This window comes from Prinia subflava, chromosome 24, assembly GCF_021018805.1.
Source record: "Prinia subflava isolate CZ2003 ecotype Zambia chromosome 24, Cam_Psub_1.2, whole genome shotgun sequence".
NCBI classification, from domain to species: Eukaryota; Metazoa; Chordata; class Aves; order Passeriformes; family Cisticolidae; genus Prinia; species Prinia subflava.
In genome coordinates this window covers 6809165-6947675 of record NC_086270.1, presented here as the reverse complement: position 1 = coordinate 6947675, position 138511 = coordinate 6809165, and the positions used below count along the sequence as shown (strand labels likewise).

The window sequence follows — 138511 nt, the reverse complement described above, 5'->3', positions numbered from 1 at the left end:
CTCTACATGTGCCCGACCCAGTGCTGCCCCTATATAGACTCAGTGCGGTACTGCAGCGCTCCTCTGTGCCCGTCCCGGTTCTGACCCCTTGTGGTCACAGTGCGGTACTGCAGCTCTTCAAAACTCCTGTCTCAGTGCTGCTGCCTTGTGGACACAGAGCTGTACTGCAGCTATTTTTGGTTCCTGCCTCAGTGCTGCCGCATTCTGGACACAGTGCGGTACTGCAGCTATTTTTCTTTCCTGTCTCAGTGCTGCCCCCTTGTGGACACAGTGTGGTACTGCAGCTGTTCAAAATTCCTGTCTCAGTGCTGCCCCCTTGTGGACACAGTGCGGTACTGCAGCTCTTAAAAACTCCTGTCTCTGTGCTGCCCCCTTGTGGACACAGTGCGGTACTGCAGCTCTTCAAAACTCCTGTTTCAGTGCTGCCCACTTGTGGACACAGTGCGGTACTGCAGCTGTTTTTCTTTCCTGTCTCACTGCTGCCCCCTTGTGGACACAGCGCAATAATGCAGCTCTTCAAAATTCCTGTCTCAGTGCTGCCCACTTGTGGACACAGTGCGGTACTGCAGCTCTTAAAAACTCCTGTCTCTGTGCTGCCCCCTTGTGGACACAGTGCGGTACTGCAGCTCTTCAAAACTCCTGTTTCAGTGCTGCCCACTTGTGGACACAGTGCGGTACTGCAGCTGTTTTTCTTTCCTGTCTCACTGCTGCCCCCTTGTGGACACAGCGCAATAATGCAGCTCTTCAAAATTATTGTCTCAGTGCTGCCCACTTGTGGACACAGTGCAATAATGCAGCTCTTCAAAGTTCCTGTCTTAGTGCTGCTCCCTTGTGGACACAGTGCAGTACTGCAGGTCTCTCCCATGCCCGTCAAATGCTGTCCCCCTTGTGGACACAGAGCAGTACTGCAGCTCTCCCTCATTCCCCTCACAGTGCTGCCAGCTTTTAAACACAGCGCGGTACTGCAACTTTTCCCCGTGCCTTTTCTACAGGAGCCGCAGTGAGCTGGGCCCCTAGTGCTACTACCTTGTGGACACAATGCGGTTCTGCAGCTCTCCTCTATGCCCGTCCCGGTTCTGCCTTCTTGTGGACGCAGTACGGTACTTCAGCTCTCCCCGGTGCCCGTTCCAGTGCATCCCCCTTGTGGACACAGTGTGGCACTTAGGTTCTCCCTCATGCCTGTCCCAGTGCATCCCCCTTGTGGACACAGTACTCTGCTGCACCTCTCTCCCATGCCCGTCAGTGTTGCCCCCTTGTTGACACAGTGTGGTACTGCAGCTCTTCCTGGTGCCCATCTCAGTGCTCCCCCCTTGTGGACACGGAGCAGTACTGCAGCTCTCCTTCATTCTTGTCCCAGTGCTGCACCTTTTAAACACAACGCGGTACTGCAGCTTCCCCCCGTGCCTTTTCTATAGGAGCCGCAGTGAGCTGGGCACCTTGTGCTACCACCTTGTTGACACAATGCGGTTCTGCAGCTCTCCTCTATGCCCATCCCGGTTCTGCCTTCTTGTGAACACAGTGCGGTACTGCAGCTCTTCCTTGTGTCTGTCCCAGTGCTGCCCCCTTGTGGACACAGTGTGGTACTGCAGCTCTACATGTGCCCGACCCAGTGCTGCCCCTATATAAACTCAGTGCGGTACTGCAGCTCTCCTCTGTGCCCGTCCCGGTTCTGACCCCTTGTGGTCACAGTGCGGTACTGCAGCTCTTCAAAACTCCTGTCTCAGTGCTGCTGCCTTGTGGACACAGAGCTGTACTGCAGCTATTTTTGTTTCCTGTCTCAGTGCTGCCGCCTTTTGGACACAGTGCGGTACTGCAGCTATTTTTCTTTCCTGTCTCAGTGCTGCCCACTTGTGGACACAGTGCGGTACTGCAGCTCTTCAAAATTTTTGTCTCAGTACTTCCCCCTTGTGGACACAGTGCGGTACTTCAGCTATTTTTGTTTCCTGTCTCAGTGCATCTCCCTTGTGGACACAGTGCGGTACAGCAGCTATTTTTCTTTCCTGTCTCAATGCTGCCCACTTGTGGACACAGTGCGGTACTGCAGCTCTTCAAAATTCCTGTCTCAGTGCAGCCCCCTTGTGGACGCAGTGCGGTACTTCTGCTCTTCATAACTCCTGTCTTAGTGCTGCCCCCTTGTGGACACAGTGCAGTACTGCAGCTGTTCAAAATTCCTGTCTCACTGCTGCCCTCTTGTGGACACAGTGCAGTACTGCAGGTCTCTCCCATGCTCGTTAAATGCTGTCCCTTTCTGGACACAGAGCAGTACTGCAGCTCTCCCTCATTCCCCTCACAGTGCTGCCAGCTTTTAAACACAGCGCGGTACTGCAACTTTCCCCCGTGCCTTTTCTACAGGAGCCGCAGTGAGCTGGGCCCCTAGTGCTACTACCTTGAGGACACAATGCAGTTCTGCAGCTCTCCTCTATGCCCGTCCCGGTTCTGCCTTCTTGTGGACACAGTGCGGTAATGCAGCTCTTCCTTGTGTCTGTCCCAGTGCTGCCCCCTTGTAGACACAGTGTGGTACTGCAGCTCTACATGTGCCCGACCCAGTGCGGCCCCCTTATGGACACAGAGCAGTACTGCACCTCTCCCTCATTCTCGTCCCAGTGCTGCCGTCTTGCGGACAGAGTGCAGTACTGCAGCTCTCCCCTGTGCCCGTCCCGGTTCTGCCCCCTTTTGGTCACAGTGCGGTACTGCAGCTCTTCAAAACTCCTGTCTCAGTGCTGCCACCTTTTGGACACATTGCGGTACTGCAACTATTTCTCTTTCCTGTCTCAGTGCTTCCCGCTTGTGGACACAGTGCGGTACTGCAGCTATTTTTCTTTCCTGTCTCAGTGCTGCCCCCTTGTGGACACAGTGTGGTACTGCAGCTCTTCAAAATTTCTGTCTCAGTGCTGCCCCCTTGTGGATACAGTGCGGTACTGCAGCTGTTTTTCTTTCCTGCCTCAGTGCTGCCCTCTTATGGACACAGTGCAGTACTGCAGGTCTCTCCCATGCTCGTCAAATGCTGCCCCTTTCTGGACAAAGAGCAGTACTGCAGCTCTCCCTCATTGCCGTCGCAGTGCTGGCAGCTTTTAAACACAGCGCTGTACTGCAGCTTTCCCACCGTGCTTTTTCTAAAGGAGCCGCAGTGAGTTGGGCAACTTGTGCTACCACCTTGTTGACACAATGCGGTTCTGCAGCTCTCCTCTATGCCCATCCCGGTTCTGCCTTCTTGTGAACACAGTGCGGTACTGCAGCTCTTCCTTGTGTCTGTCCCAGTGCTGCCCCCTTGTGGACACAGTGTGGTACTGCAGCTCGACATGTGCCCGACCCAGTGCTGCCCCCTTAGGGACACAGAGCGGTACTGCAGCTCTCCCTCATTCTCGTCCCAGTGCAGCCAACTTGTGGTCACAGTGCGGTACTGCAGCTCTCCTCTGTGCCCGTCCTGGTTCTGCCCCCTTGTTGTCACAGGGCTGTACTGCAGCTCTTCAAAATTCCTGTCTCAGTGCTGCCGCCTTTTGGACACAGTGCGGTACTGCAGCTATTTCTCTTTCCTGTCTCAGTGCTGCCCCCTTTTGGACACAGTGCAAAATTGCAGCTCTTCAAAATTCCTTTCTCAGTGCTGCCCCCTTGTGGACACAGTGCGGTACTGCAGCTCTTCAAAATTTCTCTCTCAGTGCTGCTCCCTTGTGGACACAGTGCGGTACTGCAGCTTTTTTCTTTCCTATCTCAGTGCTGCCCCCTTGTGGACACAGTGCAATAATGCAGCTCTTCAAAATTCCTGTTCCAGTGTTGCCCCCTTGTGGACACAGTGCGGTACTGCAGCTATTTTCTTTCCTATCTCAGTGCTGCCCCCTTGTCGACACAGTGCAATAATGCAGCTCTTCAAAACTCGTGTCTCAGTGCTGCCCCCTTGTGGACACAGTGCGGAACTGCAGCTATTTGTCTTTCCTATCTCAGTGCTGCACCCTTGTGGACACAGTGCGGTACTGCAGCTCTTCAAAATTCCTGTCTCAGTGCTGCCCCATTCTGGACAGAGTGCGGTACTGCAGCTATTTTTCTTTCCTGTCTCAGTGCTGCCCCCTTGTGGACACAGTGCGGTACTGCAGCCCTTCAAAATTCCTGTCTCAGTTCTTCCCCCTTGTGGACACAGTGCGGTACTGCAGCTCTTCAAAATTCCTGTCTCAGTCCTACCCCCTTGTGGACACAGTGCGGTACTGCAGCTGTTCAAAATTCCTGTCTCAGTGCACCCTCTTGTGGACACAGTTCAGTACCGCAGGTCTCTCCCATGCCCGTCAAATGCTGTCCCCCTTGTGGACACAGAGCAGTACTGCAGCTCTCCCTCATTCCCCTCACAGCGCTGCCAGCTTTTAAACACAGCGCGGTACTGCAACTTTCCCCCGTGCCTTTTCTACAGGAGCCGCAGTGAGCTGGGCCCCTAGTGCTACTACCTTGTGGACACAATGCGGTTCTGCAGCTCTCCTCTATGCCCGTCCCGGTTCTGCCTTCTTGTGGACGCAGTACAGTACTTCAGCTCTCCCCGGTGCCCGTTCCAGTGCATCCCCCTTGTGGACACAGTGTGGCACTTAGGTTCTCCCTCATGCCTGTCCCAGTGCATCCCCCTTGTGGACACAGTACTCTGCTGCACCTCTCTCCCATGCCCGTCAGTGTTGCCCCCTTGTTGACACAGTGTGGTACTGCAGCTCTTCCTGGTGCCCATCTCAGTGCTGCCCCCTTGTGGACACGGAGCAGTACTGCAGCTCTCCTTCATTCCTGGCCAAGGGCTGCCACCTTTTAAACACAACGCGGTACTGCAGCTTTCCCCCGTGCCTTTTCTATAGGAGCCGCAGTGAGCTGGGCACCTTGTGCTACCACCTTGTTGACACAATGCGGTTCTGCAGCTCTCCTCTATGCCCATCCTGGTTCTGCCTTCTTGTGAACACAGTGCGGTACTGCAGCTCTCCTCTGTGCCCGTCCCGGTTCTGACCCCTTGTGGTCACAGTGCGGTACTGCAGCTCTTCAAAACTCTTGTCTCAGTGCTGCCCCTTTGTGGACACAGAGCTGTACTGCAGCTATTTTTGTTTCCTGTCTCAGTGCTGCCGCCTTTTGGACACAGTGCGGTACTGCAGCTATTTTTCTTTCCTGTCTCAGTGCTGCCCCCTTGTGGACACAGTGCGGTACTGCAGCTCTTCAAAATTCCTGTCTCAGTGCTGCCCCGTTGTGGACACAGTGCGGTACAGCAGCTATTTTTCTTTCCTGTCTCAGTGCTGCCCACTTGTGGACACAGTGCGGTACTGCAGCTCTTCATAACTCCTGTCTCAGTGCTGCCCCCTTGTGGACACAGTGCAGTACTGCAGCTGTTCAAAATTCCTGTCTCACTGCTGCCCTCTTGTGGACACAGTGCAGTACTGCAGGTCTCTCCCATGCTCGTCAAATGCTGTCCCTTTCTGGACACAGAGCAGTACTGCAGCTCTCCCTCATTCCCCTCACAGTGCTGCCAGCTTTTAAACACAGCACGGTACTGCAACTTTCCCCCGTGCCTTTTCTACAGGAGCCGCAGTGAGCTGGGCCCCTAGTGCTACTACCTTGAGGACACAATGCGGTTCTGCAGCTCTCCTCTATGCCCGTCCCGGTTCTGCCTTCTTGTGGACGCAGTACGGTACTTCAGCTCTCCCTGGTGCCCGTTCAAGTGCATCCCCCTTGTGAACACAGTGTGGCACTTAGGTTCTCCCCCGTGCCCCTCCCAGTGCATCCCCTTGTGGACACAGTGTGGTACTGCAGCTCTACATGTGCCATACCTAGTGCTGCCCCTTTATGGACACAGAGCGGTACTGCAGCTCTCCATCATTCTCATGCCAGTGCTGAAATCTTGTGGTCACAATGCGGTATTTCAGCTCTCCTCTGTGTCCGTCCCGGATCTACCCCTTATGGTCACAGTGCGGGACTGCAGCTCTTCAAAACTCCTGTCTCAGTGCTGCCGCCTTTTGGACACAGAGCGGTACTGCAGCTATTTTTCTTTCCTGTCTCAGTGCTGCCTCCTTGTGGACACAGTGCGGTACTGCAGCTATTATTCTTTCCTGTCTCAGTGCTGCCCCCTTGTGGACACAGTGCGGTACTGCAGCTCTTCCAAATTCCTGTATCAGTGCTGCCCCCTTGTGGTCACAGTGCGGTACTGCAGCTCTTCAAAGTTCCTTTCTCAGTGCTGCCCTCTTGTGGACACAGTGCGGTACTGCAGCTCTTCAAAATTCCTGTCTCAGTGCTTCCCCCTTGTGGACACAGTGCGGTACTGCAGTTATTTGTCTTTCCTTTCTCAGTGCTGCCCCCTTGTGGACACAGTGCGGTACTGCAGATATTTTTCTTTCCTGTCTCAGTGCTGCCGCCTTGTGGAAACAGTGCAGTACTGCAGCTCTTCAAAATTCCTCACTCAGTGCTGCCTCCTTGTGGACACAGTGCAATAATGCAACTCTTCAAATCACCTGTCTCAGTTCTGCCTTCTTGTGGACACAGTGCGGTACTGCAGCAACTTTTCTTTCCTGTTTCAGTGCTGCCGCCTTTTGGACACAGTGCAATAATGCAGCTCTTCAAAATTCCTGTCTCAGTGCTTCCCCCTTGTGGACACAGTGCAGTACTGCAGCTCTTCAAAATTCCTGTCTCAGTGCTGCCCCCTTGTGGACACATTGCGGTACTGCAGCTCTTCAAAACGCCTGTCTCAGTGCTGCCCCCTTGTGGACACAGTGTGGTACTGCAGCTCTTCAAAATTCCTGTCTCAGTGCACCCCCTTGTGGACACAGTGCGGTACTGCAGCTATTTTTCTTTCCTGTCTCAGTTCTGACCAATTGTGGACACAGTGCGGTACTGCAGCTATTAAAAAATTCCTGTCTCAGTGCTGCCCTCTTGTGGACACAGTGCAGTACTGCATGTCTCTCCCATGCCCATCAAATGCTGTCCCTTTCTGGACACAGAGCAGTACTGCAGCTCTCCCTCATTCCCGTCGCAGTGCTGCCAGCTTTTAAACACAGCGCGGTACTGCCACTTTCCCCCGTGCCTTTTCTACAGGAGCCGCAGTGAGCTGGGCCCCTAGTGCTCCTACCTTGAGGACAGAATGCGGTTCTGCAGCACTCCTCTATGCCCATCCCGGTTCTGCCTTCTTGTGGACACAGTGCGGTAATGCAGCTCTTCCTTGTGTCTGTCCCAGTGCTGCCCCCTTGTAGACACAGTGTGGTACTGCAGCTCTACATGTGCCCGACCCAGTGCTGCCCTCTTATGGACACAGAGCAGTACTGCACCTCTCCCTCATTCTCGTCCCAGTGCTGCCATCTTGCGGACAGAGTGCAGTACTGCAGCTCTCCCCTGTGCCCGTCCCGGTTCTGTCCCCTTTTGGTCACAGTGCGGTACTGCAGCTCTTCAATACTCCTGTCTCAGTGCTGCCGCCTTTTGGACACAGTGCGGTACTGCAACTATTTCTCTTTCCTGTCTCAGTGCTTCCCGCTTGTGGACACAGTGCGGTACTGCAGCTATTTTTCTTTCCTGTCTCAGTGCTGCCCCCTTGTGGACACAGTGTGGTACTGCAGCTGTTCAAAATTTCTGTCTCAGTGCTGCCCCCTTGTGGATACAGTGCGGTACTGCAGCTGTTTTTCTTTCCTGCCTCAGTGCTGCCCTCTTATGGACACAGTGCAGTACTGCAGGTCTCTCCCATGCTCGTCAAATGCTGCCCCTTTCTGGACAAAGAGCAGTACTGCAGCTCTCCCTCATTGCCGTCGCAGTGCTGGCAGCTTTTAAACACAGCGCTGTACTGCAGCTTTCCCACCGTGCTTTTTCTAAAGGAGCCGCAGTGAGTTGGGCAACTTGTGCTACCACCTTGTTGACACAAGGCGGTTCTGCAGCTCTCCTCTATGCCCATCCCGGTTCTCCCTTCTTGTGGACACAGTGCGGTACTGCAGCTCTTCCTTGTGTCTGTCCCAGTGCTGCCCCCTTGTGGACACAGTGTGGTACTGCAGCTCGACATGTGCCCGAGCCAGTGCTGCCCCCTTATGGACACAGAGCGGTACTGCAGCTCTCCCTTTATTCTCGTCCCAGTGCTGCCATCTTGTGCTCACAGTGCGGTACTGCAGCTCTCCTCTGTGCCTGTCCTGGTTCTGCCCCTTTGTGGTCACAGTGCGGTACTGCAGCTCTTCAAAGTTCCTTTCTCAGTGCTGCCCTCTTTTGGACACAGTGCGGTACTGCAGCTCTTCAAAATTCCTGTCTCAGTGCTGCCCCCTTGTGGACACAGTGCGGTACTTCAGCTACTTTTCTTTCCTGTCTCAATGCTGCTCCCTTTTGGACACAGTGCGGTACTGCAGCTTTTTTTCTTTCATGTCTCAGTGCTGCCCATTTGTGGACACAGTGCGGTACTGCAGCTCTTCAAAATTCCTGTCTCAGTGCTGCCCCCTTGTGGACACAGTGCGGTACTGCAGGTCTCTCCCATGCTCGTCAAATGCTGTCCCTTTCTGGACACAGTGTGGTACTGCAGCTCTCTCTCATTCCCCTCACAGTGCTGCCAGCTTTTAAACACAGCGCGGTACTGCAACTTTCCCCCGTGCCTTTTCTACAGGAGCCGCAGTGAGCTGGGCCCCTAGTGCTACCACCTTGAGGACACAATGCGGTTCTGCAGCTCTCCTCTATGCCCGTCCTGGTTCTGCCTTCTTGTGGACGCAGTACTGCACTTCAGATCTCCCCGGTGCCCGTTCCAGTGCATCCCCCTTGTGGACACAGTGTGGCACTTAGGTTCTCCCCCGTGCCTGTCCCAGTGCATCCCCCTTGTGGACACAGTACTCTGCTGCAGCTCTCTCCCATGCCCGTCAGTGCTGCCCCCTTGTTGACACAGTGTGGTACTGCAGCTCTTCCTGGTGCCCATCTCAGTGCTGCCCCCTCATGGACACGGAGCAGTACGGCAGCTCTCCTTCATTCCTGGCCAAGTGCTGCCACCTTTTAAACACAAGGCGGTACTGCAGCTCTCCCCCGTGCCTTTTCTATAGGAGCCGCAGTGAGCTGGGCAACTTGTGCTACCACCTTGTTGACACGATGCGGTTCTGCAGCTCTCCTCTATGCCCATCCCGGTTCTGCCTTCTTGTGGACACAGTGCGGTACTGCAGCTCTTTCTTGTGTCTGTCCCAGAGCTGCCCCCTTGTGGACACAGTGTGGTACTGCAGCTCTACATGTGCCCGACCCAGTGCGGCCCCCTTATGGACACAGAGCGGTACTGCAGCTCCCCCTCAGTCTCGTCCCAGTGCTGCCATCTTGTGGTCACAGTGCGGTACTGCAGCTCTCCTCTGTGCCCATCCCGGTTCTGCCCCCTTGTGGTCACAATGCGGTACTGCAGCTCTTCAAAACTCCTGTCTCAGTGCTGCCGCCTTTTGGACACAGAGCGGTACTGCAGCTATTTTTTTTTTTCTTGTCTCAGTGTTGCCCCCTTGTGGACACAGTGCGGTACTGCAGCTATTTTTCTATCCTGGCTCAGTGCTGCCCCCTTGTGGACACAGTGCAGTAATTCTGCTCTTCAAAACCCCTATCTCTGTGCTGCCCTCTTGTGGACACAGTGCGGTACTGCAGCTCTTCAAAATTCCTGTCTCAGTGCTGCCCCCATGTGGACACAATGTGGTACTGCAGCTCTTCAAAACGCCTTTCTCAGTGCTGCCCCCTTGTGGACACATTGCGGTACTGCAGATATTTTTCTTTCCTGTCTCAGTGCTGCCCCCTTGTGGACACAGTGCAATAATGCAGCTCTTCAAAATTCCTGTCTCAGTGCTGCCCTCTTGTGCATACAGAGCGGTACTGCAGCCTTCCTCCTTTCTTGTCCCAGTGTTGGCCCCTTTTGGACACAGTGCGGTACTGCAGCTCTTGCCATGTTTCCTAATGCTTCCCCCTTGTGGACACACTGCGGTACTCCAACTCCCGCTGATTCCTGTCTCATTGCTGCCCCCTGTGGACACAGTGCGGTACTGCAGCTCTCCCCCGTGCCCGTCTCAGTGCTGCCCCCGTGCGGACACAGTGCGGTACTGCAGCTCTCCCCCATTCTCGTCTCAGTGCTGCCTCCTTGTAGACACTGTGCGGTACTGATGCTCTGCCCGTGTCTGTCATAATGCTGGCCCGTAGTGGACACAGTGCGATATTGCAGGTCTCCCTCATTCCCATCTCACTCCAGCCCCCCTGTGGACACAGTGGGGTACTGCATCTCTCCCCCATACCTGTCTCAGTGCTGCCTACTTGTGGACACTGTGCGGTTCTGCAGCTCTGCCCGTGTCTGTCCCAATGCTGGCCCCTACTGGACACAGTGCGGTATTGCAGCTCTGCCCCGTGCCCATAGCAGTGTTGCCTTCTTGTGTACACAGTGCGGAACTGATGCTCTTCGCGGTGCTCGTCTTAGTGCTGCCTCTTGTGGACACATTGTGGAACTGCAGCTCTCCCCCATACCCGTCGCAGTGCTGCCTCCTTGTGGACACACTGCTATTCTGCATCCCTGCCCTGTGCCCATCCCAGTGCTGCCCTCTTGTGGATAGAGAGCGGTACTGCAGCTCTCCCCCATTCTTGTCCCAGTGCTGCCTCCTTATGGACACAGTGAGTTACTGCAGCTCTTCAAAATTCCTGTCTCAGTGTTGCCCCCTTGTGGAAAAAGTATGGTACTGCAGCTCTCCCCAGTGCCTGTTTCAGTACTGCTCCTTTGAGGACACAGTGTGGTACTACAGCTCTCCCCCATACCTGTCTCCTTGCTGCCCCCTTTTGGACAGTGAGGTACTGTACCTCTCTTCGGTTCCCGTTCCAGTGCGGCCGCCTTGTTGACACAGTTCGGTAGTGCAGCTCTTCCCCGTGCCCGTCCAGTGCTGCCCTGTTTTGGACACAGTGCAATACTGCAGCTCACCCCTGTGCCCGTCCCAATGGTGCCCCATTCTGTACACAGTGCAGTACTGCAGCTCTCCCTCATCCTTTCTCAGTGCTGCCCCGCTGTGGACACAGTGCAGTACTGGAGCTCTCCCCCATGCCTTTCCCAATGCTGCTCCCTTGTGGACACAGTGCGGTACTGCAGCTCTTCAAAATTCCTGTCTCAGTGCTACCCCCTTGTGGACACAGTGCGGTACTGCAGCTGTTCAAAATTCCTGTCTCAGTGCTGCCCTCTTGTGGACACAGTGCAGTACTGCAGCCCTCCCCAGTGTATGACACAGTGCTGCCACCTGGTGGACACACTGCGGTTCTACAGCTCTCCCCCATGTCCGTCCCAGTTCTGCCCCATTGTGGACACGGTACGGTACTGCAGCTCAACCCGTGCCATTCCCAGTGCTACCCCCTTGTGGACAGAGTGCAGTACTGCAGCTCTTCAAAATTCCTGTCTCAGGGCTGCCCCCCTGTGGACAGAGTGTGGTACTGCAGCTCTCCCCTATACTCGTCCCAGTGCTGCCCATTTTTGGACACTGTGCAGTACTGAGCCTGTCCCCCGTGCCCGTCCCAGTGCAGCCCATTTGTGGACACAGTGCGGTACTGCAGATCGCCCCCCGTGCCCATCCCAGTGCTGCCCTATTGTGGACACAGTACGGTACTGCAGCTCCAGCTTGTGCCCTTCCAGGTGCTTCCCCCTTGTGGACAGAGTGCGGTACTGAAGGTCTCATTCATTCCTCCCTCAGTGCTGCCCCCCTGTGGACACAGTGTGGTACTGCAGCTCTTCCCCGTTCCCATCCCAGTGCTGCATATTTGTGGACAAAACGCGGTATTTCGGTTCTTCCCAGTGCCTGTCCCAGTGCTCGATAATTCTGGACACAGTGCGGTACTGCAGCTCTTCCCCCTGCCCGTCCCAGTGCTGTCCCCTTGTGGACACAGTGCGATTCTGCAGCTCTTCAAAATTCCTGTCTCAGTTCTGCCCTCTTGTGGACACAAGGCAATACTGCAGCTATTTTTCTTTCCTGTTTTAGTGCTGCCCCCATGTGGACACAGTGCGGTACTTCAGATTTTCCAAATTCATCCCTCAGTGCTGCCCCCTTGTGGACACAGTGCGGTACTGCAGCTCTTCAAAATTCCTGTCTCAGTTCTGCCCCCTTGTGGACACAAGGCAACACTGCAGCTATTTTTCTTTCCTGTTTTAGTGCTGTCCCCTTGTGGACACAGTCCAGTATTGCAGTATTCAAAATTCCTGTCTCAGTGCTACCCCCTTGTAGACACAGTGTGGTACTGCACCTCTTCAAAATTCCTGTCTCAGTGCTTCTCGCTTGTGGACACAGTGCGGTACTGCAGCTCTTCAAAATTCCTGTCTCAGTTCTGCCCCCTTGTAGACACAGGGCGGTACTGCAGCTATTTTTCTTTCCTGTCTCAGTGCTGCCCGCTTGTGGAATACAGTGCGGTGCTGCAGCTATTTTTCTTTCCTGTCTCAGTGCTGCCCCCTTGTGGACACAGTGTGGTACTGCCGCTTTTCAAAATTCCTTTCTTATTTCTGCCCGGTTGTGGACACAGGGAGGTACTGCAGCTATTTTTCTTTCCTGTCTCAGTGCTGCCCCCTTTTGGACACAGTGTGGTACTGCAGCTATTTTTCTTTCCTGTCTCAGTGGTGCCCACTTGTGGACACAGTGCAGTACTGCAGCTATTTTTCTTTCCTGTCTCAATGCTGCCCCCTTGTGGACACAGGGTGGTACTGCAGCTCTTCAAAATTCCTGTCTCAGTGCTGCCCCCTTGTGGACACAGGGTGGTACTGCAGCTCTTCAAAATTCCTGTCTCAGTGCTGCCCCCTTGTGGACACAGTGCGGTACTGCAGCTCTTCAAAATTCCTCTCTCAGTGCTGCCCCTTGTGGACACAGGGCGGTGCTGCAGCTCTTCCTAATTCCTTTTCCAGTTCTGCCACATTTTGGACACAGTGTGGTACTGGAATTCTCCCCAGTTCATTTTTCATGCTGCCGCCTTTTGGACCTAGTGAGGTATTGCAGATTTCCCCAATTCCCGTCCCAGTTCTGCCGCTGTGTTGACACAGTGCGCTACTGCACCTTTCTCCCGTTCTGCCCCTAAATGAGCCTCAGTAAGCTGGGCCCACAGTGCTGCCACCTTGTGGACATAGTGCAGTACTGCCGCTCTCGATTATCTGCTTTCTTGGTACGCAGACAACCAACAAGATTTGTGTTTGGAGCAGCCCCAGAATGCAAGACACAGCAACCAAATGCACACCTCACTGTTCACTTTGAAAAGCAAAGCTTTGTGTTCTATACAGCTCTTAGATGGTAATCAAGCTAATTAGGAAGTACCAGCTTTGCTCTTGTTCTGCTGATATGGAAAACACCGACTGCTGCAGAGTGTAACCCAGTACTGCAAAAGGCAGGAAATTGTCTGCAGCAGCTTCTCTGCTTGCTGGGAACACAGACAACCAACAAGATTTGTCTTTGTAGCAACCCCAGAAAGCAAGACACACCAACCAAAAGCAGACTTCACTGTTCACCTTGAAAAGCAAAGCTATGTGTTCTTCATAGCTCTCACATGGAAGTCATGCAAATTAGGTAGTGAGAGCTTTGCTATTGCTGGGTAGACATGGAAAACACCAACCGGTGCCAAGTGTAAGACAGTAATGAAACAGGCAGGAAAGTGTCTGCAGTGCTGCCACCTTGTGGACACAGCTCTCCCTCGTTCCCCTCCTAAAGGAGCCTTAGTGAGTGTGGAGAGTCTGTCTAATGCATGGCTGTACAGCAAAGGCCATGATACTGTTAAGCTAGTTAAGATTTAACTGTATGTACGTGTTGGACGTGAGGAAGCAGCAGGGTGGACGTGAAGAAGCAACAGGGACATAAGCATAAATTTATGCAAGAATAGGGAAAATTGTAACTGCATTGTAACCTGCAAGGCCAACTACACAAAGAATATGTGTCAAGATGTTGTAAACCAATCATGAGCTGTAGTTTTGCAATATGCATAAGCTAATTAACAATACTATATAAGTGCAAATAGATCCAAATAAAGCTGAGACTTGCTGACCATTACAGAATGAGGCTTGTCTTCCCTTGTTTTTCCCACAAGTGAGCTGGGCCCCCAGTGCTGCTGCCTTGTGGACACAGTGTGGTACTGCAGCTCTCCCCTGTTCCCATCCCAGTACTGCCACCTTGTGGACATAGTGCAGTACTTCAGTTCTCCCTTATCTGCTTGCTGGCTACACAGACAACCAGCAAGATTTGTGTTTGCAGCAGCCCCAGAAAGCAATTTAACCCCAGCCCATTTTAACTCCATCCCTAGCCTGACCCTTCCTTGCATCCCATTTCCCACCCTGCTGGTCAGGGCTTTGCACCCTCAAGCTTTTTCCTCCGGCAGCAGCAAAACTGTGCGAGGAAAACTGTGTCCTCCACCTCCTCACCTCTCATTTCCTGGCAAAGAGAGCAGCTACCTCCTCCTGCTGGCTTCTCTGGCTGTGGGCAGCTGCCGCGCAGCAGGCACAGGGATAGGTCAGGGGGCTCCTGTTCTGCCCCAATGCTTTTGTGTTTTCCTCAATTTCCTCGGGCCAGAAAGGAGTGGGGGAGGGCCGGAGCGGAATGAGAGCGAAGACGGTGGGGACACAGAGATGGTACAGCAGGACTGGAAAGACGCGGCGGGATGGGGAAGGTGGCGGGACGGGCTCCCAGCACACCCGGCACAGGGGCCACTCCCAAGAATGAGGCTGCAGCGGGACCTCAGCAGAGAGAGGTGTCCCCATCGGGGCTTGTGAGCACCCTCCAGGCCCCCGCTTGCCCATGCCGCTGGTGAGACTACAGTCCGTGTCCGCACACCTGGAAACGCCACGAAAAATCACACTTGGGCAGCGTCAGGGTTGCACGCAGGCAGCCAGCTCGGTGCAGTCGGGGTCCTTGCTTTTCTTGCTCTTCTTGCTCTTTTTGCTGCCGTCTTTGGAAGGTCGGGTGGCAGCGGTGCCACCAAGCTCAGCCCGGGACTGCAACGTGCCGTGGAGATGGGCACGGGGTAGACCTGCAGCACTGCTCTCTGTCCACAAGGCGGCAGCACTGCTGCAGAGCTCAGCCCGGGGCTGCCGCGCGTGCTGGGAACAGGCAAAGAACGGAGGCAAAAAAAAGTGTCCGACCCCTTTCCAAAAATCCTCTAAGCTCTGAAAGAATCTTGGCCAAAACTATGAGAACCCGGTCTCAAACCAAATTAAAACCAAAAATGTCTTTATTTAAAGCTATATTTCAATATATTTTATATTTATAATTTTTTTATTTATATATGTAATGAACATTTCTATTTTTGGTTAATATATATTTTTAAGAAAATATATTCTAATATGTTATAATTTATTGGGAAAATATATGTAATACTTAATATTATATATATTTATTTATATTCTTGATATATGTTTTATATTTTATATCTCTATTTTTATTATATATTTAAACATATTTATATTTTGTATTTCTTTTTTGATTTTTTTTTTGTTGGTTTATATTTCACACTATATGAATTCATTAACCTAACACATTAGAGCCACATTTAATTAGAATTACATTAGCCTATTTTTCAAAGGGGTAAAAACTTAATTTTTATTAAGATAATATTAGTATATTTTCTTTTCATGTTTTGTTGTTGTTGTTTGGGGTTTTTTGGTTGTTTGTAGCGGTTGTTTTGGTTTTTTTGTTCGCTTCATTTTGGTTTTTCTGGTTAATAAACAATGAGGTTTGGAGAGCTAGAAAATAAAAAGTCTATTTTGTTTTATTGCTATGTCTGAAATACATCTCAACATCAAGTTACTGGTGGCAATACTGAAAATGGGTAGAATGAGACCTATTAGGGGGTTAAAAGGACAAAAGATGGCACCATGGTGTTCACAGCTTTCTCCATTCAGGTTTTTTTAATTTAGCAGAAAATACAGAAGTTTTGCTAACTGCACTCTCAATTATATCCAGACATCCCGTGGACACGGATGTCATTTTTTAATTTCTTTGTTGCCAACAGCCAAACTTTCCCATACTTGGGGTAAGAAAGAGTAAAGGGAAAAAAAACAAAAGAAGAAAACAGGAAACATGAAAATGTAAAATGAAAAAATATAAAATAAAATTTTAAAATATTAAAAATAAACCCTAAAAATATTTAAAGTAAGTAAAAAATAAAGTGTAAACATAAAAGTAAAAAATTTTTAAATTACATTAAAAATTAAAAACAAAAGAAAATTTTAAAAATAAAAAATACAAAAATAGAAAATACAAAATAAATAACATTTAAAAATTATCAACCTATAAACAAATATAAAAAATTAAAACAAATAATTTACAAGTGATTTTGAAAAGTAAAAGACAAATAATAAATTTAAATAAAATTAAATAAAAAATAAAAACATTTTAAAAATGCAAAACATAAAATAAAATGAAAAAATAAAACAGAACAAAATAAAACAATACCATGAAAAAAATGAAATTAATAAGAAATAAAACCAAAAAAAAACCCATTTAAAAAAATTACAATTAACAATAAGCTTAAAAAGTACAAAATTAAATAAATGTAGCTGTCACATCACGCCCTTGCCTAACACAGCTCTGGGAGCATCCTCAGTGATGCAGGGATAGGGGAAAAAAACCCAGTGCCTCCCAGAAAATAAGGTTTTCCAGACAATTACTAGTTTTGCTTGGAAACAAATTCTGTTTTAGTGGGAAACAAATGTACCAAGACAGGAAAGAACCACACCATGTCATCCAAGGAACAGCAATTAGGCCAGGATTTAAGTTTTAATGGGATTTATGTAATTTAAAATGCAGTACATTTAACTTTACAGAGAGATTCATTATGGCAATTAAACACTCAGCAAGTTTTCCTGGGAATTTACAGAATTCTGTGGATATGGTGCTGAACAATGCTTGATTTACTAACATTAATTTGGTACATTTCCTTGGCAATGTGCCCTAAACTGTACAAAAATTCCAATTAGTATGGAAAATGGGAAGAAATAAATATTCCCTTACTAAAATCAGAGAGAGGAAAAACATCAAATAAAAGGAATGAATAACATGTAAATCCCAGCTTGCCTGGAAAAAAAAAAAACTCAGGAATTTCTATAAGTAAAAACTTTTGGAACAGTCAGGAAGTTGGTGGAAGCTCATGATGATTTAAAATCTGCTTCCTCTGCTCTGATTTTAAAGGGTAGCGTGAACTCAACATGTCAAGTTACTCATATCCAAGAACGATCTGTATTTTGTGGGAGTAACAATGCAAAGAAACTCCAGTCTTACTTGTATTTGACATCTGAAACTCTCGGCAGATTTGGGAAGTTTCAATGGAACAAAAGAGCCACAATTCTCAGAATAACAAAAGTCGACTTGGCAAAAGTCAGGAACTTTATTTACAAATCCATGGACGAGGAGTGTTGCCCTGGTTTTTCTGAGACTTACGTTGTCAAAGAGTTGCCAGAGCGCCTCAGCCATGTGCAGGGCAATAGGGCTGGATATTTTGAGGTCCTTGTGCGAGAGCAGAAAGCTGAGTACAACAAGGGTCATCTCAACGATGTCTTTGTTCACATGCCACAGGAGGTGCCCAAGGCTTCCTGTCAGGCTACTCAATCTTTTGCTCTGTATGGAACACAAGGCTGGTGTCCAGCTGGGCAACCCCACGCTGCTGCTGCAGGGCCCCGAGGCTGAAGGCCTGCCCCAGGGCACTCAGGCAGCTGAGCAGCGATGCAGGAGATCTGGGAGCAGCTGCCACAGCTGCCAAAGCCCAGGCAAGCCCAAGGGGCTGCTTTCCCCAGCCCCACACTGCCAGCACAGCTTCAGCTGCTGCCTCCTTCTCACCATCGAGGGGTCTTCGCTGAGTACCACGAGGCCTCTGAGAACCAGGTGACGCATCTGCGTGGACTTGCTCTGCAGGTGCCTTGTCATGATCTCCAGGATGTTTTCACGGCATTCTTTCAATTGCAGGCACTCCAGGACCTGAAAGGCACAGAGCAGTGGCAGGGGTGCCCGGCTGGCAGGAGCTGAGAAGTGCACAAGGCAGTTCTGCACTGTCCCAGGCAGCTGCAGCTGTGAGAGGGCAGAGAGGTAGGAGGCCGGGGGAGCGCCCGGCCTGGTGCCCCTGAAGCTTGCCCCTGAGCCAGGTGTGAGCCCAGTGCCTGAGGCAGGGAGATGCAGATGGAGGGAGGACAGAGAGCTAGCTGCTTGACAGGTGGCCTGGCTGCAAGCAAAGGTCAGTAGGAGAAACTTACCGGCAGGGCAAAGATTCCTGTGTTGTCCCCGTAGGAGGTGTACACACCCTGCAGTGGCCAGGGGCTCAGCACTGCGCCGAGGATCTGCAGCGCCAGCTCCGCAGTCCCGCTCGAGGTCATGATCGCCCTCCACATGGCGGCGGCAGCTCTGCGGGGTCACAGCTCTGTCTCAGGGGGGTCTTGGCCACAGCACTGTGGCCTGGGCAGCTGCAGGGGCCCGAGATGGCCGTCAGCCCTGCCTGTGCCACTGCCCCTGGCTGGCAGCACCCAGCCAGCCCAGCTGGGTACAGGCCCCGAAAGGGCAGCGAGGGAGCGTGGCAGCAGGCTCAGGGGCTGACATGCCAGCATGGGAAAACAGAGGAGCCAGAGAGCCCTGCAAGTCTCTGCCTGTGTGGCCGTCAGCAGGGACAGGCTCTCCAGGGTGGCAGGGCCCATGAACCCTAAGGCCTCAAGGCAGCCGGGGCTGCTCTACCTGTCACATGATGGGGCCCAACGCAAGAGAGTCATCAGCACACTGGAGGGATATTCCTTGGTCAGCTTCACAAGGGACTTGTCCAGCCTGTGCTCAGCAGACTCATTGGCCGTGAGCCAGCGGTGGATGAAGTTCACCATGCCTGGCACCTGCAGAAGGCCCAGGGAGACTTGGAGAGCTGCCAGAGCAGCCACTTGCCCAGCTTCCCCTGACAAGTGCTTCCCTTCCCACCACCTTGGGCTGGGCCTCAAAGGCTGAGGGAGGCCAGCAGAGCCAGCCTGAGGTGCCACACGATTCCTGGGGCAATCAAGGCCTGGCCACAGGCTGCTTACTTGTTTTGCAGGCCAGCACTGGTCTCGGCAGCCAAGAGATGAAAGTGTGCCAAGAGCCCAGTGCCCACACCAGCGGTGTCTTCCTGCCCAAGGCACACGATGAATTCACAGATCATCTGCAGGAGAAGGGCAGGAAGAGAGGGAGAGTCCATGGAGTGCTCCAAACGCGGTGCTGGGCTGGGCAGGGACAGCAGGCCCAGTGCAGGTGGGGGTGGCTGCAGGTACCTGCGCTGCCCTGTGGAAGCGGCCACGGGCAGGGTGCTGCTGTTGTGTGCGGTCCCTCCCTGCATCTGGTAAAGAGCGAGCACAGCCAGAGCTGAGGGGCCACGGGAGAGGCCAGAGAACACAGCCCAGCCCTGCACTGCCCAGGCAGAGACAGCCCCGGGGGATGGCCCGGGGATGGAGCACAGCTGCCGGGGGTCCAGCCCCAGCCTCTCTTCTGTCCTATCCATGGGGGGGTGGGATGGGGTGGGATGGGATGGGGCAAGGTGGGCTCTAGGCACCAGCCCTGTGGCCCAGCTCTGCCACTCACCTTCGTGCAGCAGCTGGAAGTGCTCCAGCTCCTGAGGCTGCTGTGCTGAGGTAGCTGCAGCCTCCTCCTCCTTCAGCCAGGCCAGCACAATGGGGGGGGGTTCTGCTCCATGTCACTGTTTGGAGTTGTGACTGTTTGCAGGAGAGATGCTTCAGCAAAGCTCCATAGCAGCAAGTGCTGCAATTGTGCCTTGAAGGCACCTCCAAGAGAGAAGCCTTGGCAAGGCTACAGGACAGGAAGTCTTGCATTCTCTCCTGGAGGGCACCGGCCACAGGGATGCCTTTGGAAATGCTCTGGCTCACCAAGTCCTGCAGCCTGGCCTTGAGGTCACCTGCACAGCTAACGCCTTGGAAGAGCTCCGGGTCAGCAAGGAACGAGTTGCCTGTGTGGGGGCTCCTCACAGTGCTGCTCTGTCCTGTGCTGTCCCACTGCGTGCACCAAGCACTGTGGCGTGGCCGTGTCAGTGCCAGCACCTATGTGACAACATGTCACAAAGGGTCACCGTTCTACGCTCCATGCCCACGTGTCACAAAGAGCGCTAGGACACACCCTGCACGTGCCCTGGGGACACCCCCAGCCCACCCAAACTGCCCCAGCTTGCAAGGAAGTTATTTTCAGGCTAGAACTATGTAAACAAAGGACTGTGAACAAAAAGAAGAAAGCTTGTTTATGTTGCACAGTGTGAGAAAGTGGAAAACTGACCCTTCATATTGTACAGAAACTAGAGAACTGACTCCGTCTTATGAACAAGTAGAAGGCTTTCAAAAAACTCAGAAAAACCAGGGCAACGCCAAGGGGAACCTTAGGAATGGCTCAAACAACAACCAGATGCTCCTCTGCTCTGCCTGCTCAGGTTAGCAGAAGGAGCCCCCAGGGCTGCCGGTGCAGCTGCAGCAGGAAGGGCACAAGGAGCTTCCACAGATACTGCCACGGCCTCCCTGGGCCACATGCCGGGGGCGGGTGGCCCTCATACACACAGGGCTGTGACACAGACACGAGGGCGTGTGCCCCAGGGCACCAATGCTGCTCTGAGCCCTGGGGCCAGGGAGCACGGACATCAAGAGGCGTGGCAGAGTCCCTGCCAAAGCAGAGCTGCCACCCCCCAAGCCCTGCCAGTGCTGGTGCCCCTGCCCTGCCACACACACCTGTGCCCCTGGGGACTTCTCTGCCACAGGGCAGCCAAAGCCAACTTTGTGCACTTGGGGCTGTGCTCCTTTCTGCACGAGCACCTGCAGCAATTGGTGGCAACACTCGGTGTCTGTCACATGTTGCTCCTTCCTGGAAGGATTTTGGCGTGGCACTGCTTATCTGCAGCACAAACCCACCTTCCACTGTTGACTTCCACAGGACAAGGAGATTCTTACAGAGATACTGCCAAGTTTCCTTCTGTTCTTCTGCCTCTTTTTCTTGCTTTCTGGACAGAAACATCAGCCCAGTGTCTGATGCCCGGTGCTGTGGCTGCTGCCAGTCTGGCTGTGGCCAGCAGCTCATGTCCAAACACAACCGGGTGCCTGCGGGGCAAGGGAATGGACAGGCATGAGCAGTCATTTTCCCTGGGGAAGGTGAGAGGAACGTGGGGAAGTGCAGAAGATGGGGATAACTCTGGCATGAGAGAACCTGCTGTGTGTCTCTGATGATGGTGCCAGCAGCGTGAAGGAACAGCCAAGACAAGTGCTGGAAGCAGACATCTCCTGCCACTTGCTGCTGCACCAAGGGCATGGAACACACTTGTTCCCACGGCTCCACAAGGCTTGATCCAGGAACAACAGAGGGCCATGCATTGGTGGGGAATGGCCTTCAACAAGACCAGAGCAGAATGGTCGTATCAGCAGAGCCTCAGCTTGTGACCTGGGCCATGTGTTCAACAGACACCAGAGTGCTTCCTTCCCTCCCTCCCTGAACCTCAGCCACACGAGTGCTGCTTTTCTTCAGCATCTGCTGCTTCTCCCTTTGTCCTCAGGAAGTCTAGGGTTTAGAGGCTCATAGTGCTTTTGTTTCAGGTGCCTGACTGGAGGAGAGTGTCAGCTGCTGCAGCTCAGGCCTTGTGCCCCACCAGAGTAAGGATGGCAGCAATGCTGCTGCCTTGGGACACACAAGTGTGGAAGGTGAATCTGCCTTCAAGCACAGCCATTGAAGACAGTCAGGGGGATAGGCTGCAGCTGAAGCTGCCAAACATTGCTGTGAGGCTGGCAAGTCCAGAGAAAGCCATGGTGACCGCTTTTCCTGACACCTTCTGCCAACCTAGGTAAAATTGTGCCCATAGCATCCCCTCTTTTGGCATCTCAGCTGGTGTGGATGCCTTGCTGAGGAGGCACAGCCTTCTGGCTCCTGTTGTTGCCATGCACACTCTGGTGCTTTTTCTCTGGTGTCCAGAGGCACGTGGACAGCAGTGACTCCGCAGGCCAGCTCAGGGAGACATTGCCCTTCCCATGGTGGCAGCAGCTGTGTGGGCCCCAAGCTCTGTGTCAGGGGAATCTGGGCCACACAGCACCGTGGCCTGGGCAGGTGTGGGGAGCCTGGCTGAGCAGCAGCCCTGCCTCTGCCCACTGGCCCTGGCCAGCAGCAGCCAGTGGCCGTGCCCCAGCAGGGCCTGCTTGCCCTCCTTGTCCATAGCCAAACTAGCCTGGGCACCTCGGGGATGTCCCCACCGTCCCGCTGAGGCTCAGCCTCGAGGCCTTCTGCCGCAGGCATGAGAGGTGCATTGGGGAAGCACCAGAGCAGCCGTGTGGCAGGAAGAATGGGGCTGTCTGGGGGCTGCTCATGGGTTCTGCCACCCAATTGCTCAGGGCTTCCTACCAGCCCATCCAAGTGCAGTCCTCCTGTCCCGTCATAGCCTCCCACCACCCAGCACCACGTGCATCCCCCTCACGCCTTCCCACTGCCTTCTCCTGTCAGCCCTTCGCAGCACCGCATCCCCTCGTGGCCTCCCTCCGTCCTGTCCCCTCCAGGCCTCCCCCAGGCCTGCCTGGCTGCTGAAGGAGCTCCAGAGGAGCCCGATCAAGAGCCAGCCCAGAGCCCTCAGCAATCCAGCCAGCAACACACAGCCACGACATAGATGGCGCTTCCAGGCTGGGACAGGGCTGGTGGCCATCTCCAGGGACCCCTCTCAGGGATCCCCGCTGCCGCTCTGGCCTCTGCCCACCCGCTCTGCCACAAGCCTTAAGGCTTCAGCAGAAGCACCAAAGGCCAAGGGGTTTTTGGCCGCTTTCCCTTCCACACCGCATGCTTGGGCATCTTGCTGAGCACAAGCACCCTTTTTCCTCCCTTCCCTGTGCGTCTGAAAACTCTGGGCACCAAAAGAAAGCTCCTGGATCTCTGTGTGTGACAAAAACAATTTAACAATCCTAACATAGAAGAATTTAACAATCCTAACAATATAACAATGCTAACAATAAACCAACATAACAACATAACAATGTACCAATATACCAATACAACAACATAACAACATAACTATATAACAGTATATCAATATAACAACATAACAACATAACAACATAACAACATGACAACATAACAATATAACAACATAACAATATAACAACATAACAATATAACAATATAACTGGTGTGAAGGAAGAGCTGGCAGAGGAGAGGTGTTCCCTGCAGGTGCAGGTGGCTCTAGCAGATGCAGCCTCCTGCATCAGTTGTGCAGTGTGCTGCAGCAGGAGAAGCAGCCACAGAGGGAAGGCCGTGACCTCCAGAGGTGCTGGTGTTGATTTTGCATCCTCTGGAGTTAGGAGGAGGGAATGCTCTGCACAGCTAAGAGGATGTAGAATGTTTGATGTGCCAGGCATGAGATGGCAGGGCTGGTGTCCTCTGCCATGTCCTGAAGGGCTGGAAGAGAGAGAAACAGAACCACAATCAGAGCCTGCATCTGGGGGCGCCTGGGGAGACCCTCCTGACACGTCCATCCCACCCAGAACCCTCCTGCCACATCCATCCCACCCAGCCCTTGCTATGGCCTGGAGGAAGCAGGAGACAACAAGGAGCAGCTGGAAGGTGATCACAGCATGCCCTACAACAAGAATCAGCTGGCCACGAATCTCCCACAGGCCCCTGAACTGTGTCAAGTGCTGTGAACGGGGAGCAGAGCCCTCAGCAGGCGGGGCAGGGGCCGCAGCTGCCAGCGGCAGCCCCTGCTGGCCTCACTCACCCCAGATGATGTGGAGCTCTTGAGGCCGCTGCTGCTGTGTCAGGTACCTGCCGGCCATGCCTGCAAAGACAGAGCGTGTCTCGGCCCCAGCGGCACAGCTGCCCCACCACGAGCGCTGCCAGCGCTGCGGCCACACGGCCTCCTGGCCCGGCAGGGCTCGGCCGGGCCCTGCCGCATGCTGCCGCCCAGGGGCGGGCACGGCTGCGGGAGGGCGGCAGCAGCCCCGAGGGCAGGCGGGGCTCCACGGCGCCGCGCCCGGAGCCTGCTGCAGGGGCAGCGAGCGGGGCTGGGGCCCAGCTGCCCCCGGCGGGCCGGGGAAGGAAGGCTCGTGCCTCACCGATGAACCTGACGGCCGCCTCTCGCAGGGGCTCCTGTGGGCTGCTCAGGTACGACAGGGCCAGGTGCAGGTGGTCCGGCACTCGGCTCCTGTGCTCTGCCAGCTGCAGAGAGCGGCACAAGGGCAGGCTTGGCGCGGGCTGTGGCCCTTGTGTGGGCGCTCGCGGAGCCCTGCGCTGCTTCCCCTGCCCGCACGGCCCTGAGGCCCGGGCAGCAGCCGCTGGCGCCGGGCTGTGGAGGGCGCAGAGGGCCCGGGGAGAGGCGGTGCTGCCCCGCAGCAGAGCCCAGCTGGGCCGGGGCTCCATTGGCACTCGTCTCGGGGCCACAGGAGCCTGGCCAAGAGCCCGCACAGCCCAGGCAAGGGAGCGGCGTGTGGGGCACAGGCCGGTGCCGGTGGGTGCAGCACCGGCCAGGGGCCAGCGCTGCCGGCCCCGCAGACCGGGCATCGTGGGCTTCTCCAGGCTGGGGCTGGGGCTTCCGGGCTGTCCTTACCAGGCACTAGGCAAGCCTGCACATCTGATCCGTCTTCAGCAGGTGCTTGAGATCCCTCCTGTTCGGGAATCTCACAGCAGCAAGCAACGTTTGCCGAGAGGCCTGCAGGGCAGCAGAGACGCAGAGATGGCACCGCAGCCCGGGCCACAGGACCCGCGTCCCTGTGCCAAGGCCAGGAGGAGGCTGGAGCCCATCAGGTGCCAGGGTGCTGGGGGACAGTCGAGCCCCCTCCCACAGGGACACAGCGCCCAGGAGTCCTCACCTTTGCCACAGGCCGGTTCTCATCATGGCAATGGAAAAAGAGTGGCAGCAGGCTCTGGCTCACAGGCCTCTTCAGGGGCTTTCTTCCCTTTGCTGCTACCAGCTTCATCACCTCCTCAAAGAGCTGAATGGAGAGCAGCTGCACAAGGCTCTTCTCCTGTTGGAAAGGAAGCAACACAGAGGTACAGGCTCCACTTTTTCTACAGCTGTGGTTCCACAGATGTGGGAACCTCAGCTTTGTTCCCTTTCTGACAACACAGAGATGGCAGCCAAAGCTTTTCTCCCTTTCTGACACAACAGAGGTGGCAGCCCCAGGTTTGCTCCCTTTGTGACACCACAGAGGTGGCACCCCCATCTTTGCTCCATTTGTTACACTCAGAGGTGCCAGCCCACGCTTTCTTCGCTTTTAACACCACAGAGGCGGAGCCCTAGCTTTGCTCCCTTTCTGTAACCACAGAGGTGGCAGCACAAGCATTTCTCCCTTTGTGACACCACAGAGATGCCAGCCCTAGCTTTGTTCACGTTGTGACACCACAGTGGTGGCAGCCCCCTCATCGTGCCCTTTCTTACACTCAGAGTTCCCAGACCATGCTTTGTTACCTTTTAACGCCACAGAGGTGGCAGCACCAGCATTTTTCCCTTTGTGACACCGCAGAGGTTGCAGCCCCAGCTTTGCTCCCTTTGCTACACCACAGAGGTGGCAGCCCCAGCTTTGCTCCCATTTCTGACACCACAGAGGTGGAAGCTCCAGCTTTGCTCCCTTGGTGACACCACAGAGGTGGCAGCCCCAGTTATCCTCCCTTTGTTAAACCACAGAGGTGGAAGCCCCAGCTTTGCTTCCTTTGTGACACCACAGAGGTGGCAAGCCCAGCTTTGTTCCCTTTGTGACACCACAGAGGTGGCAGCCCTCGCTTTGTTCCCTTTGTGGCACCACAGAGGTGGCAGCCCCAGCTTTGTTGCCTTTGTGACACCACAGAGGTGGCAGCCCCAGCTTTCCTACATTTGTGACACCACAGAGCTGGCAGCCCAAGTTTTGTTCACTGTATGACACCACAGTAGTGGCAGCCTCCTCTTTATGCCCTTTGTTAGACTCAGAGGTGCCAGCCCACGCTTTGTTCCCATTCAACACCACAGAGGAGGCAGCCCCAGCCTTGTTCCCTTTGTGACACCACAGAGGTTGCAGCCCCAGCTTTGCTCCCCTTTTGACAGCACAGAGGTAGCAGCCCCAGCTTTGTTCCCTTTGTGACACCACAGAAGTGTCAGCCCCAGCTTTGCTCTGTTTGTGACCTCATAAAATTGGCAACCTGAGCTTTGCTCCTTTTGTGACACCACAGAGGTGGCAGCTCCAGAATTGTTCCCTTTGTGAAACCGCAGAGGTTGCTGCCCTCATTTTGTTCCTTTTGTGACACCACAGAGGTGGAAGCCCCAGCTTTGCTCCTCTTGTAGCACAACTGAGGTGGCAGCCCCAGCTTTGCTCCTTATGTGACGCCAGAGAGGTGGCAGCCCCATCTTTGTGCCATTTGTTACACCACAGAGGTGGCAGCACCAGCTTTCCTCCCTTTGCTACAGCACAGAGGTGGCAACCCCAGCTTTGCTCCCATTTCTGACACCACAGAGGTGGAAGCCCCAGCTTTGCTCTCCTTGTGACACCAGAGAGGTGGCAACCCTAGTTTGCTCCCTTTGTGACACCAGACAGGTGGCAGCCCCAGCTTTGTTCCCTTTGTGACACCACAGAGGTTGCAGCTCCAGCTTTGCTCCCTTGGTGACCTCACAGTGATTGCAGCACCAGCTTTGCTCCCTTCGTGACATCACAGTGGTGGCAGCCCAAGCTTTTTTCCCTTTGTGACATCTCTGTGGTGCAAGCCCCAACTTTCGTCCATTTGTGACCTTACAATGGTGGAAATCCCAGTTTTGATCCCTTGGTGACAACACAAAGGTGGAAGTCCCAGTGTCACCATGTGATCTTCCTAATTTGGTGAGCATTCATACTAAGTAGAAGGTTTGCACCTTCTCACGCTCCTTTCATGTAAACACTAGTTATGTTCTATAAACATAGCCATTGTTTTCACATTCCATGCTGGGACAAACAAGACTGTGTGACAGTCCCCTTAGGCAATGTAATGAGAGGTGGGAATGCCCACTCTCCAATCCATAGTCACCATGTGAGAAGTATAAGATAAGATGTAATAAACAAGGTGGGGATTTTCTCCCCTGCTGCTGCTCTCATCAGCCCAAACTCTGGACTCTGATGTGTCTTTCTGGCAAAGCTCACAGCGACAACCCAGCTTTGCTTGCTTTGTGGCACTACAGCACTGACAACCCCAGCGTTGCCCCCTTTCAGACACCACAGTGGTGGCAGCCTCAGCTTTGTTTCCTCTGTGACCTCACAGTGGTGGAAGCCCCAGCTTTGCTCTCTTGCAGAAACCACAAATGTGGAAGCCCAGCTTTACTACCTTCATGACATCACAGTGGTGGAAGGCCAAGCTTTCCTCCCTTTGTGACCTCACAGGGGTGGCAGCCCCAGCATTGCTCTCTTTCTGCCATCACATTCATAGCAGCCCCAGGTTTGCCCCCTTGGTGACCTCACAGTGCTGGCAGCCCCAGCTTTGCTCCCTTTGTGACCTCTCTGTGGTGGTTGCCCCAGCTTTGCTCCCGTTGTGACACCACAGTGGTGGAAGCCCCAGCTTTGCTTTTTTTGTGACATTACAATTGAGGCAGCCTCAGCTGTCCTCCCTTTGTGGCTTCATAGTGGTGGCAGGCCCAGCTTTGCTCCCTCTGGGACGTCACATTGCTGGAAGCCCCAGCTTTCCCCCTTTGTGACCTCATAGTGCAGACAGCACACATTGCTCCATTTGTGACCTCACAGTGGTGGCAGCCCAGCTTTGCTCCCTTTTTGACCTCATAGGGGTGGCAGCTCTAGCTTTGCTCCTTTTGTTACCTCATGTTGGGAAGGATGAAGTAGTAAGACCTTGTAAATGTGGTGGTTTAGATTCTGGGAGTATGAGATCAACAAGCGAGATAGAAATTAAATCAAGCTTTGAGATTTAGGGTGTGGGGTACAGAGCCATCAGCTAGTGAACAACAATGTGCCAAGCTGAGGGCCAGCTCCCTTGATTAAACAATACCCTTCTGCTTGCCTTAGGTAATGGGACAGTTTTATTGGCTGTATGTAAATGTTGTTATCTTGTATTAGATTGGTTGGTCCAACACAGACTATTCAACTTGGAAAGATATTTATTGTACGGTATTCAGAACCTCCTCCTCTTTTGCCCTCCTCTCTTTTTCCCCTCTCTTTTCCCTCTCCTCTCTTTTTCTCCTCTTCTCTTTTCCCTCTCTTTCCCCCCTCTTTTCCTGCTTTCCTGGCCTACTTTAGCTGTGCCTAGCAGCTCAAGCAAGGCCCTCATAATAAACCACATGCTACCCTGCTACTTTGCTTATAGAGATACTTTGTCGCCGACTCTACCATCAGGGAGTAACTCACTCAACCTCATAGTGGTGGCAGCCCAGCTTTGCTCTCTTGGTGACCTCGCAGTGCTGGAAGCCCCAGCTTTGCTCCCTTTGTGGCACCACAATGGTGGCAGGCCCAGCTTTCCTTCCTTGGTGACATCACAGTGGTGGCAGCCTCAGCTTTGCTCCCTCTATGACCTCACAGTGCGGGAAGACTCAGCTTTCCCCCTTTGTGACCTCACAGCGGTGACAGCCGCAGCATTGCTCCATTTGTGACCTCCCAGTGGTGGCAGCCCAGCTTTGCTCTCTTTGTGACCTCACAGTGGTGGCAGCCAAGCCTTGCTACCTTGGTGACCTCACTATGCTGGAAGCCGCAGCTTTTCCCCCATTGTGACACCACAGTGGTGGCAGCCCCAGCTTTCCTCCCTTTGTGACCTCACAGTGGCTGCAGCCGCAGCTTTGTTCCCTTGGTGACATCACAGTGGTGGTGGGTCCAGCTTTGCTCCCTTTGTGATGCTGCAGCACTGCCAGCCCCTGTTTTGCTCCCTTGGTGACACCACAATGATGGCAGCCCCAGCTTTCCTCCCTTTCTCACCCCACTGTGGTGGCAGCCGCAGCTTTGCTCCCTTGGTTAAAATGTAGTGGTGGCAGCCCCAACTTTCCTCCCTTTGTGACCTCACAGTGATCACAGCCCCAGCATTAGTCGCTTTATGACCTCACAGTGGTGGCAGGCCCAGCTTTGCTCTCTTTGTTATGTCACAATGGTGGCAGCCCCAGCTTTATTCCCTCCGTGACCTCACAGTAGTGGCAGTGCCAGATTTGCTCCCTTGGTGACATCACAGTAGTGGCAGCCCCAGCTTTCCTCTGTCTGTGACCTCACAAAGGTGGAAACCCCAGCTTTGCTCCCTTGGTGACAATGCAGTGGTGGGAGCCCCAGCTTTGCTCCCTTTGTTACCTCACAATGCTGGTAGCCCCAACTTTCCTCCCTTGCTGACATCACAGTGGTGGCAGCCCAAACTTTCCTCCTTTTGTGACACCACAGTGGTGGCAGCCCCAGCTTTGCTCCCTTGGTGACCTCACAATGGTGGCAGCCCCTGACTATTGCTGACTTTGTGACACCACAGAGGTGGCAGCCTCATCTTTGCTCCCTTTGTGACACCACAGTGCTGGAGGTCCCAGGTTTGCTCCCTTTGTGAACTCAAAATGGTTGCAGCCCCAGCTTAGCTCCCTTTGTGACACCACAGTTGTGGCAGTCCCAGCTTTGCCTCTTGGCAACATCACAGTGGTGGTATCCCAGCTTTCCTCCCTTTGTGACACTGTGAAATACAAAGTTATGTTTCGTGTCAGGGAAATGAAGAAAATCTGTGTAATTGTAGTTGTGGCACATGATCATGGGACAGTTAAAAAGATAAGTTCTAATAACTGAGGAAAGCATGGAAAGAAGTTTTTGAATAAATCTTTTGCTTACAATTACCTATTATAAGTCTCAAGCTATTCTGTAATAGGTGTCTTTTAATTATAACTGTAGAAGCTTGCTTTGTATTAAAGAATTTTAAACTGTAGTTTTAGAATGTAAAAAGGCTTTTTTTAGGCGAAGGAAGTGAGGAGGAGACTCAGGCCTTCACAGAAGGTGGAGAAACATCCTGGACACGAAGATAAGACTTCAGCTCACTGATTCATGGCTCCTGGAGAAGGAAACTGGACATCACTACCTGAGATTGATGGATCTGGGAATAGAGATGGGACCCATATATCTGGAAGCCAGATCCCACCATCTGGGAAAACATATCATGGATGTGCATCCTGGAGTATTGAAACATTGAAATAGATCACAATGGTCTATAGAATTATACAGGACAATCTATAGATTTATGGCTGTTAGGTATTGAATTGTGATGTTAAAACTAGAAATGGAAACTGCTGAGAAAGCCTATGAATATAGCAAATAAAATCCCAGCAAGTCCAGCAATGGGTGTGCAGTCGGAAGGGAAACCCCCTACCACTGTACCCAGCACTGCCTTTGCTCACACTTTATCACATTAATTAATTAATTATTAAATTGCTGCTTGATATATTGGCCGTGTCAAGCGTCTCATTTCTAACAACACCACAAAGTTTGCAGCCCCTGCTTTTCTGCCTTTCTGACTCCACAGTGGCGGCAGCCCCAGGTTTGCTCCTTTTGTGACACCACAGTTGTGGACAGCCCCATCTTTTCTGCCTTTGTGACACCACAGATGTGGCAGCCCCAGCTTTGCTCCCCTTGTGACACCACAGATGTGGCAGCCCCACTTTTGTTTCCTTTGTGATACCACAGAGGTAGCAGCCCCAACATTCCCTCCCAGGAGACGCCTCAAGGTAAGCATCTTTGGAAGAGCCCTCCAGCTGCCTGCCAAGGGGCCTTTTTCTCTCAGTTCAGAAAAGTGCTCTTTTCTCTCTGAGAAAAGGCTGTCCTTGAGTTCCTTTTGCTGCACATGTGCCTTAGGAACGCTGATTGCTCTCAGGCTCAGGTGCTCTGTGTGTGCAGGTGAAATTAGTGAGGGAGGGAGCAGCTCTTCTGAGCGAAATGAAAAGGAGAAGCAGATCTGGTCCTTTTCGAGGCCTTTATTATTGATTCAGCTCTGAGTGGGGCCTGCAGGGCCGGGCACACCGCCGCTGCTCCCTTCAGCAATGTGCAGAAGGAGGTGGCAGCTTTGATGCACAGCAGAGCTTAGGCTGCTGTCCTCATGAGTGTCCCTGGGTAGTCCTGCTGGGCTTACGATCCTGGTGGGGGGTCCTGCTGTTGAAGAACTGTTTAGGTCACAGAGACATGGTGGTGTTGCTTTGTTGGTGATCCTACCTTCTCTGCTGCTGCACCAGTCTGGTGGTACTACATCTAGTCACAGATTTTGTATTGGCTCATTGTCTCAAGGACTTTTTTTTAAAGTAGTACCCAGTGTCCCAGTGTCCTTTTATTTGCATGTTATGCATGTTATTTTGGGAAACAAATGCTATACCCAACAGGAAAAGTGTACTAAAGGACTGTTTTTATGGTAGTTAACAGTCTATGCATTCATCTTGGGGATCAGCATTTGACATGGTAACATTTAACAGAACATGGTAACAATCGATTAACTTTTAAACTTGTTCATAACAATTCCCCTCTCTATTTCTTTGATCAGGCTTATGCCCGCATCAATTTACTGTCTCTTGTTCTTCAAAGTAGAATTTTTTGAGTTTTTGGAATTCATTATACATTTCTTTTGCATTCTGATATTCCTGCTCTTGGCTCTCCGCTAACATGATTTTTGCTTGTCGCTGATTAACTACTTTGGGGATTTGGATACTTGCTTGAACTGTGGAGGTTATTGCTTGGACTAAGCCGGGGAGTAAACAGGGCAAAAATAATAGTCCAGTAATTGCACAGACTATTATGAACACAGCTTTCTTCCACCATGTCTCTTGAAAAGACCAAAAGTTGTCCCACCAGTTACTGCTCATTAGGGAAGTCCACTCTTGGGTACCCACGAAGGCTAATTTTTGGATTTCTTTAGAAACATTTTTAATTACTGCACTCCTATCATCAATCTCCAGGCAAAACTCAGAAAAAATTAATTTCCCACATATTCCACCTTTGTCGGCCAGGAAGTAGTCTACAGCTAGCCTGATTTGATATATTACTGCTTTTGTCTGGGTTAACTGACCACTTATATGGTTTAGTGCAAGGACTGTCTCAAGACAATGTAGAGACCATTTCAAGTGCTGCCTGGAGCCTGATAATTCGGTCCAGCATATGAATTGGGTTATGGTATCTCCAAGACTCATCTCGGGCCCAAGTAGCTGGCCCATACGATTAATGAGGAGACAAGGGTTTAGGAATGAAGGGTGTAGAAGGAGGGGCTTGGGTGATAACTGGGCATGAACAATCTGGTTGTTTCCCTTCTTTCTCTTGTTGCAACAAGTGAAGACTGAATTCAATGAGACAAATAAGGAATTTCAAAGCCACAGTATTTCCTTGTTTCTCTAATTCAATTAATTTAACATCTACCTGGTCCCAGAAAGAGATTTTCCAGGTATCTTCTGGGAACAGCTGGGGAAAGTGAAAAATTACCCATCTAATTAATACCTTCAACAAGCTCCTATCATATTTTTCTCTACTTCCCTCTAAGATAATTGCAGCTTGAATGAAAACTTTCCTCTGCTGGGTGGTTGGGCGTATCATCTTTTTGCTTATCTGGTCAACTCTTTTTTGTAGTAAGGTGGTAAGTTTTCCCTGATTTCTAGATTCCCTATGATTACAGTTTCTTCTTAGGTGTCCTGCTTCCCCACAATGAAAACAGACTTTATTACTCAGTGAAACTTCAGGTTCTTTGATCTTATTAATACTCCTATCTGTTTCAGGTGGTTGGGTTGGTTTGCTTCTCTTGACTCTAGTTTTCTCAAGGGAGCTATTGGAGGGAAGATCTTTAACTTCTTGACTAAATCTTAGAGGGGTCTGCTCTCTTGCTACAACACCCTCCCACAGTCTAAATTAAAAGGGGGGAAAAAAACCCCAAAACATTGAAGGTACCCCTACTTAAACTGAAATATATGGACAAACAACACAACTTAACTTCAAGTAGGCAAAAAAAAATTGTTGGCCTCTAGAAGGATATTCCTGTTTCAGCCAATGTCTGGACTACTAGGCTTCCAAAAAAATTACTTGCTGGCCTCTGCTCCCTTGCTTCAGCCAAGAGCCCAAACCTCCTGTCGGGGTCTTGGGGTCTGTCCTAGTGACCAAACCCCCTACGTATCCCTGTGCCTTGCCTCACCACTGAGACTCTTGAGCACACTTTGTGGTGCACGATGGGGCCCCAAGCACTAAGGTCCTCTCCTCAGGCCTCAGGACCTTCCTTGCCTAGCCACCTGCCAGGCCAAACCCTTAGTCTGATCCCCAGGCTAGATTGTCCTGATTCTAGTGCTGTCTTCCTTCTGGATTTTTGTGCAGAGGTAGAAGGGCTTAAGAGACTCCACGGTGTTACCCGGGGGTATCCCTTCCTGTCGCCAGGATCAACCCAAGCAGGGCCTGACCCTTTTGCCTTCCACGAGGTCTGGCTTGATTACCTCTCCCCTAGCTGGGTAGCCCCAGTGAGAGGGATGCATGTGTGTATATGTAGTGCCTACCTTGCACCCTAGCGTGACTCCCCAGCCCAGTGCTCTTGGGCCATGGGTTTACGGCTCCCCCTCTGGGACTGTGGGAGCACACCACCTACAATACATCTGGCCTCAACCTGGAAGGAGGCACTCTGTGGGCTCTCGGTATTGGCAGTGCCTAGGGGTCACCCTGTGAACCCTAGTATGGTCTGCCCCCCCCTCCTGGGATGCAGGTCACTCACACCACACCTCAGGCCCTCCACGCACTTGGAGCTGCCAAGGCCACTAAGGCTATGAAGGGAAGCCTAGCCCTAATGCGTGCAACTCACACTTAACTGTCCCCTGCATGTCCGGGGACAGCCCTTTCTGCCCCAGGAGATGCCTCTTCCACTGATTCCTTTCGCTTCCTGTTCCTGGCTGGCCCCCTTGTGAGAGTTCAGAAACGGGGTACTGGGGGGCCCACAATCGCTTCAGGGGTCCAAACTGCCGACCTCATCTAACTCACACCACACTCGCTCGACTCCTGGGCCCGCTACTGGAGTTTCTTGCCCTTCCAGCACTCCTTGGCGTCACTGGTGCCAGGCTGAGTTCTCTGGTCCAGATAGCCAGCTGTCCTGGAAGGCGGGGCAGCCGTTCCATCTCTGATCTTCTTCAGGCAAGGCTATCCTGGATGAGCCACCAGGTGAAATAAAAGGGAAGGAGACCTGCTCCTTTTTAACGCCTTTATTAAGAAATCTGCTCTGGGTGGGGCCCTCGGGGTAATGTACTATAGAGGAATTTTTAGAAGAGCAAGGCCATGATTTATTGATGGGGGTTTGAACAATCCCTGCTACCAGGGAACAGTATGAGAGTCTGTACTGTTCCTGTGCTGGTTTTGTAGGCCTTGAATTAATAAGAAAGTTGTAATTGTAATATTTGCAACATGCAATTGAAATAATTTAGTGCTCCTTCTCATGGATGCTTCCTCACGGATGCTGAAGATGTGTAACAATTTGTTAGGCCTTCTCATGGATGTAGAAAACAGAATGCTATTCATAAGGTAGAACAAAGGCAAACTATATGCCAAAAAATGTGGACCAATGAACAATCATTTAATGTATATGCATATGTATTTTTAGCCAATCACCAACTGTTTAGCTGTGCTTGCTTTATTTTCTGTAACCTGAAAAAAGTACAATACAAGTAATAAACTGGGAGATCAAACCTAATCATATTGATGCCTGTTTGATACTCGGCTTCTTTCTTGCAACAGCACACACCGCCACTGCTCCCTTCACCAACATGCAGAAGGAGGTGGCAGCTTTGATACACACCAGAGCTGGGGCTGCCATCCTCACGGGCGTGACTGGGAAGTCCTGTTGAGCTCGTTGACTGGGGAGGGGGTGTCACGAGCCAAAGGATGGTCGTGATGGTTCGTTTTGATTTCAGAGTGCAAAAAGAGGCAGTGATAACTTAGTTCAAGTAAAATCAATTGTATCTTTATTGATACACACAATTATGCGGTAGAAAAGAAGGGAAAGAAAAAGAGAGAGAGAGAGAGAAAGGAGGAAAGAAAGGGTATAGCTACCGGCTGAACAGACGGGAGTCCTCGTGACGCTGGTACCAATAGACCACCTTCGCAGTCCTCGTGGCGCGCATCAATAGATCCGTCGTCTGCCGGGGAGGGCCTCAGAAGCCTGCTCTCTTGGTGGGGTTGTTATAGTTCTTTTTGAAGCGTGAGGCAAGATGCCAGGAAGGGGGGTCAGCTTCATGGGCATCGCAGGTGTTCTCTCACAATAGAGGGAGTGGTGCAGCTCAGGTCTTACCAAGTACGGTCAGTACAGGAACATCTCTTTGCAAACATGGCCAGAAACTGTAACCGTCCCCCATTGTTTCATGCATGGGTCCCTGAGGAGGGTGTCTTGGTCCAGTGACAGCAGCTGCAGGGAAAACTTGGCCTGTGCTGTGGCTCAGGGTCCATGGGGGTCTCAGCCTCTGACAGTCATGAGGCAGGTGAGGGATTTTCAGACTGACTCTTACAGGGGGTGTGGGGGGTCCTGCAGAGGAAGAACTGTTTAGGTCACAGAGACATGGTGAAGTTGCTTTGGTTGGTGGTCCTATCTTCTCTGTTGCTACGCCAGTCTAGGGGTACTACATCTAGTCTTAGATTTTGTTGGAGTCCAGGCCATCCTTCTGGTCACCCTGGAGGGTCAGGGACCCTGTCAAAGGGGTCTGCGACCCAGGCAGGGAGGTTTGGAACATGTACAGGAGGGTCTGGGATCTGTACAGGGTGGTTGTAGACTTTGGCACAGAGACCAGGGAGACACAGGTTTTGACTTCAGTTCATGGGAGAGACTACCTACATTGCAGGAAGAATTGCAAGTCACCAAGGTGTGAAATAGATAGGAGTTGGCTTATCACTGGAGGTGCATGTATTTTTGGGTGTGTGGACTTGAGAAGACAAAATGGAGGATTCGGGGCGTGGTCCTGTCCTTTTGCTTCTTCTTCTTGTCCAACATTTCTGCTGTGAAGGTGGCACCTTTGGATAGGGTCAAAGTAGATATGACCTGTTTAGTATAGGTGTTCAGTATTGGCAACTAATTATAAATAATAGAAACGTAATATGTAGTATAAAGAGGTCAAGACCCTCCCAGACAGGAGGAGTCAACGAGTGACCATGCTGCAGCATGGAGCTCCGCAGGGCACAAGAAGAGTTTGAGAGATAAGAAATAATAAACAAGGAGCAAGACCTTGAAAACTAGAAACCTGAAGATTCCTTGTGCTTCTTTGCATCCACTCATGACTCCTCAAAAAGCAGAGACATTTTATCACCCTAATCTCGGGGGGTTAAAACTTAGAAGATTTTTTATTGGCTCATTGTCTCAAGGTGTTTTTTGTTTAAGTACTACCCAGTATCCTTAGTGTCCTTTTATTTGCATATTATGCGAGCCATTTTGGGAAACAAGACTATACTTGACGGGAAAAGGGTACTAAAGGACTGTTTGTTAGGGTAATTAATAGTCTATGCATTCATCTTGGGGATCAACATTTGACATGGTAACATTTAACAATTAACAGAACATGGTAACAATTGATTAACTTACAAACTTCTTCATAACACTGGGAGCTGAGTTTTTTCTTTCTTGGTGGGCTTTGGTGTTTCTTTTCATGAATTTTCCCCATCAGCTCTGGGCAGAGCTCTGTTACTGGATGTGACACTTGCGTGTGGCAGAGTGGAGCTGGCCAAGGGGACCTTCTCTGAGCTCAGTGCAGAGGAATCCACATGAGCCCAGGGTGAAGCCAGTCAGGTAAGGCTCAGTTGTGTTGACTGGACAGAGCTGTGGACGCTTCCCTTGGGGCGTCTCCTGGGAGGGAATGTTGGGCCTGCCACTTCTGTGGTGTCACAAAGGGAGGAAAGCTGGCGCTGCCACCACTGTGGTGTCACAAAGGGAGCTAAGCTGATGCTGCCACAACTGTGGTGTCACAAAGGGAGGAAAGCTGGGGATGCCACCACAGTGATGTTCCAGAGAGGGAAATGCTGGGGCTGCCAACACTCTAGTGTCACAGAGAGGGGAACAGTTGTGGTGTGGGGTTTTGCTTTGAGTTTTCAGGCCACCTTTCTATTTCATTTGTGTGTTATGATTTAAATTATGCATACCGTTATTTGTCAATTCTCTGTATTCCTGCTTCTGTTTCTAAAACCTTCCTTGCCAATCTTCCTTAGCTCGATATATCATTTGTTGTTTTGTATCATTACATTCCTTTTGCTATTTCTATTGGATTTGGTTCTGTATCCCTGCCTTAGACTCCTCCCTGAGTGCACCCTCATTGGTTGGTTGCTTTGTGTAGCCCTTTCTGTAAAACCCACGGCAGGAGACCTACTCCCGGTTCTTGGGGTTCAGCTTTAGGGTTTATTCTTCAGTTGTACCTTTAATAAATCTCCTCAGTTTACCCCAAAACCCATCTCGCCTCTGCTTCATCTCTGTGCCCTAGAAGCGATCGCTGAGAGCATCGGAGTCCCTGGACGGGGAGGAAGAGCTCCCTAGGGGGATGTGTCGCACCATAGTGCTGCTGTGCGCGTCCTGGGAAACACACACCACGACAGGGAACACTGGGGCTGCTCTGCTCTTGCCCTGCCCCCAACAGCTCGGTCAGCACCTGGAGTGGACATAAAGGCTTAGCCAAAGGGTGAGAATTGCAGAAGGGGCTGAGCTGGGAGAGACTCACAGCCATCATGGTGTCCAGGCAATGGCAGCCTGGGCATCTGTGGCAGTGGTATTGAAAGGCTCCTGGAGCTGCAGCAGCCTTGGGGCTGTGACCATTCCCTGGGGAGCCTGGACAGTGGCCATACCCCGGGTGGGAGAAGCAGCTTTTGCTGCCCTGCAGGCCACAAATGCCCTGGCCCAAGCCCATTTTTTCCTTGGCTGCTGTCTCTGCTGCCCTGGGGCCCAGGTGGGACCTGCCACAGCGCCAGCCCTGGGAAGGCACGGCAGCCCCCGGGCAGCTGTCAGCTGCGTGTGCTCGGCTGGGTGTGCAACCCAGCCAAGGTAGCAGCAGCAGAGCTGCGGGAAAGGTGCCGCCCCTGTCTCAGGGCCTGGCCAGGGCCAGGGAGAGAAAAATCAACTTGCAGCGTCTGCCCCACAGCAGGGAGGAGTAGCAATTGCTGGCTAAGAGAGATCCTTGGCAAGGGTGTGTAGGGAGAGGACAGAGGGAAGAGCATTGCACTTCCCAGGGGCAGGGTGAGATGGGCTTTGGAGATGGAATTGTAGCCTGGAAGGGAGGTCAGGCCATGGCACAGGTTGGCCCGAGAAGCTGCAGTCTCCCACGAATCTTTGGAAGCATCCAAGGTATAGTTGGATGGGGATTGCTGCCCAGCAGGGATGGGATGGGATGGGATGGGATGGGATGGGATGGGATGGGATGGGATGGGATGGGATGGGATGGGATGGGATGGGATGGGATGGGATGGGATGGGATGGGATGGGGATGGGATGGCGTGGCGTGGCGTGGCGTGGCGTGGCGTGGCGTGGCGTGGCGTGGCGTGGCGTGGCGTGGCGTGGCGTGGCGTGAGGGAGTACGAACAGCCTTGTAGGAATAGCCAGGATAGCAAAGGACAATACAGCACAGCAAAGGTTCTGGCACTGTGTAGATTTTTGCAGCATTGCCACACATGGGTGGTTAGGCACTTGCTTATAGAGGGTTATGAGGTCAGCAATTTTCACATTCACTTCATGAATTCCATCAACTGGCTCTTCTGATGTATGGAAAAGTTTACTGCTTGCTCACTTGGTGTATCAAAAGTTTGCAGTTTCCTCACCTCATGTACCAAGTCTGCTGCTATCTTGCTTAATGTATTAACCATTTGCTGCTCTCTCATCAGCTTACTGTATCAACTATAAACTCTAGTAATAACTTTCAACAAGGTGCCTCATTTTCTAAAATAAACAGTTTCTGAAGTTTTAGTTAGAGACAAATTTAAATTTCAAAGAGGCAGTGGGGAAACCTTCTTTACTTTTTACTCATTCTCTGTAGAGCCATAGCTGGAAACCTTTCCGTTTAGATTCGGACTGAAGGAGTGTGTAGCAAGAGCAGGATGACTTACAGAATAAAGGTAGAACTAGATAATCTTGTGACGTAGTTAGGAATTCACTTAAGGTGTATACATGCTTTAGCTGAGATAGTTAGGACAGAAATATGGTTGCTGCCTTAAACTGTAATAGCTTACATATTTGTCCATGCTCACTGCCAATAGAAATGCACCTGTTACTGTAAACTATTCTTACTGTATATAACCGGCCATCTCGTGAATAAAGGGGAGAACGTGTGTTATAACCATATTGGTTTGACCTCCGTTGCTCGGTCTCTAGCCTCAAGATTAAGTCTCAGATTTCAACTGGCGCCTAAACTGGGACATGGTTTTGTTTTTTATTTTTTCCTTCAATGGAGATACTCTCACTTTTAAATACGGATTTTATTTGATCACTTAAATGTGGATGCTTAAATGCTGATTTTCGTCTGAACATGGATTTCGCCTGAACGCGGTCAAAGTCTCTGGCACTTCGTTTGTTTTGTGTATAAGATTCGGCCTGAATATTTGACCGAACGGGACACAAGCAAGCTGAGCTTACAGAGCTGAGGTTGGAGAACATTCGCTGCCTTGTTTCACTTGAAGGACGACAGCGCCACGCTGTGGGGAAGGTAAGCGTTAATCGTGGATTGAAACGAGAAGCTTTGAAAAGATGGAAAAAGATTATCGTGCTGCTTTACAGCTTTGAGCAACTATTGCCTCAGTAAGGGGCGAAAAGATCAAAGGAACTAATATGGGACAGTTAACCCTATGGGTTCGAAAGAAGGGAAGGTTAAGCCAGCCATCGCTTCGTTTTAGTAAAGCAGGATGGAAGGAAATGAGTGAGTTACTGTGGGACTTTGTTGTTTCGCAAGGGAAAGAAGCAAAGATTTGCTCAGAATTAGGCGTAATTTGGAAAAAGGTGATAAATACCTTGCAAACAGTTGCTGCAAAATGCAAAACTGCAATCTCAGTCTTAGAAAAAACGACTCCCAATCCCTATGATTCACGAATCTCCCTCTCCAAGATAAAGGAACAAAAGAAAACATCTAAGGTAGCCAGGCTCTTTGGTATAAATTCCATGCATTCCACGCATTCTGTAAGTGAGAATGCAGCTCCGCTTTGCCCCTCTCTGCATACAATAGTGGATACAGCGACCAGCCACGTGGATCGAAAGCAGGTACTCGTTTTACGACTACCCAGAGACAATGAAAGTAACCAGGAAGTGCCTCGGCCACCAGACTCAAGGGGCGGGGTGAAAGGATGAGGAGGAAGGTGGGGCCGAAGGCAGAGAGGGGTGGGCACAAGTGACCCAGCAAGGAAGCAGAGTTCAAGGCAGTGCTGAGAGCGGGGCGGTGGTAGATTTCTCCTCACCAGAAAAGGAGCTGACGTCGTCGGCACATGTGACCAAAACAAACATGGCTGTGCCCATGTCAGCCGTTGTGAATTCAGACCCGGCGCAATCTAAAGCCCCTGCACCCCCGCAGTCTGCATCAATGCAATCTGTTACCCTATCACTACTTTTCTACACGGGCGTGAACACTTCTGCTATAAATCAACTGCTCTGGCTGTCGAATTGGTCCTCAAGATCTCCCTACACCCACAGTCTGGAAGTGACCAGCATGAGTGTCCCCTCAATAAGTGTAGAACCTGTCAGTATCATCTTTGAAAGCAATCAAGTCTTTGTGACTTGACCCTATGTTATGCCAATGCCAGAGGAACTTCCAGGATTGTTAAGCAGAAATGGTGAAAACATACAGCAAAGCAGACATATTTCAGCTTGATAAGATCCTTCAAGCCCAAGCGAAGGAATTCTCACAGCATTTTAACAAATGTTTCAAGAGAACAGCAGGTGGACATTGTAAGAAAGACCAGAAGAAGAAAATACAATCATTCGTCCCTCTGTTATGGAGCAATCAATCATTGTGTGAGAAACACAGTGTGAGAAAGGAACATTTTATCAGAAAGAAGTTAAAATAGAAAATGAAATGAAAATGAGTTTTTAGATGGAGTTATTCACTGTGTGTAAGGTTGAGTTATGTTTCTACGTTTTGAGGTTGTTACGGTTCATTTTTGTGTAGTTTAGATTGAGTTTGAGTTACATATTGCTAAATATGTAATTTTAAAGTTTATTGTTAAGATTTGGGCCCTGATAAGTTTAAGCTAAGTTTATATTTAAGTTTTAAGAAGTTTAATTAGTAATGAATTTATATTTTATTGATTTGCTGCTAATAAATTTTATAAGATTACTGTAAGTTGTAAAATTTCTTATTAAGATTTGTTTATGTTAGATTTAAGTGTTAGTTGATTTAAAAGGTGATTTATAATTTATAAAGATATGTTCGGTTAATTTATAAGGTTTAGTTATTGTTCTTCAAAAATGAAGCAGTTTCATTTGAAATGATGATGATAGAACATTGATAAATAAGATTTAAAAAGAAAATGCAATTGGTTAGATCTTTGATTTTATTGTTAGTGGTGAATTGTTTTAGTCTTTTGTGTTCATTTTGAATTCATAAGTGTATGAGAGTCTTGAAATACAATTTGTTGACATTTTAAGTATTGATATATTGATTATATAGTATGAAAATATATAACAATTGATAGTACTTCTAAGTTGATATTACAGTTAAGTATTTATGCTTTGTCATTTGTTTATAGGGTTTTTCAAAAAGCATTTGTTATTTTGAATTTTTCTATTTTTTTTTTAGCCAATTAAGCAGTTCGTAAATACTGTTGTTAAAAAATGTAGTTGTATTGTTAAGTGCAAGTTAGAATTTTTTCTTAAGTTTCATTCTAAGTATGTTTTTTGTGTAAAGATATTATAACAGTTTGCTGTATTTTAGGCATTTTATGTTTATTGTTATTAGAAGTTATATTTAAAGAATATACTAAAGAGCATCACTCCAACTTAAAGTTTGAGTCCTGGCCAGACTTTAATTTTAACTTGGACAGATGTTGTTTGCCAACAAAGTCCAGAGGTTTCTGCTCCAAAAAATAATATGCAAGTTATCTTAACTTGGCAATTTGATCCAATTAATATAACAGCTGAATCAACTTTGAGGTGAAACTTGGTATCCCTGCCAGGAAAGGGTATCAAGATCTTCACTAAAGAAATGTGTTTCAGCAGTTTGCAGTCTCTGGGGTGATAGCAGAAATGATTTGATAATCACTTTTCACTTTCATTAGTATGCAAAAACTTCTATTCTATTCCCTTGCCTTTGAGAATGCTAATTTCACATACCAGGACTGTTTTCGTTTCCCTACTGCAAGCTGTAGAATCAATAAGAAACTAACAAAAGCTGCCAAAGCTGAACAAGACAACGGGATAGCAACAGAAACGTATCATTGCAGCTGCGTTTACAGGAGACAACCTCGACTACCCAGTAACAACAGAGAAGTCTGCAGTCATGAAATATCACCAAGCAGCGAAGAAGAAGAGACTTCAGATGATTTAGAGACTTTATATTCAGAACCTGTGTATGAATGAATAGCAAGGACTGAATATTGTGCTTTTATCTTATGCTTTTAATAGCTGGGATCTTGGGGTTTTTCTGGGCGAATCAAGTAGTGCTTGCTTGTAACAGTGTATGCAAAAATAGCCAGCCGTGCCACAGACCCAGTTTGGATAGCTCTAAAGAAAAGAGGGGATTTGTAGCAAGAGCAGGATGACTTACAGAATAAAGGTAGAGCTATCCCAAACTGGGCCTCAGATTTGGGCCTGCTAGGCCTCAACGTTTAACCTACGTAGAACTAGATAATATTGTGACGTAGTTAGGAATTCACTTAAGGTGTATACATGCTTTAGCTGAGATAGTTAGGATAGAAATATGGTTGCTGCCTTAAACTGTAATAGCTTACATATTTGTCCATGTTCACTGCCAATAGAAATGCACCTGTTACTGTAAACTATTCTTACTGTATATAACCAGCCATCTCATGAATAAAGGGGAGAACGTGTGTTATAACCATATTGGTTTGACCTCCGTTGCTCGGTCTCTAGCCTCAAGATTAAGTCTCAGATTTCAGGAGTGGTTAAAGGCCACAGTATGTAGAGCTGAGAAGCAAAGTGCATGGCACCAGTCTTCTCTAAGACTGGCAGTGTCAGCTGAGAATGTCCTTGTTCAAAGCTTAGCTTGCACCCAGTGAACTGCATAATATATGGTGGAAATGTGCACCTACCCTCAAGCTCTAGGTACCAGCATAGTCTTTCACTCTCACAGATCCCAAAAAACTTAAAACATGGAGCAGCTGTTTCCTTGCAACAAGTCCCACAGCCAAAAGCCAAGCCTGGCCTTCACCTTCCCCTTGCAGCACAAAAACTGCGAGATGTACAGGTGACTCTCACTTTCCTTCTCAGCTACCTGAAAAAGCATGTCCTTTCAGTGTCGCAGAGTCCTTAGCAAAATTGAGCAGCGGTTCTGCTTCAATCAGCTCAATGTGCCAGGGCAGAAAGCTTTCACTGATTGCCCCCATTGCCTTTTCCTTGCAGCCTTTCATTCTCAGAGCACACACTGAAGCTATGCACTTTTTTTCTCAGTTGAGAAAAATTTTCTCATATTGCTGGAGTCCCACACACCCATCTCCTCACACAAGGAAAACACCTTCAGTCAAAATATGCCGATGCCACACGTTTTCCTGCTCAGCTATTTGCACCATCATATTCTGTGTCCCACTTGCAGTCAGAATCTAAACCGAGAAGTTTCTCGCTACATCTCGCACACACAGGTACGCCAGGAGGAAAAGGTCTTTTGGACCTTGCTGCTCACATTCGAAAATGTCCCCTTGCTCCACAATTGAATGATAACTTTCTTCACTTTACATCCTGCAAATTTCACACACACATGTACAGGCACAGGCACAGGCACACACACACAGACTGGAACTATGCACTTTCTTTCTCAGCTGGACTCACCAATCCCCCACCTTGACTTCTCTACCACTTTTCTCTTGGCCTTGCCGTGCATGGACTATTCCTCTTTGGATACCCACTGTGTTGCCTACCCCTTCCTTGCCTTGCCTTTCCTATGCAGCCTTACATTTCCTTGCCATTCCTGAACATTCCTTTGCTTTGTCTTGCTTCCCCACACATTGTATTTCCTTGCTGCCCCCTCTGTAGCTTTCCTTTGGCCTGCCTTTTCTCCACTGCGTTGCATTGACCTGCTCACCCAACCCCAGCTTGACTTCCTTACTCATTTGTCCTGGTCTAGCCTTGCCTTTTCTCTTTCTTCTACAACTCTCATTGCCTTACCTACCTCTCCCTTGCCTTCCCTTGCGTTTGAAGCCCTCCCTTGCCTTGCATTACCTTGCTCACTCCTCCCCCACCTGCCATTCAAGACCCCTTTTCTCCTGTCATTTCCCATTGCCTTTCTCTACCTCTCTTCTGAGTACTCTCAAGGCTCTCATGTATCCCCAGTGTTTCATGACTATGTGAGAGGAAGCCCATAAGAGGTCATTTGAAGCAGGACCTGTCTGTCTTAGCAACTTTTGTCTGGCACTAGTGCTTGCATGTGTTAAATTTGGGACACTCAATCCACAGTTCGCCCTTATGTTCCCCAACCAGAATTACAGTTCTTTTGCATAGGAAGGGAAGCATATAGCTCCAGTGTTTTAGGTGCAGATTAGAGATGGCCCATGCAAGATCTAAGCCAGACAGACCAGTTATTTCTGGCCACTTTTGTCTGTGAGCAACTTTCGTTTATACTTCTCTTTTGCCTTGCCTTGTCTTGGAAGCCCAACAGTTTCCTTGCCTTGCCCTGCTACCCCTCCCTTGTCTTGCATTCCCTTGTATGTCATCCTCTGTGTTGACCTGCCTACTCCTTTCTTCCCTTGACTTGCATTTCCAACTTTTTTTAATTTCCTTGCCATTCCTAACTAGATCTTCCTTTGTATTCCTGACTCATCCATGCCTTTCCCTTGCCCTTACTATCATTCCATTGCCTTGCACTAACTTGCCCATCCCCCAGCTTGAATTCCCTACCCATTTTTCCAGCTGTTATTTTGCCTTTACTTGTCCTTCTAGGACTCACATTGCCTTGCCTACCTCTCATTTGCCTTGCTTGGCAGAGCCACTGTGGTGGTGTGTGAAATTTAGTTTATTAAGTTTGTTATATGTTCCTTTGCTCCCTCCTCATCCACATGTACCCCTGCAGCAAGTGACGTAACTGTCAGTTTTCTGTCCATCAGAAAGCCTGCGAATTTTGTATTTCTCCCTGTCCCCTGGTTGGCAAAAGTTGAATATTGCACCTGTCTAACGGACCCGCACACACCCCCTCTATTGGTTGTTTCACCTTTACCCCTCCCTGACACCGTCTGTATAAAGGTGTACACAGAACTGCCTTCGGGGCAGTTGCGAGAGAAGACGGAGGTGCTGAATATCGCGCTTGCCACACAATAAACATCGCTACCTCGCTGCCTTCCATCCTGCCTCTGCTTCGTCACTTTAAGACCGCTGCCAAAGATCTCTCGAAACAAGAACCCACAGGAATCAGTATCGTCGCACCACACACGAACTGATCCTCGTCCCGTGTTGCGGTGCCCGGGCTGGCCATGCGTGGAGACACTGAGGTCTTGAAACACAGCACTGTGACAAGCCACCACTTGACTTACCCTGCCTTTGTACCCCTTCCTTGCCTTGCATTATCTTGCTTACGCCTCCTCCACCTAGAATTCAATAGCCCTTTTTTCCTAGCATTTCCCAGCCTTGGCTTGCCCTGCCTGCTCCTCCTAGGACTCTGAACAACTTCACATACCCCCAGTATTTCAAAAGAACATGAGAGGCAGCCCAGGAGAAGTCTGTCTTGGCAGCTTGGATTGCTCTGGAAGCATAGTAGGAAATGTGTGTTAGGAAAGTGACCTGTGCATAAACTGCTGTTCTATTGTACATCTCCAGCAGTGCAGAGTTTTGACGAGTGGTGTAAGGACTTGTGAGAGCAAAACAGGGAATGGACAAATCACCTCCAATAGGTTGAGGACTGTCTCCTTGTATTTACAGAAGCCTTGCCTACCAGTGAACTCAAAGCTTGTGGCAATAGTGAAGAGTAGTAATTGTGCCTTTTTATCTCTCAAGGTCACTAGACATGAGCTGACCCAGAGCTTCTTGGGGTCTTCAGAGAGAGAAGCAGCAAATAGTGTTGGGAGAGTTTCTGTGACTCCCTGCTTGTAAGTCCTTTTTGGTGTTGTCCCACATCTTTGTGGCTGCTCATGAGTCTCTCCACATTGTCATGTTTATTGGTGCCATATGTGAGCCTCTTTGGGTTGTCCCTCATATTGGAGGCTGCACACCCACTTTGCCTGGATTATTGGATGCTGCATGTGCCTCTCTACATTGTCCCATAAACTGGATGCTGCTTGCCTGCCTCTCCAGGTTGTCCCATGAGTGCATTTGTTTCCACCTGTGATCCTCTTTTGGTTGTCCTGCATCTTTACTGCCATGCACAATCCTCTCTGCATTGTCCCATACATTGAATTCTGTATGCAATCCTTCCTCTTTTCTGCCACATTAGAGGCTCTATGAGAACCTCTCCATGTTCTCTGGTGTATTGGATGCCACACACTATCCTCTCTGCATTGTCCCACGTACTGGTGCTGCACACAATCATCTCTGAGTTGTCTCGTGTATGGGAGGCTGTGTGTGATCTTCTGCACATTGTCCTGTGCATTGAATTCCACGTGTGATCCTCCTTGCCTTGTCCCATGCATTGAATTTTGCAAGCAATACTCTCCACATTCTCCTATATCTCAGATTCCGTGTGAGAGCTTCCCCATTTTGTCCCACACACTGTGTTCAGCATGTGAGCCTTCCTGTGTTGTCCCATGCATCGGATTCCACGCATTGTCTTGTGTTTCGGATCCTGTGTGGATCCATGTGTGATCCCTGTTGTCCTGCATATTGGGAGCCACACAAGATTCTCTCAGGTTTTCCCTTGTGTTGGACTATGCCTGTGCTGTTGCCTGGGTTTCCATGCGCCCCTCTCTGTGCTGGACTCTGCATGCAATCCCACTTGGGTTTTTCCCCCCATTCTGCATTCTGTCCTTGATCCTATCCTGGTTTTCCTCTGTGCTGGACTCTGTGCATGATCCTGCTTGGGTTTACCCCCTGTCCCAGGCTATGAGCACTATTTCTCCAGGTGGTTGACCCTGTGCCAAGTTCCATGTGTGATTGTGCCCGAATGTTCCCCTCCATGCCAGTCTTTGCAGACAATCCTGCCTGGGTGTTCTTCTCTCTGTGCCAGGCTCCATGCATTATGCTGCCTGGGCTTTCTCCCATTCTGCACTCCAGCCTTAATCCCCCATGGATTTCCCCCCATTGTCAGATTCCACTTGAGTTCCCACCCAGGTTTCTCCTCATACTGGACTCCAGATGTGATCCCAGCTAGTTTTCCCTCCCATGCTGGACTCTGTATACAGTCCCACCTGAGTTTACTCCTATTCTGCATTCCAGCATTGATCCAGCACAGTTTTTTTCTCTTTGATGGACTGCATGCACAATCTGCCTGGGTTTTCTCCCCCATGCCAGATCCTGCCTTTTTTGGAATAATCCTGCCTGTGGTTTTTCTCCCCATCCTGGACTCCCTGTGCAATCCCTCCTGGGTTTTTCCTCATTCCATATTCCAACATTCAACCAGAATGGGTTTTGCCCTTCCCCATGCCAGATCCCACCCAAGTTTCCTCCCCATTCCCCATGCCAGACTCCAGGTGCAATTCTGTCCAGGTTTTCCCTCATTCTGCATTCTGGCTTTGATCTGGGCTGGGTTTTTTCTCATGCTGGAGTCCATGAACAATCCTGCTTGGGTTTTCCCCTGTACTGGACTTGGGGTGCAGTCCTGCCTGTGTTTTACCCTGTTCTATAATCTGGTCTTGAGCCATACCAGATTGTCCTCTGTTCTGGCTTCTAGACACAATCAGGGTTTTCTCCAATTCTGGCTTCTGGGTGCTATCCTCTCAGAGTTTCTACCATTCTGAATTATGCCAGAGGTCGATCCCAGGTTTTCCCTGGTTCCAGATTCCAGTCTTGATCTTGTCCAGGTTTGCCCCCATTCGAGATTCTAGGCATGATCTGGTCCAAGATTTTCTCTATTCCAGACTTAGAGTATAATTCAGTCTGTGTTTTCTCTCATTCTGCACTGCACCCATGTGATCTGGCCTGGATTTTTCCCAATTCTGTGTGACAGTCACTATTCAGTTTGGGTTTTCCCCCATTCTGGAATTCAGCTGCAGCCACACCAAACCCCCGTGATCCTAGGGTTCTGGTCGGGGACAGGGAGCAGTGCAGAACCTGTTGTTGGAAATTATACAAAGTTTAAAATTTTTTTAATATAACTTTAGTCAGGAGTTTTGTTCGTCTTTGCCCAGGGGGAAAGGAATTGAAGTTTCTTTTTAAAGGACCATTTCACCACTGGAGGCCTGATGAGTTTAACATCTCAGCAGACTGGGAGTAGCACAGAAGATACACAAGAGATAACGACCATTAACAAACATCAGCTTCAAACATCACCCCTGGCATTGGTCAAAGGCACATGGTCTGGGAAAATCTAGGTAAGAGAACAAAGAATGAGAACCTAAGTAACATTGAAGGCAAAGGGATCAATAACCAAAAGGAAACCAGATACTAAGATCTGTGTAACTTGGGACCAATGAACATTAAACCGAAGAATTTCTCTGGGTTTTGACTGTATAAGTCGGTGAAAAATGTAGTAAAAATCATGTGTGAAGGAAGAATTTTCTCTGCATAACCCAGACAATATGTGAAAGAAATTATTTCTGTTGCACATCCTGGCCAGAACAACATCCTGGACAGAATAAAGCAATGCCTTAATTCTCTAACACTAAAAAATGTTGTTGGAGAGTTTTCACTTTTGCCATAATTTCAGTGACACTGTCTCTCCCAGTCGGAGCACCTGTGCTCACCCAGATCAACGCCATAGGCAGGAAGGCCTTGTCCCAAGCCAGAGTTTCATTGGAGGGTCATCAGCTCACTGGGAATCACTTTAAGGAAGTATTGAACTTTGTTCTGCACTTCCCATCCATTTCCCATGTGAGCCAAAGTGTTGGGTCTGCGCCATACAGAATTTGAGTTGTCAAATGTCACCTCTGAGGATGTTTGTGATTAGTGTGCTGGAAATTACTCTGAAAGTATTTTATTTGCTTTTCCATCACTCAGAATTTCCATGATATTTGATATGATATCCTTCATAGGTGTTTCTTTCCAAATAAGCTCTGAATATCTCAGTAAGTTTCAGCTAGAAAAATTGAGCTTCTGGGGTTTTTTTTCTGTCTGATGTCTTACAAGCTGATTTAAAATTTAACTGAAAACTTGTGCAACTCTTCCTTGAAATTGGGTTAAAGGAAGATTCACACACACACATTTATGCAGCACTTTTGAGGAAGCCTGGTGAGCCATAGCATTTGAAGTGCCTTAGAGTTGGAAAAGTCTTTTTTAGAAGCTTTCAGTAAACTGCTTTAGTTCTCCTGAGTCTCAGTCTGTCAGTAGCAGCTTCCCATACATCCTGGGAAACGAGGTAGGGACCCTCCTAAACACCATCTGAATGGAGGACAGCTTTTTTTCCTGGAGAGATGCTCCGACAGCACTTGGCAGTGAGTGTTGGGGATTATTCCATATGAACCGTGCCTACAACCTGGGATTGATCCTGATTGTTTGACTCTGACATCATTGAAGTGTTGGATTATTGAAAACAGACAAGACAGTGGATCACTCATTTATGCTACCCGGTGGTTTTTGGCCAAGGCTCAGCAATTTGCAGCAGGTGTGATCAGGGAGAGGAGCCATTGCTTCCCTTTCCAGCAAGGTATGGGAAAGACATCCTAGAGGATGAGGCTTGGGAAGGAATTGTGAGCTGAAAAGTAGCTCAAATCGGCCCTAAATTCCTGGAATGGTCTGGGTTGGAAAGGACTTTATGGATCATCACATTCCAACCCCCTATCATGGTCAGGGACACCTTCCTGGGGTGTCCATGGAATAAGCACCATGCCAGGGTGGTGGAATGGGCAGGTTTTTTTCCCCGAGCCCAGTCGGCATTTTTGGGGTTTCCTTGGGAAGAAGCCTGTGAGCTGCATTTTTGGAGCTGGTGGCTCCATGCCTGGAAATGTTTACAGCACTGCTTATTGGTTTTTTTTCAGTCTTGGCCAAAACTGGGCATTATGTTTCTTCCCAGAGTGAGTTGGTTTTCCCTTGATTGTTGGGATTACACACTAGGTGTCTAAGGATTGTGTTGTCTTTTTCTCCTGAATGGAAGAGTGAGGAAATATGGATGCTCCCAACTGTCACAGACAATCAAAATATGAACAAGTTCTCACAAAACTCAGCTCTCCAAAACTTGAATCAGGCTAAAAAAAGATGGAAATGCCCTTGGCAGAAAAGCACCTATGAGGCAAAGCAGGCTTAAAATGCGCTTGAGCAGGAAATCCAGGAGAAATAGCTGCTGGCTCCTGACAGCCTGGGCTTGCCAGACAGGTTTTGTACTAGACTGCAAGGCAGTTTTCCTGCCTCTGGGGGGCGGCACTTGCATCCCACTGGAAAGGGAAACTGTGGAGAGAGCGGCACGTGAGGAGACAGTTACTGACATGTGCATTGCAGGTCCTCCCGGTGGGTCTGCGCTGCTGGAAGTACAAAGGAGATCAGTCTTGGGGTACCTCTTTGTTCGCCTGTGGGGCTTGGAAGAGACACCGGACACGAAATTCCAGGGATGTTCTCCTTGCTGCAGTGAGAAGCAGTGGGATCTGTTTGCTGTCTGCTTCTTCATCCCCTTCACTTCAGTCCCCTGGGGCTCCACGGGTAATCCCACCTCACCTTTGCTTTTCCAGGGGTCTCTAATTTAAATTAAAATTCAAATGCCATTTATGTGTGGCATTTCTTGCCAGGCAGCTGCACCATGGTACTTATCACCTCGTGGCAGCAGCAGTTTCAGTCCCAGCCAACATCTCAGACTGTTTTACACTAAGACACAAAAAACCTCTGATTAGTCAGAGCTATTTCTATTGCCTTCACAGAGATACTTGCTTCCATTTTCAAGCTCTTTGTTGCTTAATTTATATATACAAAAGTTGTATTTGCATTTTTAAACCCTACATATTTCAAATTTCTTATTCTCCAAGATCCTGTATACAATACAGTAGATATAGGGATGTATTTTGAAATCAATTTTAACATAAATCATTATTTATATATACATCTAAAAAGATAAGAAATGCTAGTTTTTTGTATTTTTTGTGCAAACACACTCTCCAAACTTCCAAGCATTTTTGGGCTGTAACCTCCCTTTTCTGGGAGGGCCCCACCTTATAAACTACTGACCTTCTCCCTCCACTGGATCTTTACTGTCCCAGAGACATTGGGCTGCCCCAAATTGGACCATCTCTGCATCACCTCCCATCTAGGGCTCCCTCATAGCCTCTTCCCCAGTGCAAAGGAAGGGGAAGGGCGGCCAGTAAGGGTTTATTCCATCACACACCTAAGTTCCTTCAGCAAGTCTGCTGGCACTTGAGGGCCCTGACACTGGCCATGCCCCCAGGACACCTGATGTTGTTTCCAGAGCAGCACTTGTCACACTGGTGAGGTGGTCAGCTCCTGGAGGAATGGGCTGCTGGGACAGAGGTGGAGTCCACCAAAAATGAGCAGCAGAGTCCATGATGAGAAAAGAGGGGGAGGGTTTTTTGTTATTTTTTTGACAATGAATGGTTTTCCCAGTGGAAGATGATTTGGGTTGTGAGGTACCTGCATTTCCCACACCTGGAAGGAGCTAGATCATCCCCAACTTACCCACGACATGGGAAGGAACCCTGGGAGCAAGGGCAGGTGGGCACTGCCCCTCACACCTGGAGCGAGGCCACACAAGAGAACCACAACAATCGCAAAGGGCTTGCAACAGCCCCGGGATTGAACTGGGGATGCCAGATGAGAGCACCCTAGTTCAAACCCAAGGAGAAGTCACCTCTCTACTCCTTCTTTTCAGGTATTTTTCCAATAATTGGAATCCAAGGAGCTGACAGCACAGGGAAGGGAGTAGGAGACAACAGTGATGCTCAACAGGATCTTACATTTATTATTGAGAAGTGATTAATGGTGAAAAAAAAGGCAACGCCCATTCCTCACTGGCTTAACAAGAAACTGAAACATAGTCACTACACATTTTACAGTATTTCTTCCTTGGTTTGTTTTGGGCTTTTTATTGTCCAAAATTAATCTTCCTGTAAACAAGAAAGTTTTTACCACTGTTCTTAGCTTTCAAAAAATCAAATTCATCCAGACCTAATCTTTAAATCCATATAATGCACGAGAACAGAATATTTCTTAGGACTCCTAGTACTTGACTTCTGAGTGACAAAGGGTCAGAGAAAAATGAACCACCTTAAAGACATAACCTCATGGATAATTTTCTGTTCAATTCTTCTTGGGCCAAAATCAAGACTTCCTCATAGAATTCCTCCTCTTCCAGCCCAGCAAAAAAAAGAAAAACAAAGTCACTCCACTTTGCGTGGTGGATGTTACGATTCAGTGTTCCAAGTGCAAATGTCAAAACCAGGGAAGGAGGCGCAAGAGGGTGGAAGGAGGGGGAACAGTGGGATTTAAAAATTAGAGGGAAAAAAAAGGCATACACCACTTATGGACTTGAAATCCAAAAACCATAGTAAAAAGACAAAAAACAAAACATATGCTCTGAAATCACAACCAAAGCCAAAAGAAAGGGGACAGGTTTTACCTCTACTCTACCTAGAAGGGATTTTTTTGCTGTTGTTCTTGGTTTTTTTAGTCCTATGTCTTGTGATATTCCAATACTTTTTTTTTTTTTTAACTGGAAGTTTGTAAAAGTCTTTTTGAAGTCTAAGGAATTAAGAAAAAAAAAAGTCCTAATTCTCTCTGGGATAGTCTTGCTCCTTTCTCTCTCTGAAAGACACCTGGGATGCAATCTCTGCTGCAATCTGTGGTAGAGGAATGGCCCTTTACTTGACACGCCCTTGGCGTTCCTGCAAAAGAAATAACGGAGATCATATTAGCTGAGAGCAGTTTTATTCACCACTGTTATACATCAGCATTCAAGATATGGCCCTCCCAAGGAGCCTGTCCCATAGAAAGCAAAGCCAGGAAAAGAGCAATGTTCTTGTTAAAGGAAGTGCTGCTACTGCCTCCAGTTATTGCAGAGATGTGACATTGCTGAGGTCAAACAGCTCCTCATTCTCCCTTTTTTTTTCTCCTCATCTCAGGCGATTCACCACCTGCAGAGCTTCATCCAGCTCTGAGGATTCCAGCATCAGAAGGATATGGAGCTGATGGAGCAAGTCCAGAGGAGGCCACGGAAATTTTCTGAGGGCTGGAGCACCACTGCTCTGGAGACAGGCTGGGAGAGCTGGGGGTGTTCACCCAGGGAAACCTCTGAGGCTCATTCTGGGGGGGGGGCCCTAAAGGGGCTCCAAGAGAGCGAGAGAGGGACTTTGGACAAGGGCCTGGAGGGACAGCACAAGGGGAATGGCTTCCCACTGCCAGAGGGCAGGGCTAGGTGGGATCTTCTTCCCTGTGAGGGTGAGGAGGCTCTGGCACAAGCTGTCGAGAGAAGCTGTGGCTGCCTCATCCTTCTAAGTGTCCAGGGCCAGGTTGGACAGGGCTTGGAGCAGCCTCGTCTAATGGAAGGTGTGTTTGCATTGGAATGAGATGGTCTTTAAGGTCTCTTCCAACCCAAATCATTCCATGAGTCTATGAAAATACTCCACCTGAACTCCCATGTATGTATCAAAGCAGGCTGGATGGAGCTCAACTGACAGGGAGCACTGACATCAGCCTTGGTCTGCAGGGACTATAAACGAGTCCCAGCACCCAGCAGAAAATCTCCCTGATACTCCTGATACTGCTTGATGGCATCTCACTTGAAAAACAAGAACTTCACAGGAATTTCCCACTAACTGCTGCTATCACCCCTATGCCTTCATCCAGCACTGCAGAAACACCCTGTTCAAACACTTGCACCAGAAGAAAGAGGCAGTGCAGCACCAAATACCCAAAGACATCAAAGACTGCCAACCCCTCTGCTGTTCTCAGCACCCTGTGCCCACCTCTTCTGGGTTCTGCTTGGGTTTAACAGAGAAGCTGTCACAGAAGCAGGTCCACACTTCCCTAAAGGGTTATGAGGTGTTTGAAGTGTCATTCCCAGATAAGACAAAACCTCAGAAATGAAACCTGTCAGCAGCCAGAGGGCTCTGAGCTGATGCTCCTTCCTGGCTCTGCCTCTTCCATGAGGACAGGCAGGTCTGAGAAGTCTGGGCATGACACACACTCCACATGGCTGCTGTGGAGTGAGTCCATCACCACCTAGCCAGTCTGAGAGGTGCCAAGTCCATCCCACTCTCACAGCAAAGCCATACATGCAGCAGGTACCCACAGGCACAGCAGGTTTTCCCTTTTCACTCAGACAGGAAATGCTGTCAGGGCTCTGAACCTGGTGCTCTGGGTCAGCTCAGGATGTTTCCCTGCATGTCAGCTGCTGTGCCTGGAGTTATATCCCCTGAAATAAGGACAGCAACAGAGCCCCCTGCCTGCTTCCCATGGTCCCACGCTAACCTGGTGATGGGAGGCACCTTCCCATCTTGGCAGCTCAACACAACCTCTGCCACAAGCACACAGGCTGCTACAGGAAACACCATCCTTTGCTACTGCTGAATCCAGGGAGAGCCCATCCCCAAACAGCTTCAATCCTGGGACAACAGGTGCAGCCATGTATCCTTAGAAATCTTCCCAAAAAGGGAGGCCTGGCCTCCACTCAGAACAACTCCACTGGCTTTGGGCTCTCAGCCACATACCCAAGGAGGCTTCACCTCCAATTCCTCTGCAGGATGCAAAGCAAGGCCAGCGAGATCCTCTGCTGTCTTCTCAGGACAGGTATCAGACCAAGGCACATGTTCTCATCAAGAATAGTTACCCAACATAAGTCCATTTAATTCCCCTCTTTTCCTGTAACTCTGCCCAAGTCTATTGCAGGTGCTTTCACTGCCAAAAAAATCACTGCACCACAGCAAAATCAAACTGCTAGGGTGGGAAGCAGAACCAGGCCTGAACATGGAGCACAACAAGCACTGCAGGGAGAGCCACAAATCCAAAGGAAGGTGCCAAGCCCTGTTCCTGGCTCAGCAGCCAGCATGTTATGTTACACAGGGACAGATGACAATGTCACGCATCCCTCTGGGAAGCAGCTGCAACTGCCTGAGCTAACTGCCACCACTTCTCAAATGGAGACATGGGATAAGCTGGGTGCCATGTTCAATCATCTCCTGTGCATCTCCAGGGCCAGTGGCCAAAGGACCTGCTGCACAGATCACCCTGTTAGGTGAGCAGCTGGACCCCAATCAATCACCTCTTCCCACAGAGAAGGTAATGCTGCTCCCGAGGCCTGCATGCAGCTAGTAAGGAGCCAACCCCAGGGAAAATCCCCCATTAAATACCAATGTGTCAGAACAGAGGCTAGAGCAGATGTTCCCCGTGTTGCCAAGCTAGAGAGGGGACCAAAGTGAGTATCTTCACTTCAGACCGGCTGTAAACTAGGACTGGGGAAGGGAGTCCCCAAGAGGTTCCCATTCCTCTTCAAGCAAGGGGCTACCTGGAAGGAGTAAGTCAGAGGAGGATGGAGGAAAGGTGGCTGGATTTAGAAGGAGGTGGATCCCTGATCCAAAACCACGGAATCCAACTGGTTTGGGTTGGAAGAGAGCTGAAATCTCATCTTGCCATGGGCAGGCACACTTTTTACTAGACCCGGTTCTTCCAGGCCCTGTCCAACCTGACCTTGAATGATTCCAGGGGCAAGCCAGTTTCTCTGGGCACCCTGTGCCAGAGTCTCACCACCCTCCCAAGGAATAATCCTGTCCTAATATCCCATCTCACCCTGCCTTCTGGCAGTGGGAAGTCATTCCCTGTGTCCTGTCCCTCCATCCCTTGTCCAAAGTCCTTCTACAGCTCTCTTGGAGCCCCTTTAGACATTAGAAGAGTCTCTGAGGTCCCCCTGGAGCCTTTTCTTCTCCAGGTGAACATCCCCAACTCTCCCAGTCTGGCTCCAGCCCTTGGAGCATCTCTGTGGCCTCCTCTGCTGCCTCCAGCAGCTGCACATCCTTGTGATGCTGGAATCCACAGAGCTGGATGCAGCACTGCATGCACTCATCTGAGTGGAGCAGAGGGATCCAAGACATCTTGCTCCTTGGGGTGTTACACCAAGCATTCAACCACCAGCCACATCTACTAGAACAACAGCAAGGTTCAACTATGTTGCAAACACAGGCTGTGGAATAGTGTAAATCACAGCGCACCACGCTATGCAACAGCCTTGGAAGGCAGAGCAGCATCTTGCACACACACGCTGGGCTTTGCTCTGGGATACAGTCCTTGAGGAGCAAAGGGATTCCATCAGGAAGTGTTTTATACCCTTTGGCTGCACTTTCATTGTACTTGGGTTGCATCATATTGAACCATATGGGAGAAGCAAGAAAGACACCTGCTCAGATTCATTCCCATCCATCAAACCCCTCAGGAATAGGAAGGGCAAGAGCAGCATGGAAAGGCTGATATGTACCATGGCTCAAATCCTGTGCTGACACCAAGCTCACACAGAGCAAGTATGCAAACAGAAGCCCTCTCTGATGATACCACTCAAAGCAACTGTCACTGTCCTGTCACTGCTGTCCCCACAGGCTACAGCCATGTCACAAACCAGGTCCTGATAACAATAACTGTTATCAGGAGATCACCTGTTATATACTCACACTGCAGAAGAGCCAACAACAAAAGGTTCAAGTGTTTGTACCTGACCAGATGACAATGAGAGACAACACTGCCCGTTTGTTCAGAGGCTCTTACCTTGATTGACAAGGTTCAGCATCAACACTCCCTGCAAAGGTAAGGATTTTATTGCCACACCACGGATAGGGAAATAGCAGACTAAGCCAAAGGAGGTCCTGGAAAAGAAGCTAGGGCACAGCTCCCAGCTGTGCAGCACACAAACCCTAGTTTGTTGGGACCTGCCTCAGCTGCAGCAAAGCCCAAAGTCCTTGGGCAGGCCACCCTAGATACAGTTTCAGTTTAGCCTGAGAAGGCCCTCCAAGCAAAAGGCATCGCTTGCCCAGTGTCTCCCCAAAGAGGAAAAGTAGGAGATTCCTTCATTGGAGCATTGGAGCTCCCAGTATCATTCCCCAAAAGGCTGAGACATCCAATCAGAAAATCTAAGTTGGACCCACAAGGATCAAGTCCAGCTCCTGCCCCTGCACAGGATACCCAAACAATCCCACCCTGTATCAGAATGTTGTCCAAATGCTCCCAGAGCTCTGGTGGCCTTGGGGCTCATGACCATTCCCTGGAGAGCCTGAAATCAAACCCTGCCCTTGGTACAGACACACACATACTCTACTGATCAAGCACCTCAGCCTGTGGTGTTGCACTTTGTTGTTTGATGCAATCCCAGCCAAGCAACCCAGTGAGATTTCCATGTGCCTGTGTTTCCAAGGCAGACATCTCAGATCACTGCCTTAGAAATCAGGAGTTACTGCAGCCATTGGCCCTCCCAGCAGGATCTGCTAAAGAGACACAGCACAAATGATGGATAATGCATCACTTGCATATTATATTCCACAAGCAGTCTCGAGTCCTGGTATTTACAAACCAAACATGACTTTTCCTGTTGTCAGCATTAAAAAGCCATCAGGGTTACAAAAAATGCTACAACCTAGTCTGGAAAAGGGGATAAAAAATCAGGTCGTGATATGGTTATAGCCTGGTACCTTCCTCCTACCTCCCATTCACTTAATGGGGCTCAGCACCAAGGAAGACAGGAGATAAATGGAAGTGATTCTTTGTCGTAGCAGGACAGGCCTTTTCTTCTAAACATCAAAATCTAACAGAGCAAACCCGAATATCCACAGAACTCTAAACAAGGTAAACTCCCATCACTGAACAAGCAGGAGCCAAGAAGAAACACATGTCCTTGGGCACCTAATTTCCATGTCAGAGCAACCAGCCTGGAACAAGAAGGGCACGAAGACAGCTAAGGCTTTTCCTCAACAGGAGGGTTTACACAAGGTGGGCCAAGCTACTGGATATCCTCAGGAACACTGCTGTTACTCAGAAACTTTCCAGGCACCTTTTGAAACTGATGCAATCAATTGCAAAGAACAAACCTCCTCTTGCTTAAACATCACATTTAATTGCCTGAACAAAACAGTCTAATTCCCATAAACATTTATAATTACTCTCACATAGGGACTCTTGTCCCACAGGGCAGGAAACAGAATGGTGAAAAGCTGAGAACATGCATGAATATTTGAGCAAAGGAGACAGAGCAAGCTGGGAGGATTCCCAGTGGCATTCCATGGGAGGACAACTGGGCTCACAACACAGCCTAGAACTGGACAGGCTGACTTAGGAGAACAAGCAAAATAACACAAGTCCTTTCCAATCATTAGGAAGAAAGAAAATTCTCCTGGTCTTCAACAACCAGGGAGTTTGTTATTGTTCCCTATCACGACAAGGGAAATGCACCTCATTGTTTTGGTTACCTTAAGACATCACTCAGGCAAGAAGTCTTACCATGAGTGCGACAAACTCTTTAGAAAAGGAAGGAACTCCCCTTTCATGTTCTTTAATGTTTCAAAATCTTCACTGCTATAGAGTTAAAGTCTTGGCAGTGCCCTCAGTCACACCATGCAGGTATAATGCTAAGGACTGAAAACCCACAGAGCTTCAGTAGAATTTCTGGCTACGTACATTCATAAAACTTCTAGAAAGAAGAATGCGTAATAGTGACCAAGTTTACCGATGATATTAAGCTATTCAGGGTAAAAAACCAGCAGCTATGTAGACGACTTTGTGAGAAAAAGCTGATGAACTTCACAGGACACTTGGTCTACCTGGCTGAGAAAAATTAAACTATGCATGTGCATAAAATCCCTACCCGAATTGCAAGATTACAGGTTCTTAATCATCAGAAACACGATTTGTAAGTCCAGGAAATTGCCTACCCTGAAGAAAAAAAAATATCACCCTAAACAAAACATGCCACTGTGCTGTTATAGAAACTCAGACAGGATCTACTCTGAGAAGAGTGTAGCTCTGCTCCTCTCCACCTCCACAGGCACAGAGCAGAACTGGAAAAGGGTCAAATAAAAACAGCGATGAGCAAGGGACAGAAGCATTTCCATCTGCAGAATCACTGTGCTCTAACTCTCCAGCCTGGAAGACAGATGACTGGAAAGAAAGAGTAGGCACAGAGAGACAGTGAAATAATTGCTCGTAACCTTTTCTCACACAAGGGGGAATCATGAGGCAGACTCAAAGCAAACTAAAAGGACACATTTCCCCACACAACATAGTTTAGCTAAAGAACTGGAGATCCTGTGGACATTCAAGGAGTGCACTAAGATCTTGAACAGAAAAATAATGAACTGCTATATAAATTCCAAAGCCACATATTGTTTGAGGGAAGGAACACATTCAGAGATGGATATGTGCCTGCACTGTCCTCACAGGTGTTTGCTGTCAACTGTGTTATTGCCAGCTGCAAATAGGATTTTCTAACTGGAAACAGAGAGCATGGATACCCAAGCAATGTCTCTCTGTGCCCAGCAGACATGCAACTCCTGCAGCCACATGAGACACACTGACAAAGACTTTGATCTGACCCACTGCAGCTATCCTGGTATTTGAGGCTTAAACACCACCTCCATCCCAAATAAGACAGAAGAGACACTTCATGCTGCAAGAAAAACACACCACAATTCTGTATTATGAGAGGACAAGAGGAAATCTATTTGCCTGCTTCTGTCAGCCATGAAGAGCTGAATTTACAAGCTCAAGTTAAAGAGACAATACTTCCTATAGCATGTCCTGTCATTTTACAGCCACTTGAAAGGGAACACAAAGTCACATTCACTGGAACAGAGTTTTGTACTTCATCTTTTTTTTTTCCTCCTCTAAGTGTACCAAGAACACAGCTCTGCAATCAGCTGAATTCCTAATCAGGCTGCAACAGCCAAAAGGCTGATGATAGGGCTTCTTGATTTCCCTTATTTTGAGATAACGATGGGAAATTCTCTGAAGGTATTTTACAGATGGTACCACAAATAACACAGCTGAGATGGAGAGAGCAGAGCTTTCCTCCACTGTGCACAGATACAGAGAAGGAAGCTGTAGACTATGGTTTCCTTTTCCCCCAAGATTAGAAACAAAATGCAAGAGTTTTAGGTTGATTTTATCTAAGTCTTAGAAACTGGGATTACATTACAATAGCTCTGCAGTTAACCACACAAAAAAGCAGCTCGGCACTGTGCTTTTCAGAAAAAAATATAAAGAACCAGAAATTTCCAAGTTCTTGCACAAACCCCAAATGGCTCATTATTAACTGCTCCAACACACTGTTATATGACTTGTATGTCTATTAAAAAGGCTCATACTGGGCACTAGTCACTGGAAGGAGCTACAAACAACTCTCTATCTGGGTCATCAGTTTGGATAATGACCATCCTTGTTTAACAGGGATTTCCCTAGGAACTGCTGTGGTAGAGCAGGGTGCTGGCACTGTTCTGGCTGCCAAGCCTCCAATGGTTTGCACCACTAAGGAATTAGTTATTAACTCACAAAGCCGTAAGACAGCACAATTACTACCAGGTACAAACCAGAACATGCAGGAAAATGAGAGGACTGATTGCGGTGAGAATGACTACACAGCACAAAACAAGAAGCTTCATGAACCTGAGACATAAAAGAAGAAAGCAGCTTCCTTCAGGCAAAAAGCTGGTGCAGAATTACAGCTTCAGTAAGGACAAGGAAGAAACACTGTGCATGGAGCTGTTCTTGATGGACTGCCCACAGATCAGTGAGCTTTAACTGATTTTTTGGGATGCTAACCGTTTTTCAGCAATGTCTTATGGCTCACTGTACTTCTGCACTAGGGAACTATCCAGGGAAACGAACCAGACAGTGCCCTGAGGGTTTCACTGAATGAAACAGCCAGCAAAGAGTTTTTCTTGGAAGACAAGTACTTTTTCTGAGGAAGCAGCTGTTAATAAAATAACCTGAAACGCACCTGTGTCAGTAGCTTGGTGCCAGCAAGTTATCCAGAACTCTTGGAGGAAAAAATAAGAGGAAAAAACCCAAAGCAACCCCCACTGCTTACACCTTACACACTCCTGTCTTCATTCCAAGCCCTCACAGTGTTTCTAGGGAATTTGTCAGCCATAAACATACAGTGTACCACAGAATCACAGACTGGTTTGGTTTGGAAGAGACTTGAAAGCCCACCCCTTTCCACTCCCTGCCATGGACAGAGACACCTTCCATAGACCAAGTCCTGTCCAGTCTGGCCTTGGAGACTTGCAGGGAATCCAGGGGCAGCCACAGCTTGTCTGGGCAACCCCTGCTAGGACCTCAACACCCTTACAGAAATTAATTTCTCCCTAATATCTAATCTAAATCTACTCCACTTCAGTTTAAGGTCATTCTCCCATTTTAATTCATCTGCTAAAGAGGAAAAATGCTGTTGTTTTTTTTTTTAATTTTAAGACACTCATTTGAAGTAATTAATATGTTCATAATCAATTCAATTAACATATTTATAAGAACAATTAGTTCAGGGTATTCTGCAGCTCAGAGCTGAAATCATCCAGCCGAGATAACCCGGAGTGAGGGAACACAAAGCTTTGCCCACACTGAGAGGGCAAGAAGTACCTTGGGCACAAGTTCACAAGAACAGGGTGTGGAATAAACTCCCTCTGGCTCGAGGTCACACCTCTAAGAGGTGTGAAACTCCATTGCAGATGGCCTGTACTCTCCGGCTGGCCCAACACCAATGCCAGTCCTTGAATGCTAGAATGCCCTGAGTTGGAAAGGACCTTATAAATCTTCTAGTTCCAACCTTCTGCCATGGACAGGGATAAAACTATTGAAAAAATTTAAACAGTACATCTCAACAGGAACTTAAACCAATGTCAAGTCAACTTTTAATACTATTTTGTAATATTAACAAACATTACATTAAAATATTATTTTAAAGACTTCTAACATAATACTAATAGTGAGAGACAGGACTGCAAGGCAACTGCAAGTGGCTTGCTCTTCCACTGCTTTGATTCCACTTCAGCTGAAGTGAAAAGGCTCCCAGCTGCTCCCATTTTAGGGATGAGGAAACACAGCTCCTTGTCGCACAGTAGAAAACATGGATCAGAGCATCAGATTTAAGTCTTCCCTCCAGTTTTCTCCTGTCTTTAGACACAGCTAGAACACAGGCAAAAATCTGTGAGTGTTAAAGGCTGGCTTAAAAATATCATAAGCACAAAGTATTCCTTACAAACAGCCAGTGCCAAACCACTGGTATAAGCAGGATTATTTTTTTCCTCCATTCCTGGGCAAATATACAAGCATGGACACAGACCTACAGGATTTAAACAGCCTGGAAATAAACTGAAACCATGTGCATTGCTGAACAGCACAGCAGAAATTCTGTCTTGGTGCATCAATCAATTAATTTCACTATGGCCAGGATTTGGAGCAGAAAACAGCAAATGGCCCTGGGATCGCTGAATGAAAGGAACTGTGTGAGTGGAAGGAGTGTTCCCTTGCTGCCACAGAGAATAGTTGGCTTTGTCTGGATATAGAATATCCAGGAATTGGATTTTCTTGTCAGAAATACTGTCCTGTGGAATACGGTAAAGCCAAAGCAAATGCAGCACTCTCCAGGACAACTCTAACAGCAGGAGGAAAAAGTGTTGGTCCATCCTACAGGGAATATTCTCTCTCCTCCCCTCTGCGATTACAAAATGGGAAGAAAAAAAGAGCTTTGTAAAATCCATCAGAAAGCATTCCTGTATTCCAGTGACTGCGAAACAGTCTGTCCATTTCAAATAGGCTCATACAATACCCCTCAGTTTTCCTTTAAATCACGTATTACAAGGAGGCAGTGACACTTGCGTGCACTATTAATACTCCTTTAACCAGCAGACAGCATCAGCTGAGGCACAAAGCAGCACAATTCCAGAAATAACAGATCCAATCTGGCCAATACCACCTTTGTGCTTTGAGGCTGATCCTCAGCATGACAAACCCCACCAAAGCCCTCCCCATCCTGCACAGCTCAGACCGACTCAACACTCAAAGATCCCAGCTGCAAACCTGACCACTAAGCACTTTACACAGGACTGCTTTTCATGAGATAGCCTTCCTAAAATTCCTGGAACGTGTGAGTAGCCAAATATTTCAAGCCTGGGCAGCCAAAAAGAACCAAAATAAATTTCCCTTACAGATTCCACTGACATTGTTTCCACAAAACACAAGCTGTACACCTTTCACACCAAGCAGATTATTATGGGATGATCTACATCATGGTCACTGTAGCATTCCTAGAAATCCAAGTGCATGACCATGGGGCAGAGATTGGTGGTGTTGTTTTGGTTGTTTACAGCAAAGATAAAATAATTTTTACATGGAAGAAGTCAGTGACAAGCTCTCCAATAAAAACAGCTGGTCTGGGTTTCAAGACTGCTCTGGGCAGGATTGCACTGCAAGTCAGCTCCACCACTTTGGGTGAGGAGAATATTCAAATATTTTTAAAAACTCCATCAGTAGAGCAAAACAACACAAAAGGAATGGGGATTAGCTTTAGAGGAACAGGACGGGCCCAGGCAACAGGAAAGGAAAAAAAAAGATTATTTCAGTGTTTTTAACACTGAACTAACTACCCCCTCCCTTCACTGGACAATGGAAACAGCATAAACACTATGTATTTTTCATGTAATTTCTTGGACCTGCTTTAGGGGATTCTGAAGAAATTACTAACATTGAGAAGTATAAAAGATTATTCAAGAGTTCCCAGACTTTCACAAGAGATCATCCATCTGCTCAGGCAGCAAGCAGATATCAAACTGCAAATGAGACTAAGATTTGGGCAAGTTGAAGCTGAGTGAAACAATTTCAGCTTGGGAGAAGCTCGAAACAAGCCAAACCTTGAAACATTAAACTTCATGGAACACAACTGTAGACCATCAACATCTCACACTGTGAGAGAGATAAAAGAGCTGGGAACAATGGGATTTCCTCAGTGCAAAGCAGCACCAAAAGCAGGCAGGGAGCTGTTGCCATAGCAGCGTTTTAACTTTCCAGTGCTTCAACTCTGGGTCCTTTTTTTTTTTTTTTTTTTTTAATTCAGGTGATTACTTGAGATGCTTCAAGCAGACAGAGCATGGTTTGGGCTTTTTGGCACCTCAAGTCCCATGGTAAGAATTACTCAAAGAAAAAAGAAAACCCTCCTTCAGCAAAAACAACTGCTCCTCAATGAAGCCATGAAAGAGAAGTTACAGAAACGTTAACCACATTCCAGGCTGTGTCAGTGAGTGACGGAGGAGGTCAAACTGTTGCTGTAAGGCTCAGTCATGTCCTCTGTGCTGGATGTTACAGGGGCTCAGAGCATGAGACACCGGGGTGAGTAAATAGCAAAGAGTAAACACCAACTGTGTTTACACAACTCCCTTCTCCTCTGTGAATTCCAAAGACCTATGACTAAGTTCCTTTGCAGAGAAAGAGCGCTTTCCTAATCAGCTGCTGCTGCATCCACTAGAATATGGTTCAGAAAGGCAGCGCTGGAGCTCAGACTATTGCTGCTGCTTTCCACTCTCCATACCAGCAAGTCTCAAGAAGCAAGCAAGGGGAGGAGACTTCAGAATGCAATCGGGAAGATGAATAAAGATGGTTTACAGCTTTGAGAAAGCGACTAAGTCTCATTTCTAGTAGACTCCTGATTTTCAGACTTTACACAGCAAACACAGCAGCTTTCCAGAAGAAGAGCCCATTACTCTGTCTGCTTTTCCCAAAGCCTTCTCCTCTCTTTTCCTCCTCCTTCTGCTTACCTGTACTTAGTATTTACTCTTTTCATTCATCCATCCCCTGTCCCTAAGGAGCATTTTCCCCCTTCATCTGCATTCTCCCATTGTGCCAAAGCCTGGCTCTCAGACAACACTAACTGTTGCTCCTTGAAGTTAGGTCTAGGCTATCACAGAATCCCATAATGATTTAGGTTGGAAAGAACTTTACAAATGATCCTGCTCTACACCATGCCATGGGCAGGCACACCTTCCACCAGACAAAGTTGCTCCAAGCCCCATCCAGCCTGGCCTTGAACACTTCCATGGATGGGGCAGCCATAGCTTCTCTGGGCCAACCTGTGCCAGAGCCTCACCACCCTCACAGGGAAGATAAAAGCTGGGTAACAAGTGAAACAATTCTAGGAGGTGAAATCACACAAAACAATCAGGTCCTCACAAAAAACCCCAGTTTACACCTTCACACCTTGCCATTTATTATTCCTCCCTTACAGATTTTCTCCAAGCACTGCAAGTGACCACCTTTGTGCTTAAGTGTTTTTATTTATATGATCCTCCATGTAAAATATATATTAAAAATTTAAAACTGCATTCACTGTCACAGTGAGCAGCTGCAGCTCCTGATTCTGTTCTTGAAGTCTTGGGTGAAAAATTCCCCATTGCTCAAACTAAAGAGATCATGAGGAAATTTGGCAAACTCCCAGATAGCTGTGCTAATGCTAATTTTTTAATTATTTTGATCAAATGTAGGCCAGACCCACACTGAGGGGAAGGGCAGCCCCAGATGACCTTATTTACAGCTGAACCCAAGTAAGATTCAAAGCTCACTGGTTCCTGAATTTGGGGCAGGATTTTCAATTAATGCATCGTTAAGGAGTACATGATGACAGGAGGATTTGAGAGCAGCTGTAAGGCAAGTTGTGAGCTCAGCTCGAGTGCCACGCTAGTGGCAGTGCTGTGCAGGCAACAGCCCACCACGACTCCAAACAGAGCAACGAAGAACACAATGACCGTCCGCAGGACAAGCAGTCATGGACTTCAATCACAGTGAGGGAGATTTAGGTTGGGAATTAGACAAAGCCTCCTTATAGGAAGGATAATTAAGGAGAGGGATAGATCGCCTGGAGAGAGACAGGAACTGCTGTTCCTGGAGATTTTACAAGATGGAGACATCTGTCATGCTGACCCCACTGTGGCCAGGGGGTGACTAGCAGCCGTTCTAAGACGCAGCTCTGGTTTCTAACAACTTCCTAAATGTTCTGATGGTCTCCAGCTTCAAACTGCTCTGATCCAGGAGCTGATAATGGCACAGAAATATATTTTGTTTACATCACAGCACTCGGCAAAGGTTTAGGGCCTAGGCAAGGCTCCTCACCCTACTCTGCCAAGTGCTGGCACCCATTTCATAGAATCATGGAATGGTTTAGATTGGAAAGGATGTTAAAGATCATCTAATTCTAACTCCCTGCCATGGGCAGGGACACCTTCCCTAGACCAGGCAGCTCCAAGCCCCCTCCAACCCGGCCTTGGACACTTCCAGGGATGGGGCAGCCACAGCTTCTTTTAGGCAATCTGTGCCAGGGCCTAACCACCCTCACAGGGAACAATTTTCTCCTAATATCCAATTGAAACCTATTCTCTCAATTTAAAGCCATTCCCCCTTTTCCTGTCTCTCCAGGCCCTTGTACACAGTCTCTCTCCATCTTCCCTGTGGGCTCCTGTCAGGCACTAGAAGGCCGCAATTAGGTCACCACAAAGCCTTCTCTTCTCCTGGCTGAACAATCCCAGTTCTCTCAGCCTTTCCACATAGGAGAGGTGCTCCATCCCTCTATTCACCTTGGTGGTTTCTCTGCACATATTCCCCTGCAAAGAGGGGCTACTATTTTGGTGTGGGTTCCAGGTACGAGGAGGCAGATTGCCAAAAAGCAGGCTAATGTCCACAAGTCCCCCCTGCACACCCCAGAGTTTGTCCAGTGCATGGCAGCCCTCACCACCTCTTGTCTCGTAGAACTCAGACATGACACAAAAATATGTTACCTTTTTAACATTTTCCTCCTCCTCTTGGCGTTTCTCATAGTGTGAGAAGTCATCAAAGATGGAGGTGGTGTGCTTGTAGGTGGCAATGATTTTCAACACCTGCTTAGCCTTTTCCAGAGGCACCTCCTGAGTGTCCCTGGAGTTGGTCACTGGTTTATTCTCGTTGTTCTCTAGGCGGATGTGTCGCAGCTGGCTGTTGGGAACGTCCTTCACAAAAATCCACCTGACATCAAAACGTCCCTTCCATTTGTCCTGGGACCACACACCTGCACAGGTGTTATAGTCCACAGCAGATTTCATTTCTGCTACACCGCAGAAGTGACCACTACCGTTGACACTGAACAGTAAGTACACAGGGCCCTTCCCATTCATGGAGCGATAGGCTGCATCCAGTCTCTTGTTGCCATGCTCCGTACTGCACCAGATGTTGTATTTAATGGAACGGTGGATATCGTCCTCAGAGTAACTCTTAATGATGAAAACCCGCCCATGCTTTGGGTTCCAGTCAAAATCCTTGGGGTTGTAGTTGTTGACAGATCTCAGCTTCTCCAAGACTGGGTGCGGCTCTGAAGGAGAACCAGAACTGGCCTGAGCCTGTCCCACTCCATTACCATCCACTCCATTCTGACTGAAGCCATTGCCACGATTCCGAGGGGCGACCCAGCGGGCAGGCTGCGCTGGTGGCACAGGCAGCGGGGCTGGCGGTGGCAGCACCTGTGGCTGCTGCCCACCCGGAGCCTGGGTCACCGGTGGGCTACTGTTGATCTGCTGGCCCATGGGCTGCGGAGACGCCTGCGCTGGCTGTTGCGCAAGATTCTGGACCAAGGCCTGTGATGAGGCTTTTGCCACTGGCCCTTTGTTATCCCAAGTTCCGATATCCATGTTATGTTTTATGGGAGGTGGTGGAAGAGTTGACCCTGCAATGCCATTCTTGGTCTTCAGCTTGGGCTGCTGCTTGGCGGGTTTGCTGGCAATGTCAGCCCATGAGGTCGGCTTTGCTGGTGCAATTGTTGCCGGAGGCAAACTGTTCGATGTCACAATATTACTGGTGATAGATCCACTCCCCACAGCTGAGCCTACGACTTTGGGGACACTGCTCGCCATGTCTGTGCTGCCCAGTTTGAGGGCTGCCATGCCCTGGTCGATGGTGTTCATGCCAGGAGCCTTGTTCAGAGTCTCGTTGGCAAAGGCCGACTGCCCATCGATCATGGCCCCTCCCAGTGAGCTGGGAGCGTAGGCGTAGTTGCTGCTGTAGCCAGAGCTTTGAGTGGACTGTCCCTGAGAACTGTTATTCCCCCAAGCCGAAAAGTCAATCCCACTTGGAAAGAAGTTAAAGCCGTGCTGCCCAAGGAATGGAGTGCTGCCAAGGGCCCCTGGCTGCCCAAACATGGCGTCAGGGAGGAAGTGAGGCTCCCCGTTGCTCAGCTGTCCATACGAGGTTAGGTAGGGCATGGGGGGGTCTCCCCCTGTGGACCAGGCAGCTTCACCTAAGGAGTAGGAGAATCCAATGGAGGGACTGAAGTAGCTTGGTAAGTAGGAATCAGACATTGCAGTGTATGCATTATTCTGAAAGAAAACCACAAAAACATAAGCACTAAATTGTTAGAAGGAGTTGAACCAATTTCAAGGGACCAGGAATAAAGGCAGCTTAGATTTCCCATGCCCCTCCCCCTGTCCCTTCTTTAGGGCTGGGCAGATAAACAGGCCCAGCCTTGAACACCTCCTTTGTTACAAGGGCTCTAAAATCTGTTCCACTGCCAGAAAGGTTAAAGACAAAGGCTAAGAAAGGTTAAAGACAAAGCTTCCCATGCCAGGAGGGGAGTGTTTGGTATTCTTGACATACGGTGTGGGACTGGACACAGAGAAACCCCAGAGCTCCTGCTCAGGCTTTAAAATCCAGTATCTTGTATCCAAATATCATCTTCTGCTAGTAGCTACTTCCAACAAGGGTTTTTCCTGCCTATGTAATATATTTAACCCCTATAAGGGTGTTCCAGGGAGGATTTGAGGAAAAAATGCAGAGAGAAGGGGAATAAAAAAGAAAAAGATCCTGTGGAAACACACTGAAAATCATGGATGTCCCTGATTGCTTTCCTTAAACTTACTAGCCATGAAAACAGCTTTAATCTATAATTTAAAGTTCCACACTTCACAACATTCCAAGAAATTGCAAACAAACAGGGATTTAACGCCTATTCCTCAAAGGACAGACTTCTCCAGTGCTGTGGGCACACACTGAAAATTACCTGAAAAAGGGAAGTAATCAGTAGAAGCCTTTTACAGCACAGTGACAGTACCAGCACAAGCAGGTTTCAATCTCAGAGAGAAAAAAAAAAAAAAAAAAGGCTCCATGCCTTGATCGCCCTTTTAACATCCAAGCAGCCTTTAGGTTATAAAAAACAAATGCCTAATTTGACAATTAGGGAAGTGTCAGACACCCGCAAGATGTATTTACATGAAAAACATCTGTCATTTCCCATTCAAACCCAGGTCCCCTCCAGGGAGTGGCTTCAGTCCTGCTAATGGACACTATCCTGAGTAATCTGAACCTGTGAGCAGCAGCCTCATGCTGCCCAGCCCCTAACACACCAGCCCAGTGCAGACGAAATCAAAGGTATGTTCAGTTACCAGCTAAAAGCTTGGCTTGCAGCAGGCTCTGCTCCATTCTTCATTGAATCATGTATTCATGTGCCAAGCACAGCTCCCAAAGGACTTTACGCCACACTGAAATCCAGGGAGTCTCTCAAGATGGCTCTGGCACCCTCCAGAAATATTGGTTTGCACTCTACCTTCTGCTTCCAGGAGAGCAACAGGTTTGGGGCTAACCAAGCCCCCTCTTTACAGAAATTAATAGAAATTATTTAACACCATGTATTCAGAGACAAGATTTCTGTGGTACTGTCTGAAAACTCAGAGATGCTCTCTTCAACCTTTGTTTTAACGAAGGTCTCCCAAAAGCAAATCGGTAAAAAAACTCACTCTCATCCAGGGTTTTACTAACTGATCAATCCTGCTAAACCCAGGACTCAGTATATCCAAAAGCATCAACACTGACTTGTAACAAATGAAACTTAAGACTTCCTATTACTATTTTGAGCCAGCAAAGTCACTTCATAAGTTAGTGACCTCAATGATAAGAGTAATATTTTTTTCTCCTGAACTCAGCTTTAAAGAAACAGAAACATACTGGCCCATCCCTAAACCCAAGGCAGAGCATTTTCTCTCCATAGGAACACTCGAAACACATCACTATCAGATAAAAATCTTTCCTCTTGTCACCTCACAATATTTTCCCACTTGTCAGTTATGTTCAACTTTAGATACCTAACACAGGGTGTATTAAGCTATGACCTGTGGAGTACTAAGCAGCTATATACAGGTAGTAAGGAGGGAGCAGAGCAGTTCAAGAGTTGAACACAGGCAGCTTAGAGCAGATTTGGAACACAGTCACTGCTGTTCTCCACCTGAACGTCTCCAACACTGCTTTATTATCAAACACAGCACCTCGTTCTGCTCCCCTACCCTCACAAAACTGATACATTCACTGATTACCATGCAAATAAAACTCCACCAACTTTTCATTCTCTCCATGACTAAGCCTCTTTGCACAGTTATTTCCTCAAATACACTGTTCCTCTTGACCTCAGACCAGAACAGGGTTGTGAGTGAGCTTTGCTGTTGAGCTCTTGGATTTTAAAGGGTTGAAAAATCATTTACTGTGTATCTGAGCTTTAAAATACACAGTAACCTCGTAGGAACTGACACGTAACAGTGATATCTGAAAGGGCAGGTGGGGAATAAGGAGCAGGGAAACTTTACAACATGGTTACTTCGGAAATGTGGGGAGAGCTCAGGAAGCAATTCCAAAACTCATTTAGTTCAATTATTCAGAGCAGACTCTCTAACTCCCTGTCTCCCCTCCAGCAAAGAGGTATCTTTGATATCTGTGTATTTTTGCCTCCCTCCAGACCAAGCTCTGGAGGTTTTGGACTCCATTTTATAGAATATATACCAGCAATCCAGCACAACAAGGAACTGAGAGTTACTCAAAGGTTCTACTCCAAGTTAACTTGGTAGTTTCACCTTCCTCTGGCGTGGTTTCTGCATCCTGGGGCACATCCAATCATTTTCTTATTTTTAAAATGGATTTTTACCAGCCTGAGACACACCGAAAGAAGTTAAAGATCCAGAAATACTTCATCAAAGCATGCAATATAGAATAAAATACTGTGTCACTTCAAAATTATAGTAACCCTCATTGCCTTTAGGAAACTTAAATAGAACTACAGTTTGTAGGAAATACATCCATATTCCAAAGGAAGCTGGGAATTAGGGATGTTGATAGCTGAGACAGAAAAAACAGCATTAAATGACAGCTGCTAGGAAAGTATCTGCTTTTATTCAAGACTTGAGAAAGCAATAATGTTCTCTCACTCTACGAAGGCTGAATTTAGGCTTGTAACTTTTCAGGAAGCTAAATGTAGTGAGTTGTCTGGATGGACAGGCTGAATTTTGAAGCTTATGACCAGCTGACAGACAAAGAATACTTATCCTCAGATCTTTAGCACAAACTAGGAAAATACTTATTGAAAATTTAACTGAGACAGAAACCTGTTCCTGTGTTTCAATAAAACATGCATTACGTTTACATGAAAAAAATAATGTACTGACTAGTAAAAATATACAAAAATACAGCAAGGGGAAACCAGAACTGCTTACGTTTGCTGATCACAACTGGAAAGAGAAGCTAAGAGAATAAACTGACCACTCCAGTGCTATTATAGATATCTATGGTACTCACTTGTACATCTAATCAGCTGAACTCCATCTGTTCTGTGTCACTCCCCTGCAGCTCATTAAGGAAAACAAACACCAGTTAACAGTGGTGTTACTCTAAGAGAAAGTGAAGAGGAAAAGTAGCTGCAAGTTTGACTTCCAGGATCTGGTCACAAAACTCCAAAACTCTCTGGCTCAACTTGTAACCAAAGTTCTCAGAAAGTCTCAACACTTGTATCACATGTGGGCTCTGGGTTTGGGGTTTTTTTGAGAAACACAAAGAAATCCCCCTGACAGGCATCATCAGTTGACTTGGTGCAGAAGTAAGAAAGTTGATCTGATCCTCCAAAAGTGCAGCAGCCTCATGTGGAGCAACTTCACAACACAACTCAGCACACCTCTCTGGTGTAAAGAACCAGAGACCAACACAGGCCCAACACTAAAACTAAAAGAGCAGAAAAGGTGACTTTGAGACAGTCACATTAAAAAAAGAAAAGCTGGACACCAACTCTAGAAAGTTCTCACAGCCTCAAAAAGTTGCTAAAACTTTCTTACCTTACTCACCACAAACTAAGAGCAGTTGATGCTTTCTACCATCAGAAATGCAGGTGTAGGATAAGATACAAATTAAGGCAGCAGGCAAACATCAAAAGGCAATCAGTAGAAATGGGGAACATACTAGGAGGACAAACTCCCCTCCCTTGGAGAAGCAGGAAACCTTGGTGCTCCTGCCTGCAGCAGATACTCACCGGGCGGGCCTGGGGACTCAGGTAGGGCTCAAAGTCATCATCATTCAACCCATCCTTCTGGTGCACAGAGCCGTTTTGCACTGAGAAGACATGTGCAGCGTTAAAAACCTATGCAATGAGCTTCCATTGTGAGCTTAAAGTATTTCAAGCCAAACCCTGGAATATAACGAACTACTGCCAATTCTAACACACCACACTCAGCCCACGGCACACAGACACTTCCACACTACATAGACATAACATGCAAACTATCCCTAAACCAGCAGCGAGGCCTGGTGGCAGGGTTTATTTCCCTCCCGGCGGGTTTTAGGGAGACCCTCCCTCTCCCGGCGGCAGGATCCTCTGGCTCCCAGCCGGGCCCGCCCGGCCCCCCCGGATCTCACCTTTGTTGCCTTGGCCCTTGGGTCTCTGGCACGAGAGCGGCGACGTAGGGAGAGAAAGAGGGAGAGTGGTGAGTCAGAGGGACAGACCCGACTCGGGTGGAGACACAGACCCGGCCCGGGGTGAGGGGAGGACAGAGGCGGCGTGGGTAAAACAGACCCGTCGCGGCGGAGGAAGCCAAGGCCCGGCAGGAGCAGACCCGGCCCGGGACGGGGAGAGATTCGGACCGGCGGGGTCGAGCTGTGCGGGGACAGGCCCGGCCCGGCCGCATCACAATGGAGCGCGGCCGTGCAACGGGAGAGGAGTGAGGCCGTAGTCGCCCCCTGGCCCGGCCCGGGGCGCAACCCCTGTCAGGCCCAGAGCCACGGCCTCACCCGGCAGGGCCGTCCCGATATCGGCGGGGAGACTCCTACCTGTTCCAGGAGGCTGCTAGCCGACATGGCTCCGCGGCGGGGCGGGGCCGGGCGGGAGGCGGCGGCGCTTTGTCCGGGCCCGGCGGGCTCGGGGTGGCCCTGGCGGGCTCGAGGCGGCCGCCGGCGGAGCGGGGCGGGGGGACGCTCTATCCCTCCATCCCCACCCCACCCCCCCCGGCCGCGCGTCTCTATGGCCCAGGCCCGCCGCCTCGCGCTCCCCCCGCCCGGTCACGCGGCACCGCGCGCGCCCAGGCACAATGGCGGGAAATGGTGGGGGCGCAGTGCATGCCGGGACGGCGGAGGACCGCAGCAGGAGGGAGCAGCGCCTCCGTTCGGCTGGAAGTGGGAGACCGCTTAAATGGCCAGGCGGCCCCGCCGAGGCTTTAAGACAAAAAATGGCAAATTCGGGTTCCGGCTGCGTGCTGAGCCCAACTTCGTCCTGTCGCGCTGCGACATTTTAGCTTCCCCCGTCCCCAGTCCAGCACTCCAGGGTGCGGAGGACCCAGGGGACATCGCAGTCCTATAGGACCCTCACCCAGGTGAAGGGGGCTACCTGAATGTTGGGTGGGCGTATAGAGAGTAGGGAGCCCAGATTCACCCCCCCTTCCCGGCCAAGAGACGGGAACAGCTCCAGGCGGGACCTCATAAGATCGGCTGTATGCCTGGATTGAGGAAGGGAGTCGCCAAAAGGTCCCCATTCCCCTTCAATCCAAGGGCTACCTGCAAGGAGCAAGCCAGAAAAGAATGGAGGGAAGGTGGCTGGATATGGAAGGAGGTGGATCCCTGATCCAAAACCACAGAATCCCAGAGTGGTTTGGGTTGGAAGAGACCTGAAAGCTCATCTTTTTTGCCCAGCTTCCCTGGGCAACCTGTGCCAGGGCCTCCCCACCCTCACAGGGAAGAATTCTTTCCCACAACTCCATCTAGCCCTGCCCTCTGGCAGTGGGAAGCCATTCCTCCTTGTCCAAATTTCCTCTCCAGCGCTCTTGGATCCCCTTTAGGCATTGGAAGGGCCTCTGAGGTCTCCCTGGAGCCTTCTCTTCTCCAGGCTGAGCATGGGATCTGGCTCCCACAGCTGTTCCCACCTTCACCCCAGACCAGGAAACACTTCCCAGAGGCCAAGCAGCAGCGACTACCCCTAACAAATTTGGGTTCAGGAATCCCTGCCCATCCCCTACTGTCCCTAAGGCAATGGAGGCACTGCCTTTCACCACTCCAATAAAAAAATCTATGGGTGCTTAATTCCATTTTTCCTTTTAATGCAAAAAAATAGCCAAACACATCTTCCTGCCCTCCCCCCACCCTCCCCAGGTGTGTTTCCTTTGCTGTTGTTTTGCTTAGTATTTCCAGCCAAGCAGCTCCCACCCTCCCAGCCCTCCCAAACCTCCGTAGCTCTAAAGCCACCCAGTGCTTTCCCCCTTCCATTTTCCCAGTATGGCAAAGCCCAAATGGATCTCCAACCACTGAAAAAAAAGAAAGAGGAAAAACAGCAGGGTGCACAGTATTTCAGCAACGTGCCAGTTCTAACCCTGCCAAGAGATTATAGGAAGAAAGAAGAAAAAATAATACAAAAATAAAACCACTAAACAAGTAGTGACAAGCACGGAGCAGCCTCAGCACACAGTGTAAACAGAAACTGTCCCAATCCGAAATCCGGCTCTCCCGGAAAGCAACAGCACAACATGCTTTGTACACCCAGAAAGGTCCCTGTGGTGCTGAGCAGCCAAGGGGGAGGATCTGGGTTTGAGCTTGAGTTGATAATTTTTGCCTTATAGAAAAGGCTGAAGTGATCCCAGAGTCTTCAAGCGGCATTTGCAGCACCGAGCCTTGCCAGGCAGGGAAAGGGATGGGGGAAAAGTGCCATGGGAAGAGGAGGGATTGGGATACAGAGACCCTGAGAGAAGGTCTCAGGGCTTTGCAGCTGGGATATCTGGACAAGGGAGAGAGCAAACAAATACAAAAAAATAGAGATATAAAAACAATTTGTGTGGAGGAGGAGAACATGGACAATAAATTAATTGTACTGTTGGCCTCCCCAAAGCAAGAAAAATAATAAAAGATCCCATTTGAGGTGACAGTGAAGAGTCTGACAGAATTCCCTTCCCCAGGGAAAATAAAAATACAAATGAGGTACCTGTTCCACCCCAAATCCGTCACCCCTTCTCACAGCCATATCCACACTCAAGCGTTAATGTCTCTCAAATAAAGTCTCTGGGCCAGGGCAGCCCTGGAGCAGAAGCACCGAGGCATGGCTAGTTCCTCCTGGTTGGGTTGTCCAGCAGAGGTCCAGTCTCTCCTTGACCCTGCCAAAGGTGGTATTGTTCAGTGCTCCATGGAGATGGAACCTTATCCACATCTCACATTTTTCTCCAGCTTTGTTTTAAAAAACAAAATTTTACATATATATATATATCTAATATACAGTACAATGAAAATATCTGTGGTAATAAATGGGGTGGCTGGAAAAGATGCTTAACAAAAAAGCCTGAAATAAAACAAATTCCCAACTCTTCCCCTAACTGATGCTTGCCTTCCCCACTAGTCTTCCAAGACCACAATCTCCACATTATGGACCTGGTGCTGATGGTCTTCCACATCTCCCACCACTTTCTCTTCAGTCCTCAGCTCTGTCTCCAGAATCACAGCTTTGCCCTCTGACTCGTCTGTGTCTGCCTCAGGATCTGGCGCCGGGTCGATCTCTATGATGGTCTGCCCATCGTCCGAGGTGCCCTCCACAGCTTGGATGGTGGAAGTGATGCCAGACTCCATGGCCACCAGTTCCACAGGGTTGACCACGGCCGCCACGTTGGCCAGGGCCCCGCTGTCCTGCATGGCTGCTGAGCTCAGCAGTGCCAGGCTGGAGGACGGGTGCAGGGTGACGGTATCTGAGGAGCTAGTCTTGGAGGATGAAACCACAGTGGCATATCGGAAGAGCTGGGAGCCAGATGGCAAGGTATGCACAGTCACTGGGCTGGAGCCTTGGCTGAGGGTTGCCACTGGGATGTTGCCCACAGAGAACTGTTGTCCAACAGGCGCGATGGCGATGGGGGAGATGACAGTGAACTGAGGCTGCTGGATTGGGGTGGAGGGGCTGAGGATGGTGGCGGAGGCTGGACGCTGCAGACGGGGTCTCTTGGGGGGCTTGGGAGCGCTCATGGGCATCAGCACCACATTCTGGATGGTTTGGGACTTGGCCTTCTGGTCCCTGGCAAGTTTCTTCTGTTCTTCCAGCTGCCGCTCCAGGTCTGCAAAGGGAATGGTTGAGCAACATGTCATGCCAGGTTAAGTAAGAGCTCCTGGGGCTCCAGAACCAACCATCACTCCAAGGTTTGTGATAGGAGGTCACCCAACTACCCAGTGAGCCTGATCTTGGCTTCCCTCTCTAGATCAAATGGCACTGAAGGAAAAGGGTAGGTTCTCCTGCCACCCACATAGACCTGGTTCCAGGTTCCAGCTGACAGCGCCTGCGTAGGACACAGGTAACATTCCATACTGGTTGGCTACTCCTACTGACAAGGAGATGGACATTTCTGTTCCCCCAAGCTAAACCCACCTGCAAGGGAGAGTGGATAAACCCCCCAAGGCAGTCGCAATTGCATCCTGAGGCTTGGCTGAGTCACCTGCCCAGGAGCCAAGCACCTGCACTGGGGACAGCCAGCAGGATGCCTGGGTCAATGAAACATCCCCCTCAACCCTTGTTAGTGGGAACACTGGGACCCAGAAGTAGCACAGTGACCTCATTTATCCAGGGCAGTAGGGTACTAGGACATCTCAGATCCTACAGGACATGGTAAGGAGGGAGACACATCCAGTGAGCAGCTTTGGGGATCCCAGGTCAGTCAGTGGCTTCAGTTCAGGAGAAGCTGAGCAGGACACCCAATAACACCACAAGACAAGCAGATAGCCCTGATAGCCAAAACAAGCAGAAGCTCAGAATCCCATACTCAGAGAGGCTTATTAGCTTGGGTACAGCACAACACTGTCCATGGCTCAGGTGACCATGGCACAGCACTGAGCTGGCAGGTCCTGCCCCTAATCCTGAGGGAATTAATTGGACTCATGCCCACAGCACCCCATCTGCAGCAAAGGGCACAGACTTTGGGCTGTTCAATGTCCCAAGCAACTGCTCTCTGTGAGACAGGGGAGAGAGGAAATTCAACTCAAGCCCTAGGACAGAAAGGGATTGGGATGCACTTGTTTTGGGGCAGCCTGTATTGAACACTAACCCTAATTCACTGGGGTTGTGTGGAAGGAAAGTCATGTCCATTCTCAAGAGTAGCAGCAGGATGTGAACCCTTATTTGGCACTTTACCTGCCAGTGTGTAAAGAAACTGCTCCTCTCCTTGCTCTGTCTGGTTTTTCCTGTTGTCCAGTACCTTCTTGACTGTGTCCATTAAGCCAAATGTATGGGCAACGTTGTTCAGGACTGCAGCATCTCCAGGGAAAGGGTACAGGGATGTTAAGACTTGGGAACTCAAAAGATGGTCCTGTTACACCAAAAATTTTCTACTGCTTTTTAAAACTGTTCTTTCATGAGGGCTAGCTCAAAAAGGAAAACTCAACTCCCTCATCCTTCTGACATCCCAGGATTAAATAATCCCATTCACATGATAAAGCAAATTGGACAGAGCTGTGTCAATCAAGCAGTTCCTAATTGCTGCACATGAAAGTGTAATTTGCAATCACAGAGATACAAAGGAACTCTCCACCTACAAATCATCACCCCATGCTGCTGACAGTGTCATTAACATGCCAAGCTCCACTGAAAGCTGTGCAAAATGTCTATTATAATCCACTGACTTCAATCACTCACAGTCCCCAAAAACTGACACCTACCAGACACAAAGATGCGTCTGCTCAAAGTTAAATTAGAAAATTAAAAAAAAAATATCCTGAGTAAAATGAAGTTTGTGGCTACAAGGATGTTCTCTCAGGAAGAGCACTAACAAGAGGTGTTCACAGGGGCATGTCCCAAACCAGATTAAGGAGCCCCTAAAATAGGTTTTCTGGCACCAGTGAAAGCCAAATGAGAAGTGAGGGGGCAGGACCTGTTTAAGCCTGCAGAGTCACAGAGAAGTGTTTAAGTAACTCCAGTCCAAGTGACTCTGGGAAAGCTTCCATGAGGGCTGGGAGTGTGGACAGTCATCTGATGGTCCCAGCAAGCTGCCACGGTTACTTTGCTCAGGAAACAGGACGGAATGGTGTGTCCTTGTGCTTTGAAGCAAAGGCACTTCACAGCTGGGCAGGCTGAGAACACAGACTGTGCTCCCACAACTCAGCGACTGAGTGGGAACTTGCTCCCCTCCATCCTGACTCACCAGCTTCACATGGTGGAATGGACCCTTAGCACTGGGGTTTTTGGCCTGCAACTGCCCTTTTCAGGCTTCTTCCTCACAACCTACCTGTCATCTGGAAGGGTGACTGACCCAACCGCTGCTGCACACCTCTTAGGACTTCTTCTATCTCCTTCTGAATGTTGCACACCACCTCTTCCATCAGCCCTACATCAGCTATTCCTTTCCAGAACATCAGCGTGTCCTCTGGCACAAAAGAAGAAAAGATGTCAACATGTACAAGCATTTGGCATTTTTCCCACAGGGCAATCAAACCTCTCAGGCAAGTGTATCTTTTCAAGGTGACTACCTTTGCAAGGTAGTTTGACTATTGGGGTGGACAGGATGTGACAAAAATAACTAACCCCAAACCAAGGAAAATGGACTCAGGCAGCAAATCAAGAAAGGTTTTTAAGCAAGTCCATGATTACCAAGGCAACATTTCATATTTTTGCAAGGTGCAGAGCTTAAAATCATCATTTCAGGAAATTCTAGTTAAGCTTCCATACTGATACAACAAGGGAATGCAAGGCAGAGAAACACAGAACATAGAGTCAACAGGGAACAAACATGACTCTGCTCTTGGTTGGTTCCAGCCTGGCTCCAGGCTGGCAGATGTGTTTTCACATCCTTGGAATAAAACAGAAAAGCCCCTCACTGTAACCAGTAACATCTGATCTCCTCAGATCAGCTCATCGATCAGCCATGAGACCAGGGCCAAAGTCCTCCAGTGGTGAGGACCTCCATTGGCAGAAAGCCTGGATCACGCTGGAGATCCAAGGGGCTGGGGGACAGCTTTGTCATTGCTCAAACTTTACTTATTTGCAAGGTTAAGGTTTCCGAAATGTAACAAGGGTAGAAAACACCCAACACGCATCCTGAGCTTACCTGAGATCTCATCTGTGTCCTTTTTCATGCCTTCTTCTGTGGCCACGGTGACAGCAGCTGTCAGAGCTGAGTTCCATTCGATCCCCTCCTCCATGCTCTCCTCTGACAGCGCAATCTGGGTGATGCTCCCTGCCAGAAAGCCCCCATCAGCTCCCCCTGACAGCCTGAATCCCTGCTTTGTTTCCCAACCGCTCAGCCCTCCCCAGGCTCTCTTTCAATCTTTGGGTCAGGTTTGTGCTTGGCTTCTTTCAACCAAACCAGTTAAAAGCAAATGTTGCTGCTTCTCCATGGAACTGTGACTGTGAAAAGCTCTGGGTCTTCTGGAGGGAAAACCATGTGCCTTGCACATTGAAGTCCCAGCTCAAGGGAGCAGAAAGGGATCTGAATAAAGAAGGGAACAAATAACGCTCAGCCCAGCCAGCCTTCTCCCCTTGCGTTATCCACAGGAAGCTCTGCACCCCTAACCCCTCATAAAATGGAGCAGGGTTCCAAGCTACTTTATAGAAGAGAGATGGATCTGATGCAATTCTACGTTTATGAATCAAATTTGGGACTAAACCAATGTGCAGACACTGTAAATTGGTTATGGTGCTGTTATGGGTTAACACAGTTTGGTTTTTAGTTAAAGAATACGGACTATTGCCCTGTCAGGATCTTAGATTTTTTTAAAAAAAGACAAGAACCTATCAAGGGCCAGTTCTTGACTATTGGCATGTGGTTTGACCACTGAGAAAACAGGATGTGACTTTTGGTCATACCCATATAAAACTGAGCCCTCTCTCTTGTTTGAGTCCTCTCTCTTTCCTGGTGAGCCACCAGGTAACACCGTGGGCAGCAGTGTGGCCCGGCTTAGGCCCGCTCCACCTTGGGCAGCTGGGCCGGGCCCGGCTGGGTCTCTGGGAGCCGCTGCCACGGGGAACGGCCCGGCCGGCTGAGCCCCTCTTCTCCCCGGCTGCCGTGGGGAACGGCCCGGCCGGCTGAGCCCCTCTTCTCCCCGGCTGCCATGGGGAGCGGCCCAGCCAGCTGAGCCCCTCTTCTCCCCGGCTGCCGTGGGGAACGGCCCGGCCGGCTGAGCCCCTCTTCTCCCCGGCTGCCGTGGGGAACGGCCCGGCCGGCTGAGCCCCTCTTCTCCCCGGCTGCCATGGGGAGCGGCCCAGCCAGCTGAGCCCCTCTTCTCCCCGGCTGCCGTAGGGAACGGCCCGGCCGGCTGAGCCCCTCTTCTCCCCGGCTGCCATGGGGAGCGGCCCAGCCAGCTGAGCCCCTCTTCTCCCCGGCTGCCGTGGGGAACGGCCCGGCCGGCTGAGCCCCTCTTCTCCCCGGCTGCCGTGGGGAACGGCCCGGCCGGCTGAGCCCCTCTTCTCCCCGGCTGCCGTGGGGAACGGCCCGGCCGGCTGAGCCCCTCTTCTCCCCGGCTGCCGTGGGGAACGGCCCGGCCGGCTGAGCCCCTCTTCTCCCCGGCTGCCGTGGGGAACGGCCCGGCCGGCTGAGCCCCTCTTCTCCCCGGCTGCCGTGGGGAACGGCCCGGCCGGCTGAGCCCCTCTTCTCCCCGGCTGCCGTGGGGAACGGCCCGGCCGGCTGAGCCCCTCTTCTCCCCGGCTGCCGTGGGGAACGGCCCGGCCGGCTGAGCCCCTCTTCTCCCCGGCTGCCGTGGGGAACGGCCCGGCCGGCTGAGCCCCTCTTCTCCCCGGCTGCCGTGGGGAACGGCCCGGCCGGCTGAGCCCCTCTTCTCCCCGGCTGCCGTGGGGAACGGCAAGGCCGGCTGAGCCCCTCTTCTCCCCGGCTGCCGTGGGGAACGGCCCGGCCGGCTGAGCCCCTCTTCTCCCCGGCTGCCGTGGGGAACGGCCCGGCCGGCTGAGCCCCTCTTCTCCCCGGCTGCCGTGGGACAAACAGGGAGCTCTGGTTCGGCAGGGCTGGCCTCATGCTGGAGGCCACAGCAGAGAGGCCAGGCCATGGCCAGGTCTGAGAGCAGCTGGCAGCGAGGAAGGGAAACTTGCACACTCTAATGGCAGCCCCGAGCTGAGCTGTCTGATCGAGGGGTGGAAAAGAAGGCATCCACCAGCCTCCTCTACCGGCATGACTATAAGATCTTTGCAGCTGCCGCCCGGCAAGACCACATGAGCACCTCAGGCCTGGGCAAGTTTTAACTCTTTCCTGCCAGCAAATGGACCTCGTACTGGCCCTTCCCGAAAATGAGAACAGACAAAGTGATTGAACTATAAAGAAACACAGCATGAAACAGAAGTCGGTGAAGAGTGAGTGAAAAGACTACTTGAAACAAAGGAGGAGGAGTGGCCTAATTTGGCTAGACATCTCTAATAAACCATGGATAATGGACTATTTTTCCTGTAATACATGAATGCTGTTAGGGGGGATGTAAAGCTCTAGTTAAAAGTGATATGAAGCTCTGCTCCTAAAGAAAAGGAGATTTTTAGTTTTTGAGATGAAGATGATTCTGGAAATAGAAGAAAATCTTCGTTTTACACTAGAAGAGGCATCCTTAAACAGTACCCCTAATAAGCAGATATGGACCACATGCAGTGTTGGGAAAGCTGCATTTGGGAAGGACCTTACAAAGGCAGGTTTCTGGGCGGCTGTCTTTGTGAGAGATGAGAAACACAAGACAACTTTTATGTTGTCAGTGGAGAAATTCCATAGACGTTTCTAACAGAGACTCCTTTCCTAAAAGAACTGATGAAAGATTATTCTTGAGTGGTGAAACTGACTGAAAATTACAAGTTTTTTCTCTTTATGTTGTATGTGAGAAAGTAAACCATAAGAGGGGAGGAGGGGAGTGCCTTGAAAGCTTTCATTTTAATTTTTTTCTTTCCCTCTTTTTTTAGTGTGTGTTAATAAATCTATTTTTATCTTTAAGTTGAGCCTGTTTTGCCTTTTCCCCTAATCTTATTTTCACAATAAGAAAATATTTAAACCACTACACTAAATTTAACAAGCAAAATTGAGCTAACGTAAAATCTCTACACAATTTGGTGTTTCTGCCTGGTTTAAATTTAAAACCATTACAGGTGTCTTCCAAGAGATTCTCCTTAGCCTGTGGACAACTCTGCCATGTAACCCACCAAGGGGCTCAGAGAAATGTAACCCACTCAGTTTGACAATGTGGTACAATTGGGAAGAGTCTTCTCCCTTAACCTCAGCAAAGAGATCCGTTTCTGCTCTGGAGCACAGGATCGCTGAGAACTTGCAGTTGGAATGACAGTCAAATCCTGTCCAGCCACCACATCCTGTTCATGGATGTTCTGACGGGGGACAGTATTTCTAAATTCACTCCTGGGACCAACCCATGCCTTTATAACAGATTCCCAAATGGAAAATATATCAGAAAATGCTGTGCAAGCTTTTACAGGTGTTTGCTCATGCAATGATCCCAGAACAAGAATCCCTGCAAGGCACTCAATCCTTCTGGCTGTGAAGCCTGCCTCTCTGGAAAGCAACTGCCTGATGCCAGCTGTTTTCCAGCCCACCCAGTCGTGCAGAACAGAGCTCTCTGACAGATGCTGCCAAGACTTCTCCAAACAGACACAAGAAGCATTTTCCTTCCCAGAAACCAGAGCAATCTCCTAGTGGGACTGCCCTGATGTGCCCAGGCAGTAGATATAAAGTGTGTGTAGGAGGGAGAGGAGGATCAGAGGGAAGTTTCCATGGCATTGGTAACTGGTTTCCTACCGTCAGCTGAGGTTGGAGTCTGCACTACGCTCTGCTGCCCTGGCACTGGTGCTCTGGCGCTGCTGATCAGGAGATCAAACTTGGTGCTTCGACAAGTGTTGGTACAAACTTTGTCATGTTGGTAGAAATCAATCTGCCCTGAATCCATCATCTTCCTGTGTAGGGAGTGGGGATAGAATCAGGCTCAGCTCAAATCTCAGCCTAAAGACAAAACAGAGTATTCCACCCAGGAATGCTATGGCCATGGGAAAGAAAGAGAAAGGGAGATCCCTGGGCCACTCTGCACCCAAAAAATCTCCTGCAAGGCTTTCAAATGGCAAACACAAGAAATCCCCAGCTTCACATACAAGATTTCAGTCCTGTTCCACCCCAGGTTCCTCAGGTGATACCACTTCTGTCCAGGGTGAGGGATCCTGACCCGCACATCATGGGGTCAGGTTCTCTGCAGGCTGCTGGCCGGGTACTGTCGGCCTCCAAGAGGCCTCCTGGGGACTGCAAAGCAGACAAAATGCCTGCTGGGGGACCTGCAGCTGCAGGGGTGGAGCCCTGAAGCTGGACAGGGTTAAATACCTTAGCATGATTCCTCCAAGGCGAATGGCTCTCTTCCAGTCCTTCAAGGTGGACTTTCCAGCCAGGTGAACAAAGTGCTTTGGGCTAATCAGTTGGTCATTGAACTGGCAACAAGACAAGCAAAGGCTCAGCAAACAGAGTAATATCATTTGGGAGGATTGGGACATCCAACACAGCTCATTTGAGCTCCCACTTCCACCCAGAGAGAGGAGCTGCTTCTCAGATCCCTCCCAGCTTTAATCCCCTGGGCAGAGCAATGCTCATAGTTCCAGGAAGCATGTCTGTAGGGATGATCTGCCAACCATAGTATTCACAGCCCTAACCAAGAACAGCCCTGAAGGCTTTATATGAACCAAATCATCTCCTATGAACATGTACAGTAATTTTGGAGATCATTACAGGAGGTTTCTGTTACTTCCAGTGGCCCAGCAGCATCCAGCTGACACAGGTATTCCCGTGGGCATCTGTTCTGTCTTGCTCCAATGATTTGAGTAGTTCCTGCTGAAGGGCAGGAGCACAAGGGGCTTGGCTGTCACTCTGCCATGCTCTCAGGTGGGAAAAAGTAACACCAAGATTTCAATTCTCCATGCAACCTGCTTGCCAAGGAAGTGACAGGAGTGGAGTACCAGGACACAGAGGAAAAGGGAGGGGGCAAAGCTCTGCTAGATCTCAACACACATCTCCTGCCTGCCTTCAGTCCCTCCTCAAGGGCTAATACAACTGAAATATGAAGTGGGTGATATCCTTCTCTCCTTAATCCCCTCTTTTCATGCTTCTCCCCATCAAAATCAACTTTACCACCAACAATCCAAGGACTCAGTTAGGATGAAACACGAAAGCTAAGGAATTCCTGTGAAGGCCAACAGGCACACCTGAAGAGCAGAAAATGAATCCACTGGGAGTTTCTCCCTTACCTTCACACACTTGACATTAATTCCTGGACAGACAAACTTCTTCCAGAGAAGGATGGCTTTGCTCTCCCCACAGGTGATGGGATAGGCAATCTCGATTTCCTCACTCGTTTCGAGGGTGCTGGGGTCTGAGGGAGGAATGGCTCAAAATGAAACTTTCCACCCAAGAGGCACCAATCCCACAAGGTGGAAGCTGGAAGCTCATAGGTTGTGAGACCTGCACTTGGGAAACCAAAAAAAAGGGCAGATCCCAGTTCAGGATCCATCCTCTCCATCTTTTCAGAGTTAGTTCAGACTAACTCTTAATAGCAACTGGCATCTGCTTTTTGGTATAACAATGCTCCAAATGAAGCTCATGTATAAGGAAACATGAAATCAGAAATCCAACACATCTATAAGAGGGGAGGTGTCAATGAGAACAGTCTTAGTGGCAACAAAATGGTTTAAAATTTGAAGCACAGATATCTCTCTGATTCTTGCAGCTCTGGTATCTCTTTAGCAAGGATGTCAGATATTTACTGATACTATATTCTCTTCATGTGCAGAGTTTCTGTTAATCCTACCAAAAGACCCATACCCACACAGGAAGATATCTAGTCAAGATCTAGTGACAGCACGTGGTTTTTCCACACACTGCTCAGCATAGCAGAGAGCATTTGGGACCAACCTGCTCAGTTCTTACACATCCAATCCAAACCATCAGACAGTTGGTTCAGCAAAGACCTCCCAACCAGTGCCTGATGCTTCAGCCACCATGTCCTCATCACTATCATTCCTGCTGCCAGTGTCTGCAAACCAGGACTAAAGTGACATCCTGGCTCCCCTGGACCCCATGGGAGCCCTTACCATTCATTGCAGGAGAGCCAGGGTCTCACTTCCAGGACTTTGAGACCAAGCAGTAACAGCAGACTCTTATTCAAGAGTATGCCCAGCCCCTGTACCCACATCCATGCCTGGGAATCTGCATCTGCAGGGGCAGAGCCAGAAGGAAGCCTAGCAAACTGGAGATATCAGCCTTGCACAGGAGGGGATTCATCCACGCCAAGTGGGAACTCACCAATCCCTTCTTCCAGCTTGTGGATGGTGTGAGTTTCCACGGCCACCACAGCAGTGCTGGCCTCAGAGCCCTCTTGGTAAATCCTGTGATGAAAGTGGCCATCCGTAAACAAATTACATAAATCATAGGAAACTAGAATTCACAGCACAGGGTTAAAAAATTCAGTAAAGTTCTTTTTGCTGGTCCTCAAGGGACATTAATTTTGTGTGATGCAGTTTCTTTCAATCACCAGGAATTCTTTGACAAACGCTAATAAAACAACAAAACACTAGTTTCAGTCCCAAGGGCTGACATACACAGAGGCATTCCCAGTGCTGTCATCCCACCCTCCACTCTGCCAGTGCCACTGAGACAGCTCTGCAGGCTTCCCTGTGCCTTTTCCTCTGCTTTATGTCACCCTCAACAGCAGGACGCAGAGCCCAGTATCCCAGGATTTCCCTTCCAGCCCTGTGTGACACTGCAGGACAGATGACCACAAAGGGAAGTCACTGCCAGACACACAGCCACCCTGCCCTGCAAGTATTATCAAACTAGTGCCAGGTTTTTTCCATCCTGATTGATCCAGAGTGAAGATGAAGCCATGCTCTATAGCAGCTGCCAGGGAGCTACAAAATTCCCTCCACATCCCAGGTCTACTTTATTTTAGAAGAAGATTATTTTAGGCAAGAGCTGGCACAGAGGCACATGAAGATCTGAACACAGAGACCTCTGCATCCAGCAGCTGCAGTGTGGCAAAAACCAGCCCTGGGACCGGAGAAAGAAGAGAAAGATTGGGACAGCACAGCTCCCATGATCTGGGAGCATTGCACCAACACAATCTTGCAGGACAATTTCAGCCCTTGGGAGGCCCTGTGACAGCCACACACATAAAAGATTTAATCTGTTGTATTTTCTCCCTCCTTTGCATGGCACAAAACTGACACAAACATGGAAAACACAGTGACACTCTGTCCCCATCCCACCTCACACCTCCCAGTACCAGTACCATCCTACTCACCCTTGTTGCACCGGCTGGAGCTGCAAGATCACTTGGGTTTTGGTATCCTCCGGGTTCTCCCCTTCATTCCCGTCACTTGGTACAACCACCACATCACCCACAGGGACGCTCACCTCCGCATTCGCCATCTCTCACATGAACCTGGCGAGGTTTTCTCCTCCCTGTGGATCACAAGAGCAGGGAACAGACCCCAGGGGTAGATCTCCCCAGTGTCATCCCACTCATAACTTGCCAGCAGCTCTCTCCAGCTCTGAACCCCTCAACCTGGCACCAAGGAACAAACCCACATTCGGTGGGCTTTGGCAAGAATGTGTTTCCAACACAGAGATTCTCCCGCTGGCCCTGACTGGCAGTGCTTCCAGCCACCACTGCAATGCTCTGGTCCACCACCCCCAGCATGCTCTGATCCCTCACTACCAGGAACATGCATGTGGATGATCCTTTCCAGTAGAAGCTTGTGTCAAGGTGTGGTGTTAACTTCAGGAGGACCTGACAGGGGGTCCTGGAGAAGCTGCATTCCATGGGGATGTGCCCATGGTTGTGCATGAGGCACAGAGGTGATTTTGTTACAGTGTGGGGCTGGAGGTCATGCCTGCAAGCCTGGGGTCTACAAGCTGCTGGGAAATCCAGTCTCTGAATCGTGGAATGGTTTGGCTGAGAAGGAACCTGAAAGCTCATCTCGTCCACCCCCTGCTATGGGCAGGGACACCTTCCACTCGACCAGGTTGCTCCAAGCCCCATCCCACCTGGCCTTGGACACTTCCAGGGATCCTGGGGCAGCCACAGCTTCTCTAGCAACCTATGCCAGGGCCTCACCACTCTAACAGGGAACAATTTCTTCTCAATATCTCATCTAAACCTCAGAGATTTCAGGTCAGGATCTCCTGGTGGGTGACAGGGGGCTCGGTATGCCCTGGCTGGGATACACCAGGACAATCCTGGGGAGCTGCTGGCACAGGGGCCACGCGCCCAACCAGGCGTGGGACTCCTGCGAGTCCCCGCACCTCATCCCGCTGCCTGGAACAGACAGACCCGCACGGGACCCCTGGAGAGACGGCGGGGCTTCTCCAAGGTATCTGGAGAATATCTGGGGGGGGGGGCGGAGGTCAACAGGACATGGACAAATCGCGGCGGCGATCGCGCCGAGGTCTTAAGCAAGGAAGAGGGGGCTACACAGGGGAACCCCCCGGCCCCCCCGGGGTCTTCGGGCTGCGGTTCCGGACCCGCCGCCTCCCCCGCGCCGGGGTCGAGAGGTCACGTGAGAGGGGACCCACGGGGCCACCCCGCGGCGCGCACGGCGGTGAAGGGGCGTGGCCTGCCCGAGGATGGGGCGTGGCCTCACCCCCCCCTCCCCACGGCGGTGGCTACCCCCCGCACCCCCCCTCCCCCCCTTCCCGAGCGGCGCGCGCGCGACGCCCGCCCTCGCGGCAGCGGCGGCGGCACGTACGGCGACCCCTCCCTCCCCTCTCGGCGGGGCCAGGCCCCCTCCCGCCCCGCCCCGCCCCTTCGCGGCTCATGACCCCTCGCGGCCCCTGTAGCGCGGCGCCGACTGGGTCTTACCGTCGGCGAGCGGCCGAGATCGGGGGCTGTGGGACGGGGGAACGGGGGGATGGGGGGGGGGGAGGCGGGCCGGGCAGCAGCAACGCATGCGCAATGCCCGCCGCGGCCTCGGCCGCCAGCACTTCCGGCCACCGCCTGCTTTAAAGGGGCCGACCGTTGAAGCACGCGGCGCTGTGCTGCTCCCTGGTGGCCGCCGGCAGTATCGCCTTCGCAGCGTCTCCCGCCAGCCCAGGACACGAGTTGCCGGCGGGGGTGTCACGGCGAGGTTCGCTCTTCCCCGCTCCCAGCAGCGAGTCGTGGAACGTGCTACCGGGCATCTCCCGTCCCGCCCCAAGTCAGCCCCGGCGGGACCGCGGGGACCTCCCACGGCCGGCCCGCCGAATCCCTCACTGCCCCCGCCGCGCCGGACGATCGACTGACAATGAGGCAGACCAATGGTGGCGCGGGGTCGGGCGGCCACAGCCAATGGTCGCGGCAGGGCGGAGAGGGGCGGGGCCGGGGCGGCAGCCCTGCGGAGCCGCGGCAGGGCCGTGGCGGCGGCGGGAGGAGGATGCGGGCGGGCGGCGGGGCGGCCCCAGGGGCGCTGGCGTTGGCTCTGGTCCGCCGCTGCCTCCTGTTCGGCCCTCTAGGGCTGCGCTCGGCCGGTGCACAGGACGGTGAGTGCTGATTGCGGAGCACCGACTACGGGACATCCCACACCGGGAGCCACACTCCCACGGTGTCCCCGGAGCTTCCGCTTGGCTCGCCGGGATGGGAGCGGAACTTGGTGTGGGATGGGGACTGGAAAGGGGGGACTGGACAGGCTCGCCTCTGTCCCGGGACGGGCTCTTCGCTGTTTCTGGACCAGGATCGAACCAGGATGGGCTCCCGGGAACTGTTCCCCGCCGGACCACACCGGGCAGGGTCGTCGTGGTGCGCCTTCCCCGGTTCCTTTCCAGAACGGGATCTCTGCCATCCCTCTGTCCCCGTATCGACCCGGGACAGGATCTCTGCCATCCCTTTGCTCCGATCTGAAACGGGATCCCTGCCATCCTTCTGTCCTGGTACCGGATTTGACGGGGTCCCCGCCGTCCATCTGTCCTGGTACTGGTCCGGGACAGAGTCCCAAATATCCCTCTGCTCCGGTACCGGACGGGACGAGCTCTGTCCCTGCCCCCACCACCCTCGCATCACGCCGGTCCCGCAACCGTCCATTTTCCCCGCAGCTCCCCCAGCTCTCTCCGTAGCTGCCTCCGGTGGCAACTACCTCGGGTGTTCCGAGAGTCCCGCGATCAGCTCCATCCCGCCTGCACGGCTTTCCCAGGGAACCCCCAATCCACGGGTTAAAAGGATAGCTGGAGTTTACATGCAGAGCTGGGAGAGCCGGGCAGTGGTCTCCATCCCGGGAGTGCCGGGGGAATTTGTAGCCGCGGGGCCTAGGACAACCCCGAGGGAATGTTCACCCAAACGTGATCCCAAAGTTCGTGTTTCCCGGTGTCACTCGTTCCCAACTCATCCAAGAGAGAGGAAACAACCACGGGCCATCCAAAGCATTATTGTCCCTGAGGGGAAACTGAGGCACGGAGACGGGCTGGGATCCCTGGCGGCAGAATCCCGCTGCGTTCCTCAACTGTGATTTGGAGCTCATCATGCAACGGGTTTCCACCGGATCACGAAACCACTGGTGGACGCGGGGGGGCTTTCCTGGGGCCGGCAGCATGACAGAGACAGGAGTGTGCCGGGCTTTCATTGGAGCATTGCCCTGTTGTGTCTTTCTTGCATCCTGTGAGAAAACAAACAAATCCCTGGCAGGAATGACCCCAGCGGGGCGCGGCCGTGAGTTCACCCTCACCCATCGGAAATCCAGTTTTCACATTTTTTGGGAGAGGAGTAAAGTTTCCGTGGCTGGGGGCAAGTCCCCGTGGCGCTGTTTTGGCTATTCCTGGCCCCTCGGTAGGGTTTTTGCAGCCAAATTCCCAGGAGTGCCTGCAGCTCTCAGTTTACTATCTCTGGCATTCCCTCCCGGCACGTGCTGGTCACACTCAGAATGTTTTTAAGAAAGGTTTCCTTTGCTTGGATGGGTTTTTCCCGGAATGGTTTGCCACAGCTCCTCTGCACCACCAGTTGGATATGGAGCTGGGGGGCTCTATCCAAGACCCCCCAGTTGAGCTCATCCAGCTGTTCTGGCCATAGGGGGTTTTCCATGCAGATCCCAATGGCTTTGACCTTCTGTGATAGAAACTCCCCCCAAACACCCCAAATTTCTCTCCCCCGGCAGAGCACCCTTCTGGGAGCTATTGTCCTGGCAGCCCTGGGGTCCTCACTTCCCCCCCCCAGCCCCCACTCTTGGAGGCCCTGATCCTTCCTAGCTCTGCTGTGTCAGCAGGTGCTTCCCAGAAAGGGGTAAAGTTGGTGATTTCTCCCAGTCCCACAGGATAAATCTCCTCCCAGTTTGGATGCCAGTCCTTCCCACGGGCTGGGGAGGACTGGGCTCCATGTGAGGGCTGGCATCTTTCACGTCCAACCCCCCCCCCCCCCTTTTTTATCCCTGCAGGATTTTCACTTGCTAGCACTTTGTGTTGTCTCCCAGCGACAGTGAGGGGAGCCAAGGCTGGGCAAATCTGTGCCCACCATCCCTTTTCTTTCTGGCTGTGCCAGGATGATGCTTGGCAGGAGCAACTGATTTTGGGGGATGTGGGGAGGCAGTGTTGAGCACTGGACCCCTACAAATGCCTGGCCGGCACAGTGGGGCTGCGTGATACTTCCCCTCTTTCCCTGCACCCCAATCCTGCCCAAAAATTCTGGCCAGGTCTCAATGCTGGGTGCTTTCAGCTTATTTCCAGGATATTCTCTCATGCCCAGAGCCGGTGAGCCCAGAGAAAAGTCCCTTTTGTGGTGGGTTTGGCATCACCCTGGGAAGGAGGCAATGGAGATGCAGCTGCCCAAGGTTATCCTCAAGGTCAAGGCTGGAGTCGGGGGTCCTGGGAGCTGCCCAGTGCTGTACAGCCCCATGGAGAGGGGACAGTCTCTCCCTGAATCTTTTTATATCACCCCAAATTGCAGTTCTCCTGGACTGGGGGATCTAGAGGAGCTGGAGGTTGAGTGTTGTGCTGGGTGGCTGTGGGGGAAACTATAGCAGCTTCATCCCTGGATCACCCTGTGGACAGTTCCCAGTGCCAGGAGCATCCAGAGCATCCAAAGCACCAGAAAATGATGCTTCCGATGGGGAAAAAAACTGAGGAGGCTGCAGGTGCCCAGGGGTTGTTCTGGGAGTCTCACCAAGGGGGGAAACTGAGGCAGGAAACAGCCTGTCTGAGCCGTCTCCCCTGCGTCTCTGCAGGAAACGGCTGTGGCCACACACTGCTGACACCTCACAGTGGCACTCTGAGCTCCAAGAACTACCCGGGCACGTATCCCAACCACACCATGTGTTGCTGGCAGCTCCAAGCCCCCCCAGGCACCTCCCTACTCCTGGCATTCGGGGATGTGGATCTGGAGCCCTCGGAGCACTGTGCCCACAGCTCCTTGCTACTTGCTGACCCCCAGACTGGTGCTGCCTATGGTAAGGGGGGCCCTGCGAGAACTGAGGCAGAGGTGATACTATGTTGTGGATAGGGAGAATATCAGGAAAATCTGGGGGTTTGGCTGATTTCATCATGGGGAGGGAGAATATCTAAGGAGGGCGGTAACCAAGTGGGGCAATATCCAAGGAAGGGGGTGTTCAAGGAGAGGGTATCCAAGGAGGGGAATATTGGAGGATGAGGGGTACACAATATCTGATGAATGGGTTATACAAAGAAGAGAAATATCCAAGGATGGGGATACCTGAGGGTAGGGTACCCAAATAGAGGGGGTGATATCCAAGGAGGAGGATATCAAAGGAGAGTAATATTTGTGAATGGGGATATGTGAGGAGGCGGGAACCCAAGGAGATGATTATTGCCAAGCCTGGGGGGGAAATGCCCAGATGGGACCAGATGCAGCCCCCGAATAATTAATTTGTCAGCCCAGTTGCTGCCCTAATGCTTTCAGGATTTTCCCAGACAGATTTAGTGGCCTTGGAGGGATTTGACAGCACTGAGAATGTGATGAATGCTGAGGAAAACATCTTGGGGATGGGGGAAAGCACCAAGTGATGGGGTGGGATGAAGTAGCAGCCTTGGTGAGGGGCAGGGGCTGGACAGGAGAAATGTGAGATGGAAAGGAGCTGGCTTGGATCCATGGGTCTGGGGGTTTTCCCTGTTCTTCAGGCTTTCACCCTTTCTGGGCTGGTCCCCAGAGGGGTGACAGCACGCAAGGTCCCTGGTCCCCATCCCCTCTCTTGGCCTCAGGGATATAATTGTCCCCAAAACTAAGAGACATCCTGGCCCCAGGCTGAGACACAGCAATGTGGGAAAGGGGATGACCCCCAGATGATTCTCTTGGGGGGCTGGGGGAGGTGGCCGGGCACCCACAGCCCCTTTGGGTGCCACCAGGGCCATGTCAGCATGACATCGAGCTTTGGTTCCACTCCCTCTCCCGCAGCTGAAACCAGCCCTTGAGAAGTCGCAGATGTTTTTTAGGAAGCAGCTGGAGCAGGCCAAGGCTGTGGGCTCCTTCCCACTGACTCAGAGGCGGTGTCTGGCCCCTGGCCTGATTCTGTTGTGACGTGGCAGGGTCCCCATGGGGGTGGCAGCTGAGGGGTTCCCAGCTCCCAGGGTATCACCAAGATCCATGCAGAGCTGGCACCACTGACCCAGGGAAGCGCTGACATCTCTGGCAACCAGTGGAAGGGAAATCTGCGTGTGGGTCTTCTGCATCTCATCTGCATACCTCAGTTCTGTCACATATTTGGCATCTCTGCATGCACATGTGTCCCACGTCTCCTGGGATCAACCTCCTGGTTCAATTTTGACCCAGCCAGGATAAGGACCCTGTCAGGGTCAGTGACCCTGTGTGTCAGGGTAGGGAAACTGAGGCAAAGGAGGAGGTGTCACTGGCATCTCCAGGGGAACACAGGGACACAGTTCCATGTTCCCAGGACAATGATGGTATTTGCTAAAAACATCTCTGGGTGCCCAGAGGCCCCAGTGATAGGCATGATACAAAGCAGGGCAATGTAGGGGACAGGGGGTGATGGCAGTCCAGGGACTGGGGCCACCTTCTGTCCCCAGCTGGGACCAGAGATGGGCCTAAGGAATCCGCCTGCCTGCTAAGCCGAAGTTTTAATCAGTGAGATGGAATTGCAAATTAATGTGGATTAAATGGGAGGAGGGGCAGTTTAGGAGGCAGATGGCAGCTTCAGCAGCACCTGTGAAAGGGGACATGGGGAGGAGACAAGGACACAGCTCCAGTTTTGGGGTCCCGTGGGGTGATGCCACATGTACCAGTCTCTGTAGTGGGGTATGTGGTGGCTGGTGCCCGATGAGGGCAATGGGGCCACCCTGGGGCTGGGACCAGTCTGGGCATGGGACCATCCTCAGGATCTGACCAGCCTGGCATGGAGCCATGCTGCATGGGACCACCCTTCAGCACCCTGGTGCTGGGACTACCGTGGAGATGGGCCACCCTGAATGTGGAACAACTCTGGGACCACCCTGAGTACAGCCTAAATGCCTGAGCCCACCTTGGCCCTGGCAAGGGCCAAGCTGGGGGAGGTGAAGTTCTGGGTCCAGGGACACAAAATTCTCTCCATGGTGCGATCCCTGCTGGCAGGGCCTTACTGCAGGAACTCCGTCCCTTCTGCCCCACTCCTGGTGACAAACTCCAGCACTGTGACCGTCCTGTTCAACAGCACCAGCCACCGCTCGGGACGAGGCCTCCTCCTGTCCTATGCCACCTCACAGCACCCAGGTATGAGGGCAGCATCCTCTGGGATGCAGACACCCCTGGGATGTGTCCTGGCCCATGCAGGGGCATGAAGGGAGTGCCTTGCTGACCCCAGGATGAGCTCCCATTGCCCTGAGCTCCCTGAACATGCATGTTCTTTCTAGTGGGGGGCAAACATGGGAAACCTGCAGGCCATACGGCCAGCTGGGACCACTTGGAGAACCCTGAACCCCCAAGTCAGGTGGCACCCCAATATCAGGCAGAGCCACAAGCACCATCCATTGTGCCATGGGGCCAATGGCTGCAGGAACCAAGGGGCCATCCATCCCTGCCCCTCCAGACATGGGAGTGTGAAGGGCAGAACCCAAATGAGGAGCAGGATTCAGTTGGGAAGGGGAATGGGGTGCCCTGTGGCAGAAGTGGGTGTATGCTGTGGGGCAGGTAGCCGTCCTTCACCCTGGGGTATCCCTGCCTTGCAGACCTGGTCTCCTGCCTGGTTCGAGGCACCCACTACACCCAGGAGCACATCAGGTGAGTGCTGGTGGGTGGGGAACGGTCCCATCTTGGTGTACCCTGCCGCAGGGGTCCCTGTCAGCCCTGGTTTCATCCCCATCCCTCCCCTGAGGTGCAGCTCCAGTGGGATGGGGAACAGAGTGGGTATGCAGAGGGGGTTGGATGGCAGGGAGCCCTGACTTACCCCTTACCATGTGTTTCAGTGTGTACTGCCCTGCGGGCTGCAAGGACATCCATGGGGACATCTGGGGCAACCCAAGCCAGGGCTACCGGGACGTAAGTGTGGGCACCACAGTGCACCGGCCAGGGATGGTCCCCACAGCATGTGTGGCCGCTGCTTGTCACCCCCAGCAACCCAGAGGTGATAAGTGTGGCCTTGGGGTGCTTGGGCCTGCTGTGGGGGTCTGCCCTTACTCCCCACTCCCTGCAGACATCGGTGTTGTGCAAGGCAGCTGTGCACGCTGGAGTGATTGCAGATGAGCTGGGCGGGCAGGTCACCCTGTCCCGGGAGAAAGGGATCACGCTCTATGAGTCAGCCTTTGCCAACGGGCTCCACTCCAAAAGGTGGGTGAGGAGTGCCTAGGGCTGCACTCCACATGGACCTGTGGGATCCACCCATGCTGACACTGGGAAACTGCCACCCCTCAGTTTCAGAGACCCCAGGGTTTGTTCACCCCATCTGATGCTCCTGCTGCATTCTTCCACACAGGGGATCTCTCTCCGAGAAGCGACTCGTATTCCACAAAGGTAATTTTTCCCCATTTCCCCTGAAATTAAGCCATGATTTTAGCTGTCAGACCTGGTGCCACCTCCATGTGCCCAGTTGGGGTTTTGGGGTTCCCAGTGTGCTGTCTTCTGTCCCCAGCCTGTGATGATGTGCTGGAGGTAGCCGCCTTCAATGCCTCGTCCTGGTGGCACGAGGTGGATGTGCTGGGCCAGGACCGAGCCTGGGTGGCCGAACGGGCAGGACTCAGCACCAGTGGCCACTCCTGGGCAGCTGAACCTGGCGCCAAGACTGCCTGGCTGGAGCTGGACCTGGGCACCCGAAGGAATGTCACAGGTGAGAGTTGGCCATCAGAGGGGGACAACAGCTGCCTGTGCCCCCATGCCACCCTGACCACTGTCCTCACACCGTACCAGCTTCAATGATCCCCACAAAACTGCTCAGGGCAGTTGCACCCCCATAAGTCCCAGGATGCACTGGAGTTCATTGTGCCATGGTTTTACTGGTGCAAACTGGGATGCAGAGTTCACCAACACCCCTGCTGCTCCCGTCCTCTTTTTGTTCCTTTGCCCCCCTCATCTGTAGCCATTTCTGGGATGAACAAGTTAATATTATGCTCTTGCATCTGGTGCCAGTGAGCGTCTTTTGTCCAGCCCGAGCCTGCCAAAAGCAGGGGCTTTGTGTGCCAGCGGCTGGCGACCACAGCGAGGAAAATGGGGACATTGTCCAGTCGGAGGCTGGAGGAGGGAGGAATGCAGGCCTGGCAGCTGGGGCTGGAGGTTATCGGTTCCTGAGGGCAGAGCAGAGTGTCCCACACTGGAATCTGCCACCCAAAACCCCTCCCAGGGTCAGAGGGATCCCCCTCTGCCAGGTGACATGTCCTGCCCTCCTAGTCCTTTCCCAGCTGGGTCTTGAGTATTCCAGAGATAGGGGTTATTCTAGCTGGGAGTAGAGGGCAGTGGGGTAGGGGGCGGCCCTTCCCCAGCCCCTCAACCCCGGACTGACAGCAGGCCCCCCCCTCCTGCATTCACAGGCATCATCACAAAGGGTTCCTCCGAGCAGCACGACTACTATGTGACATCCTACCACATCTCCTCTAGCCGTGATGGGAAGAATTGGAGACCCTACAGAGGCAGCAGTGGTCAGGAGGACAAGGTGGGCATGGGGAGAACATCATGGGGCTGAGACCCCCTGCCCATGGATATTTGGCCATTGGTGTCTCTTCACCCTCTCTGGTAGGTGTTTGAAGGAAATGCTGACAGCCATGGGGAGGTCTCCAATGCCTTTATCCCCCCCATAGTCGCCCGCTACATCCGTGTCACACCGCAGAGCTGGCACCAGCACATGGCCCTGAAGGTGGCCGTGGTGGGCTGCCAGCTGGCACGGGTCCGCGCACCTCGTCCCTATGGTGAGACCCTCCACAGGATCACACACCCCCACGTCCAAAATGTCCTCCTGGGGCCTTCACCTCCCTGTGCACCCAGTGGTGGTCCCACAGTCACGGTCCCTGCTCTGCCCCATAGTGCCCAGTGTCCCCAAGGAGGTGCTTGAACCCACCAGCCACCCAGCCAGCCACACCCCCATCCCTGGCGTCGCCCTGGACCCGGAGAAGGCAGGTGGGTGCCGTGGGGCGCTGTCCTTGGGGTGCAGCATTGTCTTTTGGTGTTCCAGGTGCTACTGGAACGTTCCCGTGTGGGAACATGTTGATTGTCCTCCTCTAGTGGCCCCAGGTGGGCTCCTGGCACTCATGGGTGCAAAGGGGTGAAATGGGGGCCCAGGGTGCTGACAGTGCCCTCCTTCCCCAGGTTCCACACTGCTGGTGATGCTACTTATTGGTGGCTTTGTGCTCCTCTGCTCCTGTCTCCTGCTCCTGGCTTTCCTCTGCCACAGGAAGAGGTTGGTCCTGTCTTGCCCCCTGCTTTGCCCTGGGGGACTCACCAGCATCACCTCCCCAAAATTGCGGCAGCTTCATCCAGCTGCTCACCAGGTCCCAGTGGGTGCAGCCCCTCATGCAGTGGGTGTGAGGAGATCGGAGGTGGTGGGCACAGGGTAGCTGGGACCTCTTGCCGCATCTTGCCTCTCCCCTTGGCAGGAAATCGGCAGTGGAACTGAACTGTGGGATCACAAAAGGTAAAAGGGTCCACAACTCCCCAAAAACAGGGGTCTGTGTGCCATGGGGTACAGCTGGTTTAACTGGTGCTGCTGCCAAGCTCGGACTTGTCCCACACCCCAGGATTACCTGCATGTCCAGGTGACAGGCTGTGACAACCAAGGGTTTCCTCTCCCTCCCCAGGGTACCCCAAGCTGGAGTTGAGCCAGGTCTGCTCCCTGCAGAGCCTGCCAGCCTCCAGCCTGGCCTCCTTCCCCATGGCCCCCAAGCCAGGGGACTTCAGCCAGACCCATTCACCAGGTAACAGGGACATCAGGGTATGAACTGGTTCATCAGCCCAGAGCTGGAGCCAAATCTTCCCAATTGCACATCCCTTCCCATTCTGGTCTGATCTCTCCTGCATCGTGGTCTTGTGTAACAGGGAGGCCCTGATAAATTAGACATGCCCTTTTAATTATTATAATTATTTATTAGAATTTATTGTAATAACACCACACATTATTTAGTAGTAGTAGTCTGCCTGAATTCCAGCTGTTGGCACTGGAGGGAGGCTGGGGACAGTGGGAGGCCCTCTCTGTGGTGTGGCAGAGGACAGTGGGGTCTCCATGGGTGGGTGCCTTGCTGTGGATGGGTTTTGGCAGTTTTCCTATCCTTGAAAGTCCAAACATGCCCAGTTTTTCAACCCACCCCACCCACCTCTGCCACAGCACCATGACCCTCCTGACACGACAGCCTCCCTGTTTCAGAGTACGCTGAGCCAGACCTGGTGCAGGTGAGCCCCAGCAGCCAGACAGGTCCCTCCACCTTCAAGCCACTCCTGGAAGAAGGCTATACTCTGCCGCTGGTCTTGAGCCACTATGACGTCCCAGGAAAGCACCATGAGTACGCGGAGCCACTACCACCAGAGCCTGAATACGCCATGCCATTCAGTGAGCTGGAGCCTGCCAGGCTGCGCCACAGCACCTGCAGCATCACAGGGCCTGCCGGGTGCTCCGCAGCGCAGTACCAGACCCCTGCCCTGCAGCCCGGGGAGCTGCCAGCGGGCATGGAGCGGACTGGCAGCCCCTATTCTGAGGGGCCCCGTGGGTGGCCCAGGCAGTGTCCCCTTGCACATGTGTACCATGAAGCCTTGTGAAGAGGGGAGCACAGCAGCATGATATTGCGCGGGGGGAAGGTGTGTAAAGGAGGAACTTCCCTGCACTAGCAGAGAAGCCCTCTTAAAGTAATCCTATGTAAATATATGTATTATATATAGAAACACAGATGTGGAGTGCAGTGCCCCGCACCAGCTGTTAGGCCCGGGATGCAACCATCCACCGCGCTCGAGGTGTTACAGTCATTTACCTTTCCAGCCCTTCCTGGTGTCAGCTCGGAACTCTTGGTCAGACACGGCAGCTTTACACACCCCGTGCCGGCGTCTCTGTCTGTCGTTCACCGATGCTGGGGTGCCGGAACAGGCGGTTACCGGCGGCCCTCTCTCACAAAAATTGTGCTTCCGAAATCTCTTGATGTCGATTCCGCAGGGGTAGCGCAGCGCCCCCCCGTGCCACGCACGGCAGAAACCCTTTTTAAAGCATAAGCCTTTACCCACCCACAATCGGAAAGTGCCGGTGTGCCGGCAAGGTCAGGGCGAGGGATGCCGCAGACACAAAACATTTTGTCTGGTGTGTCTACTCTTTTATCTTCCCTCATCCGCTGTCTCATTTCTTATCGCCATTTCTGTAATTTTCCCTCAAAAAGTGCCGTTTTCCCCGTTTTTTAGTCGACCGGGGTTATGCAAATCGCGCGGGGCATGCTGGGCACGCCTCTTCCCTGAGGCAGGGCGGGGAGGGGAGCGCCTTTGGCGGGAGCGCCGTGGCGCGCACGCGCGCGCAGGGGACTCGTTCCCCATTGGCGGAGGCGGCGGCCGGAAGCGGAAGCGCTGCCGGGTGTCGGCGGGCGGCGGAGGGAGCGCGGCTGTGGCAGTGGTGCTTCGCTGTGCCCGCGGGTCATGGGGAGGTATGGGGGGCTCGACGGGCCTGCGCGGAGCACCTGGGGATTCCACACCGGTGTTGCAAATCCGGGAGGGAGCACAAGAGTGGCCGCCGAGTCGGTTCCGGTGGCGGTTGGTGACCTTCGTTCTGCCCCGCGACTCTCGGCGGGGTGTTCTGCGCTGGGGGGGAATCGTTCCCATCCCGGCGGTCTCCGTGGGATTGGTGAGCGCTGTTAGGCTGGGGATGTTCAGCCTGGAGATGAGAAGGCTCCGGGGAGACTCAGACCCCTTCCAGTGCCTAAAGGAATTCCAGGGGAGCTGAAGAGAGACTGGGGACAAGGACCTGGAGGGACAGGACACGGAATGGCTTCCACTGGCAGAGGGCAGGGATGGATCGGATACTGGGAAGGAATCCATCCCTGTGAGGGTGGTGGGGCCCTGGCACAGGCTGCCGAGAGAAGCTGTGGCTGCTTCATTCCTGGAAGTGCCCAAGGCCAGGCTGGACGCCACCTGGGACAGTGGAAGATGTCCTGGCCCATGGTGGGCAATGGAATGAGATGAGCTCAAGCTTTCTTCCTGTCCAAACCATCCTGAGATTCTATGATTGTATTTAGATATTTGGTTAAAATTGCTATGGTTAATGAAAGTGGGAGCCCCCTGAGCACTCCAGGGAATGTTCTGTTTGTCATTAACATGGATTTTAGTTATGGCTCTAATGCAGTGCTGTCCTAGAACTGAACAAGTCGTGGTGCTGATTGCAGCACCCAAACCTCCTCCTGCCCTGGAGGCAGCTGCTGCTGTGAGGGTCTGGGCTTACCTAGACATCTGCAGGTACCAGGATGTCCTGTTCCCTGGCAGAAAAAGGGAGTTTGGCCGTATTTTTCTTCAGAATCCTGCAGGATGCTTGTCCTCTGCAGCAGTGACTGTGTGATCTTTTCTGACAAATCTGTGTATCTGTAGTGAGGACTACTTGTGAAACTGTTTCTTCTAACCATCTTACCTAGAATGGGTGATACAAAAAGTATCTGGTGTTTTTGTAGGAATGAGAGTTATGTGGAAGAGAGGCCGCCAGAGTAGGTAATGCTAACTGGTGACATTCTGGGAATGGTGTGGGCCATGGCTTCTGCACTCACAGCAGTTGCTGATGTAATTACAGATCTAGACACTCAGATAGCTGTAAGTAAATGGAGCTGGCATGTGGGATTTACCCTGTGAATCTGTTCCTCCCATGAGTTTTGTGTTCAGGGATCTTAGTGGCATGTGAAGGGTCTGCTAAGATCTGCGAATAAACCAACAAAATGACTTTATGCTGCTGAAGCGCTTCTGCCCAAGGATTTTGGGGCTTAATCTGAAATCTGAGGATTTCAGTGCTTCCTTCCTTGCATAGTGGGCAGGAATTCCTGCTTTGTGGATCTGTTAAGTGAGGCGTGGGGTGAACAGCCTGAGATCAACCCTGGCTAAGACCAAGACTGAAGGTCCTTCTCAATCTTGTGCTGGACTCCTCAGCCAGAAGTGCCAGCTGAGAGATGTAGGATGAGAGCACAATGATTTTCCATTGTAATTCAATTAAAATGGATCTGGAAACTTGCTGAGGGCACTGCTGAAGGGTGTCAGGGATATAAATTCCCCTCAGAGGGCTCTATGTCTACAAGTGCATGAGTGTGCATTGGAGTGAAGCTTTTTACTAAAGCTTCTAAATTCTCCCATTGCTTTCTTGTGCGGGTTTTGATATTAATTCAAACTAACCAGGCTTGCTTTGATGAAGGGAAATGTCTATTTGTAGATCAGGAAGCAGACACTGTGTGTGAATGTCTTGTAAAGCTGGTTAAACAAACTCTTCTTCTTCTTCTGTGAGTTCAGCCTCAGCTTCTCAGCCATCTCTGGCCCCACCATGAGAGGCTTTGCCATCAAACCATTACTTAAACTCTCTTTCCCTGTGACAGACCCATCATTGCTGCCCACAGTGGTTGTGGAAGGTGCAGGGTTTGGATGAATTTCCTGTCACAGAGCAGTGAAGACAGAGCAAAACTTCACTGAGACTGAGCCTAGGGCTTAGAGCAGAAACAGGAGGTGCCAGTCAATGTTCACCCCATGACCAACAACCTGAGTAACTTCAGCACCTGGAGGATCTGTGTAACCACACAACCCACTCGTGTTCACCATTGGGAGCTCCATAAATCCCACTCCATTTCCTGTGTCTGTCAATTGCCCAGTGCGGGAGGAGCAAGGGGCAGGTGTGGGCACACACGTGTTACTCCCCCTCTGAGCACCAGATCCTGCTCTCAGAACCCAAAATGAACTGATGTTGTCAATCCCAGGTGGAGGGGTCACTGCAGGCCAGGCTGTGAACATGATGCTGCCAAAACAAGACCCTCACTGTGTGGAGACCCCAGGGAGGCTGGGTCCTGCCTTCTCTCCGGGGCTCTGGATTGTGAGGATGAGGGATTCTGTGCTGCTGCAGCAGGAACGAGCCATGTCCTGCAGTTAAATCTGCTCTGAGTCATCTGTTCTTGTGGGAAATGGGTCTAGGAAGGCTGTGTGGGGGTGGATGTGGGGAGGTTCATCTCAAGGGGTGAATGGGTGGGTGGGTCAGTGCTGCTGTCACCAGCGTGCAGCCACTGTGCTGCTGGAAAACTTTTTTCCATACATCATGGAAGGTTTTCTTTGCTACTATGCATCACTTCTCCCTCCATGCTGTGAGCAGAGATTCCTGATCTATAAACTGCAGGCGCTGTCAGAACACTGCAGTTTTCTCTGGACAAAGACCTGTTCATCCTGCTGAATTCCTTCTATTTGCTAACCATGGTTTTCCTCTCCCTTTCCAGTTGATTGGTTTGGATCCCCACAACCCCAAGAAGAAGCAGGACTTAGACAAACTTTATGATCTAAAAGCTAAAGCCCAGCAGATTATGAACCAGTTTGGCCCCTCTACCTTGATCAACCTGTCCAACTTCTCTTCGATCAAGCCGGAACCAGCCAGCACCCCCCCCCAGAGCTCCATGGCCAACAGCACCACGGTGGCTAAGATGCCAGGAACACCCAGCGGAGGAGGGCGGCTCAGTCCTGAAAGCAATCAGGTAATTCCATCCCCGACTTTGGGACAGCAGGGGTGACACTTGGGCATCACAAGCATCACAGACTTCCCTGTGGTTTCAGTCACCTTCTCTAAATCACCAGCAGAAATGTAATGTTTATTAAAGTATCAGTTACTGAGTGAGCAAGACTTCCTCACAGAGTTCCTCTCTCCCACGTGCCTCCTGGCTGGATAGGGTTTGGATGCTGTAGGTGTAGAGGTTTTTCCAGTCTTAGGAAAGTGTATATTGGGGTGTGACAGGGAAAGTTATTTTTAAAAGGGTTTAGATGGGAGAAGTATGGGAAGAAATATGGGGTGAGGTGCAGGTTGCCCAGAGAAGCTGTGGCTGCTCCATCCCTGAGGGTGTCCAAGGGCAGGTTGGACAGGGCTGGGATAGTGGAAGGTGTCCCTCCTCATGGCAGGAGGTAGAATGGGATGAGCTTTAAGGTCTCTTCCAGCGCAACCTGGTGCAGAGCCTTTGATGTGCATAAAACAAACTGCTGCCCAGGGAATGCCCCAGCATTGTTCCCTGGTGGTTTTGCTGGCACCCAGACCCTTAGGAAGCACACTAGACCCCAGCACAAAACAGACACAGCAGTGAAGGAATGAGGAAGGGCAGGTATTTCCCACCTGTGTCTCGTTGACCCGACCAGGCTGACAATTTCCATCCATCTATTTTAAGACTCAGCATCCTGTTCTTCAGCCCAGTGTGGTTTCTGCTCCTGCCACATCTGACTGCCCTGGAATAACCCAGCATTCCCACAACTCTGTTTTCCATGTGAAACACTAAAGCTAATAAGTGTTACAGCCAAGGAGAAGCTTCCCTTGTGCCCTGAGCACAACTTTAGTCACTGATATGCTGATTGTACTTGCTGTCTGCATCTTAACACTTGCAGTTTTGCCTTTCCATTCCTTGCCAACAGCATTTTAGTGCTGGAAACATTTATCCTAGCTGCCGCACTCCAGTTGCTGTCCAGAGCAACCACTAGTGCTTGAAAATGACTCCTTAAAACCTGATACTTCTTATCTCTGTCATTTCTGAGCTGATAGACTGTGTCAACAGTATGACTCAGCCCTGGGGGCATGGGGGAGGAGGTGGTTGTGGCTGTGCTCCACGGGTAGCTTCTTTGCTGGAGCAGGGCATTAAATCCTTCCTCTCCTCCCCCATGCTCAGGTTTTAACCAAGAAGAAATTGCAAGACCTGGTGCGTGAGGTGGATCCAAATGAGCAGCTGGATGAAGATGTGGAAGAAGTAGGTTCCAACCTGTGGAAGGGACTGCAGAAAGAGTTCACTTGATATCTGTCACAGATCAGTGGCTCTTTGTCCAAGGAGGGAGCATTGGTTCATTTAACACTTGTTTTCCCATGCAGCCTTCAGCCATCGCTGGTTTTGTGCATCTCAGTCCCAAAAAGACTTCTAAAACAGCAATTGCAGAAAACACCTATGCAATCCACTCCTTTGAGTGGAATTTTGGATTCCTCAATTTAAGAAAGATCTAAAACTATTAGAGGGCATCCAAGGAGACTCTGAAGATGGGGAAGGATCAGGAGGGGCCACAGGAGGAGCAGTTGAGGGCACTTGGTGTGTTCAGCTGGAGCAGTGGAGATTGAGGGCAGAGCTCAGTCAGGACTGCAGCTCCTCCCAAGACGCAGCTCTGATCTTTGCTCTCTGTGACCAGGGACAGGACCCAGGGAATGGCTGGAGCAGGGTCAGGCTGGGTATCAGGGAATGGTTCTTCCCCTAGAGGATGACTGGGCATTGAACAGGCTCCCCAGGCAATGCCAGCTCTCCAGGCCAGACTCAAGAAGCATTTGGATAATGCTCTCAGACACAGCATGGGGGTTGCTGGGGTGTGGAGGGCCAGGAGTTGGCCTGGAAGATCCTTGTGGGTCCCTCCCAATTCAGGACATTCTGTAATTCTAAATATCAGCTTCTGAGGGTCTGTTTTCATCTTCCCAGACAATTTCAACTGCTCAGTGTTGACCAGACTAGTTGTTGCCCCTTGTCCCACCACAGATGCTGCTACAGATCGCCGATGACTTCATTGAGAGCGTGGTGACGGCCGCCTGCCAGCTCGCGCGGCACCGCAAGTCCAACACCCTGGAAGTGAAAGATGTCCAGTTGCACCTTGGTGAGTGACTTTTATCTGTTTTTTTCCCCTCTGCCCCCAGCTCTCAGATCCTCCTGAAGTCAGGGCACAGCTGCAGTGCTGTGGTGCCTGTGAGTAGATAATGAATCCCTGCCCCTGGCAAGGGGTTGGAATTGGATGAGCTTTAATGTCTCTTTCAACTGAAACCATTCTGTGAATTCCAGAACGCCAGTGGAACATGTGGATCCCGGGCTTTGGTTCCGAAGAAATCAGGCCCTACAAAAAAGCCTGCACTACAGAAGCTCACAAACAGGTAAGAAGCCCTCACAACACCAGGAATCACATGGAGGGCTGATACGGGGATGGTGGTCATGGCTTCCTGACACTGAATTTGTGGCCTCTTCCAAGTGGTTCAGACCAGAAATGACTTCCAGAGCCTCCTGACCTGTTTGTGCAGAGGGCTGAGGTTGCTGTGTCTCCTCAACTGTGTTGGCTTTGCCCAAAGAGGAGCAGCAGCTCTTGGTGCTGAAGGGCTTGGGAAGGTTGAGACCAACTGGGATTTGCACACAAGTACTTCTCAGCTGCCCCTGGCAACTCCATCTCTGTGCAACGGGTCTGAATACACCCTTAATTTTGCTTTGAAACTGCCTTGGGCCACTGCTTTTTAAGCCATGGTCAGAGCCCAAGAAGGAGCTGCCCTGCAGTGGGTTCATGGGTGATGCTGCAGCTCCCACTGGGCAGAGAGGGGAGCCTTGAGATGGGCTTTGATTCCACTGCCCCAGGGTGCCAAGTGGAGCAGCACAGACACTTCCTTCTCCCCTGACTTCAGCCTGGGACCCCATTAAGATTCAAACAGACCTGAAAGACCTGTGTGGAAGCAAGTCAGGCAGCATCCTGGGAGCACCTGGGATGCCTTGTTCTTGCTGTGGGTGGTTGTGCAGTCACCTGCTCTGAGGCGCTCAGCTTCCCATGGGTTTCCCTCTCTTCTTGCAGAGAATGGCACTGATCCGCAAAACTACCAAGAAATAGCTCCTGGGCAGAGCTGGAGACACCATCCATGCAGTTTGGGATACCCGCCTCTCCACTGAAGCCTCCACAATGTCACCTGTGGGATATTTTTTTAATGCTTTACAGAGAAGCATCTATTTTTTATTAACGGTGCAGCAATATCTTGACTTGATGAGGAGACCTGCCAAAAAACATCCTACGCCCTGTTCCTCATTCCTCCTCAGAGTGTGACATATCTCAAACAGAGACTTTTATTTGTGACTTGAAAGTGGTTTATCGTACAAGTGATTATCTAAGGGACAGAGCATTTGATTGTGTGTGGGACAGTATTAGAAGCATCTGTAGAGGTTTTTGTTTCCTTCTTCCTGCCCCTACCTGCTCCAGTACTTTGTAATGTCAGTGTTTATATAAATACTTACATTTGTTTTTCATGAATAAAGAAATTATTCTAAGCTGCCGGCACAGGCTTGTGCTCTTCAGGCAGCATTGCACAAGGGATGGCAGGGGCAGGGTCCCTGTCACCTCAGCTCTCTGTGTGGTGCTGTTCTGTAGGAGATCTCCTGAGAGTTTACAGGGAACAGAATTGTGGATATTCTGAGCTGGAAAAGATCCCCAGGGATTATTGAGTCCAGCTCCTGGCCTGCCCAGGACACCCCACCAATCCCACCCTATGCCTGAGACTGTTGTCCAATGCTCTCTGGAGCTGTGGCGTGCCTATTCCCTGGGGAGCCTAGTCAGTGCCTGAGCACCCTCTGGGGTAAGAACTGTTCCCTAATATGCAGTCTATTCCTCCCCTGACACAGCTTCAGCCGTTCCTTTGGGTTCTGTCCCTGGTCACAGGGAGCAGAGATCAGAGGTGTCCCTTGGGAGGAGCTGCAGACCTTGGTGAGTCTCTCCTATTTCCTGCAGGGTGAACAAACCAAGTGCCATCAGCTGCTCTTCGAGAGGTTTCCCCTCCAGCTCCTTCTAGACCACAAGGATTTGTCCAGGCCCTCACCTGCCAGTCAGGGTGGCCAGGTCACTTCCCTCCTGCCCTCCAACCCAGAGTGAGTCCCTTCCTCATTGCTGGGATATTTGGACTGTTGGGAGGGGGATGTTGTGACAGGGCAGGAAGTCAAGGTCCCCCTGGCTCTGTCTGTGCCAGAACATTGAAAAGGCCACATGCCCCTGCCTGTTCCTGCTGCCCTGCTCAGACCTCAAGGAAGCTGTGGGGGCTGTTGTGGGGATGATGGAGTTGACAGCACGGCAAACCGTTACATGACAGGGAGGCTCCTGCAGCCCTCAGCAGAGCTGGGCTCATCCTCCCTGTCCAGCTCTCTGGAGGCTCCTGGTACCTGCAGGGGAAACCAGGATGGGTGAAGTGATTCCAGGACCATCCTAAGCTCATTCCTCTCCTCGTCACTGTGGGATGAGGAGTCTGGTAAGCTCCTTTCTGCAGCCTTGTACAGAGGTTTTTTTTGCAAATTATATTGTATGCAGATTAATCTAAAAGGGAAAGTATTTCCTTTAAGGGTATTTCCTCAGAATGGTATGTGGATATTTTTGCTTTGGACTCAACTAGGCATGTACTCAGCCAGAGTGGCAGATACATCATCTGAGTTCCATGATAAATTTTTCACTTTTAATTCTATTTGGGAAGACTGAAAGAATTTAGGGCTTTATGACTGGGATCTCAGTCAGTACAAGAGAGAATAGGGGAAGGGGTGACACTGACCTCTGCAGGCCTGTGAAGTCCCACCAGGGACTTCACCCTTCCAACATGCTTCCTCTTTCCCAGGAAAACACAGGCAGGCAGAGAGTGACCAGAGGTATTTAATGCAGCCATGCCACTCTTGCCTGTGCCCAGCTGCTCCATATCCACTTCCCCTCCTGACCCCAGCATGTCCCTGCCTTGGCAGTGTCCCCAGCTCTAGCACGAGCATCTCTTGCGCTTCTCCTCCTCCAGTGCCTGAGCCTTGGGCAGCACCTGCAGCGGGACACTGCTCTTCACCCCGTCCCATGCCTCGGTGGCCACCAACCTCCCCGTCCGCAGCGCGTGGTAAATGGCCACCGTCATCATCTGGAAGGCCTGGACCACATTGGAAGCATCTTTGGCTGAGGTCTCCACGTACTGGACACCCAGTGAGGCCGCCAACTTCTCTGCCTCCCTCTGGGCCACCTGGCGCTGCCCAGCCAGGTCACTCTTGTGCCCCACCAGCAGGAAGACCATGCGGAAGGGCTGGATGGTGTCAGTCACCTCCTGGTGCCAGCGCCGGATGCTCTCGAAGGATGCACGGTTGGTGAGGTCAAAGAGCAGCATCCCCCCGGCCGAGTTGCGGTAGTAGGAGCGAGTCACAGACCTGGGGTGCCAAGAGCAGGGTGGTGAGTGGCCCACAGGGTTCCCTGTGGCACCTCAGGCAGCATGTTCCCTGCCTGCAGAGTGGCCCTGGCTAGGACCTGCTCCTGCAAGCAGCAGCTTGTTTTCAAAGCACCATGAGAGGAATGAGAATCAGCTTTTTGCTGTGTCAATAAGAGCTCCAGGGACAGCTCTGTGCCTGCTCAGCCACCAGAGCTCATCTGTCTCCTTCAGCTACAGCCCCCAAGTGCCCCTGTGTCTGCAGCCTTGTCCCCAGGGCTCCACTATCCCTGCTGTCACAGTCCTGGAACTCTTCTCTCCCTGCTGCCACGTCCTCAGTACTTTCCCATCTCTGCTTCAACAGTCTTGGAACACTCCCATTCCTGCAAACCCAGATCTGCCACTCTCCCATCCCTTGCAGCCACATCTCCTAAGCTCTCCTGTTCCCAAGAGCTGCCTGGCTGGTGGAGACAGCTCCACAGTGAGGTGTGAAGGCTCCTAGCAGTTGAGCTGAGGAAGATATTTTGCTCAGCACCCAGTGGGCTCCCAGCTGTTCCCCAGCCCCTCTGCAGCTAGTCTGGCAGGGGGGTTCTTGGCGAAGTATGGTACCGCCTTTTAAGCTTGAGCAAGGGCTTGCAAGGCAGTCCCAAGGGCTTCCTTCCCTTGGCTTTGGCTTTTGGAACGGTGGTTCCTCACCCAAAGGGACAAGTAGGAACACAGCCACATCAAGGACCTCCCTGGGCTTGGGATCACAACACTCCACCCCAAATCTGGAGAGGGACACCCATCTCCACCACACCATGGACCCACCTGAACCTCTCCTGGCCAGCTGTGTCCCAGAACTGCAGCTTCACTCGAAGCCCTGGCTCCAGCTCCACAAATTGGACGTAGAAGTCCACCCCCACCGTCTGGTTGATAGTGTCCAGGAAGACACCCTCGGTGTAGCACCGCAGCAGCGAGGATTTCCCCACTGTCGAGTCCCCCAGCATGATCACCCGGAACTGGTACTGCCACCGTGGCTCCATTGGTGCCTCTGCCAGCTGCCAGGAACTGCCACCCCCGCACCAGGAGCGTGTTCAGGCAAGCAGGGAGCTCCTCCACCCAGGAGGCGTTTCCAGCACCATCAGTGCTGCGTAGCTCCGTTGGAGCCTCTTTGTCCCCTTTGTTTTGGCTCCATCCAGCTGGAAGCACTCAGGGGTGCTTGCTCCCTTTTTCCCATGGACAGGACACCCTGAAAAGTGTCCCAGACAAAGGGAGCTGTTGCCCCACCAGCAGTGCCCCCCAAAGAAGAGGATCCAGCCATAGGTTGAGTGCTGTGCCCCTGCCTGGGATGCAGTGCTTGGCACAGCCTTTACTTACTGTGGAAAAGCCTTAGGTTTATTAAAAACACTCCTACAGCAGAGCTTTTCAGAGTCCCTAAATTAAGGTTTGAAATGAACCCAAGACCAGGTGGGAGACTGAACCCCATAATCACCCAAGGGCTGCAGGTGCCGAGTGGAGAGAGAAGCATCCCGAGTTGGGGTCCCACATCCCCCTGTCCCCATCAGCACTGGCAGCGCTCCTGGGGCTCCCTCCCTGCTGGAGGCTGGCAGCAACTCTGATTGGGGATGAGCCTGATGCCATCACATCCCTCGTGTAGGGCAAGGATCCCCTGGCCCAGTAGGATACCCCCAACCAGTGTCTGGAAGGCCAACTTCACGTTGAAGTTGCTGCAGGGTGAGGTCTCCACGAAGCCCATGCCCAGGTTGGTGGCGAGGTGTCCAGCTTCCTCTGCTGTCACAACTCTCTTGGCCACCAGGTCACACTTGTGTCCCACCAGGACAAAGGCAGGTGGCCTGTTCCCCGCAACCTCGCGATACCACTCTGGGGTGTGCTCACAAGACGCCTGGTTGGTGAGGTCGAACACCAGCAGCACCCCTGCTGTGCTCCAGTAGAAGGACCAAGTGATAGATCTGGGCATACCCAGCAGGGTTTCAAAGGGTACTGGGAAGCTGTCACACCGACAACCCCAAGATGGGGCTTGGGAGATTTTTGGGTGACAGATCGGTCCTCAGGAGTGGCAAAGGAAGACCTGTCTTGGCCATTTACACCCCATTTACACAGGTTTTCTGTTCAGCATCCCTTTCCCCAGACTGAAGGGCTCCAGAGGTGGGGAGAAAACCTATGGGTTCTCAAGGACTCTGTGGTACCATTATCCCCCCCAACAGCACTAGGTGCAGTGGGGATGAGGCAGCACTGGACAGACACAGAGCACCACCAGGACCAACCCTGAGGTTCCCAGGGAAGAGGAGGGCCTGGGAGCCCAGCTCCAGCCACAGCACTTACCTCTTCAGCTCTTTGTGCCCCGTTTGAGCCTCTCTCCCACCCTCAGGTGCTCCTGGCTCCAGCCTGATGCAATCACTGCAGGATGGGAGGATGACTCAGTGGGCTGCTGGGGTCCACATACCCACCTCACCTGAACAGCTCCTGGCCAGCTGTGTCCCAGAGCTGCAGCACAGCCTTGCTGGTGGGCAGCATCAGGATAGTCCTGCTGTAGATGGTGGGGCTAGGGCTGGCTTCCCTCCACCCAGCCCATCAGCGAAGCAAGTGCAGCAGCGAGGACTCGCCCACGGCTGCATCCCCTGGCACGATGATGCGAAGTGTCCCTCGAGGTTGGGATCCTGGTGGCAATCTGTCACTGTCTCCGTGGCTGAGCTGGCCCAATCCCAACCCACCACGTTTCTGCAGGACAGATCTGAACCCTTGTCTCCACCTGGGGACAGGAATGGCTCTGGCCCCACAGTCACCCGGGCGGACAAAGAAACTGTCCTGGGGAGGAAGCTCCATCCTCATCCATCCCGGTAAGACTGAGGAAAGAGGGCTAAGTGTTCTTCCCAGGTGTACATACAAAAAAAAAAGGTTTGGAGCTGCTGCACAGTTATTTTAACCACTTAGAAAAATCAGTGAATTAAGTTACTTGCCTTTAATTCCCATTTTTACACTGTTTTTTTCCATTTGCCTGCTTCCCAACCACCAAGCTCTAAAACACAAACTCCTAGGAACAGGCCAGCATTTCAAACTTAAGCACCAACACAGGTTCAGCTCTTACCACTTCCTTGCAACACACTGGCATTTAGCCTTTATTTGTTGGCACCGGGCTGTTGTTTACTGTTGCCATATGCCAGCTGTCTCCGCTGCCTGGCTTTGGTGAAAGCAGACTCACTCGTGTCCCCCCAAGCCAAGGTTTTAGTAGAGCTCCACAGAGGAGGGGCTGTCAAGATCTTCAGGTAGGAGACCAGAGGGGTCAGAAGCACCAGCTCAATATTCCAAGACAAAGTACTCTTGGCAGCCAGGTCACCTCAGGAACAGGGTCCTTGCCACAACCCAACCATCCAGCGACAGAAGTGGCTCTAACTCAGAACTGTGTCTCCCCACGGTGAGAAAACAGGCAACTAGAACCACCAACGCTCCAGCTGAGGGTGTTGGAATACACAAGGTTGCAGCTGCTCTAGCATCTCCATGAAGGCCCAGGTGGCTTTCTGCATTCCAGGGAGCCCTGCTGAGGGCTGTGGGGACACCCCAATGGTGGGTACAGCAGCAAGCACAGGAACTCATCTGAGAGCACTGTGAGCTCTTCTGGAAGGGGATGCTCAGCCTCACCCCATCCCAACACAAATCAAACACAGGAGACACCACAAGGATTCGAAGTAATTGCATTTATTCAAATTCCTATCACACACACAGAATATCCCAAGCTGGAAGGGACCCATGGGGATCTCAGAGTCCAGCTCTTAAGTGACCACCTTGGCATTACTGGCTCCCTGCTCTAACCAAGTATTTGCTGTCCAGACCCCCTCCTGAGAAAACTCCATGAACAGACTGTTCTTCCATGTGGAGCATCTGAATGGGAGCTTGAGCAACACCTGGAGCCAAACTAGTTGAATCTCCCTCCACTGCAGGTGAGTGGAGCCCAGAAGGGGCTGATCCAATTTGATGGAGCTCACAGCTCCAGAAGGAGCCAGGATCTGGCTCTGCAGAGCTCCCACTTCTGGAGGAAAGGGCTGGGAAAGAACAGTCTGGCACTGCAGCACCAAGCCCTTCAGGGATGATCACCCTTTGCTTAGACCTGAAAAAAGGGATAAAAAAGAATCCAGCTGAATGATGAGCAGTAGGGCACAGCACTGAGATTCCATCCACACTCCAGAACTCCCGGATGTTCCCTCCTCAACCCTGTGGTTTTGGGTAGCTTACGCCTGGCCTCAGCCCCATATCCGCAGGACTCATCCAACAGTCTCCAGACTTGGGAATCATCATGAACCAGGCTGCACTGCCACTGATCTTACCCACACCCTGCGCCACACATCACAACTCCGGCCAATTAAAAGCCTCTCAAATGAGGTTGATCATTCCCACCTGCACAGTCCAGGGCCAATTCCAGCACAGGCAGTCAGCTTGAACTGTCCCCTGTCCTCCAGACCCCATCCCAGATCGTGCAGTACCAGAATGGTCTGGGTTAGAAGGCACCCTAAAACTCACTCTGTCCCACACCCTGCCATGGGCAGTGACACTTTCCACCAGACCAGGGTGGCCAAAGCCCCAGGTTTGAATAACCTGGCCCTGGACACTTCAGGGTTGGGGCAGCCACGGCTCCTCTGGGCAAGCAGGGCCTCCTCTCCCTCACAGCCAAGTTATTTCTGCCCAATATCTAGTTTAAACTCCCAACATCAGCAGTTCCCCAGGGGACACTCACATGCTCCCCACTGCAGCTTCCCCACAACTCAGGTCCTATGGGAAGCAAGCTGAAGCCCTTGGGACAGGGCTCACAGGTTCTCACCCTTTTCCACAGAGTACCTGCTGAAAAAACAGCCAGAGTTTAGTGCCTGAAGCCAATAGATCACTGTAAATCCACATCTCAGATACTCCCAACCAATCCCAGACCTCCAACCCTCATGGCATCTCTGCCCCCTATGCCAAACATTTACCCCTTCTCCTGACTAGGAGTTTCCTTTGCAACCAGACTTCTCAAAATAGTGAGGCCAGCACAGCCTGTCTTCCTAGTGGCCCCTCTCAGCACAGGACACACCTGTAGAGAGCCCAAGACCAGCATGAATTTTACTCTTCCTCCTTTTTCGACCACAAGATCGGTATTCAGATCTGATGGGAAAGGGATTCGGAGGGATGTGGAGATCAAACAAGAGTACTACCTTCTCACCTGGGTTTATCCATCACATGGGGTGAGCTCTGGAACACCCAGGACCCCTGGAAGACATCACAACATACCCCAAATATCAGCAGTGAGCTGCAGACTCTTGTGGAGACACATTTGACTCATTCCACCCCGAAACCAAGAGCAAGAAACAGCCCAATTCCCAAAAATGTATTGGAGAGGTGAGTGACAGTCATGGGCAGAAGAGGCCCAGCAATCAAAGACCTTCCCATTGCTCTGGCATGTTGTTGGAGACCTGCAGCTACTTTGTGGAGCCACAGCTCTTGGATTAACATGCAGGTAAACATGGAGTTTATCCGGTAGTGTTTGTGACAGAGTGATTGACTGGCTCTGGATCAGGGTTGATTCAGAGTTCTGCCTCTAGCGAGCCCAGAGAGAACTGCCTTTACCTCACCCATGCATGATCTGTGTGGAGCAAGGACTAAGGGAGTTTGCAGGGCTCAACCCCAAGGGAAAGCCCTCTGGAGGATGCACAGCCCTCGAACAGCACATGCTGGCACTGCCCGATAGCAGAGGGGCAGGAAACGCTGCTGATTGCTACTTCAGCCCAGGGAGACCACAAAACCAACCAAGCTCTCAGCCCCCCTGAGAACTCCAGAACCTGGATCACCCATCTCACCTGCCCGAAGCTGAGGCTGTCACCAGCCATCCCATGCCCCGGGATCAGCTTCTACGCTAGAATCCTGCTGCGGAAAAACAGTCTTGAGCTTCTGTAAATTACAAGAGAAGAAAGTTACAACAAAACTACAGAAAGTCAGGATACATCCCTTCCCCCCCGCGGCGCATCATTTGGACCCCAGGGGCAGAGATTTGCGGCAGCTGCCTGCTTCCAGCACCAGTAATCCCCCTAGCCCATGGCGGCTCTTGTATTTTCCCGAAGTGTTGCCAGACAGTTACAAAGGCTCCAACTGAGCGGCGACCGTCGAGGAAAATCCCTTTACTCTCGGCTCCTTTTTGACTGCATCTACCACAACAACGACAGATGCAGCTTCGATAGGGCCGGGCGGGTCCGGGGGGCTCTTCCGCCCGCGGCCGCCAGTCCCGGGACAGGGGATTAGCTCAGCCTCGCGAGTCCCTCACTCACCCAGGGCCGGGCCCGGCCTGTGGAGGAGGATGGGGGCAAGTCCAGGCTGCCCTTCGCAGTCCTCGGAGCACACTGAAGCACCGCCGCCGGGCGCGATGTCCACGGGTCGCCGATGCGGCGGGCCGAGCGGCGGGAGAGCCCCAGCGAAGAAGGATGGCGGTGGATGGTCCCCGCTGGTCCACGCGCGGCCTCCCCAGCTCGCCGCCATATCTGAAAGAGGAGGAAATGAGCTCGCGGTCGCCTTTTATAGCCCAGCAGCGCGGGTTCCGATTGGCTGCTGGTGCCGGGCCCCTCCCGCAGAGGCTTCTGGGAATTGTGGGTCGCGCTGCCTACAGCCGCCGCCATCGTCCCTGCCTTACCCTCTTGCAGCCTCCCGCTCCACCCCATCCCAAAAACAAACTCCCCGAACAACCTGCTCGAGTGGCAGGTGTCCCTGCCCATGGCAGCGGGTGGAATGAGATGAGCTTTCACTCCTCTCCCAGCTCAAACTATTTCATGATCCTATGATTCACAACCCCCACTAGCACTGGGAACAGTTGCACACTCCCACCCCACCTAAATAACTCTCCACTCCGGGTAGGCAGGAACAATTTCTCTCTCCTCTTCCATGCAAGGTCCACACCAGGCGTTGCTCTTTGAAAAGCTGAAGGCAGCAGCTGCGTTTCCCCTATTCCTTCCTCCCTTTTGCAATGAGGGGAACACTCCATCCTTGGGGAATAGAAGGAAAGGTTCTTGGAAATAGAAGTGTGTTTGCCAACACAATACCTCTGTAAGGCTCCTGGCTCATGATTCATAGTCCATGGAAAGGATTTAAAATGGGAGCACCTGCCAACGGGCTGGAGGGGAGTGCTGGAACAGCTGCTACTACTGATCCTGAAGGCACAGCCATTGTGGAAAACCAGCTGGAAAACCTGGAGACTGCTTCCTGCCCAAGCCCTGGAGAAAGAGCAAAAGGGATGGTCACTTTTGAATCTGTCCTGAGCAAATGAACAGATGAAAAAATTCCCAGTGTTTAGTAATGGCCTTTTGAGCTGGTAATTCCCTCTAAACATAGCAGATCAGCAACAAAATAAGCACTCAGCCATTTAAGGCCAAGTCTGGGAACAAGCCCCAAAGTTTGTGCGGCCAAACCCTCCCCAAGACAGCCCTTGTCAAAGCTGTCAGGGACAAAGTACAAGCAGTTGCTCCTGTTCTCCTCCTTCATGGGTCTCACAGCTGTTCCGCCAAGTCATGAGGCAATCCCTGGGGTCTCCTTGCACAGCCACTTGTAAAACATGAGCCTAGAAATCATGTCAAATCCTAGGGCAAGGTAGAATTTGGGAGATTACTGTAGGGAAAAAAATCAATCTTCCCCAAAACTTTAAACCTTGGCAAACATTGCTTGGGAAGAGACTCTTCCAAATGTTGAACTGGGAGAATCCCCAAAGAGCAGCAATAAAAAGCACTGGGTGCCCAGCAGACTTCAGCCTGCCCTGACAAGATGCGTGGAGATCCAAGAGGGGCAGAGAAAATCGCACTGCACGTCCATGGACAGCGAGGTCCTGATGAAACATCCTGGGAATCTCTCATTAGCTTCTTCCACAGCACAGGGAGCACATGCTAGAAGAGGGTGCAGTTCCAAGCACCTGACAGATGGGAGCAGACAATGCACAGGGATGTGAAAACTATCAGTAAGGAAAAGCAGGTGAGCGTTAGTGATCCAGGTAGATTGTTGTGCCTGTGCTGCCTGGGACACATCAAGGAGACGAGGCAAGTCCTGGCCATGGTCAGCTCTCAATCTCTATCAACTGTATCATCCACCATTGCTTTTTTCCCAGGAAATTTTACAGGAGAGGCAGCATGATCTTTGAATTACAGAATCATGGGACATCCTGATTTGGAGGGGTCTCACAAGGACATCAAGTCCAACAGTCCTGCACAGAATACTCCAAGAATCCTAACATGTGCCTGGAAAAATGAGTGTGTGCCAAGCAGGACCCCAAACTCCTTCTTAAAAAACTGACTGCACTTGGAAAAACCATTTTGACTTGGAATAACTTCTAGGGAAGAAAAAAAAAAAAGAGATATTTTCTGAAGAAATGCTCTAACCATGAAAAAAGGGAAAGTGAGCTCTGTCAGTGACATTTTCTGAAGCAGCTCTATCATTTTCTGCTACTGCATTTCAGATTCATACCCCATCCTGCCACTGAATTAGTTTCATGGTTAAGCAATGATAATAACCAAGTTATATCCAGAAACAGGTGTATCCAGTATGCTTTACAAGATCAAGGGGAGATAGAAAGGCTGGAAGGTAAAAATTCCTCTCAGATCCTGTTTAGCAAAAGATGAAGATTAACAAGCCAATAATGAGAAACCCAGTACAGGAAGATGAGAGTCAAATATTTATCTCCGTTCCTTAAAAGGGATTCAGAGAAATTCCTAAGGGTGTGTTGTATGTCTCAGTGTGTGGAATATGAAACTGTCTCCAGAAACTGATCCAAGTAACAGGAGTTTTCTCTGGTCAGACTCACACGGGGAAAGAAAAAAAAAAAAGAAAAAAAAAAAAAAAAGAAAGAAAAAAAAAAATCACTGTCAGCCCCTTTCAGCCCTCTTATCCATACATTTGCTAAAGAAATGCTTCCAGACTCCTCATCCCTTTGGAAGCGGGTCAGGATTGCCCCCCGCCCACCCCAATGTGTATTGTCAAGCTTTTAATTAAACACAGGCTAATGGCAAGAGGCCACCCCACAGCCTCAGAGTTCAGACTTTGGAAATCACCACTCTGTGCCTGAAAACACCCATGTCCCTCCAGCTCTGCTGAACATTCCCAATCTGTGTAACTCAAACGGGAATCAGAGTCCCTATGATTTCATCTAAATTGGATGATCACATCTTTATCAAAGAACTCAATAAGAATGTTTGAATTGTTTTTGGAATTGCTATAAACCCTACCTGCTGAAAGGCAGAGCACTTCATGATCTCTGTTGCTGATATGAATGCAATTTTCAGGAATTATATAATCCCAGGGAGCTGTGATATCATCTGCCTTGGACTTCTTGCCTTTACCACACAGAGATAAAAGCAGAACTTACCTTACTACATGAAGTTCTTATCTTTTATCCTGTGTGACACTAAATGGTAATTCATCTGGGCTTTTTCTGTAGCCATCCAGGAGAAACAAAATCCCACCCTCTATTTAACTGGGATTCCATAAAGCAAACCCTACAAATCCCAGGAGGTGGCTGTTTTGTAGCTTCATAAAAGTCTCTCCTGTGCTTCACAGATTGCAATAATGTCAGGGAGCTGAAAATGAACATTAAGATGAGTAAGTGATATTAAAAAAACCCCCAAAACTATGCAGAGATTTAACAGCTCCACAGAGCCTTGGCTGAGATTCTCCCAAACAACCCCAAAAGCCTGGCTCATACCTCCAGATAATGAGGCCCAGAGCCTTACATCAACCTCTTTCCTGAAATGAAAGCTGGAGCTATTTTAGGCTCTGCAGCACCAGTAAACAAGAGTCAGCAGGTCATCTCTGCTGGCCTCTGCACTCCCAAATTATTCCTCAGAAGGGTCTGTATGTGCCCAGCTCCCCCAGGAATTAGGGGTTACGATAGGTTGGATTAATATTTACCATTTTTCTTTCCACCACAAAACAAAAGCAGAGAGCAAAAGGATTTTCCCACAAGGTTGCTGTCTGATCCCTGATCACTTGTTCCTCTCCTCTAAAGACAGACTTGTATGGAGGTAGTTTATCCAGGCATTAGGGAATACTCCACAGATAGCAATGCTGGGCAGATGACAACAGCAGAATAAATTTATGTTGATAAACAAGTGTGGCTTCACGCCCTGGAGCAAACTGGGATGGGCACATTGTAAAAGCTAAAATTCATGGGAGCAGGAAAAGGTAACTCCAAAATAGGAGGGCAGGCACACAGGGCAGCACAGTAACAGAATGATGTAAAAAGTGTTTTAAATGCCCTTCTTTCCATCACTTCTGCAATGCCACTCTGCTGAACTTCCCAAGAAGAGGGGGTGTCCTGAGCTGAGCAGCCACATTAGAGGATATAAAGTTCTGCTCTCTTCTACTTCTGTTGCTTCTGAAACTCCTGGAATGCACAGGGAACTTTTCTTTCCTTACATTCAGAGCAGGTGAAGGTGAGACAGCAGCACAGTCAGGGGCACAGCATGATGAAAATTCACAGCAGATGAGAACACAGGAGTACAGCAGTCCTCTAGTTCCACTTGTTAGGAATACCCCAACTCCAGTCACATCACCATTCCCCTCACATCCCACTTCCAGTTGATAAAAAAGACCACAGACTGACAGATAGGTCATAATTATGAACACAAACAAAGGTGTAGCAGAAGTAGCTTTATCAAAGTATTTAAATTTTGTGGCAAATCTCTGCATCAACATGGGCAGGGAGGTAACAAAATGCTCTGCAGTAGCAATTTCAGTTACCAAACTATTCCTTGGATAGACATTTATTACAGGTAGTTTCTCTATTCCTATTCCTCCAAGAGTTTAAGGCACAAAAGCCTGAAAAAGGGCTTATAACGTGTATATACATGCTATTATTTTCACTTTCACGCCTTATGTAACATATCAGCTTAAATATATTGCTTGTCCATCCAGCTTATACAATATTCAGTAGAAAACCACTTTCCAAGTTAACAACCATTTGTTGCACAAGAGATCTATGCAATTGCTCTGACCTGTTTTTGCTGCAAGATCTTCAGTTTCAGTCTGACTGGACAGTGGAAGACACTACAAAATCTAAACATCTCAATGAGACCATCAAGGTGTGTCCACAATAAAAAAGAAAAAAAAAAAAAAAAGCATGATACACAAAATAACATTTAAAAATGATTGCTGGAAAAAGTGTTTTAAGTTGCTGGTTGATGGGGAATTATTTCCTCATACACAGGTGGAGAAGCAGGCCAGGTTTGCAAGAGATCACCAGGTAAAAGATATTAATCTGTAGCTTTATGACACTCCTTTCTGTCTTTGCTCTCCAAAGTGCTCTTTGCGGTGATTGCTTAAGAACATCAAACTTGCAGGCTCAAGATCACAGCTTAAGTTAACCACAACATAAGCTTTCATCCCATGCTCAAGTTACAGCAACCCTACCCAGTCACTGGAAAGGTATTGAGACACATTAGTGGTGTCCAGCAATGATCTTTTTTAAAATAACACATTCATGAGCATTGGGTCAAATGACTTAAGACAGTTGAATGGGCAGCAAAACAGAAAGATGGGCAGGAACCAAAATGCAAAGGATAATTTTACTTAAAAGACCAACTTTTTTATTGTACGATGGAGTAGAGTCTCTCCCCTGTGCCATCTTGTTGAAAGTTTATAAATTACAACTCCCAGTAAGTAGTAAGAGTTCATTTCAAGACAAAAGGAATAAAACTGTTGCAGTTCCAATTTTCATCATGAATAAAGGTTACCATGATGCTCCTACAATACTTGTTCTCTACAGGAAAGGCCACAGTCCTCCTGTACTCCGAGTACCAGACCTGGGTAGGGAAAGGGCCACCCCTCACTACTGCAGGATCCAGGGCCAGCGTAACAGTCCAGAGTGCACTGGCAAAGATGTCTCACAGACACAATGCCTCAGCAACGAGGCTATAACACAGCTGGGATCTCTGATGAGACAGTGTCCAAAGGCTGCCAGTGACAGTCCATCAAGGCATCATAGAGCTCTTCACTCTGTTCCATAAACTGCTTGTTTGCTTCATGGACATCTAACTGAGGCGTGGGATCTATGGGAGAAAAGATAGACAAACAGGTCACACATCAAAGGTGTTCAGAAAAAACCCACCCTGTAAACAAGTTGGTCTATTAAAACAAACATGGGGGGAGTCTCAATATCTCCAGGGCAGGTGTCAGAGGATAGTGCTAGACTCCGTTCAGTGGTGCCCACTGACAGGACAACAAGCAACCACCTCAACACGAACAAGAAGTTCTTTTCATGGAGTGTGGCAGAGCACTGGTACAGCTGCTCAGGGAGGGTGTGCAGTCTCCCTTTCTGAAGATATTCCAGCCCCACCTGGATGTATTCCTGTGTCCCATACTCTAGGTAAGCCTGCATTAGTAGGGGATTGGACTGAATGATCTCCAGAGTTCCTCCCAACCCCAAGTATTCTGTGATCCTGTGAGTCACCAAACATTCCCAGCACTTACACAATCACAAACCTGACCAGATCAGCCCTACTCAATCTCTCTGCAGTGGAATAAGGAGTAACTACATCCAAACACGTCCCTTTTTACAGTGGTGATTGCCCCACAGGAGAGCCAGTGGAAGGAACACACACCTGTACCTCACAGCCCAGTGCAGCCACCTGCACTGCCAGAAGGGGCTCACCCTGATGGAAAGGGCAGGAACAGAGGCACTCGTTCCCTTCTGCTCCCTCCACTGTGAGGTCACAAATGATGGATGGATCAATGGAAGCATCCTGTGCTGCTGCAAGCAGTCACCAGAGATTGCCTGCCAAAGCCTCCAGCAGTTCAAAGCTGGAGTCACAGTTAGGAATGAGGGGAGTGCCACAGCATTATGTATGAGCATAGCCCTATTTTACATGTGGAAGAAATGTTTGGAAAGCATTTTGGAGCTAGACAAAAAGCCAACAGGTCCAATCCTGTTGCTCCCAATAAACAGTGATGGACTCCCCAAACCCCTATAGGGTATAAAGCTCACCTAACAACAGTGGCAACCCACAGGTCAGGTTATCAGAGTAGCACAATCACACAGGTCAGAGAATGACTCCCAGTACAAAGCTGAATGAATGGAAAGATTCTAAAGCACATCAGGAATAAAATGTTTGTAAACATGTGACTTCCCTGTGAGGGAGATGAGGCCCTGGCAGGGGTTGCCCAGGGACGCTGTGGCTGCCCCTGGATCCCTGGAACTGTTGAAGGCCAGGCTGGACATGGAGCAACCTGGTCTAGTGGAAGGTGTCCCTGCCCATGGCAGCAGGTGGATAAAGACAGCTTTCAAAGTTCCTTCCCACCTAAACCATTCCAGGATTCTATGTTTGGTTTTAGCTACATCATTACAGGAAAAGAGATTTAAGGAAAAGGAATGATACAGTGGCAATACATGACTTTGGTTTCCTGTGAATGTAGGAATCTTTCATTTAATCAACCAGAAAAAGAGATATCTAGAGATACCCCAATTCTAATCCTGGGATGATTGGTTTAGCAAAAGGAAAGCTCTTGTGCAATGCTTTTACATACATCATCACTCATACCTGTGGATCCTGAAGATTTGTTACTATGTATTTTTTTTTTTTAAGAGAAGAGTAAGATACACTGCAGAGTGCATATTCCACTCAAGACAGAAATCTGGAATGGCTGGCATGAAATGATAGTTTCTTGCATCAATAGATCAAAGCTACTTGTACAGGTATCTAAAACCCTGATCTGGTTTAGTGACCCATTTCAAGCAATGACTGCTTGAAATATTTTATCAGTGTGTTGATTAATATTATTCCTTTTTACTTTAAAAGCACAAGTATTCTGGGCTTTAAATGTCAAGATTTTATAGAAAAACAGAATATCTACTTTTTTCTTGGTAGCATATCAGAATAAAAACCCCTAGTAAAAAAAAGGATAAAAATTTCAGTACTACAGAATATTAAAATCTCACTAATCTCACTCTCAGTGCTGGGGATGTCAAACAGTTTCAGTCCTCACCAAGGTCAGACTAGGAGCAGCAACAGTAAAACCAGGATGCAACTGTTCTAGGTGATAGTGACCCACAAGTTTTCTCAGATTTACTCAAAGATAAAGGTATATTATAAATTAAAATTGTGGCAAATTTGAGAAAATCTATCTCTGAGCAGTGCAGAACATACAGACAACTTCAATACAGAATGTGAAAAACATACCTTCCAATGCATCCTCACCAACTTCTTCATATGTCTGCAAGGAAAAACAAACCCTTTAGGACAGTGAATAATTATCTTTTCTTTTGCAAGCATCACTTGTTGATTAGTACTGTCAGAGACTGACTTATACTGGAATTATTACAACAGAATTCTTCACACATAACCTTGTGTACCATTCCCAACACTCCACAGTCAAGATCCCACACTACACATCTAACAGAGGCAGTTCTTGAAATTCCAGGGTTGAAGTGGGGTGACTGTTCTGATGTGTTCTATCCTTTATAACGAAGTTTATGAAGGATCCCAAAAGCACTCTGAGCACTGCCTATTCCAAGAAAACTTTTCTACCATGCTAACTATATTAAGAGACCCTTTGTGTCCTCCAGACCTTATTTTACCTCAGCAATATAGTCTCCATAAGGCAACAGGACACACCAGGGGCTAAACACTAAATAGTAGTTATATTAAGACTTCATTATTAAGAGGTCTATAGATCTATAGATCTCTTGGTTTGTTTAGTCTGGAGCAGAGCAGACTGAGGGCAGAGCTCATTAGGGTCTGCAGCTCCTCCCGAGGGACAGCTCTGATCTTTCTCTCTGTGACTAGGGACAGGACCTGAGGGAATGGCTGGAACTGGGTCAGGGGAGGGTCAGGCTGGATATCAGGAAAAGATTCCTTCCCCAGAGGGTGCTTGGGTACTGAACAAGCTCCGCAGGGAATGGGCACAGCCCCAAGGCTGCCTCAGCTCCAGGAGCATTTGAACAATGCTCTCAGGTACAGGGTGGGATTGTTGAGGTGTCCTGGGCAGGGCCAGAAGTTGGACTCCAGGATTCCTGTGGGTCCCTTCCAGCTCAGGATATTCTGTGATTCTCAGAGCTGAAGATAAGATGTTCCCATCCCACCTTTCAAGCTCTGTGGTGTTTCTGTGCTGCCCTACCTGCATGGTGCTCTGCGTGTAGCCATACTGGGGATAACTGTAGCTGTAACTGCCCGTGTTCTGGTCGTACCCCCACTGAGCATAGTAGTTGTGATACTGTTGGTAGTACTGGTTGTAATTATAGTTGTACATCTGATTGTACTCCATTGGTTTCACACGATTACTTAAAAAAATAAAGCAGAAGTTTCAATAGAATAGTGCAAAACAAGTATGAAAAAAGCAGTGAAATAGCTTAAGATACAATGTGGTAAAGAGACAAGGCTTAGTCTAACATGCAAATTTCAATCTTTAAAATATATTCACTATTTACTGCAGCAACATTTATTATTTGCATAAAGAAAGAAGTGGTTTAAATTTAATACCCTTTCCTGTATTCATATTCCTCTTAATTAATAAACATTGCTTTAATTCTTTATGAGCTAATTGGGTATCACTTCCTGGCTTTGGGAAGGAAAGAGTTCAAGACTATGAACTTCAGTTTAGAACAATCCTGAACCACAATCCAGATACTGGAGACCCTTTTTCCTTCTGATAAATAGGATGAAGTAATCTGCAGCTTCCTGAGAGAAGGTACTGAGTCTTGCTTTACATGAAGAGTTAAAGACTTAAGCCTTGCAAAAAACCTTGAGTTTTCTTTTGTAAGAATGGAAAAAACGTCCTTCTGCCACTGTCATACAGAAACCTAAGCAAAGACTCGTCTCCTTTCTCTCTGAACTGGGTAGTCTTCAATGCACAGACTTGAAAATGTTCATGAAATAAGAATTACTAGTAATCAAAAAGAAAACTTAAATACCCTGAGAACTGACTAAAATTCCTATACATTGCCATAAAGTGGAAGTATTCCCAAGGAAATAGGAATCCACCTGCTATCAAGATTTGAAATAATGAGATGACAAATACTGTTTGGAAATGGCTATTTCTACTACTGATGAAATTAGTGAGAAATAGGAAGAAGGAAACATCAATCTTCTCATCATGATACACCCCTTTTTTATCCTTTTCTCTTCCTTTCCCCCCTACAAGACTTATGAGGTCACTGAAAATTGAAATATTATTCAAATAGGGAGCAATTACTATGATTTGTATTACCCTAGTGCTACGAGCCCCAAGTCAGACCAGGATCTCATTGTATCAGGTTCTGAACAAACACAGAAAAAAAAGTTATTCCCTGCCCCAAAAGTCTTATATGTAGTAGACATCATAATAGAATTAGCAAGGTAGTTGAGCTTTGTTATCCAGACATCATTAAGCCGATTTAAACTATTTCAACTTAATGCAAAGGAACATGCACTTTAAAAATAATTGTATTTAACTACAGTGTGTGCGCATGTGTATGAATTTAATAATGTATACAGTTCAAAACAGTGTAAAATGCTTAGTCTTGAGCTAAGGTTATAATTTCTTTGAACTCCTGGTGTCTTGGGTTAGAAAATGTAACCAAAAATGTGTATTCTATTTTCATCTGTTGAAACTGGTTGGGAAATATTGTTCATCTCTCCTCCTATCCTACTCCTCCACCATCCTCCTCTAAGGGATATCACCTGTGAATGGGCCATTGAAGGCCTCTCACATGACTGATAACATCACCTCATCCCATTGTGAGATGCTCCACTCAGTGGGAGGAGCCAAAGCCTTTCCACCAGCATAAAACCTGCAATCCCAAACACTAATGCAGTCAGTTTTCTACTGAATTCTTGGAAGAAGACTGGACCCATCTCGCCAGCACTGGACCCTTTGTTCTACAAGATAATATCTACTCCACAGAACAACATCTGTTACTCCAGGAAGACTTATTTGGACTTCCAACACCCTGACAACAGGGTGTCAGGTCGTATCTCTGACTCTGTCAGGGTTTTCTAAGACTTTTGTTTGTTTGCTAGTTTGTTGGGTTTTTTTGTACTACTGCATTTGTATTTTTCTTTTCTTTAATATTCCTAGCAACAACTGTTATTCCTATTCCCATATTTTTGCCTGAAAGCTCCTAATTTCAAAATTGTAATAATTTGGAAGGAGGGGGGTTTTTATATTCTCCGTTCCAAGGGAAACTTTAGTTTTCCCTGACAGATACCTGTCTTTCCAAACCAAGACACCTGGGCATTCTGATACTCCCCATATTCATGGGCATTCCTTCATTTTGTGATGGAGACATCTAGGACATGTACCCAAAGTACTAAAAGGCATTTAAAACCAGATGTGATTTTTCTTATAAGTGTTCAGCTGTTCTTCTACTCACGCTTTTGGTACAGCCACACTCAAGCGTACAGGTTTAGAGCCCAACCCCACAGCTCCCTGACACTCTGTCAGTGCTCTCTTCTGTTCCAGTTCATCCGTGAATTTCACGAACCCGTAACCTCTGCAGAGACACAAAATAATTCACGTAAAACCAATGCCAAAGAGCCATGCCACATTATAAAAATTAGTTACAGTGAAGTCTGAATTGGTTTGGGAAATACAGTGAATGAAAATGCTCATTAGGGTTGTTGTCCCTGCTTTTGGGAGAGATGAAATTATTCTACCTTCCAGTTGCTTTTCCAGAATGCCTGAAGCCACACATCCAAGCTCTGGCAGTACCTTCAAGGGCTTGTCAATGTAAAGTAGTTCTTGTGCCAGTGGATTCCAGGGAACTGGAAGTGAGTTGACACAAGCCATATCGAAATGCATGAACTGACACGTGGTAAAGCTGCAAATCTCTGCTGGGAGGATACTGATAATCTCAATAGTTGCAAGTCAGCACAGGATTGACAAGATAGTCTTTTTTTTATCCAAAACTGCACCACTGTGATGGAAAACACCACTTTTTCCTAGGGTAAATAAGATGTGCTTTCCTATCAAGTTCACTTTTCAACAGGAATATATTCAAATAGACTTTCTGCCATTCCCAACAACAGGATTTCCAACAGTGGGCCTGAAAATGAACTCTTAACATCAAGTAGCTAAAACCTGCTCTGAGAGCACAACTGGAACAGGGACAGCAAATCCAGAACCCCTGGATTCTGCAACAACCCTTCACTGTGGTGTCACAGTACTGCATGTCAGGCAGACAGAAAACTCCAATCCCCCTTCAACCTCAACGGTCCTTTGCGTGGGATTTAGATGCTGTAATGAGTCAGAAGCAATGAAACAGCATCCAAGAGGGCAGTGCCAGGATCCTTTCATGGGATGGGCTGCCTCACGCAGCAGAAAGATCAAAGACTTAGGTGTGGGAGGGTAAGAGGAATCCATCTAAGCAAAGGAAGAAGTTTGGGAGGGAAGGGCTTGTCTACCTGGGGAGAAGAACGAGCTGTAAGCAAGGGTGTAAATTTACAGTGCATTACCTGTTCTGGGAACTGCTAAACACCAAGTAATTTACTATTTTGAAAGCAGCATCACTTACTACTCATGGGAGGTCCCCTCTGGAAGCTATTTCAGAGCAGCTCATGCCCCAGAAAACGCAGTACCTTGCACAGCAAGCTCTACACACAAGTCCTTATATCTTATTTATATATATATATATACACAGGTATGGATGTATCCTCCTCACAAAAAGACCAGATCAAAGCTTAGGCTTATCTACATACAACTAGATTATTAAGCACAAGCAAAACTCTACACAGACCCACATTTGTTTAACTTGCCCTCTCCCAAAGGACTATGGCAAACTAATCCAGTGCAAGTCAACTTCTAAGTCAGTTTAAGGTGTTCACACACAAACCAAACTAAGTTTCTAAGCTGCCAAAAGACTCCTGCAGATTTTCAGATGGACCAGGAGTGTGTAAGAGAAACTGGGAAGACCGGCAGTTCCAAAATAGAGACAGATAGAGATAGATGCAGTGTACAGGAATAGATGCTGGGTGCCACAAAGGAGACTGATTCTTCCAATTCTTCCTGACATTTAGCTTTTCTACACCAATGGCTAAACTACTGGTATGGAAAGAAGTAATTTCTTTCTGGCCAGGACCTCCCTACAGACCTTCTGTCCTGCCCCTGAAGTTCGGAAAAGCCCCAGCACCTGCACCTCAGCAGAAAGCAGAGAAGCAGGTACACCACCACAACACCATGCTCCAAGTTCCTCTCCTGTCTGGATAAGAGGTGCTGGGCGGAGACCTTCCTGATCCACCAGCCCTGGCTGGAAGAGTCAGAGCTTCACTGCGCATGTTCACAAGCCCTAAGCTCCTCTCTCACATCACACTGACACCTGCAGTTGCCTCAGCTTTGAGCAACTGCACAAGTCCCAACAAAGCCCTGGGCACCAACTCTCTGGCACTGCCAGAGGAGACAGCTTTGCTCTTCCCAAAAAAAGGACTCTGAGTCCTTGCTCCTTTCTCATTTCTCAAGCTTGAGGTCTGCACCTATGCACAGTTCCCAAAACCCAACTAACAGTCCAACCTGGAGCACCAACACCTGTTCTATAGACAAAGAAGCAGATGCAGCCCAAGAGGAACTGTGGGGTTTACACTGACGAGGAGCAGAAGGCACACAGATCCCAACCCAGCAGTGTCAGTCCCAGGTGAGGTGGCAATGACAGCATGAGGACTCAACAGCCAGAGAGACCGAGTAGCTCTGCAAGAGGTTCAGGCTGTACATGAAGAGGAATTCCATGACTGGAGAGAAGTGCAGCTCTGCAACAGGCTGCCCAGACAGACTGAATTATCTCCATCCTGGGAGTTTTTCCAGGCCACACAATTCATGGATGATATGATCTAGTGCTGGCTGCAGTCTTTTTAGGAGCTGTACCAGAAACCTCCAGAGATTCCTTCAAACCGGCCTGTCTAAGGCTGAGAAACCAGATATGAGAAGGTGAGGGGACCTACAGCCATAGCCTGTATCTTAACCAAACATTTTCACAGGTATTATATCAGAAAATTGTGCTTCACTGAAGCCATGCTCTGCTTTGAAAACAAGGATGCTCACCAACTGCTCCTTCCTCTGGAAAATACAGTTTAATTTTGTGCTATTAAAAAAATGTTTTAATTACATTAAGAAATCCAATTTTTGGATGCCTGTTTTTGGCAAGACATTTTCAGGAAAGACAAACAAGGCAGCTACTAAAAACCTGACAGTGAATCACAGCTTTGTGTGCCCTACTCTGTTTGAAAAAAAAACTGTACAGCTCTCAGAGGAATATACACTCAATAGCCTGAAGTTTGTAAAGCACAATTCCACCTGAAAGTCCAGGAAGAGAGTGTTTCAAGATTACTTAAGACATTTTTCAGCATTTTAAGAAGTGCAGTAACACACAAAGGGCCTCACACAGACAGAGGAGTGATAATACCCATGGTGACTATCAAAACTTGAGCAAACTTCAGACTGAATGGCCAAGAACATTGTATTTAAAGATTACTAAAATCTAAGCCAAAAGAATTTTTCCCCCTTGATGCATTCTATCTTTGCTGTTGCCACATGTGAAGTGAAAAAAAAAAGTGAATAAAAGACAACTTACTTGGATACTCCTGCCTGATCCAAAACAACTTTTCCACCTCTACACGATGGATAAACTTTAACAAAAAATTCATATAACATCCCATCGTCCACATCAGGAGTCAGGTCTCCCACAAAAAGGGAATATTCTGGACTAAAGAAATCAAAAGAAAACTTTTTGAATACAATCATACCAAAAAAAAAAAAAAAAAAAAAAAGGAAAGGACATGCTGAGTGACAGTTACATTACACATTTAGCCTAAATATTTGAACTCAGAGAAGAGTGATATTAAAAGACCATTTAATGGAGACTTTAGCATGTCACCAGTTAAGCTGCTTCACTAAAATTTTTATTGACACTGTTTTTTCAAGTTAATTCAAGCAGCACAACCAACCAACTTAATATTGCTTTCTATTTAAAGATTATTTCACTGCTTATTACTCACAGGATAGCTCTGATTTCTAAAATGGCAAGAAAACAGTATCTGATTCACAGACATGCTATTTCCAATGCATAGATCTTAAATTATAATATATAGATCTTAAATGATAACATATAAATTAGATACTTCGATGCTACAAAGTTTAAATACCTCAAAGGACACTGGATAAATCTGTTGTGCCACACACAGGACAAAGAACAAAACTGGCAGCCTAAGTTCTCCTCCCTCTACTGAAGATTGGCAGTGCTGAACTTTGGGTTTACACATTCTAGATACTTTTTGCAAGGCAATTAATAAAGAGACATTAATCAGGCAAAATTTATATCTAAATATTGAGCACTTACCTGTTATCAGGCTGTTTTCCATATGTTGCATAATTCAATTTAAATCGCTTTGCCTGAAACAAGGCAAAAATGAATCCATACATTCAAATGTTGCCATGTGAATTCAAGCGATTAGGGAAAAATACAATATGCTGATTTAATACAATCTTCTTAATGCTGACACATGTTCAATGCCTTCAGGCTTAGACAGTTAAAGTAACAAGCACATTTTTATTTAGCATCAATACAGATCTAATAATGAAAATCAAAACCTGAACAGAGGTAGTAATAACAATTGTTAAATTTCTTCCAATTTTAAGGTCTTAAAATGAAATGACAGCAGCACTATTGGACTTCTGTGATTTAACACAAACACTAGCAGACCAGAATCCACCAAACTGGAAAATGGAATCAACCTGAGTCTGGAAGTGTGGCTAAATACTTGGCCCTGGACATTTAGTAAAATCCAAAATTAAAGGGTTCTGACAGAACTACACTGGACACTGGAGGCCTATGTAACTTTTACATCTGAATTTATTTTTGAAACAAGTATCCCAGCAGCCCAGATTTGTGCCCATCTGGAACTCTCTGTCCCCAGCCTACCAGACTTCACCAACTTGTACCCAAACAACAACTTACATGTTAAGTTTAGACCAAAATCTAAGGAGACCAAGATCTTTGGATCATCTCTTAGAGATTAAGGGCTAATCTCAGGATCAGAAATCAGGATTTCCAATCACAATCAGAAATGCCCTAGAGATCAGGATATTTGTTCAGTACAGTGAAGTGAAGTGTGTCCCATGACCTTGTATGATGGATTTCCTTCCCTCAAAGACAGGTAAATAATTCTTGGGAAATAGAGCACAGACTTAACTCTAGGATATAATCCTGTTCCTTGCATGCTTGCATTCTCTGGAGCATAGCACTACACAACTTTCTGTGGTTCATTTACAAGCTAACACAAAATTTAGATTCCACTTTGAAGCACTTGGATTATTTTCTTGGATCTCGTTCTTCACTGCAATATTCTGAGTTTAAAACCAATGAGACACCTGAGAGTACTTCCACTCCAATAGGAACTGGGAACACCAATGCTTGGAAAAGAGAGACAGCACCAGCACCATTGTTCTCTGTTATTCCTTTGGTTAATTCCATATTTAAAAATAAATAAAAGCATGAACCACACTCAAGTTTTCTGTAAGCAAAAGTCTCTACAAAGGATGAGCTGGGCAGTTGCCTGCTGAGTGCACTGATTTGGGCTGATTTGGATCTCTGCCTGACGTGTAATTCTCTCCGTGTGCGAATCATCCCTCCATGCAGCACAGTGTTTTGAACAAAACTGTGAAGAAAGATGGGTATTCACAAAACCAAACTTCCATTATTATCTTACTCCTTGCAAGAGGTGCTCTCTTTGTCTCTCCAGTGACTACAGAAGGCATCCAGGATGATCAGCTTGCCTTAATCATAAGCAAACACATGAAACAGATATATCCAGGCCTCTCATCGACTGCTTTTAACAGAACATATCACCCTCTCAGGAATGTTGACTAAAAAGTTCAAACTGAACTTCCCAGTTTCCTGCTCTGGGTATTAACTACTCTGAAATAGGAACCCATTTACCTTGTACATTGCACCATAGCTGAGGTGATTCTAGAGCTGCTTTATGAATCAGTCACCCCAGCTACTTGCAGCCAACTCCTGCGGGTACAACAGACAGCTGTGTCAGCCATCCCATTTTAATCTACCACATATTCAAGTCAACATCCTAAAATTAGCCTCACTGACTATTTCTTGTCTTCTTCCTAACTACCCAGCTTTTATGCAGAGGAGACATTATGCAATTATTCAATCCTCTGGCTCCTTCTCCACTGTAAAGACATTCCAGTAATTTCTGTTTGCTAAGGGCCAAGAGCAATGCAAGATCAAAAGTCATAGTTCTCTTGCAAATCAATGTTACTCAAAAGACAGTGTGAACTTGCAAGTTTATCCTGTACACATGTAACAACACATACAGGTAAATTCTCAGGTTGCCTCATCCCTGAAAGTGATAGGGCTTGGAGCAACTTGGTCTAGTTGGAAGGTGTCCCTGCCCATGGTAGGGGATGAAATACAATAAGCTTTAAGGTCCCTTCCAACCCAAACCACTCTGTGACTCCTTGATTATACAAAAGGAGAGAGATGGAAGAATTGTGGCAGACATACACTACACTCAGTCTAATTTCTTCCTTGTTCTTCTCAGGTTTCTGATTAGTCCAACTGCGGTAACAGCAGAAATGCTCAGATATAAAAAACCCAGATCCCACAACACTTCTACACCTGGATTTTATCTAGACAGTCACAAAGAAATCAGTGGTTTTTCTCAACAATTTTCTGAGCAAGAACATTAACAGTTTTATGGTCATTACTTCAATTCTAAAGCAAAGAAGAATCGCAGTCTGCTAACTATTGAATTTGTCTGTAATCATTAAAAGCACACATTCTACACTATCTGTCTCTTCCACGTTTTGGTTCTCAACTCACTGATCCCATTTACTTACCGGTGTAGCACCAGGAAGTGGTTTTCCGTTGATTTTGTGTAAACATTTCTCTGCAGTAGCTAGATCTGCAAATTCTACAAAGCAATAGCCTGCTGGAATTCTGAACATACAACACAGAAGAGAAGAGACAAAGGTTATAAATTTAAAACACATTTGAGGAGAAAAGTTGTATTTTAGATAACTGGAAATTTGCTATAGTTGCAATACATAGAACAGTTTCTTTTTAAAATATAAACATTAGCAACCAAAGAGAAGCAGGATCTCAAGGAATAGCCCCTACTTACCGTAAGTCAAGTCAACATAAGCACATAGAAAATGGTTTAGTTTACTTCCTACTTTCACTGACCATCAATGTGCCTGCCCAAGTTTAAACTACAGAAAACTGAAATTACAGGTCTGAAAAGAATAATGAATAAGAATGAAACTACTTTATCCTGCATAAATCACTCACTTTATTTCAAATGAACTCTAAAGGCTCTCTTATAGTGCCAAGTCAGACTTCCCACCTCTGTCAGCATCACATGGCTGTTCTACAGACTAGTGACCAAAGCCTGGGGAGGTGTAATTCCCAGAGGGATGGAATGAGATACATACACTGCTCTGAGTGTTGGAGCACTGCAGGATGAGGGCCAAAGCTTGTTTGTTCAGAGGGGAGGCTGAAGAGCTAGCAGTGCCCTCTCCAGTGCCCTCATAAATATTCCCATATTGGTGGCAGCAATAGTGAGAAACTCAAAGGGAAAATTCACTGATATGGAAGGACCACAGTGACACTTGAGTCCAAATGCCCTTGGAGAACAATCAGAAACAGTTACCCTGTCAACCTGTTTCGAATGATTTTTACACTCAGTACAAGCTCTCCCATGGTGGCAAAGGCTCTTGAAACAAAGTTTTCATCCATATAGGGTTCCAGCTATAAAAGCAAAAAAAAAAAGTTAGATCGGGGCATCTACAAAAAAGAGAATATATGTGTCAATGTCCCCCTAAGCAGTTAAAACATTATTGAGAAGGATTTTACCCTTACACTTCAAAAAGAAGACTCATTTAAGAGGGTCGATGCCACTCAAAACCAGCAGGCATGCATGAACCAGGCTCAACAGTCTGCAAAGTGGAACCCAAGAGACAGCATGAATTTCAGAGAACAGGGAGCTTCACAGAAGGACAAAAGCCACTCAGAAACATACAGCAACAAACTGAGCATTTGCTACAGGGAGCAGGGGAGAAGGTGGCAGGGTCCTTCTTCAGATGCAAGCGGAGGCTGGGCCAGCGCTGTTGGTACACAGGTGTGGTACAACCCCGGGCATGTGGCAGGCAACACTGCCCCATGGAGCTGCAGTAGGAGTCTGCAGAGCTGTGTCTGCCTTGCACAACCCCAGAGATACCATAGCAGCACTCGGGGGAAGCCCTGGAATCGCATCCCACAGTGGCTCTATGCTTCATCCTGCCCATGGGAGCACTGACCGTGTTCATGTCACAGGGGGGACTGGCACTGTGCAGGTAAGAGTGTATGTGAACATGCTCAAGAGCAGGTGTCTGCGTGGTGTAAGGGACTGACAAGTAGCAAATGGTGCTGGAATTTGGATCAAATATACTATGAAGAGCCTGAGTGAACAGGGCACCTCTGGGTATAACAGAAACTGGAGGAGGGAACCAACCAAAATTAAAATAGGGAGCAGTGTGTGACATGTAACATGGAGTTGAAAAATATCTGTACAAAATATATATAGCTCCACATATTTACTTGTGTAAAACAGGTGGCTCATGGGAACCTACAGCCCTTATGTATTTGTGTGTCTGTCAGGTACCAGGTGGCACCACCACTTGTGTGTGACAGAATGTGCAGTACGTGAAAGAAGGTGACCATAACTGCACTTGCATGTGTAAAAGGCAACAGATGCCCTGTTGAGGCGAGTGTGAGGCAGAACTGACTTGTCCCAAGAGCAGAGACAGCACCACTCTGCACAGACATGCCATGCAGGTTGATCTTGGGTGTGTGTGTATACAGGAAAGTCAGATTTGTAAAGACAACCAGTTGCTTTGATATGTCCATGTGGCTCAAAGAGCACTGCTGAAGAAGAAGATGAGCTTTATTGTATTGTGGAGAGGTGGCAGATAACTCTCTGTGTGGGGAAAAGGGAGAACAGACTCCACGTCTCCATGCACAAGCAGAGGCAGTAGACAATTCCCTGATACTGTGGCAAACTGGGTGTGCTGAGTGTGTGTGTGGGAGAGAAGCACCCAGTGGGATTCTCAGGGGTGTGTGGGGCTGTGTGTACACACACATGAGAGATGAGGAATACTGCATGCAAGCAGGACTGTGCTGGTGTGAGCTGCAAGAATGGGACTGAAAAAAGATGTGTGTCCACAAAACACGTAGCAGGGAAGTTGTGACATGCTAGTGTGACTGTACACGCCTAGTGGAGTGCACACAGATGTGTACAAATGTGTGACAGACAGCAAAGACACTACACGCAGCAGTGGGGCTGCATGTGTGTGTCACAGTGTAGCATGGTGGCAGCAATGCAGGCACCACAACTCACTGAGCACACACACACATGCAACGCAGTTGGGTGGCAGAGCACTGCAATTCACTGGGGTGAGTACACGAGTGTGAAAGTGTGTCTCAGCACTGAGTGGTGAAGGATGGAGGCTCAAGAGTGAGGGTGTGTGAAGGGCACACAAGGGACACTGTGGGCTGTGCATCACTGTGCATGTGCCCACAGTGTGCACATGAGTGGGCAGCAGGACACCCTCGGGTGACGAAGCACCCGTGAGTGCTTCACACAGGTGCTCTTCCTGCCAGGTACACACACAGGCAGGAATGACGGACTTAGCAGAGTGTGTAAGTGCTTGTGAATGTGTGTCATGTAGGAGAGTCAAAATCCCTATGAGGGTGTAAGTGCACCCACAGGTGGGCATGTAGAGGCCAGGTAGTGAGGGACAATCTTGGAGAGGTGCATACAAATGTGAGTGCCTACAAGTGTGAGCACAGCTAGCAGCACAACCGTGAGTGTGTAAATGCCTTGCACAATATGAGCATGTAAGTGCCTATACCAGCTGAGCAGGTAATACAGCAGATAAATCCTCGAAGCATGCAAGTGTACATGCTCTGAATACTGGAGTGCGTAAGTGCCTCTTAAGAGTATAGAAGTGTGAGACTTGTTGGTGACCATGCATGTGTCTGCCTGCCAGGGACACTGGTGTTAAGTGTGGCTGTGACCTGGCTGCAGGCCAGCAACGAGGGTCACTCATTGGCGTGTGTGTGTATGTGTGTGTGTGAGTGTAACTGTTCACAAATGTGCCTGTCAGGCTGGGGTTTGTGTCTGAGTGTGTGTGTCAGCCTGTGTGAGCATGACAGCGTGCACACCAGGTGAGTGTCACTTGGGGAGTTTAGGTGTGTCTAAATGTGTGAGGGACTGTGAAGCTGTCACTGTGGAGGTGTCAGTGGTGTGAGGGGGTAGTCAGGGAGAGGTCAGCTGGTGTCAGGTGTCAGTCTGAGTACGGGTGTCAGAAGCGTGAGGATGTCAGTCTATCGGCTGCCGAGTGGGTGTCAGAGTGAGAGAATCAGTCAGAGTGAGGTTGTCAGTTGCTGTAATGGTGTCAGACAGTCAGTGTGAGGGTGCCAGAGGGAGGGCATCAATTGGTGCGAGAGCGTCACTCGGTCAGTGTGAGCGTGTCCGTCACTGTGAGGGTGTCAGTCGGTGGGTGGGAGGGTGTCAGTCAGTCAGTGTGCGGGTGCCTGTCAGTGACGGTATCAGCCGGTCAGTGCCTCCCGCGCCCCCGGCCCGGCCGCTTTCCCCCGTAGCCCCGCCACCCGCTGTCCCCCTCACAAAGCCGCGCGGTCCCGGCCGGACACTCACGTCCCCCATCCACAGGCTGGCGGCCATGCTGCTCCCGCAGGCCCCGCGGCGGGTTTAGCGGGGCCGCGCGTTCCAACTCCCGGCCCGGCCCGGCCCCGCCGCCGCCGCGCCCCTCCCTCGGTCCCTCCCCCGGTGCCCCGGTCCCTCGGTCCCTCCCTCGGTCCCTCCCGCCACCGCCCGGGCCGGCCCCGCCGCCTCCTCCGCGGCCCCGGCGGGCGGAGAGAGCGGCGCCCCCGCCGCAGCGACCCCTGGCGGCAGGAGGAGCGACGGCCGCGGGAGGGAGCGGGGGAGAGGGCGAGGGGCAGCCCGGGCAGGGCGTGGGGCAGCCCGGGGAGGGTTTGGAGCAGCCCGGGGAGGGCTTGCGGCAACTCCGGCTGGCTGGAAGGAGATCGTAGTGAGGTGGAGACCGCTCTCTTCTACAGTGCCTGCAGTGAAAGGGCAAGAGGAAATGGCCTTAAGCTGAGACAGGAGGTTCAGATATTAGGAAAAAATCATAGAATATGCGGAGTTGGAAGGGACCCACAGGGATCATCGAGACCAACTCTTAGCCCTGCACAGATCATTCGGACAATCCCACCCCGTGCCTGACAGCATTGTCCAAATGCTCCTGGAGCTCTGGCAGCCTTGGGGTTCTGACCATTTCCTGGGGAGCCTGCTCAGTGTCCCAGCACCCTCTGGGGGAAGAACCTTTCCCTGGTATCCCACCCAACCCTCCCCTGGCGCAGCTCCATGCTGTGACAAGCACTTTGGTCATCTCTTCAAGGCACCACTGCTGTCAGAACTAGTACAGGGTTTACAAAGTCAGACTGTTTTTAACAATGTTGAAAGGCCAAAGACTTCGTGTGGTGGGTTTTTTGTTTTTGTTTTTGGTGTGGGTTTTTTTGTTTGTTTGGGGTTTTTTTGTTTTTTGGGTTTTTTTTTTTGTTGTTGTTGTTGTTGTTTTGTTTTGTTTTTTGTGGTAGAGAGGTTTGTGAGAGGCCATGATCCTGGCTCGCCTCCACCCAACAGGGCAGCAGCTGCATCAGAAGCTTTGAATCCTAGCCAAATTTGGGCTCTGAGCTTAGACCACTGCCTCTTCATACAAATAGGAGATCCATCATCCATCCTCGGGGTCATCAGCCCGTGGGGTTGGATGGGGTACGGTGTAATCCTCTTCTCTTGTTTACTTCCGCAGGCCTTCGACAGAAACGCCTGCAGAAGATGAGCCTCCTGGTACCGACGAGGCAGGGACGAGCGCGCCTGATAGCTGGTTGGTATTTTCGGCATCCCGAGAGCCTGTTGGATTTCGGCATCTCCCGTCACGGGTGAGCCCTGTGCCCTGTTATGGAACGCCAGGCATGGGCTGAATCCCTGGCTGTGGCTGTGGAGGCGCGGTCGCACGCCATAAATCCAGCTCTTGGCGACAGGGACACTTGGCGGCGGTTCGGGCTCCGGGCGAGTCGGGCAGTGCCTCCGCTGGTCGTATCCCGGGAGAGGGCAGCAAGAGCTCGCCGGTGTCGGGTGGAGGTTTTCCGGTGCTGGCACTGGGAAGCTTCGCGTGATGGAGCCAATTCTGGAACTCCTTCCCAAGTGATGTGTCAGCTTCCGCTCAAATCTTGCCCCGCAACATCCCTCTTCCATGACTAGTGCCTGAAACCCACCGGGAGGGGAACGGAGAATTCTTTGTTCTGCTTTTTCCTGTGGACAGAGCAGGGAACATTTGATCCTTCCTATATTCCTGTAGGAGACTGTGAGAATGCTCCATCCTCATTCTGAGCAGAATCTGCATCTCTCATCATGCTGAAACAGCCAGTATTGGCTGCTCTAGAATATCAAATTTTGGAGGTCCAAGACATGAGATTAACAGTTTACGTGTTTTCTGACTTCTGAGTCCCAAGAGCACCCTCAGGTTATTTTTCTCCAAGTTCCTCCCTAAAATGTAAAATCTAGCATCAGGAATGTAAATCAGGAATGTAAAATGTAAAATCTAGAAATTAGTCAGGCAGGAAGACCCACAGCTGGTAACTCGGCTGAACGAAGACCTTGGGTTGTCCAGTTGCACTCTTTGTGCCTTGGTGTCACTGGCAACCTGATCTCTTGCAAATTAACCCCTTTAAAGCCCCTGCTGTGTCTGCCTTTAAGATGTCAGCTTCCAGAATGGTTTTATTTTCCCAACATGGTAATTTATCCACTGGTTAACTTGGAGCTCTGCTCTGCAGAGCCCACAAAGCTGTAGCTCATTCTCTGTTATTACTTAACAAAACCCAGTAGTTCTTTGTCATTAGATGAAGTGAGTCCAGTGTCTTTAATAACCCCTTTCTGGCTTTTTCCTTCCAACCGAGTAACACAAAATTTGCTTTTCCTAGGATAATCCATAGACGTGGATGTTGGGCAACAAAAACGCAGACAGATGTGATTGTGTTGAACAGAAGATAAGTTTATATTCAGTGTTATATTTGAAGTGACTGCTGTTTATGCACTTAACCTCATGACAGAGCTGACAAACACTGCCAGGAACATGTTATTACTTGAAAAAGTGTTTATTCCCCTTTAAAAATTGATGAACTGGCAAAGAGACCATGAAAGGAAGATATGGGCATTCCTCTGTCCTGACTGTGAGTGTCAGCAGTTAGCAGCCAAAACATATGTATTCCTTGTTCCCATTGCTGGGACAGCAGCTATTTTTAGATCTAGGAACTTGGTCCTGAAAACTGCTGAGTAAATTCCAACTAGTGTTTACTGTAATCCACTGGAGGGGTGGTCCATGAGCCCACTTTTACCTGGTCTCTGGGAGCTGTAGCCTGTTGGAGGTCCCAGTCCTGGAGGCTTCAGAGCTCTTTCAACTCTTGGTAACTTTGTTTGGCATTAAGGGTCACTGAGTACCTCCTGGGTGGAGGCCCTGACTGTTTTCAACTTTTAAAATTAATGGTTTTGATCTTGAGAATCTGGCCTGGGAGATTTTAATTTGAATTTGCTGGTTTTAGCTTGAACTTGAAACTGACTTAAATGGGTTTTGTGTCCTCAGTACTGGATGTTACTATGTTAGAACCTTCCCTTTGTTGGTCTTGCGGGTGCAAGTCAGTTCTTTTTCTTAGACAACTGTAGTCAGTGGACTGAGATCAGGGATTAATTTGGCCAGGGATAATTGAAATTACAAATGAAATAAAACAAAACATAAAGTAAAACTTTGAGTTTGGAATAGCTTCTGAGATTCTGAAAGTTATAAAAGT

General features: G+C 49.8%; 7 protein-coding genes, 2 long non-coding RNA genes and 5 other non-coding genes across 21 annotated transcripts; 3 read left to right on the top strand and 11 right to left on the bottom strand.

The window, feature by feature from the left end:
* Positions 1-51859: 51859 nt before the first annotated feature.
* YTHDF2 (YTH N6-methyladenosine RNA binding protein F2) lies at positions 51860-73293 on the bottom strand. Its single transcript, XM_063418839.1, has 5 exons — positions 73029-73293; positions 72618-72642; positions 72235-72314; positions 66710-68275; positions 51860-52807 (listed from the first exon to the last, which is right to left on the bottom strand). The coding sequence occupies exons 1-5, from the start codon at positions 73053-73055 to the stop codon at positions 52784-52786; spliced, it is 1722 nt and encodes a 573-aa protein (XP_063274909.1). The 5' UTR covers positions 73056-73293; the 3' UTR covers positions 51860-52783.
* Positions 73294-74406: 1113 nt separating this feature from the next.
* GMEB1 (glucocorticoid modulatory element binding protein 1) lies at positions 74407-88082 on the bottom strand. Its single transcript, XM_063419159.1, has 10 exons — positions 88029-88082; positions 86469-86629; positions 85472-85554; positions 84418-84542; positions 83504-83607; positions 82934-83088; positions 79250-79378; positions 78431-78568; positions 77341-77463; positions 74407-76273 (listed from the first exon to the last, which is right to left on the bottom strand). Exons 2-10 carry the CDS (start codon positions 86594-86596, stop codon positions 75567-75569), a joined length of 1692 nt encoding a protein of 563 aa, XP_063275229.1. The 5' UTR covers positions 86597-86629; positions 88029-88082; the 3' UTR covers positions 74407-75566.
* Positions 88083-88087: 5 nt separating this feature from the next.
* On the top strand, positions 88088-98424 carry LOC134561828 (discoidin, CUB and LCCL domain-containing protein 1-like). The gene is given in 16 exon segments (XM_063419158.1): positions 88088-88351; positions 88354-88684; positions 91348-91569; positions 93702-93839; positions 94295-94346; positions 94532-94604; positions 94759-94892; positions 95038-95075; positions 95194-95388; positions 96086-96207; positions 96292-96460; positions 96576-96668; positions 96858-96948; positions 97145-97182; positions 97346-97462; positions 97909-98424. Coding segments are annotated over 16 exon segments (2439 nt in total). The 5' UTR covers positions 88088-88114; the 3' UTR covers positions 98298-98424.
* On the top strand, positions 88691-89946 carry LOC134561832 (uncharacterized). Its single transcript, XR_010082988.1, has 2 exons — positions 88691-89111; positions 89234-89946. It is a non-coding gene; the product is annotated as an uncharacterized LOC134561832 (long non-coding RNA).
* A 179-nt stretch (positions 98425-98603) lies between the features above and the next one.
* Positions 98604-98732, bottom strand: LOC134561891 (U11 spliceosomal RNA). The gene has a single exon (XR_010083004.1). It is a non-coding gene; the product is annotated as a U11 spliceosomal RNA (small nuclear RNA).
* A 305-nt stretch (positions 98733-99037) lies between these two features.
* Positions 99038-105763, top strand: TAF12 (TATA-box binding protein associated factor 12). 3 transcript variants are annotated; one of them, XM_063419160.1, is made up of 6 exons: positions 99038-99160; positions 101960-102211; positions 103382-103459; positions 104225-104339; positions 104522-104610; positions 105291-105763. In XM_063419160.1, the coding sequence occupies exons 2-6, from the start codon at positions 102044-102046 to the stop codon at positions 105324-105326; spliced, it is 486 nt and encodes a 161-aa protein (XP_063275230.1). In that variant the 5' UTR covers positions 99038-99160; positions 101960-102043; the 3' UTR covers positions 105327-105763. The 3 variants fall into 3 exon arrangements, with proteins under 3 accessions (XP_063275230.1, XP_063275232.1, XP_063275231.1); XM_063419161.1 differs by lacking the exon at positions 99038-99160 and adding an exon at positions 99199-99357; XM_063419162.1 differs by lacking the exon at positions 103382-103459.
* A 1168-nt stretch (positions 105764-106931) lies between these two features.
* LOC134561694 (ras-related protein Rab-39B-like) lies at positions 106932-108934 on the bottom strand. The gene is made up of 2 exons (XM_063418919.1): positions 108451-108934; positions 106932-107644 (listed from the first exon to the last, which is right to left on the bottom strand). Exons 1-2 carry the CDS (start codon positions 108663-108665, stop codon positions 107215-107217), a joined length of 645 nt encoding a protein of 214 aa, XP_063274989.1. The 5' UTR covers positions 108666-108934; the 3' UTR covers positions 106932-107214.
* A 249-nt stretch (positions 108935-109183) lies between these two features.
* LOC134561883 (ras-related protein Rab-42-like) lies at positions 109184-109600 on the bottom strand. Its single transcript, XM_063419237.1, has one exon. It carries the CDS (start codon positions 109598-109600, stop codon positions 109184-109186), a length of 417 nt encoding a protein of 138 aa, XP_063275307.1.
* A 1720-nt stretch (positions 109601-111320) lies between these two features.
* LOC134561723 (uncharacterized) lies at positions 111321-114168 on the bottom strand. Of its 4 annotated transcripts, none has more exons than XR_010082968.1 (6): positions 113931-114168; positions 113466-113556; positions 112824-112878; positions 112602-112702; positions 112370-112473; positions 111321-111745 (listed from the first exon to the last, which is right to left on the bottom strand). It is a non-coding gene; the product is annotated as an uncharacterized LOC134561723 (long non-coding RNA). The 4 variants fall into 4 exon arrangements; XR_010082970.1 differs by having other exon boundaries at positions 112370-112470; XR_010082969.1 differs by having other exon boundaries at positions 112832-112878.
* LOC134561894 (small nucleolar RNA SNORD99) lies at positions 111871-111941 on the bottom strand. Its single transcript, XR_010083006.1, has one exon. It is a non-coding gene; the product is annotated as a small nucleolar RNA SNORD99 (small nucleolar RNA).
* On the bottom strand, positions 112682-112798 carry LOC134561898 (small nucleolar RNA SNORA61). The gene has a single exon (XR_010083010.1). It is a non-coding gene; the product is annotated as a small nucleolar RNA SNORA61 (small nucleolar RNA).
* LOC134561897 (small nucleolar RNA SNORA44) lies at positions 112995-113125 on the bottom strand. Its single transcript, XR_010083009.1, has one exon. It is a non-coding gene; the product is annotated as a small nucleolar RNA SNORA44 (small nucleolar RNA).
* On the bottom strand, positions 113709-113851 carry LOC134561896 (small nucleolar RNA SNORA16B/SNORA16A family). Its single transcript, XR_010083008.1, has one exon. It is a non-coding gene; the product is annotated as a small nucleolar RNA SNORA16B/SNORA16A family (small nucleolar RNA).
* A 4084-nt stretch (positions 114169-118252) lies between the features above and the next one.
* TRNAU1AP (tRNA selenocysteine 1 associated protein 1) lies at positions 118253-135444 on the bottom strand. Of its 3 annotated transcripts, none has more exons than XM_063418916.1 (10): positions 135303-135442; positions 132461-132543; positions 132258-132355; positions 131446-131545; positions 128930-128982; positions 128165-128296; positions 124979-125098; positions 122746-122908; positions 121809-121842; positions 118253-119681 (listed from the first exon to the last, which is right to left on the bottom strand). In XM_063418916.1, the coding sequence occupies exons 3-10, from the start codon at positions 132341-132343 to the stop codon at positions 119545-119547; spliced, it is 825 nt and encodes a 274-aa protein (XP_063274986.1). In that variant the 5' UTR covers positions 132344-132355; positions 132461-132543; positions 135303-135442; the 3' UTR covers positions 118253-119544. The 3 variants fall into 3 exon arrangements, with proteins under 3 accessions (XP_063274986.1, XP_063274985.1, XP_063274984.1); XM_063418915.1 differs by having other exon boundaries at positions 132467-132543; XM_063418914.1 differs by lacking the exon at positions 132461-132543 and having other exon boundaries at positions 135303-135444.
* Between the last annotated feature and the right edge of the window lie 3067 nt (positions 135445-138511).

Coding starts and splice junctions, on each gene's coding strand:
- YTHDF2 (XM_063418839.1), bottom strand. CDS start 73,055: ATGTCGGCTAGCAGCCTCCTGGAACAG. Junction 72,315..72,617: donor CAAGGGCCAAGGCAACAAAG/GTGAGATCCGGG, acceptor ATGTCTTCTCAG/TGCAAAACGGCTCTGTGCAC. Junction 52,808..66,709: donor AGGAGGAAAATGTTAAAAAG/GTAACATATTTT, acceptor TTTCTTTTGCAG/GAACGCCAAGGGCGTGTCAA.
- GMEB1 (XM_063419159.1), bottom strand. CDS start 86,596: ATGGCGAATGCGGAGGTGAGCGTCCCTGTGGGTGATGTGGTGGTTGTA. Junction 84,543..85,471: donor CAAGCTGGAAGAAGGGATTG/GTGAGTTCCCAC, acceptor TTCCTCCCTCAG/ACCCCAGCACCCTCGAAACG. Junction 83,608..84,417: donor TTAATGTCAAGTGTGTGAAG/GTAAGGGAGAAA, acceptor TCTTGTTGCCAG/TTCAATGACCAACTGATTAG.
- TRNAU1AP (XM_063418914.1), bottom strand. CDS start 135,329: ATGGCCGCCAGCCTGTGGATGGGGGAC. Junction 131,546..132,257: donor ATTCGAAACAGGTTGACAGG/GTAACTGTTTCT, acceptor TTGTATGTTCAG/AATTCCAGCAGGCTATTGCT. Junction 122,909..124,978: donor AGTGTGGCTGTACCAAAAGC/GTGAGTAGAAGA, acceptor TATTTTTTTAAG/TAATCGTGTGAAACCAATGG.
- LOC134561694 (XM_063418919.1), bottom strand. CDS start 108,665: ATGGAGCCACGGTGGCAGTACCAGTTCCGGGTGATCATGCTGGGGGAC. Junction 107,645..108,450: donor GCTGGCCAGGAGAGGTTCAG/GTGGGTCCATGG, acceptor TTGGCACCCCAG/GTCTGTGACTCGCTCCTACT.
- LOC134561883 (XM_063419237.1), bottom strand. CDS start 109,600: ATGCCCAGATCTATCACTTGGTCCTTCTACTGGAGCACAGCAGGGGTG.
- TAF12 (XM_063419160.1), top strand. CDS start 102,044: ATGAACCAGTTTGGCCCCTCTACCTTGATCAACCTGTCCAACTTCTCT. Junction 103,460..104,224: donor TGGATGAAGATGTGGAAGAA/GTAGGTTCCAAC, acceptor GTCCCACCACAG/ATGCTGCTACAGATCGCCGA. Junction 104,340..104,521: donor AGATGTCCAGTTGCACCTTG/GTGAGTGACTTT, acceptor TGTGAATTCCAG/AACGCCAGTGGAACATGTGG.